General features: G+C 40.9%; 5 protein-coding genes and 1 long non-coding RNA gene across 8 annotated transcripts; 1 reads left to right on the top strand and 5 right to left on the bottom strand.

Moving 5' to 3' along the window:
• Positions 1 to 5622: 5622 nt before the first annotated feature.
• LOC307028250 lies at positions 5623 to 10667 on the bottom strand. The gene is made up of 2 exons (XR_013804904.1): positions 10150 to 10667; positions 5623 to 7057 (listed from the first exon to the last, which is right to left on the bottom strand). It is a non-coding gene; the product is annotated as an uncharacterized lncRNA (long non-coding RNA).
• A 27567-nt stretch (positions 10668 to 38234) lies between these two features.
• LOC307029589 (secretory phospholipase A2 receptor-like) lies at positions 38235 to 70920 on the bottom strand (the record flags this gene model as incomplete). Its single annotated transcript, XM_079665669.1, has 8 exons — positions 70806 to 70920; positions 70356 to 70416; positions 42138 to 42200; positions 41704 to 41859; positions 40875 to 41096; positions 40214 to 40437; positions 39563 to 39885; positions 38235 to 38426 (listed from the first exon to the last, which is right to left on the bottom strand). Exons 4-8 carry the CDS (start codon positions 41844 to 41846, stop codon positions 38235 to 38237), a joined length of 1104 nt encoding a protein of 367 aa, XP_079521795.1. The 5' UTR covers positions 41847 to 41859; positions 42138 to 42200; positions 70356 to 70416; positions 70806 to 70920.
• On the bottom strand, positions 61198 to 70249 carry LOC307028242 (uncharacterized protein). The gene is made up of 4 exons (XM_079663098.1): positions 65128 to 70249; positions 64578 to 64855; positions 64121 to 64455; positions 61198 to 63985 (listed from the first exon to the last, which is right to left on the bottom strand). The coding sequence occupies exons 1-4, from the start codon at positions 65310 to 65312 to the stop codon at positions 63176 to 63178; spliced, it is 1608 nt and encodes a 535-aa protein (XP_079519224.1). The 5' UTR covers positions 65313 to 70249; the 3' UTR covers positions 61198 to 63175.
• A 7592-nt stretch (positions 70921 to 78512) lies between the features above and the next one.
• Positions 78513 to 82442, bottom strand: foxr1 (forkhead box R1). Of its 2 annotated transcripts, none has more exons than XM_079663099.1 (7): positions 82183 to 82442; positions 81909 to 82001; positions 81043 to 81275; positions 80660 to 80728; positions 80163 to 80285; positions 79043 to 79275; positions 78513 to 78738 (listed from the first exon to the last, which is right to left on the bottom strand). In XM_079663099.1, exons 1-7 carry the CDS (start codon positions 82301 to 82303, stop codon positions 78528 to 78530), a joined length of 1083 nt encoding a protein of 360 aa, XP_079519225.1. In that variant the 5' UTR covers positions 82304 to 82442; the 3' UTR covers positions 78513 to 78527. The 2 variants fall into 2 exon arrangements, with proteins under 2 accessions (XP_079519225.1, XP_079519226.1); XM_079663100.1 differs by having other exon boundaries at positions 78660 to 78738; positions 80163 to 80290; positions 82183 to 82420.
• Positions 82443 to 83354: 912 nt separating this feature from the next.
• Positions 83355 to 95703, bottom strand: atp6v0d1 (ATPase H+ transporting V0 subunit d1). The gene is made up of 8 exons (XM_079663101.1): positions 95488 to 95703; positions 94333 to 94504; positions 91541 to 91719; positions 91313 to 91392; positions 90970 to 91047; positions 90540 to 90716; positions 88331 to 88408; positions 83355 to 84627 (listed from the first exon to the last, which is right to left on the bottom strand). The coding sequence occupies exons 1-8, from the start codon at positions 95612 to 95614 to the stop codon at positions 84466 to 84468; spliced, it is 1053 nt and encodes a 350-aa protein (XP_079519227.1). The 5' UTR covers positions 95615 to 95703; the 3' UTR covers positions 83355 to 84465.
• A 2011-nt stretch (positions 95704 to 97714) lies between these two features.
• On the top strand, positions 97715 to 116288 carry LOC307028239 (protein NLRC3-like). 2 transcript variants are annotated; one of them, XM_079663094.1, is made up of 13 exons: positions 97715 to 97811; positions 97913 to 98015; positions 98098 to 98214; positions 98882 to 98998; positions 104469 to 104585; positions 105980 to 106078; positions 110099 to 110177; positions 110607 to 110829; positions 111016 to 112813; positions 112919 to 113092; positions 113191 to 113361; positions 113478 to 113524; positions 113921 to 116288. In XM_079663094.1, exons 2-13 carry the CDS (start codon positions 97927 to 97929, stop codon positions 114508 to 114510), a joined length of 3621 nt encoding a protein of 1206 aa, XP_079519220.1. In that variant the 5' UTR covers positions 97715 to 97811; positions 97913 to 97926; the 3' UTR covers positions 114511 to 116288. The 2 variants fall into 2 exon arrangements, with proteins under 2 accessions (XP_079519220.1, XP_079519221.1); XM_079663095.1 differs by lacking the exons at positions 97715 to 97811; positions 97913 to 98015; positions 98098 to 98214 and adding an exon at positions 98606 to 98649.
• The last annotated feature ends 27891 nt before the right edge of the window (positions 116289 to 144179 follow it).

Genomic DNA, 144179 nt, shown 5'->3' with positions numbered 1-144179 from the left:
GAGCAAGGAAAACCAACATGTTTACATTGTCGGGCGGGGGCTCTCCTTCTTCAGCTGCCGTGTTTGCTCCCAGATGGAAAAACGGAATGGGGTGATTGTGTTTTAGGTGGTTTAAAATGCGTGGTATTGCCTGCTTTTGTCGCTACCTTTTTTAAACCAATGCGACACACCGTCCGGCTCATTCAAGTCCGTAGGTTCGCCTCATTGATTTGGTTTGAATCCAAAGTACTGCCACACCGGAGAATCGAGATGTGTCGTTAGGTTTTGTAACCAATTCCATTTCACTTTAAATTCCCCGCGAGTAAGTCACACGTTGTCTCCGCTTGGCGCTATATTATTAATTTGGCTGCTACGATGCTGCACGTGCACGCGGAGTGTCCTGACCTGACTGTGTGTCAGCCCCGCCCCTCACAGCGCGCCTGGCAGCCACAGCGCTCCAGGCTAAAATGCTGGTCACATCTTTATGTAAACGGCAATTTATCAAGCTCAGAAAAGTTATCGAGTCCATTTTTATTTATCGTACGATAAGTCAATTTATCGATTATCGCGACAGGCCTGTGTGTGTGTGTGTGTGTGACGCTAAGTAAAGTAACGAAACAAACGCTTTCTCTGTCTTGGAGTCCATGTTCTTGGGAGTGGGAAAAGAGGAGAGAGTGCACATTTTATAATACATATGACAGATATGTTTTACATGTCTCTCTCCAGTACCGACCGATAACGTCGGAGCTTAATGGTACCACGGTCTTTAATAATTCAGCCCTGGGGCCCGTTTAATACCGGGGCTCGGTACCCATCCCTACACATGACTGGCTCGGCGGCAACAGGTTGTTTATCCTTGACAGTCGCACAGTGGGCACACACTGAGAGAGTCTTTTCATATTCAGCAAATGTGTACACGCTTCACTGCAGACCTCAAGAAGAAAAAAGACTTTAATTCACTCACGAAAAAACTTACTTTACTTACTAATTTACTCACGTTAAAAAAATGCACTCCCTATTCCATTGTCATGAAGGTGGAATCTAACTATATCCAGAATAACTTTGATTGGATCCAGGCTATAAACATGTTTATTTCTGCTGTAAAGTTGGGCATTTTAACATGGGGGTCTATGGGAATTGCTCCTTTCTGCATCCATCCCCTGTTGGCCACTAGAGGAACTGCAGTTTGTGGCACTACCTTCTGGGCTTCCCAGCTCTGCGGTATAACGCGCTGATTGGCTGTGGGTGGTTCAGACGTGCATGTGGGTGGGCCAGACGTGCATGTGGGTGGGCCCAGGCCGGGCCCTCCCACAGCTACGCCACTGGTGTGCTGCACTTCCATTGTGTTTTTTGAAAGCTCCTGTTGCACTTTTCCAGTTTTTAAATCCATTGGTAAAGGCAGGCTCGTAATGGAATCGCTTCCCAGCACCCAAAAAATAACGACAGGCAAAGCAAAACACTGAGTCAGTTTCAACTGAATATTCGACCCAGCTGTATGTGTCAAACGAGGCCACATTAAAAGACCGTTGCTGGCTTCCAATCTGTCTTGCCGGATAATTTTTTCGAATTGGACGTTTTGGTCCATCCTTGGCTAATGTCGCCAGCAGCCTCAGGTGCTTGGCTGATGTCGCTAACGTTAGCGGCCTCCTGCTCCACATTTTCCTCATCTTCACCACCTCTGGCTTCTCCAATCCCATTGGGTCCCCGCTGGCTGGCATCCTCTTCAGGTGGGTCGTGTGACTCTGGCACCTGTTCGACTTGTACCTCAATGCGAGGGCGTTTAAGAACAAATCTATCCATCCGAAATATACAATTGATCTATGAATTTCTGCTGCCTGTGCCATTTACTCGGCACGAGTTTGGGGACTTTTCACTGTGAACGTGACGTATCAGTAATGCATGACGCAGACCCAACGTTTCGTTGCTCTGATTGGCTGTAGTTCTATTCAAATTGCATTCAAAGTCATTTTGATCTGACAGCGGCCGCGCTGATATTATAACGCGAGAGAATTTCCACACCTTTAGTGTATAAAACTCCCCCACTACTTAGACTATTCCTTGCAACCCTCTTCTAGCATAACCCTGAATGGTCTCAACCATATTGCGTCAGTAACGTGAACTGGATCAGTTTGTGTGTTGTGGACACGGCCGGTAGATTTTCACAATCCATGTTCTCAACATGCTTACTTTAACATAATTTTTCACGGTGGAGCTAAGGTGGGGCTAAGCCATTTATTGGGATGGCTGCAGCCTACCCCAGCCATACCCAGGCGCCACTCACATTTTTGTCCATATCGATCAAATCTAGCTGGAAGCTCCTGCTGGGTGCACTGTCCTGCGAGATAACGGGACCTGGCTCGAAACACTGGGGCTATTCGTTATCGTTATCGTTATCGTCATCGTTATCAGGAAATGATCGTAAATCGGCCGTTTGCCCCCCCAGAGCGTTTCGTTCGCAGATCTACCCACCTTGGGACCCATTATCGTTATTGTTTTATGCGTTTCCATGTCGGCCTCGTGTGGCCGAACTGTCTATCTGATAGACAACTGTAGCAGATACGACCGTAATCGTCCTCGTGTGGCTGCAGCCTTAAAGTTACATACAAAATATTGGTTTGGTTTCTACAAAACAGGGAGAAATGTATTTTTTCCTTTTCAATGCTTTTTGGCTTACTTTGTAAGAAAAATATGCTAAAGTTAGTTCCTTAGGTTTATGTACATTCATTAGGAATTATTCCCTTTAATTTTACTTCTCCTTACATGTAGTCTGGTAGAGTTAGGAGTGAGACTGTGTTGAGCAGGCGCGCCAGATTCATTTTAGAAGTGGGGGGGCCAAAAAAAGTGCGTGTGTATGGCCCAAACCACGCCCTACACCCTACCCCTACACACTCCCCCTCCGTGACGGAGTGAACTCCGTGGAGTGACACATGAGGCTCCCTCCTGTCAGATGGAGGGAGTAAATACAGCGGCAAGCTTTGGGACAAACTCCCCTCTCTCCGGCAGAAACAGGAAATGCCGTAACGGCCTAACAACGGTTTCAAATCAGCATCTCTTTGACAAAAAAATGTAAATTAATAACTCAAATAAAACTCCAAACATCTTTAATTGCGTTACTTTTTTGTAAAGCTCTTTTAGTTTTAAACCTGATGTTTATAAGCTTCTTAGTGTTTGCAACAGTCTGTAAATATACACAACTTTATAATAAAATGCACACATTTACCTTTTTCTAGACTAAACACAGGTATGATCCTAAGTAAAAAAATATATGAGGTTATCATGAGGTTGTTAACATCGCAATTTATCACTATCGTTTAGTGGTTTTGCAAAGAATTAACCACTCTCTGTTTTTGTACCATTCTGCCTTGAAGTACCTTCTCTTTGCCCAAATAATCTACTAGCGGTCTCCTTTTTTCCGATAGTTAGCTGTACAGCTTTACTCGCCTCAATGTCCCGACAGCAAACCTCCATGCAGTCGGAACCAGCCTGTTTTGGTTCAACTACGGCGGCGCCGGTTTTGACAGTTTCTGCGGCAGGAGAGCTGCTGCTTTTGGGTTCATCTGGCTTCGCTGTTTGAAGAAGGTCCAGGCTCCGGAGATGTGGATGTCAGGGATGTGACCTTCCAGATGTTAAATTTAGATTGACTGTATTTAGTTTTCTTCTGTGCTGGTTCTTCTGACATGTTTGCAAGTGTATATATTCTTTCTATCTCTAGGTTAACTGCTGACACACACAGAACAACGTAACAAATAAAGTAAAAAACGTAACAAATAAACAAATCTAAGCTTTTTTATTGGTTGTAATTTACCTGGATACATTTGAATGGTGTGACAATGTCCTATTTGATTGGGTTAAAATGTACATATTCTTCCGGTTATGTCTGCCTGCTTTATTTTACCTAATGCAAAGTGATCTGATCCATCGAAATTGACCCGAAGACACATTTTGATTCCTAGCTTTCTAATGATATCAGGATTGTTTTTGTACTCCAAATATTAAGCAAAATATGTAACATTATATAATGACTGTTGCAAAGTCATCATTTTGAGAAAAAGGCCTTTAAAGTGTTCTCTTCTCTGGAATCCATCGATTTGATTGATTATTAGCGGAGTAAATTATCAAAATACTACGGAGGGAAGATATTTTCATTTGGATTCCTGCACTCGCGGGAAACACCGGCTGTTGTTATGCCTGTTGTGACGTTACTCCGTTCTCCGCTTGTTATGCCGTTACAAGCTTCAAACCTGTATTTATCATCTGAATTTGCCGAAACAAGTTTAATATTCTGAAAGCCAAGACTTTGTTTATTTGAAATCAGATGAAAACAAACTGTAACCGACCCTGCCGTGTTATCTATGATTACTATGCCTTACATTCATAATTTCAGCGGGAGGGGGAGCGGAGCTGCGGAAGAGCAGAGTGGCCAGTGAGAGGCGAGCTGTGGTCTTCCCTTTACAAGCTTAAAAAATACGTGTAGCTAATGAGATTGAATATATATAACAATAAAAAATAACAAAATATACACAGCTAGATCACATCGCGTTTTAGATGTGACTTTAGAGTAGAGGGGAATTATTGAAACAGGATTTGTACAGTGTTCCGCGCCGCGTGTACGTGTGTTTGTGTATTTTTGCGTTTGTGTGTATTGTGTTTGTTTCCCGGGGAAAACACTCACGAGAAACACCGACTGTTGTTATCCCTGCAGTGACGTTAAATTACTCCGTTCTCCGCTTGTAATTATGCCGTTACAAGCTTCAAAGTTGTAGGCCTATTTATTATCTGAATTTGCCGAAACAAGTTTAATATTCTGAAAGCCAAGAATTTGCTTATTTGAAATCAGATAAAAACAAACTGTAACGCACCCTGCCGTGTTATCTATGATTACTATACACCTTACATTCATAATTTCAGCGGGAGGGAGGGGGAGCGGCGCTGAGGAACAGCAGAGTGGCGAGTGAGAGCTGTCATCTTCCCTTTACAAGCTTCAAACATCCCTGTAGCTAGTGAGATTGAATATAAATATAAAAAATAACAAAATATACACAGCTAGATCAGATCGCGTTTTAGATGCGACTTAAGAGTAGAGGGGAATTATTTAAACGGGATTTGTACAGTTTTCCACGGCATCTGCTGCTGCAAAAATGTGGGGCAGGGCTGAAAAGTGGGGGGGCCAATGGCCAATGGGCCAAAGCTAGGATGAGAGGCCTTTTTACTTTTCAATAAGTTTACTGAACATCAGTCTGAGTATCGGCCTAAATGTTGGAGCACTGTTCTCTCCACTGACCCAAAACAGCCCATCAGTCTCTCTCACCAAGGTAAACGTTGCCAGCTGTCCCGTAAAGACGGCGTCACAGGCAGGAAAGCAGCCGCTGCCGATCCGATCCAGACAGATGAGGGAATGGATTCAAGGTGAGTGACGTCAAGCAGGAGCATTCAAGAGCTAATCCTTGAAAGTTAAGGTTGATTGAGATTGTTGGAGGTTATATGCAGCTTGGAAACAAAACATTGCCGTAGGACTTTGTCTTTGTCTCAATGTAATAAATGATTGATTCACGGTGGTTACTCAGGATGTTACTTCATTTGTGTAAAATAAGAGCTCACGGATAGAGGGCAATCTTTGTAGCAAAATAAAGTTAAGAAAAGATAATCAATCAATCAATTTTTATTTATATAGCCCAATATCACAAATGTTACATTTGTCTCAGTGGACTTCACAGTTTGTACAGAATATCAGTATGAGAATACGACACCCTCTGTCCTTGGACCCTCACATCGTACAAGGAAAAACTTCCAAAGAAACCCCACAGTTTAATGGGGAGAATGGGAAAAACCTCAGGGAGAGCAACAGAGGAGGGATCCCTCTCCCAGGACGGACAGACGTGCAATAGATGCCGTGTGTAAATCGAAAAGATAATACATTTACAACATAGGTAGACCAAAGGTTTGGAAATGCATGTGTCTATAATAAGAAGATGAATCCACGAGGATGTCAGCAATCTTGTGGGAGCCATCAGGGAAGTAGTATGGTGAGAGTCTGGCAGGACCGCAGAGACAGGTTCAGTCACGACTCGAAGTCCAGGACTCAGATCCAGTGTTCAGGATAGAGGATCCAGGACACACGACCACAGCAACAGGATTTGCCTCGACTCAGGATCCCGGCGTATATATGGACACAAAAAAGAGATTTGGGGGAAACTGGGTTAATCGGAACATGAGAGTACACAGGTACAAACAGACAGAAAGACGGAGTAAGGTGCCCCCCCCCCCAACAGTCCAAGCCTATAGCAGCTAAACTAACGTGCCTACATACATGCACTCCCTTAGGATAGGTTGAGGGAAAAGGGTAGCAAGTAAGAGGTAGGAAACAGAGGTGGAGATGCACACACAGGGAAAAAGGTCCCCATTGGAACCTGAATTTGTCAGAGGTAGGAGTGGGTCAGTGACTATGTTCCACACTCCCCGGCCGGGCTAGGCGTTCTCTGCAACCTGTTACCCTCTAATAAACCTCGAGAGGTCATAGAGGGGAAAGGTTTGGATAAAGTTTTAAATATAAGATCTAGACTAAACTTAGAACCCCACGCTAAACAAAACATTTTTAGCCGACCACAAGGTTTAAATAACTGAAAACACACTGTGAACCATTTAAAGGTAGGGTAGGTAAGAATGGAGAAACCAGCTCGAGTGCGCTAGAATTTGATGATGAAAAAATCTGCCCCTTCCTTCAGACTTCCTCACAGAGCCCCTCCTCCAACACACATGGACGCGCACATGACCAATGAGGGCACGAGATAAGTTTGTGCACGAGATGGAAGGCTTATTTTAGCCGGGGCGGCTCAAATGATTGGTCGTGCTTTTTACAGCACCACGGCTTCCACATACCTCATTCACACCAACAGTGTTTCAGGGCCGGTTCGGAGCTGGAGCTTGAAAAGCACCGGGTTTTCTTCTTCACACAGCAGCGGAGCAGCCTCTTAGCTCCGGAATCCGGTTCGATTCAAGCACCAAAAAATTGTCCAGCCAGAGCAAAAGCACCACATACGTCACGCTCACGTCGAGGCAGGGGCAGGGGCGGGATCAACTCCTGAACAACAACAAAAAGCCGGCGTTTTATCCAATTTGTACACAACGATGGAGAAACTTAACAAGCAGCAGTGGTCCACTGAAGAGACCAGAGGCCTGTACTACGAAGCTGGTTCAACCTAACCTGGATATGTCTGAGTTAGCTGGTTGGCCTAATCCAAAACATACGCGCTCTCGCTAAACGGTACTACGACGCGGGTTATCAAGTGGATCGCTCAAGCCAGCCGTGTCCTATCTAGTTAGGTGCACGTTCACATGAAAGGGGTGGTATTTGGAGCATTCGACCAATCACAAACATGGACAAGTGTACTAACAGCGCAGCGTCATACTTCCTGAATGAAAAGTCAACTATATAATTAGACAAATATGAAGACGTTAAACTTTAAACATCCATGACTTAAACACTTTATCCCGGATAAAAGCCACATAGTTAGACCTGTAAGGTGAATACAGCTGGTAAAAGAAAAAGTGTTTAAATGCGTACATTAACAGGTTTATGATATCACTGCCCTGTCTAAGACACGAGTGGATCTGACTTTAATTACTTTTGTCTTGAGTGTTAATGTGTTGCTTAAAATAATACAGTATTTGACACTGTGAGTGTTGCACGGCCAGATACGGCTCAGCTGACTCAGATAAGGAGATATATGATACATTATGATGTGATATGCCGCGGACTGTACTTAATGTTACTCTGATCCGGTTACTTATGTTGTGGCAGATATTTAAGTAGCCTAAGCTTTCTTAACGCTAATGTTATAATAGTCAGATTGCTCTGAAGATGGGAGGTGATATTCTATTAATGTTCACGTTCACACAGTCGGTGATTTTTGCCAGCCGTCTTTCCTGCAACGGCAGCTTTTCTGTATTTCCTTTCTCCTGTAATATGACTTGATCGCTTTAAACTCTGCACACTGAGCTCTGATTGGTCAGCAGGCAGTGCTTTCACTGAGTTGAGCTCTTAGCCTGCAACCTAACCTGGTCCCGACCAGGTTAGCCGCACAGCATAAATTAACATGGAGATCTAGCCTGCTAAAAAGAGAACCAGCTTCGTAGGACCGGAAACCCCGAGTTTTCCCTAAAGTTAGCCGGCTAAGCGAAAATCCTGCTTCGTAGTATACCCCCCAGCTACCTACTGGGAATCTGGTCTTCCGAAGAGGTACAGAGGAAGCTGGAGCACAATCGGCCATTGTTGTTGTTGTCGGTGTCAGCTGTAAGGAGTTTCCGCGGTTTGGCTTTATGAAGCAGGCACGCAAACGGTTGCTATCGGGATGTTAAGAACATTTCATGGAATATAAGAAAAAGTGTTTCTGAAGTGAATTAGAGGGAGGCTGTGGCTAAGTGGATAGTGTGCTGGACTTCAAATCAGGGTATAGCAAGTTTGAGTCCCACTGCAGTCAGCATGTCGTTGTGTGCCTTGGCAAGACAATTCTCCCCGAATTGCTCCTGTGGGGGATTGTCCACAGTACTGAATGTATGTAAGTCACTTTGGATAGAAGCGGCTAACAAATGACATGTAATATAATGTAATTACCTACCCCACCTTTAAGTGAACTGTTAATTACAAATATCCACACCCGAAAGCATACCCTTTATATTTTTACACTAAATGGAACCTCAAATTACAAAATAAACATCATGCTGTATCAAGGAATACTTTGAATTAGTAATGAAGGCCAACATTTGGTTAGGAAAATGTTTTGTGGGGTAATAAAACAAGTCAGAAGTACGTTCATTTTCTCATAGACTATTGGACTAGAGTTCTTTGTGCAACCAGTGGAATCACCCCCTGCTGTGTATTAGAAATAATGCACATTTGTGACACTTTTGCGGTGACCTTACATTTAGTGACGTTTGCTATAGAGCCCTATTCTTGTTTCCATCTAATAAGCTGTTAAGATTTCGTTAGTAATACATGGAGAATGGCGGCGTGGCAGTCTCCTCTAACAGTGTTTCAGGACCAAAATGGGGTCTGAGGTTCTGCATTAGATCACTTGATAGAGAGACTACAGTGTCTGTATCTACATCAACAGAAGAAAAAACCCTGACATCAACTTTTCCAAAGGTCAAGGCAAGAATGAGTCAGCGCCTTTAAATTAACTACCAAGTCAATTTTCAGCTTAACTTCAAATCGTTTTTAATCAAACCTCTTATTTTTTTATCTATGGCAAATCTAAATACTGTTTAAGACTAAGACGAAAATGTAACTCCATGATTGATAAATTGTTGAGTGAAAAACTAAACATACACCATATGTTGCTAGTTTCAGGTCCTTCTTAACCTCTTAAGCACTGAGCCTGTTTTTCAGGTTTCAGGCTCCAAAATGCCACTAACACAGCAAAGACTATATCTTCACTTCTAAAATGGGTAAATTAATAATCTTTTCTCTCAAAGCGAGGTTACATCTATGAGTTGGATGTAGAAGTGTCAGAATCAATCGAGATGTATTTATTTTAAAGTAAATTCAGATGGAACATAGTAAAAACATGTAAATTATAATGTCCCCCTAAAAAAAACATTACTTATAGTGAAAACATCCCTTGAATGATGGTTTAGTAGACTAAAAGCTTTAGGGATCCAAACTATAACATATAAGTACCCTGTATCAAGATTGATGCAAAACAAGTGAAATTTGACCTTTTTAAAGAGGTTTAGAAAAATAAAGTCCAGGCGGACTCACCTCTGGATAATTTGGGAACCATCGGTTCCATTTGACCTTTTTCACTGTAAAAATAATTGTATTACTTTGAATTATCACTATAGGTAGTCATTCCATCCAAATACAACTGTTGTGAAAAAATAAAAATTTTAAAAAACATACTCTGTTATCCTCTTAGGCCCCACAATGCTAACAGTGAGCCCCTGGATTAGCCCCGAGCGAAAAATGCTAAGCTATTATGCACCGGAAATCACTCCTAGCTCCCTTATTACTTATACCAGCTGCACATCCAACACATCGTTTATGATCGTAAAGACACAGAATCTAACGGTGCCCACCTCAACACTGAAAGATACACACTTGCAACGTTATCAACAAAAACGTAAATCAAAAGAAGTGGCGCTAGGTAGCTACACAATGCTAACGTGGCTTACCTTTGTCTTTGTCTGGTCTAAACTGGTCTTCAATGGCATTAAAACGATAACAACGATGATGTAGTTAATCCATAGGTTAATATCCAATGTGGCTGTGTCCCCTTTGAAATGTTCTGATAATCTATAAGCAATAAAACTGCAATTCCGTTATCTGCTGTCCGCTCTGTGCTCCGTGCGCTCTGGGTCCTGCAATTCCTGCTTCCTTACGTAGTAAACAATAAATGAAGTCGGCTGCGTAATGTTCTTACGCTGGCTGGCATTCTTCATACTTTACGCAGGATCATATCTCTGGAACCCATTGGTCGATTTGGGTGATTTACACCTTTTTCTTAACCAAAATATCCAATAGAATCGAGGGGCAGTTCCCAAATCCACGTAAACATTACCTCAGGGGTCACCAACCTTTTTGTCACCGAGGGCTACTTCAAGGGTACTGAGTAATACGAAGGGCTACTTGTTTGATACAAACTTCCTGAATAACATAATTGAACGGTTCACCTTTAAATGATGATATTATTATTAATAATAATCAGAATACGTATTAATTTACTGTATGTGAAGGACTGTCTGATCACATGTTAATGTTAATTATTCCTCAGAATAATTATTAACAATGATTTACCATTGCTATAGCAACCCCATTGTTTTGTTATAAAAATGTATCTATATTTATACACATTCTCGCGAGATCTATCAGGGGTAGTTGTAATGCTGCGTTCACACCGGACGCGACTTCGCTCTAATCGCTTGAGTTTCACCGCTGCTGCCAGCTGTGTTTACTCGCATCATTCAAACAAGACGCGCTGGCTCGGGAGCTACAACTAAAACAAAAATGAACATATTTTACCGTGATTAAATTGTAATACACGTTTCTAAATGATGCCGAAGTAACAACATACTGATACCGTTTACTAAAAACCATGAATTAATGCTTGACAAGTCTGCAGAAAAGACGGCAGGCGAAAAACCTTTTAAAATGCTTGTTTTCTGAATGGAGATTGGGTCGACCAGGCTAAGCTAACGTTGTATATGCTCATTCCACACTCATAACAACGGCCTACAGACATAAATAAACCAGCGACTGTATTCGCCATGACACAGACAGTCTGTGGTTTGTACTTGTTTAACTTTTGTCCAGTTTCTGAAAAGATATGAGGAGCTGTGATCTCTGTTTGCTAACTGCTGATGTTTTCTGGTTGAACGTCAGTGGCAGGCTGAGATCCTCGTGTGTGTGTGTGTGTGTGTGTGTGTGTGTGTGTGTGTGTGTGTGTGTGTGTGTGTGTGTGTGTGTGTGTGTGTGTGTGTGTGTGTGTGTGTGTGTGTGTGTGTGTGTGTGTGTGTGTGTGTGTGTGTGTGTGTGTGTGTGTGTGTGTGTGTGTGTGTGTGTGTGTGTGTGTGTGTGTGTGTGTGTGTGTGTGTGTGTGTGTGTGTGTGTGTGTGTGTGTGTGTGTGTGTGTGTGTGTGTGGTGATGAGGCCCATGATCGTAGCTGCTCATGCTAGCTTGTCTCAGCTAAAGGTGGAACGGAGATTTGGTGCGTGGAGTTCAACTCTGAACCTATCTGGGGTCAGAGTTCAATTTCACGCACCAAATCTCCATTTCACTTACATATGTACAAATGTGTGCTTTTAAAATGTTATATTCAATATTGTCATTTTAAAAATTCAAAATGTATTCAATAATTATTTTAGACGGAGCTCCATGGTGACTTGTGCTATTTTTAGAACATGCACGCGGGCGACCAATTTCCCCCCCTGCGGGCGACTTAGTGCCCGCGGGCACCGCGTTGGCTACCCCTGCCATAGAACTATATAATAGAGAAGCAAACAAAGCACATCTGAAATTACAAGCTTGGATGGCAAAACTTTATACCCAGTATATTACCATAAATATGATGGTGGATTATCAGTAAAAAATTCTACGTGACACAAAGACATTGGATTAACCTTGAGCGGCGTTTTTATTCCGGTGAACACAACTTTTGATCACAAATCAAACAAGGTAAGACGTAATTATTGTAATATTTTTGAAACCGGATGTTGTTTACTTTCTCTTTTCTGGCTGATAGCTCGGCAAATTTGGGGTCCTACAGTGATGACATTACATGTGTGGAATCTCTGGAGTCTCAGCTTTAATCAGATATCTTGTTTGTGCAGTGACGATAAGTAATAAGAGCATTGCTACAGTGAGTGCTGTGCAAAAGTCCGTTAGCATTAGTTAGCATTTTTTCGCTCCATGCTAATTCAAAGGCTTGGTATACCCTTGTGTTTCTTTTAGCTAAAATGGTTCATATTATTAGTTAGCTGAGTTTCTTATCGTTAAAAGGGTATGGAACGGACAGCGACTTCCGGTCCGGTGTTACAGTATAAGTTGAGTCATGACAACTGGCGACATTCTATTATTTTCGTCATAGGAATCCGGGGCGTGTACATTGAGGACCCATTGTTGACTTACCAGGAAAGAAACATCGTTTGTCGTTTACGTTCATCTTTTGCTATATCTGCCTTCCTAAGATCACTTTGCTGCACATTCAGTACTCGTATGTGAGGTTGTGGGTGAGAGTCCGATATCGTGACGCTTACAGGGAGGTATCGAACATTACAAAGTAGGTGACTGTGTGGATGCCTGTTCAAAACATTGCAAACTTCAATAAATCATTTAAATGATATATTTGTGTCCGACTTTCATTTGTTCATCGTTCTTAATGTGATGTATAGTAGCTTTGATAGCTGTCCATACCTTCAGACAGCCTAAAAGTAAAACACAAGTTGTTTATTCACAGCCCGAACGCTCATCGAGATGACTGGATCAGTCATGAAACTTGTGATCAGCTCCGATTAAATTGTGATATCAATTCTGTAGCTAACCTCCAGGGAGCACGTTTATTTTATGAAATACCTGTATCCCTCTCATCACAACAAGACTCTACACTGTGCAGGAAAAACAATTACATACATGAAAATAAGTTATAACCTTGATGCATGGGAATTAAACACACAAACTATCTTCCGTGGCTATACTGATATGTCACAGTAACGGTAAACCACAGAAAAGTAAGTCCAGCGGGGCACAAGTTGAATACATATAATACGGTAGTTCTATTATGCCTTTAAGCCTATACGTTTAACCCATAAGAACCCGGACCCATTTCTACTTTTGGGGAAATTAAGGGGAACGTCATTTAGACTAAATAGACACATTTCTGACAAGTAACCTCCCTAGTGTCAAATATCTGGGCTTTAATGGTAAAGTAACTCTTATTTATAACTTAATTAACAAGGATGATGTTTTGGTTTGCATTTGTTTGAACATACTATGAATTGAAGAATAAAGCATATCTTAACTAAATATAATTGGATCAGCTAAATTAACTGACCAGACCATAATCATATTTCTAATTGTGCATATATGTCACTCCGGGTTTACTGTGAATGTTTAGGGTTAAAGTCCCGATGTGACACCATGTGTCACAGCAATATTTATGGCATTTGTTTCATATCAATTTCATCAAGAAATGTTTCCACAACAGGTTAAATGTAATCAGAATCAGAATACCTTTATTCGTCCCACAGAGGGGACATTTACATTTGTTACAGCAGAAAAGAGCCGAAGACAGCTTAATGTTTAACAAATGACATTTCATGTAAGCATTTTTATTCTTAAATGGCTTGAATATTAACTTTAGCAACAAAAAACCTTTCCAAATCTAGCTAGTTCTGTCACATGTTTTAGCCTGACACATGGACATCTTGGACATGTTGTTATGGGAAGACAAAAGCAAATGACAAGGACCATGACCCCAGACTGTTCAGTGTGTGTCACTTTGGGACTTCATGAGATAAAAAAGGCTAAAGCTGTCTAAGGAACTTTCCAGAACATTTAAATTTCATGTGACACCCGTGTCTAAGCAATTCTGTCTGCCTTCCGTGTTCCTGTTGTTATTTACTTCCTCTCTGCCTTCTTCTGATGATTTATCTGTTAGTTTGTGTGTTTAATTCCCATGCATCAAGGTTATTTTCATGTATGTAATTGTTTTTCCTGCACAGTGTAGAGTCTTGTTGTGATGAGAGGGATATAGGTATTTCATAAAATAAACGTGCTCCCTGGAGGTTAGCTACAGAATTGATATCACAATTTAATCGGAGCTGATCACAAGTTGTCATGACTGATCTAGTCATCTCGATGAGCGTTCGGGCTGTGAATAAACAACTTGTCTTTTACTTTTAGGCTGTCTGAAGGTATGGACAGCTATCAAAGCTACTATACATCACATTAAGAACGATGAACAAATGAAAGTCGGACACAAATATATCATTTAAATGATTTATTGAAGTTTGCAATGTTTTGAACAGGCATCCACACAGTCACCTACTTTGTAATGTTCGATACCTCCCTGTAAGCGTCACGATATCGGACTCTCACCCACAACCTCACATACGAGTACTGAATGTGCAGCAAAGTGATCTTAGGAAGGCAGATATAGCAAAAGATGAACGTAAACGACAAACGATGTTTCTTTCCTGGTAAGTCAACAATGGGTCCTCGATGTACACGCCCCGGATTCCTATGACGAAAATAATAGAATGTCGCCAGTTGTCATGACTCAATTTATACTGTAACACCGGCACAGAGATGGAAGCTTAGAACAACACGCTCCCGACCTAAAATATCTAAAAACACTGTCCGAACAACGCAATCCAACTCTTTTAGTGCATTGAAGTCAACGGGGAAATATCGGACTAACAAAAAATGTCCAGAAAAGGAAAGAGAAATACAACACAAAGTAAAAAGCTTGACGAGGAAGAAATCGATCAGCTGTCTCAAGTCAGCAACAGCATGGATGATGACACGCAGCCAGATGACGCAGTTCCCAGCGGGGAAGCTCATATGAGTTTAATTCAAAAAGAGCGGCGAGACTTTAGAAAAGACTCCTGCCAACAACTCAGCGGAATAAAGGAAGACATCAATAAAATTAACAAAAGAATGGAGGAAGCAGAGGAACGAATTGACGCAGCCGAGACCAGGATCCAGTCATTGGAAGAGGTGGTATCTGGCCTAGTGAAGCTACAGGTACAGACAGAGGCTAAACTGACGGACCTAGAGGGACGAACACGCCGCGAGAATGTAAGGATTTACGGAGTAGAGGAAGGAGCAGAAGCCATGTCGACATCGGTGATCGCATTTGTGGAAGAGCTACTAATTAAAGGCCTGGAACTGACCCCCTCTATGCTACAGATTGAGAGGGCGCACCGTGCGCTCGGCCCCAAACCTCCGGCCGAGGCCTCACCGAGATCTCTGGTGGTGAAATTTTCAAGTTTTAAAATGAAAGAAGACTTAATCAAAAAAGCCTGGCAGAAAAAGGGTTTCTATTTCAAAGAAAAAAAGGTCAACGTGGACCATGATTACGCACCTGAATTGCAGAGAAGGAGGAGGCAGTATGCGGAAGCTTAAGGAAAGAAACATAAGATTCCAGAGCCCATTCCCGGCCAGATTAAAAGTATTTTATGATGATAATCCAGTGGTCTGCAACTCGGCTGAGGAGGCAACAGCAGACATGGTGAAGAGAGGGATAACAGTGACTGTCCTAAAAAATCAGAGCTCGCTACTGGACCAGATTAACAGTCTGACCTGGGAACCCAGGCGAAAGCGAGGAGGTCAACTGCACCCGAGCTCCAAGCAACTTTACAAGGAACGGCTCCAAAGCTTCGACATCGGGATATCTGATAAGTAGCCTATGTTTCATAAACGCCCTCTTTAATGGATACTCCTTTCTGAAAATCTTGGTTAAAAAGAAACAAGAACAATACGGCTATTTTGAGGCAAATGAGACTATTATTTGTTCTCTTTTTTCCTTGCCTTTACTACTATTATTTTTCTCCCTACCCAAAGGTTGAGATCAAATTGAATAGAAGGCTTATATCACGGGCACATGTGAGCCACATTTTGGGTCGGATTGCTACTCTCTGTATTCTATGGACCATAGTATCAGCTTAAGGGCTGAAGAGGGCCTCCTTCCATCACTAAGAGGAAGAGACTTTCCCTCCACACTACAACACTCCAAGGCCCAATATGTGGCCTTAAACCTGGAAGTCAATGTCACTTATGTTTGTGGATATTACTTTGTTATACTTTTTTTGGTTATAGTTTGGGATTTTATTAATGTTATATATACAACAGGGGATGCGAGAAATGATTTAAATGTAGGAACTCATGGATTTAAAATAAAGGCAAATAATCACCATGCAAAGTAAAGGGTCAATTAAAGTAATTACATACAATGTGAATGGTCTGGGAAATCCAATTAAAAGGAATAAAGTAATGTCAAAATTAAAAAGAGTTGGAGCAGAAATAGCCCTCCTGCAGGAGACTCATCTAACAGAACAGGAACACCAAAAACTTAAAAAGTGGAACTTCAGTCCATATTCATCCTCTTACAGAAAGGGATCCAGGAGGGGCGTAACAATCTTAATCTCCGGTAAATTAAATTTCGAATGCACATATGAAAAAAAGGACCAAGACGGGAGATATGTACTTATTCGGGGAAATTTGGAGGGTACTTTAGTTACCCTCCTGAATGTATATGCCCCCCCGGGATCTGAATGGTGATTTTACAAACATATTTTTGCAATAATAACATTGGAGGCCCAAGGAATTCTAATTTGTGGGGGAGATTTCAATGTTAGACTTAACCCAACTTTAAATACATCAAAACCCCTTTCCTCAGGAGGAAAAAAAATCAGCATGAACATTAAATTGATCTTGGGAGACCTAGGACTCTCGGATGTATGGCGAGACCTAAATCCGTCTACGAAATATTTGACCTTTTACTCACACCCACACTCAGTATATTCAAGGCTTGATTATCTGTTTATGTATCAGAAAGATTTTTATAGGGTTCAAAATTGCAGTATAGGGACCATGGACTTATCGGACCATGCTCCGGTCTCCATGGCATTAAATCTAGGACTAGAAAGGAAAAGCACAATCTGGAGACTGAACACAGGAATTCTTAACCAAATTAGGCTTCAAATCAGGACCGATATAAAAGATTATCTGAACGACAATGATAATGGAGAAGTGTCCCCAATAATCCTGTGGGATGCATGCAAAGCTGTCCTAAGTGGAAAAATAATTGGATATTCCTCAAACATAAATAAGCAAAGAAAAGAGAAAACAAATCAGCTTCAGACAGAACTAAAACATCTAGAAAATATACATAAGAAAACTTTAAATACAAAAACTAAAATGGAAATAGATTAAAAAAAGAATGAACTCCATGAAATCCTCTCAAACAACATTAAAAAAAAAAGAAGATCTTTCTAAAACAAAGTTATTATGAGGTAGGAGTTAAATCAGCAAAACTATTGGCTTATAAACTAAAAAAACAACAGGTAGAAAACACAATTTATAAAATAAAAGACCCTGAAACAAGTATTATACATAGCAATTTAGAAGACATACATCAAACTTTTGTCTGTTTCTATAAAAACCTATACTCACAGCCTAAAATAGATAAAACCAACATCAGAAGTTTCCTTGATTTGATAACTTTTCCTAAAGTGAGGGATGAGCAAAATCATAAATTAATTATAGAAATTACGGGAAAAGAAGTAGAAAAGGCAATCGCTGACTTAAAACCCAATAAAGCCGCAGGCCCAGATGGTTTCCCTTCTGAATGGTATAGGGAAATGAAGGATCTATTGATCCCAACAATGAGGGATGGTTTTAACCACGTGCTTCAGACAGGCATAGCCCCCCCCCTTATGGGGGGAAGCAGTAATTTCCCTGATACCGAAGGAAGGGAAAGACAAATGTGACTGTGGAAGCTATCGTCCAATAAGTGTGCTAAACCAGGACTATAAGATCTTTACCCACATTTTGGCAAAAAGACTCGAAGAAATCCTCCCTCAGATAATAAATCTAGATCAGACAGGATTTATCAAACAACGGCAAACTCAAGATAATATCCGCAGAACTCTACATATAGTTGAACATATATCCAAAAACAAACTCCAGGCAGTACTTTTGAGCCTCGATGCAGAAAAAGCCTTCGATCGAGTTAATTGGAAATTCCTATACCAAGTTCTTGAAAAGTTTGGCTTTCACAAGATCTTTATTAATACTGTTCAAACACTGTACGACAACCCTTATGCAAGAATAAAAATAAACGGAGTCATATCAAATTCTTTCTACCTTGAGAGAGGGACACGACAGGGATGTCCAATTAGCCCTCTGCTATTCACAATTTATATCGAAGCTCTGAGTTTGGGGGTTACTCAAAATAACAATATTACCGGTGTAGAAGTATATGGTCAGGAACATAAATTATCATTATTTGCTGATGATATATTAATATACCTGTCAAACCCAGATGAATCATTCTTGAGTTTACTGACTTTTTTGGATACTTATAGTTCTGTCTCAGGGTACAAACTCAATATAACAAAAACCCTTTAATTACAAGCCAAGCCAACATATAAACTCACTCATTGATCTTAATTGGGATCTGAACCACTTAAAATATCTGGGAGTAAGCATCTCTAAAGATTCAGAGGAATTGTATACACTAAACTTCAACCCTCTAAGTCAGAAAATAAAAGAAGACATAAATAGATGGAACTTGATCCCAGTGCTGAGCTTTGAATCTCGAATAGAATCAGTGAAAATGAACATCCTACCTAGACTCTTATACCTTTTCCAGAATCTACCAATTGAAATCACAGACAAGCAGTTTAACGAATGGGATAAAACCATATCAAGGTACATTTGGCAAGGGAAGAAACCAAGGATTAGATTCTGTACTCTTCAACTAGCAAAAAACAAGGGAGGAGTAGCGCTCCCCTGCTTGAAGGACTACTATATATCAGCCCAATTAAGAAGCTTGTTCTGCTGGTGCAACCAGACTACAGAGCTAGATGGAAAGAAATTGAGAATAATGTATCAGGAGGAGTACCCATCGAGGCAAGGTTAGGGGATAAAAGACATGTTAAAAACTTACTGGGAAAAAAACCCACTGGATAAACCTCTCCTTAAAGTTATGGTTAAGGGTCCTTACCAGGAGTGACTTGCTGGAGGAAATGAAGATATTAAGATGGTGCTCACATGATCTTGATTTCACCCCGAGCAAGCTAGATAAAACATTTAAAGATTGGGCCAAACATGGCCTTACTTCATATTGCACATTTTTCAGCAAAGGAACCATGTTTGATTTTCAAACACAAAAAAAACGATATGGATTGAATAACAGTGATTTTTTTAGATTTCTACAGGTACGCCATTACTTAAATAGTTCCCTACCAGAGAGCCAGAAGGCCCTTGAAAACTCTTTATTAATAGTTTTCACCAGTGCATACATATCAGACACAGGGATGAAAGTAACCTCAAAACTTTACCAAGCTCTTCAAGATATTAAAAAGGAAAATACTTTCTATATAAAACACAAATGGGAAAACGAAACCAAAAAAACCATCCCTGACGAAGTCTGGACAAATTACTTTAATTTTCAATGGAAGATCTCGAGCTCAGGCACCTACAGAATGTTTAGTTGGAAGATGCTGAGCAGGTACTTTTTCAGCCCTGTTCAGTCATCTCATCATCTAGGGCCCCCCAGCTGCTGGAGGAAATGTGGTTCTCAGCTAGCACATCACTACCATTTGTTTTGGGCTTGTCCTTTTAATAGTAACTTTTTGGGAAAAGATTCATATCGAAATTGAAATAATACTACAGGAAAAAATCCCTTTAAACTGGGACGAATTTCTATTTGGGCTCATACATTCAATCCCCACAAACTCCAAAACAAAACAATTATTTGGAATTCTTACTGTTGCAGCAAAAAAAGCAATAACTAGAAAATGTCTCAAAGCGGATATCCCTTCTCTTGACAACTGGTACGACAAAATCCATGAAATCTATGTTATGGAAAGAATCACCTTCTAAATGAGGCTTCAGGAAAACACATTTGAAGAAATATGGAAAAAGTGGAGGATTTACATATCCCAAAGACGACCATCCCTTGTTTGACTGTTTCTATACACCGATTGAATGTATATGTATAGATATGTATGTATGGTCACATGTATGTGTATTGAATGTATGTTGATATGTATGCATGTACATGTGTAGACATTTGCTATTTCAAACAACCCCTGTGTACTTTTTCGTTTTTATTTTACTTTGATTAATTTTGTTTGCTATTTCATTTGTCACTTTCGGGTCTCTAAAAATATATGATTTGAAAAACTGTACTTGTACTATAATGTGACCCCAAATAAATAAAGAATAAAAAAAAAAAAAAGGGTATGGAACATTAATAGTTTCATAAATGTTAAGAAGCACTGAGACATAGTCTCGTAAAAAAACGGTGGGCGGGAGTCCACTGGGGGGACCCTCGTACTTAAGAGGTTAAGCAATTTATGTTACCCTGCCAAACTATTACATTACTGTCTTTGATGTTTCAATGTGTTCCTACTTTCCAGACAGTTATCGGATTCCAATCAGGGCCATTACAAAATAATCATGTGCAATACAGTAGTTGTAATATATTTGGAAATGTAGAGGTCAAATGTAATTTAGTATATTTACTCAAGTGCTGTACTGACTGTTATAACAAATGAGTTATTTCCCTCAAATGCTACTTTATACTTTCATTACATTACATTGCATTGAACTGACGCTTTTATCCGAAGCGACTTACAGTAAGTACATTCGACCAGGAAGATACAACCTTGAAGAAAACAGAATCATATAAGTACATCAGGTTTCATAGAGCCAAACATTTCAAGTGGTACTCAACTGGCTATACTGTAGATAAGCCAGTCCTTTATTAGTATATAAGTGCTCTGTTAGCAGTTCTTTGTTAGTAATTCTATCGCTCGAAGTGGAGTTGAAAGAGATGAGTTTTCAGTCTGCGCCGGAAGATGTGTAAGCTATCTGCTGTCCTGATTTCAATGGGGAGCTCATTCCACCATTTTGGAGCCAGGATAGCAAACCCACGTGTTTTTGCTGATGGGAACTTGGGTCTCCCTCGCAGCGAGCCGTTTGGCTGATGCAGAGCGAAGTGCACACGCTGGGGTGTACAGTTTAACCATGTCCTGGATGTAGGAAGGGCCAGATCCATTCCACTTTCTTTCCATAACATTTGTTTTTGTACAAAATTGTTTCTTACATTTATCGGATAGGTTTTTGTAAATGTAGTGTTCTGACACTTCTTATTACCATTCCTGTCCAGTGAAAACCATGTGTCTCCAAATGTGGTTATTTTGATTTTGAATGTTTTTGAATAACAAAAAGGAATAAGTGTCTTTTCGGGACAGTAGGCCATTATTATAAGACCACAGGTACGAACAATTCTGCGGTTCAGGACATTTTCTCAAGAACATGCTAAAGGAAACACCTAATTAGGAGATATTGTGAATGACAACTAATGCAGCGCAAACTACATATTACACCTTTTAAAGTTATTTCCTTCAATTATAAAACTGAAAAAGAGGTGGCGACTTGAAACCCTTTGCGACTTGAAACCCTTTGCAGTTGGCGCAGAGCAAATATAATCGGTAGCCTTGGGTCTGCGTTACACCAATGTTTAATACAAAAATAAATAGCTTTCTCCCTACTTTTGAAATGTAACAATACACAAAGAGACTTGATCACAGTTGATCTGTTTTAATTAGTTTACAGAGACAGACTCACAGATTGAATATAAAGTTGACTTAAAAGTTAACATACATGTAATTTCAGAAAGTTTATAAAGTTTCATCAAACATATGTGCAAAGTAATTTAATTTCTTAATAGGATACCTGTTCTAATAATGTTTTCAAACCCTGTACACTGTTTGAACTTCTGTTAGTGACCACCCTGATGTGGATAGCCTAATGGTGGTGATGTCAGTAGGAGCCATCACACAGGAAGTTCTTTTTCTCAGAGCAGTCTGCGATCTTAACACTGCCCATGTCGTTCTTAGATAAGACACCGCAGTGCTGCTCAGCGGGGGGGCAGGGGGGGAGGTGGGAGTACAACATACTTGCCCCGTTCACCCACAACCAGTCACCAGCCAGGAAACGGAGGCCTGCCCACACCTAAGGAGAGGAAACATTTAATGAACCTCCACCTGCTGTCCACAAAGCATTTTATCCAGCCTGTCCTCCTACAAAAAACAACCATATACTGTAGGTCGATTGTTCAGCAGCTTATTACGACCCAGAGTCACGTTTTAAAGTGAAGCACCTCAAGTGGTCGTGTACGAAACAACATGCTCCGGTTGATTGCAAACGCTCCGGAGATTCTTTTATTCACAAATAACCCTCTCTGGAAAATCCTAAATTGTGCAATAGTCTGGCCATTAAAATGCTTTTTTATTAGATTTCTAGCGAGAAGTATATATTGTACTTTTATAATCTACGTCCAGTCGATGTGTAGGATCTATAGTTTTGATAAATATTACGAAGATGATTTGAGGTTTCGCCAGGAGAACGTATACATGCGGCAGCTTCCATGTAAAGTTAGCGTCAACCCGTCATGGGGCGAAAACAGTATTTCCGGTCTCGAAGTTTTCATAATCAAACCGGAAGTATTCCCCTCACTGTCAAATGATTACACAGTGATATCTGCATTACTCATCCACTAAAAAACATCAGTTTATCCTTGTTAATTACAAAATATGGATTGATTTAAATTGTGTACAATGCTTTTGTGTTTTTAACCTTCGATTCGGCGAAACAAATCGATTTTATGGAGTTTAGACACTACAGAGTTTCCGAAGACACTACACTACCCAAAATCCTGAGCTATTGTTTGGGACTACAACATCCACCTTGCTTTACAAACCCCGTGATTAGTCATCAAGCTCTGTGATTGGATGTTGGAGTGGCAGTGCGACAAGGTTACGCCGAGTGTCAAACAGCTCTTCGAAATGGAATGGAACCACGGCAGAATATCCCCCCCCCCCCAAAACACATGCTGGCTATTGTGTGTTATTTAACATGTTCTATGGCACATCTCTACTGGGAATTGTAGTTTTAAAAGACGTTTTCGTATTTCCCATAATTAGAAGTTGCCAGTACTAAACTGTGTACACCCTGGAGGTTAAGGGGATACGAAACACAGTCTTGTTATCAAATTTAAAACATATAATTAATAAATGGGTGAAAATTGCTTGTGTCCATAATGGGCAACATTAATATACCCACATGACACCTAAGGTCAGAAGAGCTTCATTTAACAGCTGGTCTTATGTCTGTGGCCCCAACTGTTGTTCATTGATAAGCCTGAAACATGCGCTTGTCAAGGTTCAGAGGCACATTTAGCAAATATGGCAGTAGCCATCGATCATCTTAAGATAAGATAAGATAAGATATACTTTATTGATCCCAAGTTGGGAAATGTTTTTGTAACAGCAGCATGTACTACTTTGTTCTACTCCACTACAATTCAGAGGTTAAACTGGTATTTTTACTCCACTACATTTATTTTAGTTACTTTGCAGATTCTGATTAATGATGTGAAATATAAACAACCCTTAAATCAGACTTTAGTTACACCTGAATCAAATTCAGGGAAGGTGATTGTCAAGTGCCAAAAGAAACTATGCAATATATTAGACGTTACTTTTTCAGACTTAATATTTATCTGTGGATACCCCCAACGTTTTTTTCTTATTGAAAAGAAGACCTTAACTTAAAGTATTCTTTAGTGTTTGAATAAAGCCTTATGAGTTTGTCTGTTTTGCAAATCATCCTGTTAATATCTTTGGACGTCCTGCACTAAACTTTTTTATTGTAGAGATCACTATCTTCTTGATATTTTCTATTCTATATTCCTATCATTGACCTTCTACTTTCCCCCTATTTTGCATGTAGGCTTCTCTTAATATTTAAACAAAAAAATAAAAAAACCATTGGTCTTGTTAATAAAACATAACAATATCAGCTATTGCAATTCTGATTCCATAGATGTGTCTCCCATCACACAAAACCCCTGACTATTCTCTCAACTCAGTATATTACATTCTTTAATTCAAAGAATATCAGTAATATCTTTAAAAACTACAAGTCTCTTTATATCAGCTGTGCACCGTTATGGTGTAAATACAGCCTATCTATTGGATCAAATATAAAAGTCAGCAGAATTAGTGTTGATACTGCAAGGAGACGTATTGTGTGAAAAGAAATGGAAGATGTTGTTTAATTGCTGATATGGGATGCACGTCACATATTCAGTTTCGGCGGCATTTCTTCCAGTTTGTCATAAGGTCTTCTAATCAGGGCTCTATAAATAAAGAACTATGGCAGATGTGTAATATTTAATGCAGCCGAACCGTCTATTACAACGCCGTTATGTGATGACTTCCAAAGAGAAAAGCAAGAACACTCGGAATAAAGTATTATTTAATTTTTTTTAAATGTTTTCCGATTTCATATTACATAAGCACCATATCCCAACGTGCATTGCGGCTACAACATCCAGGATTATGGCTGTAGTTCCATGTTTTAACCTATCAAAACCTCTGAAAAAATAAATGTGTCTCTCAGTATCTAAAGGGAAAAACACAAAAGCATTGTACACAATTTAAACCAATTAATGTTGTGTAATTAACAAGGATAAACTGATGTTTTTTAGTGGATGAGTACTGCAGACACTGTTAAATCATTTGATCATTGGTTTTATTATGAAAACTTCGAGAACGGAAATACTGTTTTCACCCCGTGAGGGTTGACGCTAACTTTACATGGAAGCTGCCACATATACACGTTCTCCTGGCGAGACCTCAAATCATCTTCGTAATATCTATCAAACTATAGATCCTACACATCCACTGGACGTAGATTCTAAAAGTGCAATATACACTTCTCCCTAGAAATGTAATCAAAAAGCATTGTAATAACGAAACTATCCTACAATTTAGGATTTACAGAGAGGGTTATTTGTGAATACACGACCCTCTGTAACGTTTGCAGTCAACAGGAGCACTAGAGGTCGAAAACTTTAAAACGTGATTATAGGTCGTATTAAGCGCTTGAACAAGCAACCTATTTGGTCGTAATAAGGGCTTGATCAATCGACCTATTTGGTCGTATGAGTTGGAGGACTTGTTGATTTTATCCCATAGAACACCATCATTATAAAAGAGAGGTCGATTAAACTTGTCAGGACACTGCAAACTAAAAAAAGGGTTAAATATAAAGCTTTGTCTATTCATCTTCAAATAAGGAAATTAATTGTACACTCCAAGAGCCCTGAAAAGCAATTTGTATGAGCCTGTTGTAAGCTTGTTGTGTAGTTTAAAGGCTGCATGTTCTGGTGGGCACTGGGAAAGAGAGATGCTAATGAGTAAATGTAGCAACCGCACAACACAGAAGCAAAGCAGAGAAAATGTTTGTTTGCCTGTTTGCAAGGGGAAAAGCTTTTACTAGTATACACCATCTTGAGTTTGGTAATCAATACTTCTTATAAAGCCATTTGTTCTTCAGGATTTTTTAGAAAAGCAGGCTATTAATGATGATTAATGTGAGAACAATACGTAGCATAGGATAAAACGTCTTTCTTTTTAACAACCTGAAAGAGTTTGAGGTTGTTTTGTTTGTGTTTTTTTCTGATTTTGTTTCATTTCATTTTTGTATGTGTGCATCTTTGCAATTACAATATAGGGTTGTATTTGTATGTTTGTAGCCTACGAGTGTGAGAATATAAATGCATTGGTGCATTTGTGTATACACAATCATGTTTTGATAAAGTTCTATTTTGCAATATTAATCCTCATTCTGATTATTTTCAGTGAACCTTGAATTAACTAATACTTTAACAACAACTGCTGAAAGGCAATTATATGTTTTCTTTCAAATTGGCTCCACAGAGCACTAGTTGAAGTAAATTGATTATTCCACACAAATGAACATTCATTTATCAATTGATATGAACACACCTCTTCAGTGTCGGCCTCTTTGACCTTGTTCATCACGCTATCATGGTCTTCTGGCTGCAAGCTGACCAACTCAAAGTGCATGTCGGAATCATAGGGCGACTCAAGGGTTTGGCAGTGCTCCAGTGCCTCCCTCCATGTCTTGTTCTCCTTTACCAGGACCAGGTTTCCCTGGTCAAGGTTTTCCTGGACCTGGCTCTCCCTGATGCAGACAAAGGGGAACCGGTCTGAGCAGTTTTGGGTAGCCATCTTTTTACCTAAGGAAGAGATGGAGACACAGTCGCTGTTGTTTCCCGTCTCATTCAATGCCCAGTTTCTGTAGTCCGACACCCCTGTGCTCCACATCCAAGTTTCACCTGCAGAAAATATTTTTTGAAACCGTGAAAGTCTGTTTTACTGATGTCAGGAAATCAATTATTTATCCCAATCCATTGTTTCAAGAGTTTATATATGTTCATTATTTAATCTTTAGCCAATTGTGATGGTGACTCAACAGACTGTTTGCAATCTTCTATAATAACTCACCAATGGATGGAGTTTCTAAATTACTTATATACACATCAGGAGTTTAGAAAAGCACATAGGGTTGCAATTGTGTTTGTATTTACCATCTCTGTGCAGTCCAGTCCAGACTGGAAAGTCCTGCCCTTGGACAGGATAATACCGGTAGTCGACGTATTCAAAGGTTGCCAGATCATGGAACTCACTCCTGCAGTACTGCTGGGCTTCCAACCAAGACTTTGACTGTGGTATAAATGTGTAATCATAGTGGTAGGGATGTTGTTTCTTCTGACAGTAGAAGAAGTTGGAGTTTTCACAATTATTCCCATAAAACCTTTCAAGAGAAATATGAAACAATTACAAAGAGGATAATGTAATGCAGAAATCCCATTTTTTAAAGACGTCTCCATCCTCCTATATGGCGGCCAAGAGAGTGCAATGTGCTGCAACTTAAGAAAACACATGCAAATAAACAAAATACAATCAAATCCAGAAACAAATTCACCAATTTGACAACACATTTGCAGCATTAAGAAACACAATGGAGTTAAAAATAAATAAAATTCTGCAAGTCATATAATACGATACAACAAATAAATCTCTGATAAAATATACTTTGCACAATGAGAAAACATTTTGGGGGAATATTGTGAAATAAAAACTTGTTTTGTTAGTTTGGTTTCAAGTCTTGGCTTTCTATTCATAGTACTAATTATCAGTAAATGGTAAGCAAGCAACCTGTCCTGTTTTAAAAACTTGGCAGCTTTCTCTTTTTTTAAACAGATTGTTATTTTACTTATTTTTTATTGTAGACTACATTTCTATTATATTTATGATGTTTAAAGTTGTATCGAGAAAGGTTGAAACTTAAATTAGGTCTAACACTTTCACTACCACACAGCAATACATTTGAGAATAACAGATACAAATGTTCAACTTTAAAGAGTTGAGTTAAGTGAATGCTTGAGAAAACCAATGAAGAACATTCTGTATGGTGTAATAGAATTCATAATATCCTTGAAACAAATGTAAAAATATTGTAGATTTTCGAAACAGTGCAAGAATAGTTCACGATTACCTTTTACTACTGTAATAAATGGTAGCACAGCTTTCGCCCTTGTCTGGCTCGTGGTGTGCCCAGACGTCATAGTACGAGTAGAAGTTTGCTCCATTAGACCATTTCCAATCATTTGTTTTGGTTTTGTAGAGGCCGATCCAGGAATGATAGTCATACATGTTCACAAGGTATTCATCAGACTTTGTATAGATGGTGACCAAGTCAGTGTAGTAACTGGACAAAAAAAACAACGTTATATGTGCAACATGATATAAGATTGCAAATGCACATGCTATCAACTATTTTTTTTTAATGCAGCTGAGTCTGATGAGATGTCACTCATTTCAAGACCTGCATTTACCTCTTACTTTGTATTATCCTGTTTAAAAATGATAACTTCTAATAGCTAGGTGAATAAAAAGTAAACCCCCACCTCCTGCAATAGCTTTGAGCCTGTTGCCAGGTTAAATGACTTTTGATGTAATAGTAATGTCTCCACACCACTGATCCTGTTTCAGACACAGTACTGCTGAGGAGGAGGAGGAGGAGGAAGGGTCCTGAGAGACTGCTTTTCATCATTATCAGAGTTCTGTTGAACAAAAAGCATAATATTGAACCATGAGGTACTATTGTTTGTAGTGACAAACACTAAAGTTGCACAACTGATGATGACCCAGCTAGAAATATTTGGTTCTAAAAAAATTCTGAGAATGTTAGTCATTGTTCTAGGAAGGTTTTCAGTGGGAAGTTTTTGTTTGGTTCCCAGAACGTTCTTCTGGAAGGTAGGATAACGTTCTCCAAAAACATTCTTAAAATGTTTGGTGATAACATTGTTAGAACATTATGCCCTCCTATTCTTAAAAAGTTTTCAGCGGGAAGTTTTTGTTTGGTTCCCAGAATGTTCTTCTGAAAGGTAGGATAACGCTCTCTAAAAACATTCTTAAATTGTTTGGTGATAACCTTCTTAAAATGTTTTTGAAAACATTGTTAGAACATTATGCCCTACTATTCTTAAAACGTTTTCAGCAGAAGCTTTTATTTTGGTTCCCAGAATGTTCTTCTGAAAGGTAGGATAACGTTCTCTAAAAACATTCTTAAAATATTTTTGATAACATTGTTAGAACATTATGCCCTACTGTTCTTAAAACATTTTCAGCTGCAAGTTAGATTTGTTATGTTGCCAGAATTGTATTATTTTAGAGAAGGATAACATGGTTTATGTTAAATAAATTATGCAAATGTTCTATGGTAACCATTTACTAAAATATGTTTACATATTGACATAATATTCCTGCAATTGTTCAACTCAAAAGTCCTGGGTAAGTGGACTGACCACTGTGGTCATTAGGAAGATTATGATAGTTTACTTAACTATTGGAATTTGACTATTAACACATGTAAAAGGAATCAGCTGGTGAAAGTAACATTTGTTTATTAGAAAATGGGAGCTGGGAGTGGAGGTTGGTTATGGCGGCAGTGGGAAACAGTTGTTCCAGGGTGGATAGAGAGGCCTGGCTGGTCTTGGGAGTGTGGAAGGCCTTGGATTCCTCCTGGGAGAGACACAAAAATCAGTGTGAGGCAAAAGCAGGCAAAGTTGTCAAAGAATATGCTGGTAAAAAGCTAGAGCGGCACGCAACAAACCGTTCACGGCAACAATCCGGCAGGGAATCAGTGCAGGCTGCAGGCTTTCATAGTGTGGCTGAAGAGCAGGTTGCAGGTGTGGTTGATTGGAGATTGCTCCCAGCCGTGTAGTGCAGACCAGCAGGCAGAGAGAGAGACACACAGTAGAAAGAAACACATACAAACACTAACAGGGGTTTCAGGGACTGGCAGTGATAGTCGGTCCGTTCTTCTATATGTCTGTCTTTGGTTTTCTAAGTGTTATTCGATCCATATGAAAATAGAGATACGTATGTGCATAAACAACAAAAACACTTGGGGTATAATGTTCGAACAATGTTATCACCAAACATTTTAAGAATGTTTTTAGAGAACGTTATACTACCTTTCAGAAGTACATTCTAGGAACCAAAATAAAACTTCTCGATGAAACCATTCCTAGAACAATGAATGGTAACATTCTCAGAATGTTTTTAGAACCAACAATGTCTAGCTGGGAACTCAGACATGCCTACGCATGTCTGAGTGCTTGTTTTTTTCTAAAAAGGAAAATGTGGTGACATCAGATTTATGTTAAACATCCTTTTTAAACAAATGCAAAAACTTTGTTTTTTAAAGCGCACTACAAATAAATCTGACGTTGACCATGACCCTGTTAATATTTCGCATCACAGGAACATTTTATAAAAAAATAATAACCTCCTGAAAACATTATCCAAATGTTGCTTCCAAAATGTTCTTCTTTGGTTATCATGTAACATTGAGGGAATGTTCTATAAAAGAACATCTTTAATGTTACCCCAACAACGTCCAAAACACATCCTTAGAATGTTGAAGGCAAAACATTCCACCTTTTGTTGACTTATCACATTAAAGAAACCTTTTATAAAACACTTTCTGTCATCTCAGGCCTCAATAACATCCTGAAAACATTTTCAGTATGTTGCTTGGAGAATGTTCTTTATTTGTTATCATGTAACATTGAGGGAACGTTTTATATAGAACATCTTTAATGTGTTACCCAACAACGTCCAAAACACGTCCTTAGAATGTTGCAGGCAAAACGTTCCACCTTTGTTAACATATCAAATGAAAGGCCTCAATAACATCCTCAAAACATCCTCTGAACGTTGCAGTTAAAACGTTATGTCTTAGTTAACCTTAAACCTTATGGGAACATTATTTGAACAAATAAACATCCTGAAAAGGTTCTTTGAACACCAGATTAAAACATTTCTTTAAAACCTTGTTAGAACCAATAGGTAACGTTAGCCAAAGTTGTGAGAACGTTCCCCGCTAGCTGGGATGTATTTATTATAAACGTTAGTCCTTAACATCTATCACTGTGTATATCACCATTCAAACATATTTTAAAAGTTGAACAAACCCCACACAGCTCTGTGAAATGTTGACTTTATTTAATCATTTCAGTAAAAACTAACGTTCATATTTCTCTTTTTGATTATAATACTGATGACCGTTCAAAACAAAGCACTTTGGCAACTTACCACATACGTTTTAAAATACTTAATAAGCACCGTAAGTTTCATGATATAATTTCTCCGTCATAATCGGTTGTTTCCATGAATGGCCGACTGTTGTGTGATGGCAAATGCTGCGGCTGCAAGGCATTGTGGGGCAGCATTTTCTCCTCTCCTTTCGGTAAGGGAGGTTTAGTAGTTCCTATGCTAAAGGAGGTTATAAAGGAAGTTTGAAACCTCCTTTCCTATCATGTAGAGAATTTGAACAGCACTTATTATTAAGATGTATGCGCTCATACATCTTAAGAAAGTTATCACCAAACATTTTAAGAATGTTTTTAGAGAACGTTATCCTACCTTTCAGAAGAACATTCTGGGAACCAAACTAAAACTTCCCGCTGAAAACGTTTTAAGAATAGTAGGGCATAATGTTCTAACAATGTTATCAACCACATCTTAAGAAGGTTATCAAAAACATCTTAAGAAGGTCATCAAAAACATTTCAAGAAGGTTATTACCAAGCATTTCAAGAATGTTTTTAAAGAACGTTATCCTACCTTTCAGAAGAACATTCTGGGAACCAAAATAAAACGCCCCGCTGAAAACGTTTTAAGAACTGTAGGGCATAATGTTCTAATGATGTTATCAAAAACATCTTAAGAAGGTTATCAAAAACATCTTAAGAAGGTTATCACCAAACATTTCAAGAATGTTTTTAAAGAACGTTATCCTACCTTTCAGAAGAAAATTCTGGGAACCAAAATAAAACGTCCCGCTGAAAACATTCCTAGAACAACTAATGGTAACAAACATTTCTAGCTGGGAACTCACACATGCCACCGCAAACATGCAATATCTACTTACAGCTTATCATGAATTACGTGCTTGTTTTTTTTTTCAAAAGGAAAATATGGTGACATCAGATTTTTTTTAAAACATCCTTTTCAAACAAATGCAACAAGTTTGTTTTTTAAAGCGCTCTAGAAATAAATCTGACGTTGACCATGACCGTGTTAATATTTGCCATAACAGCAACGTTTTATAAAAAAAGAATAACATCCTGAAAACATTTTCAGAATGTTTCTTGGAGAATGTTCTTCAATTGTTATCATGTAACATTAAGGGAACGTTTTATAAAGAACATCTTTAATGTGTTACCCAACAACGCCCAAAACACATCCTTAGAATGTTGCAGGCAAAACGTTCCACCTTTGTTAACATATCACATTAAAGGAACGTTTTATAAAAAAACTTTCTGTCCTCTCAGGCCTTAATAACATCCTCAAAACATCCTCTGAACGTTGCAGTTAAAACGTTATGTCTTAGTTAACCTTAAACCTTATAGGAACATTATTTGAACAAATAAACATCCTAAAAAGGTTCTTTGAACATCATATTAAAACGTTTCTTTAAAACCTTGTTAGAACCAATAGGTAACGTTAGCCAAAGTTGTGAGAACGTTCCCCGCTAGCTGGGGATATTAAGTAAGGGATAATGTGCAGCGAGGCGGTAATTATGGGTAAAAGAACACCCGGAGCCCAACGCGAAGCGGAGGGACCTTGATCAGCATGAAGGGTTATCCCGCTTATTACGAGGCCACATTATCCAAAAATATTTATTGAAATGATTTTATAGATTTAAATTTTTTTGTATTGATTTAAAAAATAGTATTATTGATTTCAAAAATAGTTTTATTGAATTAAAATGACATGCATCCGCTAAGAAAAATAGTCCGTTGTTACCGTTTGAACTAGGTAGCAACGGCAGGAACTGCTTCGATAGCGTTTTGCTTTTTGATTACAGATTTGAAAACATTGTTGCTTGCTTTAAAAGTAGCACAATTCATTATGTCAAACCTTGGAAAGTATCTAGATATCCCTGCCCTAATGCCAAAGGAACTGGCAACTGAATAGTTTTGCCGTTTGATGTCTATGTCTGGACCGTTGCGTAAAAAGAAGGGTTTCTGCCCCGTTACTTCGCTGTTTTCTTGTCCCTCTTGTCTTTTTCTTTTCTTCGCTGGGGACTCGTCAGCCACTAACCATTCATACAAATTACTGTGCTCTCCAAATATATTAAAATTAATATTAATATCCTCCATGTTGCTCTCAGACGGTTGACAACGGAAAAATAAAGACAAGCTCTTCATGCAGTTTGCTTTTCGGCCAAACTGTATAGCAAGTTACAGTTAAATCGACCGGACTTCTTTCTGCAGATGTGAGCGTCCTTAACAACGGTCAATAAATCCTTGACAGCGGTCTGTACAATCCGTGTCACGTGTTCTGAATTGACCAATCAGAATCGATTATTCAACTAAGCCATGTAATAAGCAGTGTTAATGTGTTGAGTTAGAGTTACCTGTACGGAAGGTTTGGTTGTCTCTTGTGCTTTCTAATTGTCCTCAATTAGAAACAACCGGTGCTGCTCGATGAGCTTCCAACGTCCAGCTGAACATCTTACCACCTCCAGTTCCATGTATCAGAACAATAATTTGACTAGCAGATGCACTTAAATCAAACAACCGTTCCCTGTGGCTTCGTCTCTATAAACCATTTGAATGTGGGCAAATGAAGCAGAGATTTACATTACATTACATGTCACTTGTTAGACACTTTCATCCAAAGCGACTTAAATACATTCAGTACTGTGGACAATCCCCAAAGGAGCAATTTGGGGTGAAGTGTCTTGCCCAGGGACACAACGACATGCTGACTGCAGTGGGGATGGAACCAATGCTCCCCTGATCCGAAGATCAATGCACTAGCCTAGTAAGCAACAGGCATCTCGAGTTACCTACAGACCAGGAAAATATAGATATATTCTGCTAAAGGGACACCAAACAGTTGGCAAATATAACTGCTGCATATTCGTAAAGTTCAATGTCAAATCAAGAAGTCTTAATAACTCTTAAAATCATTAGTCAAGTGCTAACACCTTTACCTTGGAGTTTAATGTGTTGGCGCAGGACACAATACCTGGTCAATATACGTCCTTGGGTCTCATCAATTAAAACATTTTAGCCACCTGGCCAAATTGAAGCTTTCCATGGTAAAAGGAGTAGGGTTAGGGTTACTGCAAACTAAGCAATGTTCTCCAAGAACGGACCACTAAAACACTCACAAGTCACAACCAGGGATTAAATTAGGTGGGCTGTCCGACTACATAGTAGCCCCCACTCTTACATTATCAGCTTCGCAAATTTTAAACTATGTAGATGAAAATAAATGTGTGGAGTCTATGTTTCGCTTGCTTCCTGCATGCTCCATTCATAGATGACAGCTTGAATTACAAAAATGCCCAAAACATGTTTTCAAACACTGTTAAAATGCATGGTTTGTCCACCACAGAGCAGGGATGTGCTTATTTCTCAACTAGGTGGAAACAATAGTTGTTGTAAAGTACTTTCCAGCAGATCAAAGAACAATCTGCAGCAGGAGCAGGTGATACGTGAACCAGAATCAGCACCAAGCCAGGATGGAGATCTTTTTTTTATTTTTATGGAAGCAGAGTCCACTAACATTAGCTTTGACGTTAGCCCTGGAGCAGGAGCTGGTGAGTTACAGTAGCAGGGTGGACAGGTAGGAAATCGTAGCATCAGTCGTGGCAATCAGGTGTGACGATTGGGTCCAAAAAGAAAAAGTTTGGTAACTGTAGCAGGAGAAAAAAAAGTTTGTCTATAAGCCTGTAGATCAGTAACAGGCGGACCGCGGTCCGGATCCGGACCCAAACGCCGACCTATAGGACCCGGACCCATAATCGATACATTAATAGGGGATTTCAATTTTTACGGGGCAATTCTATTTTAACCGCCACCGACAGGGGGCGAAAGAGACAAGTGAGCGATGCAGGGAGAGAAACACAGAAGAAGAGACGAGAGCACGGTAGAGAGAAGTGGAGAGGAAAGTGAGTGAAGAGAATAATTAGCGATACAGGGAGAGAAGCGGAGAGGAGAGTGAACAGGCGTGTTAGCGGCAGACAGGGAGAGACAAATAAAGTGGACAGTGAGAACAGAGCTTTTAACCCTGAGTGGACTCATTCATGTTCATCCTGCCCACTGGGAGCACAGAACCAGTGTGTCTCATTCAGAGACCGTGGCGCTCATTAAAAGTGCCAAAACGCCACTATGAGACAAAACACAAAGTGTTTGACCAAACTTTCCCTCTCAAGTCAGAACTGAGGTCACAAAAAATGTGCAGTCTCACGGCCCGTCCACACAGCGGCGTACATTGTCGCTTGCCGGCGGGCGTGTCCAATCACATGAACCTCCCGCCCCTGACACACAAGCAGCGGTTTGATTGGCTAGAGGTTGTACTGGCATATGATTCGATTGGCTGACGCTTCTGCAGAGGCTTCAAAAGTTGAACATTGCTCAACTTTTGCAGCGAGGCACGCCAGCAAAGCTCCGCTTTGCTTCCCACAATGCATTTCGGCGAAAAGTGACGTCACCCCATTCAAAGTGAATGGTGAAGCTTTCAACGCATGCCGCTGTGTGGACGGGCCATGACAGCCCAATATGATCAGTCCACCAGGATCAAAATTAAAACTAAATATCGTTCCAGGCTAACCAATGAACACCTGCATGTGTGTAGGAGAATGGCCCTGACACCATTTCAGCCCAGATTTAAACTCCTGGCAAAACAAGCTCAAGCTCAATTCTCACACTGAACAAAAAAAAGTGAGTGAGGGACTGCAATATAAGAGGGAAAGAAAGAGAAACTTTAACACTGTTCAATTGTTATGATGTGTAAAGACTGATATTGTTCTATAATCGGCTGAAACTGTTAAGTCATGATGTGAAACGGTTAACAAAGAAACAGAGAAACTCAAGCTGCTGCTACACTTTATTTGATTTATCTAATATTAAGCACTTTTAAGATGCACACATTTTCAAAAGCCATTTTATTTATTTTCTCTATTTTATTTTTAAATGCAGCCAGAGAGGAACATTACACATATCCACAGTATTTACTGTATATCTGTATAGTTCAATGTTAATTGACAATAAATAATTGTTGTTTTTGAATTGTACTTTCTTTCTTTGATTGGCAGTCAGTTGTTGATTACATGCAGATGTTGATAAAGCTACAGGCTACTTCAATATATATCACACTAATTCATAAAGCAAGTTAGACATTTTGATGTTCCGGACCTTTGCATGGGGAGATTTTCTCTAACTGGACCTCGTTGAATTTTAGTTGAATACCCCTGCTGTAGATGAACACAAAAAACTCTAGATTTTCAGACAGAGAAGCGGCAAACACACAAAGCGAGCTTCCTCTCACCCAGTGCTGCTTCATAAGCTTCCAACGTCCAGCTGAAAGTCTTACAACCTACAGTTCCACATATCAGGAAAATAATTTGACTAGCAAACAACCACTCGCTGTGGCTCGGTCTCTACCACCATTCGACTGTTGGCAGACCAAGAAAATAATTTATGGAAAAATTCTTTCTATGCATTTTTTTTATCAAATGGGACACAAATAACCACAAACCATTTTTTTTTTTTTTTTACTGACAACACAGTTTTGTTTTTATGAGCCTCTACCAACTGGTCGAGCTGGCCTTCTAAGGTAAAAGTGCATTTTCAACAATCATCATATACAGTAGGCTACACACTCTAAAAAGTCATTCAGGGGACCTTTTACCATCACTTAGTTAAATGCATGGTTGTAAGATAAAAAATTGAATTAATTGATATGGATACATATTTTAAGTTGCAAACATTCATTTATAAGTTGTGTTGACGTAAGAATGTTGGTAATTAAATCGACTTAATATTGTGTCATAATTGAAACTTGAATTGCTGCGTTAATTGACTCAAAACAAAATTCAAGTTGTAGTAAGTAATGCAATTGGCTCGAAAACTGAATTTTTAAGGATTAGAAGGCCTGAAAACTTCTGGTGGAAGCTGGGGCTGTTCGTTGAAGTCACTATGGAGAGCTCTTCGACCGCTTGGAATTGAAGACCCCATTTAAAAAGCAGTTGGCCAACACCCTATAAGTAAACAGATTGCAACAACCCTAATCGTACTTTTGCATATGGGTTAGTCACATTTTTATATTAGTTTTATATATATATTTTTTACATTTTAAAAGGAAATACAAATATGTTCAGCCTTGAAATTCCTGTATCCTACTGGCTGTAACGTATTTTACTATGCTATGCTAAATACATCCATAACAGCTGACTGACCGCCAAGTAGGTAGCCGTGTTTGTTATAATAGTCTGCTCCTGTCCTAAAATCAGGGCCGCCCTCCCTACATGCAGATCAAGCAGACTGCGCCTCATCACATAACTTTGCATGTGGCCACAAGTTGGCCAGGGGCTGCCCTGCCTAAATACAAATGTTTCCAACAGTGGAGGATCAACCCTTGTTGAAAATATCACCTTACCGAGAAGAACCAGCCTGACAGAGTTATTAATTTTCAACTGTAAACTTTAAGGGACACATATCTTTTTTTAAGCAATTGAGACTCACTGTGTTTGATGTTTAAATTTGTTTTTGCTACTCATCAGATAGTCATTGGTTTTCATCGATGCCCATCAGACAGTAGTCTTGTACATTACTTTATATATTATGAAAGTCTACTTGAAATGTAACTAAGTATATTTTCTAAAGATCTTAAGTACAAAATGCTTTTTTTCCATTTAAAGCTACTTAATACTTGTATTCCATTACATCCCAGATGAAGATATTCTAATAATTACACTTCCTTGTATGATTCTTGCCCACTGAAAATTGTCTCAAAATGTGGTTATTTGATTTTGGATCTAAAAGTACCTAAATACATTTTTCTTTATGTGTTCTTTAGGCTACTTGAATTACCTAAAAATCCTCTAGTATACGTTGGAAAGTGCAAAGCTAAAAACATAGTTGTATTTATGAGCTCACCCAGCCATTTAGGAAACTACAATACAATGGAGGTGTACTGTAGTACTTCGAGCTGTTTTAGCACTACTAACATGGGCCTCATTCCCCAACTGTTCTTCAGAAGAAATCAACCACTTAAACGTTTTTAACAAAGATAATTGTATGAAGCTATATGATTTAAATAGTAATGATGGTTTAATAATTGTGTGCAGCGCAAGAACACTGGTACGAACAATTCTGCTGTTTAGGAACACATACTTGAGACTGACGGAGATTTCTCAGGACATTTATTCAGAACAAATTTTAAAAAGATAGCAAGACCTTGGTGAACGAGGCCAGATGTCACATGATTTTTGTGATTTAGTGATACACAGAGAGACATGTTTTAATTAGTTTATATTTAACTGAGCTTATACATCATAATTCATATGAGACAGGCGCATGTTAAATAAGAGAGGAGATTTAGGACATTTGACCAAGTTTACAGGTAAAATTTCAGAAAGTTGATCATACACTTGATACACTTCATACAAATTGATGTCCAATTTTATTCCTCAGTAAAATACATATTCCAATAACGTTTTCAAACGCTGCACTTCTGAACTTCTGATAGTGACCACCCTGAGGCAGATAATGGTGGTGGTGTCAGTATGAGCTATAACATAGGAAGTTCCTTTTCTCAGTGCAGTCTGTGATCTCCACTTTGCCCGTGCCATTCTTAGATAAGACCCCGCAGCCCTGCTCAACAGGGGGGCATGGAGGGAGGTGGGAGTACACCATACTCGCACCGTTCACCCACACCCAATGACCGGCCAGGAAACGGAGGCCTGCCCACACCTAATGAGAGGAAACATTTAATGAACTATTATTATAAAAGTCTCTTAAACTTGACGGGACACCTAGAAAAAGGTTAGTTACAACTCTATGTACTATTCATTTTCAAACCATTTAAGTTAATAATTGTGCATTCCAAGAGCCTAGAAAATCTATTTTTATTTGCATGATGTAATCTCTTTGTGAATGTTATAGGCCATTGAGATCTGGAAAAGAGAGATGCTAACACAGAAGCAAAGCAGAAAGAGAAAGAGAAAGAGAAAAAGCTTTTTTGGCATGTTTGCTAGATTAAAAGCTTTTATCAGTATGCACCATCTTGAGTTTGATAATCAGTACTTCTAATAAAGCCATTTGATCCATAAGAAGTGGAAGCAGAGGGGAAAACAAACAAACTTAAAGTGTAACTGTTTTTGTTGTGCTTTGTGTTTTATGGGTTTCTTTTATATATGCATGGTTGTAAATAAAGTGTATGTTGTAACCCAAAGTCGGATTCTACTGTATATAGTTAACTGTGAATAGAAGAAGAATAGCAGACTAGTAGTACAATAAGACTAGGTAAACGTACACAGTTTAAATGCTTTCACTAATCTTTTTTTAATGGATTCCAATGAAAACAGAGCGTGTGCTGTCACGTGTGGCCACCCCAAGATGAAACAAGCACTGAGCTCTCCGCCTTTTATGCGAGGCTGCTCCAAGCACTTTGAATTGAAATGATTTCAAGTTTTCGTAACCCTAAATGTTGCAGTCAGTGAGTGTTTGTCGTACGCGGATCATCCTCGCTCTACGACTAACAGACTAACTGTGAGAAAAAATATCTTCCAGTGGGTGTTAATTGTTAAAAACTTTGTCAAACAGGTACATCGTAGCAAACACAGATGATAAAATAAAGGGCCGAAGCTAGTCCTTCATACAACAGTGGTGATTTGCTGCCAGGATATTGTTGTCATAGAAGCAAACAAAAAAAGAAGTGGGAGCGTTTTTTAGATGAAGTGCTGTGAGGAAGTTTTCCTCATCAACCTGCCAGCGCCTTTCTGCCAGAAAAAGGCTCTAAGCGTGTTCCATAGCTGTAAAGCCATTTACATTTCCCTTTAAATTAGCTCACAGAGCAGTAGTTTTTGGAGATATGAATTCAAACTCGCCTCTTCAGTATCGCCCTCTTTGACCTTGTTCATCACGTTATCATGGTCTTCTGGCTGCACGCTGACCAACTCAAAGCGGATGTTGGAATTGTAGGGGGAATTAAGGGCTCTGCAGTGGTCCAGTGCATCCCTCCATGTCTTGTTCTCCTTTACCAGGACCAGGTTGTGCCTGAGGCAGACAAAGGGAAACCGGGTGGAGCAGTTTTGGGTAGCCATCTCTTTGTTTAAGGAGGAGATAGAGACACAATCGCCATTCTTCCCTGGCTCATCTTCTGCCCAATTTCTGAAGTCGGACACTCCTGTGCTCCACCTCCAAGTTTCACCTGAGGAAAATATTTTTTGAAAGGTCAGGTGAAGGTCTGTGTGTTTTACTGATGTCAGAAAATCTATCATCCATTCGATCATCAGCTTTATGGCTAAAGACAGCGGTTGAATTGTATGGAAAGAGAAAAACTAATTAAAAAAGAATCTAGCCTTGTATGTGTTTCAGGGGGTGGAGTAAGTGAGTTATCAAATCTTCAGGTAATTCTGATGGTGCTATCTACCAAAAAAAAAACATGATTGGACACGTTTTTAGAATACTGTATATACACAAGAATAGATTAAAAAAAGCACTAAGGTTGCGAAATGTGTATGTGTTTGTCTGTTTACCATCTCTGTGCAGTCCAGTCCAGACTTGAAAGACTTGTTCTTTGACATCGTTATCCAGATCTTCGATACTCCTGAAAGTGGCCAGATCAGTAAACTCCCTCTTGCAGTACTGAAGGGCTTCTGACCAAGTCTTTGACTGTAGTATTAGTTCGTAATCTAAGTGGTTACCGTGTGGATGGTGACAGAAGAAGAAGTAATAGGTTTCACATCTTCTTACATGATACCTTTCAAGAGAAATATGAAAACAATTATCAAGAGGATACCTTCGATGCAGAAATCCCAATTTCCCAAATATTCCAAAGTGTTGAGAGTTTACTGTGTTAGTCAAATTGGGACCACACTATTGATTCTTTAGCACATTTACTACAAATAACAAAACGTTGATCTTATTGCTGATGACCATTTTCCATTTCATATCTCAATATTTTTGAAGTGCTGTCCCTATCCTTGTGTTTGGTGGCCATTATAGTTCATTGTTTGCCTAAGAACACACATGCAAATAAACAAAACACAAGCAAACTAAGAAACAAATTCACCACTTTGACAACATAATAACAACAATAACTCTGATAAAGAACAAACTGTATGGTATAATATATAATCTGCTATACAATCAAAATCATTGCAATCTCTAAATCAGTGCATAACAATTGACCCTTACTTTTTTTCACTGTAATGGACACTAACGCATCCTTTGTTGCTGTATCGGGGAGGATGTGTAAAAGGAAGGACGTAGTTGGAGCTTTCTCCATTGCTCCATGCCAATTCTTCATCTCTTTTTTTGTACAAGCCGATCCAGGCATGATACTTCTCCAAGTGCAAACTGTCTTCATCAGTCTGGGTTTTGATGGTGGCCAAGTCAGTGTTATGAGCTGTGTTTGAACTGGACAAAAAAAAGGAATTTGAAACACAATCTGTAACAAAAAGAATGCACATGCTAACGTTTTCTATTCCACAGTAATCTCAAAATGTACCAAGTCTAATTGGATGACTTTAGTTAAGCACACATTTGGTCATACAACAAAGTATTACAATCTTATTTTATTGATTTAAATTTGAGTATTGTGCTACAGGAAAAGTTGAAGGATCACCAAAGTACAAGGACATGAATGTTTGTAGCAAATATCATGAAAATCCATCCAGATATGTTTCTCTGAAAACAACTAATACCAACCTCATGGTTAGACTAGAATACATTTAGTAGGATGTCTATAGTTAAAAGGATTTCTCCTTGAGGACCATGAATCCATCAAATTAAAAACCTAAAATGTTTCTGTCTTGACCAAAGTGCTGGTCAGTCCTTAGCGTCTAAAATACGTGTCACTCGCATGAAATTCCGTTTAATCATTTATTGTTCCAGGTGTCTTTATGATCCCCTGAACATTTTCATTCTGTTTTTATTCAAGTTTTACATTCAAGTCTTACTTTTTATAATCCCAATAACCAATTCTCACTTCCAATTGCTATGTGAATACAAAGTAAATCCCCACTTCCTGCAGTAGCTTTGAGCCTCTTGCCAGTTGAGATGCTCTTGGACGTAAACGTAATATCTCTGCACTACTGATCCTAGTCCAGACACAGTACTGCTGAGGAGGAGGGGGAGGAGGAAGGGTCCTGAGAAGCCGCTCTTCATCCTCTACAGAGTTCTGTTGAACAAAAAGCATCATTTAAAACCCTGAGGGGCTATTGTTTGTAGTGAGAATAAACACTAAAAGTTGCACAGCTGATGAATGTAGCAATGGATCTCTTAATATCTCAGACAGTATATCTGTGAATATTGTGATTTTGTATAAAGAACTATGGCTCGTAATTGTATAACGACCTGTACAAGCAATACATAGACACAAAACAACTTCAATCATTGTCAACCACCTTACTAAACATTTAACTGAGCCCCAGTGTTAATGTGTTGAATCAGAGTTACCTGTATCAATGCTTGTTTTGGCGTCTATTGTGCTGCAATGTCTTCAGTTAGAATCACCCGTCGCTGCTCGATGAGCGACCAACAAAAAAAAAAAAAAGCTGATCATCAACAATCTTCCAGTTTGACGGATCAGAACAACCATTTGACCAGCAGGCACAATTATATAAACTGTTTGCTCAATGTTGCTCCATTTCCATAAAATATTTGACTGTTGGAGACAGGGAGGCATGCAAAAACAAATCTGCTGCGTCATTGTAATGTTTAAGTCACATCGAGAAGTTTTTGTTAAAGTTCAGTGAAACTGTGACTGAACTTAATTATCTTGATTTAATTATAAAATAAAATGTAATAAAAAACATTTTCATTTCTGAGAGAGTTGACTTTAGCTGAGAGGAACTAGTGACTGACACAATAAAATAAAGTGCATAGTCAAGAGAGTAACTTGGGTTTGAAGGTTGATCAGAAACATTGTAGAGCTGTTTAAAGGCCAATTAGCAAAGCACATCACAAAAATGATTTTGTTATAATCCCGTCCTTACAGTCTTCAGGTATGGCTGAAGGGAACATTAATCAAATTTGTTTTACACAACATTTTTATATGGGTCAATATCATTATTGGATGTTTTAAGCTCAAATAGCATTGGGACTGTAATGTGTTGTCCCTGTGTACATGTTAGGGTTTAAATTTAGCTGATGTAATTTTGCAAAGCTTTAATAAATGTTTTGTAATCAAGGCTTTTTTTTCCTAAAGTTTAAATGTGTTTTTCCTACTTTTTTTTTTATTCAGTCCTTGGTTTCCATTATTGGCCATAAAACACTTATCACGTGAATTTCATTATATATTTTTGAAATCCATTGGCGGAATGCAAATTCTACTAATGCAGTACTTATAGATGAGGTTGTTTTTTCGTTTAAGGTTAACTTGTACTATTATTATCCCATCAAATCTCAGAGGAAAACATTCTTCAGATCAGACTTCTATCATCATTTATTTGTAATCTTTATAAATAACTTAAGTAAGAGGTGTTCCTTTTATTGTTGAGAAAACTACTCAAAAAGCCTCTAGGATTAGCTGGAACGTGCAAAGCACTAAGCTTTTGTTAGTGTGCACCCTCTTAAGAGTTTGTAGTCGGTGTAATCTGTTTTCCTTTTATTATGTTTTTTATGTATTATGATGATATTTATGTGTGCATGGTTGAAGCTATGTTTATATCTACTGTATGAGCATACATGCATGGGTGCATTATGGTATTTTAACAACACAATAACAATTGAACACTTATCCTTTGATAGCATCCCATGCTTCTCTTTAAAGTTATTTATCAACTGACTCACCGACTACAGAACTACCTTCACTTTAAACATATGAGTCCAGTGCTACTTATTTAGACAACTGTTAAGGCTTTCTTGTCTTAAGTTTTTACAACTTTTCTGTTAAATTTCGGTGTTCACATGTCTCTGCCATCTCCTGCCATTTTATAGAGATTTGTGAGGCGTTTACCTACTAAGTCAAGAGTAGGTATAGAGTAGACGGTTAGTCCATACGAGGCCGAAACGGAAACGCGGATTCGGAGCCCGAATCCGATACACTTTGATAACGGCTCCCAAAGTGGGTAGGTCTGGAGACTAAACGCTTGCAGCTCCGTGTGTACGCCCTATACGATCATTTCCTGAAAACGATGACGCTATAGCCCCGCCTCTCCTGCTCACCCCCGCGTCAATGCTGATGCGTTTCGCCAACAACAACAACAATGGCGGATCACAGGGTTGCGTTCGCGCTCCAGACGCTACTGACCATGCTACAGATTTTTGTGCAAAATCTACAGCTCCTCTACCACAACCATCAGCAACAATAATAATATAACATAATATTAATAATAATAATAATAATCGTCATCGGTCTTATCCACTGCTTTTAGTGTATTTTGTGGCTGAAGTACAGCGCCACTTACAGGCCCGGCATATGTACTACAGCCCCTCCAGCGTTGAAGCGTCTTCGTGTGAACGGACACGTTTCTTGAGCCGATTCCGTGTGGAATACCTTTTTGAAAACGACTTCTGTTCGTTTTCCTCTCCATTTCGGGCCTTAAACTAAAGAGATTTCCCTGCAAAGCCCCTGCCGCCAATCCCGATCGGCATGCACTTTGCCTTCCAGCCATTCCTGCGACAGATGACCAGCTCCTGTACTTCAATAGCGATCTCTCATGGGCCTCCTCCAAGCCACCGGGAATCTTGAACAATTATTGGTTGCTGTGGTACTAGGAAAACGTAAGCCTTTATGAAGGTGTACCTTCATAAAGTACCGGCCTTGCCCTTGAGCCACTGGGCTGAACTCACTTCTTCAGTATCGCCCTCTTTGACCTTGTTCATTACGTTATCATGGTGTTCTGGCTACACGCTGACCAACTCAAAGCGGATGCTGGAATTGTAGGGGGAATTAAGGGCTCTGCAGTAGTCCAGTGCATCCCTCCTTGTTTTGTTCTCCTTTACCAGGACCAGGTTGTCCCTAATGCAGACGAAGGGAAACCGGTCGGAGCAGTTTTGGGTAGCCATCTTTTTACCTAAGGAGGAGATGGAGACACAGTCGCTGTCGTTTCCCGTCTCATTTAATGCCCAGTTTGAGTAATCCGACAACCCTGTGCTCCACCTCCAAGTTTCATCTGCGGAAAAGATTTGGAAATTTCATGTTAAAGTCTGTGTGTTTAACTGATCAAATACATTTTACATTCAAGCATCAGCTTTATGGCTAAAGCAATGGATGAAGTGTATGGAGAATAATCGAATAGGTCAACATAACAAGTTTTTAGGTATATTTTATGTGTTTCAGGTGGTGGAATAAGTTCATTATAAAATCTTCAGCTATTTATGAAAGTGACTACACTGATTTGGGGCCATCTTCAAAACATTTTACGAATGGATGAGTTTTTGGAGTGAATTCATAAGATTAGTTCATAAAAGCACACAGGGTTGCAATTGTGTTTGTCTTTACCATCTCTGTGCAATCCAGTCCAGACTTGAAAGTTTTGTTCATTGATATCTGAATTCAGATCGATCGGAGTTATTTCTGAAAGTTGCCAGATCATCAAACTCACTCCTGCAGTACTGCTGGGCTTCTGACCAAGTCTTCGATTGTGGTATAAATATGTAATTGAAGTGGTCCCCATGTTGCTCGTGACAGTAGAAGTAGTAATAGTAATCACAAGTTGTTCCATAAAACCTTTCAAAATAAATATGAAAGCAATTACAAAGAGGAAGAATTAGATGCATAAATCAACTGTGTCCAAAATAAATTCCAAGGTGTGGAATTTGACTATGTTAGAAGCATCATTTTGTTTTTTTGGGTTATTTATCTACTTTCGTAAACAATTCAAATCAAGAATTTTGAGTGCTTTCCCTATTCTCCTTTATGGTGGCCAATAGAGCTCAATGTGCTGCAACTTATGAAAAACACATGCAAATAAACAAAAGACAAGCAAAGTAAGTAACACACTTCCCAACACATCACCATTAGCAGCATTAAGAAACACAAAATCCATCCAAAACACAAGCAAATACCAAAATGCTGCATTTCATATAAAACAATAGAACTAGTAAAACCTCAGACATAAGACAAATTAAAGACCATCTTGCAGGTTGTTGTTTTTTCTACATTTATGCTTAAACTTGCTTGAAAATTACAATTAAAAAAAGTGAATGTAGGATTTGATATGTATTACGAGACATAATGGCAGGAATTCGGAGGGAAAGGAGCAATTTTGAGCTCTGCTCTTAAAAACTGCTTTTTTTAACGTCATACGTCAAACGCGTCATATTACGTCACATGGGGGAGCAACTTTCTCGGACTCGTTCTCTGCCCAATCCGCGGTAGTAGTTTGTAGTTGGTTTGAGCGGTTGTGATTTAGTGAGCTGGTATTTTTTCGGTAATTTTACATTGCATTTCACCATTTGTAATCATAGTGAGCTTGTGTTTGTGCAGGTTGCACAAACTCAAGCCTGTCAGGGCATCGAGTCCACAGTTTCCCTCACGGGAAAAGGACCGGAGCTAGCGTTCGTTCCTGCAGCACATACTCCGTCTCCACAGCTTTATCAAGAAACCGTATTACATCTCTCTCCCCCCCTTTGCTCCTCTCTCTCCCCCCTTCGCTGCTCTCTCTCCCCTCCGGTACACGGCACCGTAAGACATAGTGTATAGTTGCATAAGGTAACGCTGTGATGGCTGTACTGCTCCAGCCGTCTCCTTTGTGTTTGTTTGTTTCCCCCTGTCTGTGTTGTTTGTGTGGGCGTGGTGGCTATCACTCCTGGCTCCCGGCTCAACCTCCACTCACCTCCTGCAATCAGCTGTGTACCCTCCCCAACTACACACCTGCTTTCCATCAAGCCATTTACAACGGCATATCAACGGAGGCTCCACAACCTTTCTCCGCCAGATCGTCAAGTATCAGCCGTATCTCGCGTCTCCCCTCCGGTCAGCACCGTAGTGTGGAGTTGCATTAGGTCAGGGGTTCCCAAAGTGGGGGTCGCGACACCCCGAGTGGGGGTCGCGAGATGACTACAAAATAAAAATGGAAAATTAAAAAATATATATATATATTTTTTTTAAATTATTATTAATAATAACGTTTGCATAGACATTTTCAGGGGCGGACTAGCCATCTGTATAATAGCGCAGTGTTTCTCAAACTTTTTTTCACCCCCCCACCCCCACCACGTCGACAGGGGGTCGCCAGTCTCTGGCACTGTTATTTTGGGGGTCGCGGGCTGAAAAGTTTGGGAACCCCTGCATTAGGTAACGCGAGATACGGCTGATACTTGCGCATTAGTTTCTGTTATGGATCAGTATCAACAGTCCTGCCAGTAACGTTACTATATTATCAATACTACTTTAGTTATAGCCTGATATATGATTGCTAACTTTACAATGTTGTGATGTGACTGACGTTAGCTAACATGCTAACGCCGGTCACTTACCAAGACAGCTGCTCTGTTCTCCACTAGTTCTCCACACACCAAAGCTCCATTTCTCTCCGATGGCCGTTATTTTTTCTAATCCTTGGCTGCTCCTGGTCTCTTGGACGCCTAGCAGGCTCATAATTATAATCATATGCATTCGAATATATATTTTCAACCTCTTCTGTGTCAAAACTAGCATTGTGATCCATGTTTATTCATACGTTAGACCGGCCGCTCTCCGCCTTGTTTCCCCCATGTTACGTCACACGCGGGAGGTCACGTGCCGAGGCTTTTTTATGCGGAAGTGAAAATTTCTTACAAAAACGACGCCAGATGTCACTGTAGTGTATATTTCTGTATATGTTTTTGAAAATCTAGTGTATTCATAATTTTCCTACACATTTATTCACAGGTGTTTTTAACCTGAAAGTTGCTCTTTAACTTTGGAACTAATATCTCCCATAATATCACTAACACAATCAGTATATTGGAAGGAACACAAACACAAAAAACTGAAAATCTTTAAAACCTTAGTCTTCCCATAACACATGTGAATCTGTAAATGAGCATCAACCAACCAATCAAATAATGTTTCTATTTTATTTGATCCCTTTCACACATAGAGGTCACTACAGTGGACAGATGTTTTTCAAAAGGTGTTTTCTTGTATATGCATGGGTTTTGATGGCATGGTTGCACCATCAGCCACTAAATAGGAGCCTATTGCATATACTATACTATATAGACTCAGTGGAAAGTCAGTGTAAGTGCATGATACATTTCTCTAAAGTTAACCAGGATGGACGAGAGAAAGCCAGATGGACTGAATCACTCGTCGATATCTTGCCAATCCTTTTATGGAAAGCGCCCCCTGCAGTTATAACAATGTTGGTGACATCAAGTAACAACTAAGGAATCATATAATTCATAAATTGTCAAAGTATTGATTTTATGTTTGCTGGAAATTATGATTAATCACCTGTCATATATTAAAACTACAATTCATACTGTTACTGCTACTGTTGTTCTTGAAAATACCTCATTTGCAATATCTTTTTGGGCCGTAAATCAATATACTTATGTTATTATAATGTAATTTTAGGTTTGCACATCTTTATTTATCATTTTCTCCAAATGTACATGTCTTCAGTTCAAACTTTAACGCATACTGTCCAGCTAAGTGGACATATACAAAAAAAGGGTAACACTTTATATTAAGGCACACAAATTAACCATCAACCAGTTGTTAATTAGCATGCATATTGGCAGTATATTAGTCATTATAAAACACTTATTGCCTTATTCTACATTACCATATTCTACAAGTAATAAGCCATTAGTTGAGAGTTTTTCCTCAATAACCCTCTAATTAGTGCTTATTTATTGCAAGTAAGGAAGTTATTGTGCATGAGTTTTGGTCTTAATATGCTCTGCTCAATATGGGCCTAATAAGGCAGTAGTAGCACAAGAATAGTAATTCTCCCATAATAACACTTAACAAATATGATCTCTTCTTATGTAACAAGACATGAAACTATAAGTGTTAATTGTGTTTAAATAACTCAAAATTAGGTATTTCTATCTCAGAATATGTTCCCTATTTTAAAGTGAAGTCTTGTTCAAAACCAATAAGCTAGTAATTTGACTCTAATTGACCTGAACAGATTCCCTATTCTAAAGTTGCCTCCTCTTCACACTTTGTAAATACATTATAGCACACAACTACTGAAATGAACCTCAACAGTACATGAACAAAGTAGGCACACGATGACATATGTTTTATTAATGAACCACTAAAGAGAGGTTCAGAAACATACCAAGGCTGAGAACACATCGGCCTTTGCAGCCTGTACTTTTTAATAAAACAGATTGTATGTATTTGTGATCATACTGTGTGACCTGCTTGTATGTATTTACACAATAGGTGTACTGTTCTCTCTATGTGTTGTACTGTCTCAGAATGAACATAGATTAGAAGGTCCCATTTCATGGCCATTTCCACTGATCATAATTCCATTGTCGAGGTCTACTAGAATAGATTTATATTGTGCAATTTTCCAAAATCACTTTGGTTTCTCATACAGCATCTCTGTAAACTACGTGTATTCACTGAATTTCACTCTCTGCCTTTAACGGCTCGTTGTAGCTCCAATAGCTCCAGCCCCCACCCTCCCTGTGAGCACAGTGTGCTCTGATTGGTCGCAACGTTGTGAATCGCGCTGAGCTCCGTGGAGGTGTGGTTTCCTTGTTTAGCAATACACAGTGAAACACAGCCAAACTCACCATGAGCACACACAAAGTCACAGCCGAAGTAAAAACAATAAGTGTGGCTTGATATTGAGTTAGAAAAAGGTTGATAAACGCTGTGAGAATGGGTCTGCAGAGAGAATTTTGCCGCGATCCCAACTGTCTGTTATCAGCCTGCAGCCAGGGAGGAGAGATCACAGGCCAGCCAGCTGGTTCAACCTAACCTGGATATGTTTGAGTTAGCCGGTTGGCCTAATCCAAAACATACGCGCTCTCGCTAAACGGTACTACGACGCGGGTTATCAAGTGGATCAATCAAGCCAGCCGTGTCCTATCTAGTTAGGTGCGCGTTCCCATGAAAGGGGTGGTATTTGGAGCATTCAACCAATCACAAACATGGAAAAGCGTACTGACAGCGCCGCGTCATACTTCCTGAATGAAAAGTCAACTATAATATTAGACATATGAAGAAGTTAAACTTTAAACATCATGACTTAAATACTTTATCCTGGATAAAAGCCACAGAGTTGCACCTGCAAGGTGAATACAGCTGATAAAAGAAAACGTGTTTGAATGCGTACATTAACAGGTTTATGATATCACTGCCCCGTCTAAGACACGATCTGACTTTAACTATATTTGACTCGAGTGTTTCGTCAACTTAATGTGTTGCATAAAATAATACTTCTGCATACAGTATGTGACACTGTAAGTGTTGCACGGCCAGATACGACTCAGCTGACTCAGATAAGGAAATATATGATACATTATGATGATGTGATATGCCGCGGACTGTACTGTACTTAATGTTACTCTGATCTGGTTACTTATGTTGTGGCAGATATGTAGTAAGCTTTCTTAACGCTAATGTTATAATAGTCAGATTGCTCTGAAGATGGGAGGTGATATTCTATTAATGTTCACGTTCACACAGTCGGTGATTTTTGCCGGCCGTCTTTCCTGCAACGGCAGCTTTTCTGTATTTCCTTTCTCTTGTAATATGACTTGATTGCTTTAAACTCCGCACACTGAGCTCTGATTGGTCAGCAGGCAGTGCTTTCACTGAGTTGAGCTCTTAGCCTGCAACCTAACCTGCTCCGGGGCAGGTTAGCCACACAGCATAAGTTACCATGGAGATCTAGCCTGCTAAAAAGAGAACCAGCTTTGTAGGACCGGAAACCCCGAGTTTTCCCTGAAGTTAGCCGGCTAAGCAAAAATCCTGCTTCGTAGTATACCCCCCAGCAGAGCTGCATGCACTGAGTGTGTGTGTGTGAGGAAGTCCGTGGATTGGTCAATCCAACGAACTCACGGCTCCACGGATTGGTCCATTTGGTTCCGGGTAACTCATGACATCATGAGTTACCCGGAAGAATCAATGGACAGTGACGTATCTCCAACGAGGCGTTTTGGGGAGGTATTTTCTGTGTTAGAGTTTCACTCGCTACAGCGTGTACTTTGAGGGTTTTGACTCTGCAGACCATTTAAATGCATAAAAAACATCATAACACACAAGGGGACGGGTAATAACCGGAAAAGCATGACATGGGACCTTTAAACAGCCAGCCAAACTCTTTTGAGAGCCAGGGAATGGGCAGCCATGCTCCTTTATTGACTTATTTGCAGTCCACTGACATTCAAACGGAGTGAAACTATACAAAAAGAAGTTACAAGGCACTTAATGATCTCATACACATGCAAGTGTAACATGCACATATTAACACATAGGACCGCTAAGTGTAAACAAGGCCAATATAGCTAATGCTAGCTGTGCAATAAGCATGTGTACAGGCCATGGATGTATAATAAGAACGGTACAGGCTAGTATGGCTAACGCTAGCATGTATGCTAACGCTACCGTGTATGCTAACGCCAGCGCGAATGCTAACGCAAATGCTAGCGCGAATGCTAGCGCGAATGCTAGCGCGAATACTAACGCATTTTCTCATTGTGTTCAAACCGTTTAAACATCTCCAAATGTCACCACATAAACACAATAAATGTTACTAATCCTTACAATGTAAGTTATGTAACGGCCCGTCCACACAGCAGCGTTACCTGGAAATCTTCGCTTTGCTTCCCCACAATGCAGTTCGGCAAAAAGCGAGGCAACGTGACGTCACCCCATTCAAAGTGAATGGGCAGAAGTGTTGGAAGATTTTTTAACGCTGCTGTGTGGACGGGCCGTAGACGTCCCCGTTTGTATTGGCCTGTCCCCGGTTGAAACTGTCCCCGGAAATGTCCCCGTTTTTTAATGTACGTTAAAAACACATAGCAACGTGAAATAAGGCAGACATGAAACGTCAGGAAACACTGGGTAAACAGACTGTGGTCAAGCCAGCCCCCACTTCGGAAAACACAGTCAAGCCAGCCCGCACGTTGTATTGCGGTGCGCGAACATCCTATGCATTACGGTAGAGGCCTGTAAAAACTGCCTTCAAACTAAAAGCGATTACTCGGTCAATAACAAATATACCTACAAAAACACACCAAACATATTTATATATACTGGAACTTAAATTAAGAAATATGTAATATATAATGTGATCAATAATCATTTAAAACAAACTACGTATAACTACCACACTATAACTGAGTGAATGTAAAATGTAAATATACAGTTATAAAGACATATCTGACATTTCCACTGGGTGACTAATTTCAATTGATGTTGACACCATCTCACAACACTAGTAAAATAACATTACTTTCTGAAGCACAATTTAAAATGTATGCTGTTTAAAATCTCAAATTAGATCTATTGTCCATCTATATTATGATTATTATTTAATGGAAACTGTCCATAATCAAAGAGTCATTCGAAGTCAATCAAATTATTTCACTTCAGGGTGACTGCAGGAGACCCCATCTAGACAATCAGAGAAAAGCAGGACAATCTGATGTAGAATTTCAAAATAAAATACTTTTTAAATTTCATATATGGGCTATCGTCCTTCTGTTTTTATACAAGAATAAATAAAAAACTGTCAAATAATCAAAGACTCATTCCACTCCAGGGTGATAGCAGGACACCCCATCTAGTCACTCAGAGGGAATCAGGACAATCCAGCGCCATATAGATAGAAGAGTTACGACAACGGAAGTCCAAAAACGGTTATCGTCACGTGGTTCATGCAGACGAGGATCGTTCCCCGGAAGTTCATGGCGGGCAATGTGAATGCATTGATAACAGGAGATAGAACTACGATTTTTGGTAATTATTAGAGAATAAAGGTTTTGATTTGCAATATTTATACAACAAATCAATATGTGTATGTATTTACATCAATATGTTTTAAAAAATAAAATACAATTTGCTAATATTAAGTGATAATATTAGGATTAGTGTGAATAACTAGTTTACATGTTAGGCTAACAGTGCCTTGGTTAAAGAGCCTGTTGCTGTTTATTTATAGCTTTGAATTCTTTAAAACCAATATTATCTTCTTAAACTTGTATGGTAGTCAGGAGCATCACTTTCTAATGTTTATTGATATATTTAGTAGGGCTGTACCCGAATATTCGACTATTCGAATATTCGTTCGTTGGCCAACTATTCGGGTTTCAATTTCATTATTCGGATATTCGTTTTTTTTCTTTTTTTTTTTTCTATAAATGTATGCTATTAATAAAGGTGAATTGCCATATTCTTATACTATATTTATACTTTTGAATTGCACTGTTAAAATGCGGAAATATATACAATCTCAGCCTGTGCTCCTGACATCGCGTTCACTCTCAGTCACGAACGCAAACGGCACGCTTCACCACGCTTCACCTCGTTTCACCCACAAAATGCCGAAGACTTCAGCTGTGTGGGACCATTTTAAATTGGACGACGGTAAGAAGAATATGTGACAAATATGCGATAAGAAACTGGCCTACCACGGTGGCACAACAACTCTGAAAAGTCACCTGGATGCTGTAAGTAGTAGCCTAGCTTAGCTTAGCTGTTGTCAAGTTGCCATGATGAAGCTGCTTTTCCGCCGTTTAAACAGTAACGTTACACATGATAAAAACGTGCACTTACTTTGCTTGGAAAATAGTTGCAAGCAAGCAACCGAATTGCTTTTTTATATTCGTTTTTTTTATTTGATCCGAATAGTGAAAATAATAGGAGTAATGTGGGAACATCTGGGGCTAAGGCAATGGCATAAAGTTCAGTAGCTCAGCCTAATAATAACTTGTGTCCATAGGTCACAACAAGGTCCCCACAAATCCCAGCCATCAACATCCTCAACAATACAGCAGACCCTACAGTTACCCTACAGAGGAGTCGACACATTTAGTTTTAATGTTTGCGAGTACTGAGACAATAAATACATATAAATCGTAATAGTATGCTCTTTCTGCGCTTCTGCTTAACAGCGTGTTGTCAGGTGTCTCGGATTCGGAGCGTGTTATGAAACCTTTTGGTAAAAAAATATTTTTTAATTTTGTTTTTATAAAAAACAAATACAAATCTCTCCACCGAATATTCGAATATTCGCTGCTGATTACTACCGAATATCCGGAGCCCGAAAAATGGTATTCGGGACAGCCCTAATATTTAGAGGGAGGGGATCTAAAGGAATGCTTCAAAATTCAGATTAGATTCATTTCTACCATTTTCTTAAATTCATGGTAGTTTCAGTAATCCCACGGTAATTGACGACACAAGTTATCTAAATGACTAATGTCATCTTTATGGCTTTCAGAAAGGACAGGAGACCGACAGGTGACTATCAAAGGACTAGCAGCAGCAGCAGCAGCAGCATGATGATGATGATGATGTTAAATGTGTTGTTTTAGGAACATCCATTGCAAATACATGGAATTCAATAAACATTGAATAGCATATCATGCAGTTTGTCTGTGCCTTTTCCTCCGTGTTGTCCTGCTTTTCTGTGCTGCCTCCTAGTTGCCACCATGGTTTGCTGTGCTGCCTGGGGATGCTCAAATCGCTCCGAGAAAGGAGTACGAATGTACGGCTTCCCCACTGACACAGAGCGGAGGAAAAAATTACTGGCTCAAGTCAGCAGGAGCAATTTCACGATCAACAGCAAAAAAATATGTGAGGTAATTATATACAAACACTGCATTTAAACTTTTTCACAAAACGAAAACCACACCATTGGGAAAGCTTAATGTTTTGTTGAATACAAAAAAACAGGGAAAGGCTTGAAAAACACAGAGTTGAGACTCAGGGTGCAGGGTGAGGGTCTCAGTGCAGGTATTCAGGCTCCATTGAATCCCCCTCTGGTTCTTGTACTGAAAGAGGGAGTCACAGACAGGAGAAAGGGTTATACACACCTATATAGCACACCTATTGGATGGGAAATTGCCTTGGGGAGATAAGGCGTGGTCTTTGTTCCCAATTGAAGTTATGGAACTTTATTATTTGTGAGTTTAACAAAGTATGACAAATGGAATCAGTAACAGATGTGATATGAATTTCTATAAAGTTGTCTCACATTCTTGGTCATATTTTATATACAGTATGTAATGAGTATAACATGTCCAGTAAGTATAAAGTGTTTCCTAATACTGTGTATTCAACCACGATGGAATATGTATGTGGGCAGACAAAACTGAGTTGTTCTGTGTGTGAAGTAACCTCAAGTCACTCCGCAGGCACATTTTGATGCAGACCAGTTTGTCAAGACAAAAAAGGGCAAGACTAGGCTGAGAGCAGAGGCTATACCCACCATCTTTGTGCATCGCCCTGTGGTCAAAAAGAGAAGGGCCCCTGCACCACGATTCACCCCGGGACCTGTATCTACAAAGCCCATAGCTCATGATCACAGCTATAGTGTGAAAGGTGACACAGGTATAATAAGTATGAACTCTTAGTAACAAAAGTAATATTTCTTATTTGTAAGTGGTATAATATTTTAAATGTTCGAAAATGTACAGTGCCATGTCTTCTACTTACATTAGTCTCAAAGATTGAGGGAAGAAGGGATGAGGAGACTGAGAGAAAGGAAAGTGAGGGTGAAGAAAGAGAGGACATGGCTAGTGAGGAGAGACAGGGAGGGCGGACACCACCCACTCAGCCAGCAGCCAGTCAGCATACGAGGGAACCAGCAGCCAGTCAGCATACAAGGGAACCAGCAGCCAGTCAGCATGAGGGAACCAGCAGCCAGTCAAACAGATCTATTAAAAAAATTAAAGAGAAAATTAAAGAGCCAAGAAGGAATCACCAAAAAAGCAAAGGCTGCACTAAGAAAAATCAGGAAGGAAAATGCAGCTCTCAAGAAAACAATGAAAATTAGGGACAAGAAATATAAGAATACAAGAAATATAAGAAAACGTTTTCAAAAGACCAATTTAAGGCATTAGGCAGACTCACCACAAAGAGGATGAAATGGAGCAATGAGACAATTAAGAAGGCTTTAAAAATTTGCTGTGCGTGCAGACCAACGGGTTACAAAACTCTGCAGGAATTGCAGATTCCCCTTCTAGGAATAAGGACACTGCAAAGAAGGATGCAATGTGTTAAGTTTGAGCCTGGTGTGTTGACAGAGGTCTTTGATTTCCAAAAATTGAAGGCAGATAGATTGACAGACCTTGAAAGGGAGTGTGTGTTGACCTTGGATGAAATGGCAATCACACCAAGTGTGGAGTGAGACATGATTACAGGCAAACTGTACGGTGATGTGACTTTACCAGGTCACACAGGGGACTTGAAAGACTTCAAGGCAGGTGCTCTTTGTCGTCCCTCCCAAGAAGCCTTTGACTTCATTCACCAGATTGAGGAACTATTTAGGACCAAGACTGGTTCCTCCCTCATGCAGCTCCCCAACGCAGTGGGTGTCTTGGAGAAAGAAGCTCAGGCCCTCTCCAGCAGGCTTCCGTCATGCTGTGGAGTACAACAAAAACTCGTAAAAAGATTCATACAGCTGAGGCTGAGAATTGAGGCCAAACAAATCAGAAATGACAGAAAAAAATACATATTAAAAGATGGCCATTTTGGAAGCAAGAGCCAATCCAAAAAGGTGAAAAGGAACAACAGCAGCCAAGCTACCACATCCAGCAACCCTCAAACAGATCCACAGCTGCAATCATTTCCATTAGTCGTTGCAATGGAAATATTTGGACTAAACATTGCTCTTCCACCTGCCAGCACCCAGCTAACATCACTGCCCCTCCACCCGTAACATCACTGCCCCTCCACCTGCCAACATAACTGCCCTCCACCTGCCAGCACCCAGCCAGAGGAGCGCAAACAACAAAAACAAGCAAGGTGTCCCGTCATGTACCTGGAAGTTTGGGTTGGCAAAATGGAGTAAGAGAGGGACTTGAAAAACCTTGGTGGCTTTCTACTCATGTTGTTACAGTTGTCTTGGTTACAGCTCTCAATGTTTTTTTTTTGCCATTTCCACATCTTTAGAAAATATGAAATAAAAAATTGAAGTGAAATCAACCTCTTCTCTGGAGAACAAACTTTGATTTCTCTTTCTTGTGAGTTTGCAGTATTGCAGTTTTGCTCCTCCACCTGTAACATCACTGCCCCTCCACCTGCCATACAGTAGGTTACTAACAAGATTACTTATATAATACAGTGATAGAATACATGTTTAGTATGCTTATGTTAGAAATTAAAATCAATGTTTTAATGGGGAAATGTAGTTTAAACATGCCGTCAGTTTTAATGCTCTTTTATACTGAAAAACCAGAAATTCTTGTGCACAAGCAGTTAAGCTTTTATTCTGAAAATCCTTCATCTACGGTTAGCATTTAGCATGTGGCTAATATACGATTTCCTAAAGAGGTGAATTTAGTAGCGAAATGATATGGAGTGGTGCAAACCGAAGCCTACTGATTTAACACTACAACTATAGATGTCGAGATACTACCATGCTGAATATTAAATGAAGGTACAGTTTATTTGAATACATTATTGTTTACAGACGAGAGTAGCATGTGACAACATCCGGAATGACCGGAAACCAAACGAGCCGAGAAGTATTTTTTAGAGTATTGATTACAGCGTTTAGAATGTGTTAAATGAAAAGTGATGAAAGAGAATATGAGGAGAAAAGGCGTGTTAAGCATATATTGAATGTGAAAAGAACCAATCCTCTGTTTAAATGCAACAACGGACATTGGAGACGAGGCGAGCCGGCTGGCGGGGAGGAGCCAGCAGAGGATATATAAGAGCACCGGAGAAGAGATCGAGGCTCTTCTCTTCCCTAACGAGGAGCGGATCACAGCTGTTTGTCTGACTGAACAATATCATGCTTGTGACCAACCCGCGCCTTTTTTAATTAAAGTACCCAATTGAACTTTCACAGAGACTCCATTTAGTCTCCTTTAAAGCTTCTCTCCTGGACGGGAGAATAACGAACACAGTTTACAATCTGGTGAGTTCCCTGACGTGATCCCGCTGACCGAGGAGAGAAAACTAACCGGCTGTTTCCTGGAGACGCTTGCAGCCATTCGACACACAAGAGCTCAAATCAATCGGTACGGAGATGCCTGTTATGACAAAGATTCTTCACTAGTTAAACTAGGCAAAGTTAGATTTGTGTGTTTGACGGCAGCCGGCGGATCATGAAAATAGCTGTGCATTTTAATGTTAAAACAACCCAAATTGATAAAATAATCACTCTAAAACCACGAGGCGTTGTTTTGTCACAAGCAGGGTGAGTTCACACTTTCTTTTGTTCCATTAACCCTGCATGCTATTAACCACGTGTGGGTGTTGAATTTTAAATATAAATGTGTGTGGACATTGTACTTCGGATAGGTGCCTTGCTGTTTTCACATAGGTGTCTTTTGTTACGTTCCTAGTTAGTTAGCCTATGACGTAAGGGTATATAGCCCATTTGACGATTTTTGTTAAGATCTGGAGACATAGCGAATCGGTTAAGGGCCGAGTAAGTGAAAACCAGCGGGGCATAGTGAATCAACTCAGGGTTAAGACCGAAGTCAGTGCTTTAAAGAAAGTCCTTTTCAAGAAAAGGCTTGGTTAAGGTCTAAGCCTTTATCAGTGGTTAAAACTGTTCTGTTTTAAAAAAAGATATTGCAGGTGGGTTACGGTAATCGGAATTACAACAGCAGTGCAGTAATAAGACGACGGTCTATTATTAGTTGCTGATAGGTCTCCATATTGGTCCCGGTTTGGCGTGTCCAAATAGCAACAGTTAACCATAGTCGACTATAAAGTCAAATATTACGTGAAGAGGTTTATAGCTAGTGCGTAAGGGTTCCTAACTTTAAGTGATGAAATCAATAAGATAAAGCCCATAGTCGACTATAAAGTCAAATATTACGTGAACAGGTTTATAGCTAGTGCGTAAGGGTTCCTAACTTTAAGTGATGATATCAATAAGATAAAGCCCATTTTTTTCATAGTAAGCTAGATAGAAATGTTGTTATTTTAAACTAAGTGTTGTTTTGGCTTGTATTTCAGGGTTTATAATACCACACCAGTGGTTTACTTTGTTACGGTTCGTTTAAAGATCACCTCGCCATTGTTTAAACTCCCCCCTGAGAGCCGCATGGACAAATCTCTTTGTCTACAGGTCAGAGTGCGAAATAATCGGGTGCCATCTTGTTTACACCCCACATGTGGAAAAACAAAGACAGGGCAATCGCCATTTCGTGAAATGCAAATTCAATTTGCTCCTTTTGCTTTGAATTTGCATTTACACAGAGCATCCACCAATTAGAAGTAGCAGAGTAGAACATTTAGCAGACTATTTTTGTAATTATGAGAAGGATACAGATTACAAGTGATGTTGTTCCCCCACACAGAAAACTATTGTGTCCACACAACTAGTGAGGTCAAGAAGACGGGCTTCCACCCAAAATATGCAAGGGGCGGCGATACACCTGACGTGAAGCTGTCCAGACCTGAAAACAGAAACTCGATTCTGCTGTGGTGAAGTCTGGCTACAAAGGGAGGTGTCCGATAGGGTCGCTTGTCTCAAACCAGTGAAGAAGTCAACAAGAACCCAGCAGAACTAGAGAGTGACTGTTAGTGGGAGAACTGTGACGGAGCGACAGAGACTGGCCCAACATTTTCCAGCCAGTACATGGATAGACCCCGTGAGAAGACCGGGGCTGTGTTTAAAGGGGAACTTCATTTATTCTTAGCCAGAAGTGCAGTTTTTAAATCAAACAATTATGTGATTTATGGAGTCAGATTACATTTTTCTCATAAACACAATTTTATAAATCGGTCTGAAGTGTCTGTTTTAAGGCATGAGCCGCAGATTAAATAACATAACACTGATTAAGAGCTTGGATGAAGAAGTTGTAGGGTTTTTACAACAGTTTCAAGAATCAGTCTTTATTTATTTATTCTTTACTGATTTATAGTGTAGTGCGTAAGGCAATATCTCATTTGAGTGAGGGGCACCAGCCCTTCATGCAGGTCACTCTGTGAGAATAGTTCATATTTTCCCTCCAGTTTGGAGAAAGATTATTTTATCATATGTTAGTTCAGCAGTGTCAGCCAATCCTCTAATCCTAGAGTTATTGAGACGCATTAGCGACACCAGGGGTATTGTTTTTCGCAGCAACGATGATGCATAATACCATGACAAAAGCCATTATTGAAACAAGTAAACTATTAGAAGTGCTAATGGGAAATGTTTTGTGAATATGCATTTATGCCATCAGAAAGCCATACATCATATGATATTTTTGTACGCCTTGTGGGTACACGGAGAATTTACATTTATGTAATGCAACGTTGTGGGATTTCCATGTCCTGTTCATAATACGGTAATCATTACAATATTAATTGAGCATTTTATGCTCAAAGGAGGGAGTGTCATGATTATACAGATATGTTGATTTCAGTGACGTTGTAGTTAATAAATAATAACATGTAGTCAACAATAGGTCATAAAACAACAAGAGGTATGCCGAAGCTTGGGCCTTCTCCAAGGAGGGAGTGGTCCAGTTTTAGATATTAGACAAATAGAAGTGGATGAATATGTCAGAACTCTGAGTAATATTATGCAAGTTTTGTCTACACAGCAGGCTAGGAAAACTACAGAGATACCAGACGAGACACCAGAAGAGACTCCTGTTCGGCCAGGTGATTGGGTGAGGGTGAAAGTTCACAAAAGACAGTGGGCTCATCCCCGGTGGACGGAAGCGGGAAAAGTTGTAACAAACTTCACACGCGCTCCGGTTTAAAGGTAAAGAAAAAGGAGCAAATTGACACCACCTCACACATTGTCACCCTTCACTGGCAACTTCCAGAACATTATTGGGAGTTAGGACTGATTTGGCAGAGCTGGAACAAAACAATAAATAGAAATAAGATAAAGATAGAAACAGCTCAAAAGACAAATTGTCTATAGATTTTTATAGATTGTACATTAATGTGAAAACCTATTTTTTTTTGTTTTACATCTGAAAAAGAGTCCAATTTTTTGTATGTTATTTTTGGACTCATTATTTAAATTCTGTAACGGACACAACCAGGGATAAAATAGAGATGATGACGAGAACAAAGCCAAACCAATTGTGGGGTCCCCTAGGGATAAGAGTCAGAATAGCATTGTTGATTGTGCTCATTACACTTGGCACCTTGTTGGTTGGATGGGGAGTACAATATCAAGTAAAACATGGAACCATTATTTCACTCATAGAGAATGCGCACATCACTAACAAGACTCCAGCTGTGTTTCACAGACTTTCACTTATCCTCAGAGCCAAAAGATCAGCTGAGCAACAAGAGGAGGAGTTAGAAATACTCGTTCCCAAACAAGAGGCGGTTATAATCAAGATGATTCACCCCCCCTATATGCAGTTCTTGTATCAAATGATGAGATGGGTTTAAGTGATCGGGATATGTAAGTGATGGGGATTTACAGATTAGGGGAATCTCTAAATACACTGGATCCATGTTTTAGTCTGTACCAGAAACACCCCTGTTAAGTTTATGAACAACCGACCGGTGACCTGAGTAGAATTATTGAAAATGATTACAGTTGAAACAGGCTACTAACCCAAAAGTACAGCTTTGTACGTACAAACTCTATGAACAAAATTTCCTAGCAGACAGTGGCGACATTGCAGATATGTCCAGTCACCAAAGTTACTTATGTTCTAAATAACAGTGAGATTTAAAGTGATGGAGAAAATATGGAGACGTTCCTTTATAGTGTGTGAAATATGTGGTGCTTGAAGCATCTAGGTATTTAAATTTATGGAAGAAAGTGGTTTCCTGAAAGAGTTAATTGGAGTAAACATGTTACAGTGGGTGAAAACAATGTTTAGGGATATGGTACAATTATTAGAAAACATTAACTGGGCTTAGATGACATTTAACATCAAAGAAAGATAGTATGGTTAGGAAAATAGAGTGGGAAAGATTGGATTTATTTTACCTCAGTGTGTTAGAATTAACTATAGATAATGCGTCCCGAGATCTCTCTCTCTCTATCTCTCCGCCTGTCAGAACACTACGACCCCAACTTCCAAGCAGACAAAAGACCTCACCATGGAAGACTCCTCCTCCTCCATCGAACAGACAGAGAAGCAGAGCTGAACCATCTCCACCTGAGGAATCCAGAACTACAGGTGACATAAAAGGCACACTCTCATCGGTCCCCCACAGGACATGAAGTTCCAAGCTGAGCCACAAGATTTGGACACAAGAGCAGAGTGTGGGACATGAGAGCGGAATACGCCCTCCATGCAACAAAGTAGAGACTGTAAAGGAGGAGATGAAAAGCAAAGCAGATGGGACACTGAAAAGAGTTACAGCGGAAGGATCCAAGAGCAGATGGACTGAGGAGAAGGTGGACGGAGGAGAAGACAGGCCGGAGGAGTTGGCATGGTCCGGCAGAACGTGAGGGGGTCGTGGCTTGACAACCAGAGGGGGAGAGAAGGAAAACGGGAGTGAGTGAGTTTACACATAAACACACTTATTCACCAACGAGAAATACGGAAAGAAAAAGATTTATTAGCCATGAATTAATCAATTGGTTAATTTATAAAGAAAGAAAGAGGAAACTATTAAATAACCCTAAAAACACACTGAGGGTAGAACATATGTGACCTGCTCTATCATTTTCAGTCACATTGACCCTGAAACACATTTTGAGTTTGATACACTGTTGGAAAGATGAGATTCTTAGCTTTCTAATGATATCAATATTGTTTTTGTCCTCCAAATATTAAGCAAAATACGTCACTTTACATAATGAATGTCATCGAACCATGATTTTGAGAAAAAGGCCTTCAAAGTTTGCAGTACTTTCTTAGGTATTTATTCAAATGAACCATACCATAAAACGAATTCATCTAGAGCTGTTTGCACAAAAACACACACACACACACACACACACAATATACTGTTCTCTTGTTGTCACTTTCATACATCAATACATGGAACAAAGGCACTCACATACACATGCACGCCGTACCAACGTGCACTCCCGTACACTCCCGAACTCACGTGCACGTTCATCAATTTATGTATGTATTTTGGTCATGTTTGAGCACATGCTTATGCGCACACATCTATTCCCATGTACATGGCCATGTGCACACCCAGACCACATGCACACCCGTACTCACGTGCACGCCCGTACTCACGTGCACACCCATACCCACGTGCAGAATCATCAATATACAATCTTTATGAAAAACACTATGAATAAATACTTAAATGAACTGATTGCATGTTAACCTCTAACAACATTAGAATCATTTGGCACAAAAGCTAATTTAGAGAAAGAAGCAAGCAACAGAACAGATAAATATACTACACAATATAAAAATAGCAAACAATCAACAGAGTAGCTAACAGTACTTAAAACCAATTTGAAATATATATTTACAGCATTTATAGAAGAATTACATAGTGTTGATGTATTATGCACTCTCACTCATTAAGGATGAGGTGTTAAGGGTTTGGGGCAGGTGATGTCTTTGGTTTCCTCAGTGCAGAACTCTCTGATCTTCTCAAAAAGATACCACTGCCGTTTTTCATCAAGCCCAGGGGGAGTCAGTTCAGTGGGACGTGCCTCCTGGTCAGTAAAGCACCCTGTGCGTAGCAGCATGAAGGATTCTTCTTCTTTACCTTCAAACTCCTTGGCGTAGACCACTCCAGGCTCGGCACTGGTGAAGCGTAGGTGATGGTACCTCTTGATACCTGGAAGCGGTCTGAAGCTGGGGGCAAGGAAGTTGTGCCAGTCGTCTGTTTTGACGAAGGTCTCCCCTGACTCATTGCCAACCAGCTGGGGGATGTTGACTCCAGTGACGGTACTGGACCTGACAGCCTGGCTGATGTCCTTCAGGCAGGACACTGGTGTGCGGCGGAACTGCTGCTTAAACAGGCCAAAGCACCAGTCAGGTGCAAATTTGGTGTGGCCAGCAATAAGAAAGTTGAGGGAGATATCTTCATGGAGTCCCACCATGCACCGCCAAGCAAGGTACCAGAGGAGGTATCTGTTTTTGTTCTGACCAGAGCAGTTGTCACAGTGCAGGTGAACATGTTTCTCCCCAAGCCCATACTGAGAGAAGAAGTGGTGGAGGTAGGCAATGACAGCATTGGAACCCTTGCTGCTGCAATGAGCCTCATCTATGAGGTAGTTTACCTGCTGAGGAACACCTTCACAGCAGACACCAAACAGTCCACACTTCCTGGGAACCATAAAGTAAATGGGCCCGGGCTGGAGAGGGTCACTGGGGTAGTGAACCTGTAACACCAGACCAACAGATGAATTAACTAATGAGTGATCTATACTCTAATTCTAAAAATGTGTGAATATTCATATTGTTACATTCCAAACATTCTGGATTATCACAGCATTCATCACATTCACACACCTCACCTGCTGTGCATAGTCAAAGCTGTAGTGGATGGTGATGTCTCTGCTACAGGGTTGGTTGGGTCCTAATTTGACACCCAGCTCTCTAGCTGTTTCTTTACAGCTGGCGACCATCTCCTGGTAAGCCTGACGCTCCACCCCCACGGTGCGGAGGTGTTCTTCCTGCTTCCTGAGCTTCGCTGACTTGACACAGTCGGGAAAGTTGGAGCTGCGGTAGATGGCAATGTTGTTTTTCTGACAGAACCAACATAGGTCTGTCATCGGCCTCCCAATAATGACACTGGGAGTCAGCTCCTTCCACAGCTTCCTAAATGTGCTGTTGCCAGCAGCACGGTGACCTGGAAAGGTGATTAAAGACAAAGATAGCATTGTTAGATTACTCATCATTAGTTTTCCATTGAGGTTTCCTCGTGTAAAAAAACCCCAAAAAAACAAGATTAAAATATAAGAAAATACCCACCCTTCTCCTGCATCTGAACCTTGTATTTCCGCCACACAGAGGACTTGGTCTCAGTTGTTGGTAGAACACTGATGTCCGTCCTCTTAAACCCTGGAATCCGTCCAGGAAGTGGCATGGCAAAGACATCTGCAAAGTTGGTAATGAACCGTACAATTCGCTGGATGTCTTCAAAGGACAACACCCTTTTGGTCACCACACGACCACCACGTCTTATCCTTGGGGCCAAGCCATGTTCCTTGTAGAACTTGATGATGCCTGTCAGCTTGTCTTGAGAAATTCTGGAATGGTTTAAAACATCAGTCTTTGATTGTTTTTTATGGCTTTATTTAATGTATGCATTGTAGTATATACATTGTCGTTGTATTTTTTCATTATGTAAAAGCATGTATATATATATATATTTATTTATTTATGTATTACTATTGCTGTAAATTCTGCTTCTATTCAGTTATTGTCAAACTCAGTTCAACTCATGCATGGCTTATTACCACTTCATTTGAAAATAGTAACACTACCAAAAGTGAAGTAGCCTTTTCAAAATCAAACTCACCCATGTAGAAACTTGAAAGTCTCCCGGCAGATTTTGTGCCCATCTAAGAAATAGGACGTTCTCTGCTGTTTCCGCTCCTTTTGGTGTCCTCTCTTTGCACAAGCGGTCTCTTTGGAGAGGTTTATGTTGGAGCTTATCTTTCCAAGTAGCACCAAATGCTTTTCACCTGGAAAATCATATAACATTACATAATGTGTTGTGTCAATCACTCATCACACACAACTTAAATCTTTAACGTGTAACAGAACACACAGGCCCACCCCCCACACATTGCCTATAGTATTATGTTAAACACACTCCCATACACACATATTCTATCTATTATAAAGGGTAATAATAAGTACAGGCTAGTCTGGCAGTGACTCCAGAGTAAACTGCTCTCACATGAGATAATACATTTGTAGCTGCCTATCTCTGCACATCTTTAGATAATTAGGCTGGGGCCAGATGTGATTTAAGGGGTAGCCAAAAAAATATGTCTCCCCATGTGGATAAAATGTAGGGTTGAAACATTTATGAAAATGTTCACCACAATAATTTTTCAATGAGTATTAGCCAACTTTAAGTTGTAGGTGGTCATGTGAGCATTATTTTAATTGTTGTTATGTTTTTAACACTAACCCATACTCACACACACATCGTTACCACAGTCAAAGGTATTTAAATAATATAACGTTATAACGTTACTTACCATTAGTCATTTCATTCATTTGGTCTCGTCTCTTGACCATCTCCTCAGGGGTGTAACGGGTGTAACAGGGAACTCCATCATTAAATGTACAGCTACACCTGTAGTCATGGGCCCTCTCAATCTCTTGAGCGCTGTCCTCGCTCACATAATGCCGTACGGACTGAAGTGTCTCAGCCACCGGGTCGTTCAGCAGTGGTTGTTCCTCTGTGGAGTCCTCATCCTCTTCAGCATCCGTGGTCTGAGGGCTGCTGTCAGTGTCAGGGCTGTCTGACTCTAAATCGGAGCCGGATAACGGGGAAACTTCAACCGGTGCCGTCAAAAAGTAATCAGTGATCAGCTGAACCCATTGCTCATCAGAGGCTGTCCCTCTCACAATGTTGGAGTTCAACAGTCTTGCGATTTGATCTTCTCTGGAATCCATCGATCTGATTAGCGGCTAATAAATTGTGAAAGTACGGAGGAAAAATATTTTCGTTTTACTGGGTGAAGGTCGCGAGGAATAATGTTGGTTTATATAGTGTGTGTGTGTGTGTGTTTGTGTATTTTGCGTTTGTGTGTATTGTGTTGGTTTCCCGGGGAAAACCCTCACAAGAAACACCGGCTGTTGTTATGCCAGCTGTGACGTTACGTTACTCCGTTCTCCGCTCGTAATGATGCCTTTACAAGCTTCAAAGTTGTATTTATCATCTGAATTTGGCAAAACAAGTTTAATATTCTGAAAGCCAAGACTTTGTTTATTTGAAATCAGATGAAAATAAACTATCACGGACTCTGCCGTGTTATTTATGATTACTATACGCTTTTCATTCATAATGTCAGCCGGAGGGAGGGGGGGCAGCGCTGCGGAAGAGCAGCGTGAGAGCTGTCATCTTCCCATTACAAGCTTCAAACATGTATTTATCGTTTGATTTTGGAAATAAAAGTTTCAGATTCTGAAAGCCAAGACGTTGTTTATTTGAAATCAAACAAAACACCAAAACCCCGAAAAACTAGTTTTTTACTCAAATCCACGTTTATTTTGAAATGAGCCGTTGCGACTTCCGACTGATTTCGATAGAGCGGGTCACATATTATTCAATCTTTTCATCATATGAACAAATTATTCTTTAAGAGTTTTTTTTATTCATGTGTGAATTTGGGTAAGATTTTATTTGTTACAGTATAGACCTACAGTTTAAAGGGATGGTTTTAGTAACCACTCTATAAAAGCAGACAAATCTTTATTTGTATGGAAAATGTTAAAGGTAGAGCTAGTACCAAGCCAAAGATAGTATTCCAATCTAGAGTATTGATTTCTCCATTGTAGCATGGTTATTACCTCAGGAGGGAAGATTAAGGTGGAAATAACATTTGTTTTTCGTCCAAGATGTAGAGTTTAAAAAAGACACTGGGCAAAGAGAGATTGCACATTTTAATTTTAAAAAACTAATATAATTGGGAGTAATACATGGGGGGCCTTGGATCACTCATTGTGATGGTGCATATTTTACAACAAATATCGTTCAGGGAGAAGGGGTCGCTCGACCCACCCTGCAGATGTTTTAAACCTTACTTGCAGCTTCAGAGGGAGCGCACGGCACCAGAATATGAGTTTTAAAAGACACCATTCAATCAGTGATGACCTGACATTTAGAGATGTTATTTAAAGGAGAAACATATCTGCCATAAGTGTAAATTCCTGAATTGAACTACAACCATTAATGAAATGACTTCTGTTTTTAAAATCCTTGTTAAAGGAGGAAGTAATTATCACATGCTCGGTCACCCAAGGTTCCACACACTGTTAAAGGGGTTAGCATAGTTATTTAAGTAGACCATAATTGAAGATAAATTAGTATGATGCGTTATTGATATTCCACCGGTTTTCCCACCATTTCAGGGACTTTATCACTGCATTAGAACAGACCACCCAAAGTTACTGAGTAGGAACTTTTAAGTGATGAAACTCTACAACTGTTGTAACTGACCAAAATCTTCTCCCAGAAATGACTGTTTAGAATTGATCACGACGGCCCCTTCTAGAGAACATATTACTTTCATACCTTAAATGGTATGAAAGGAGGGAGGGTAAATTTCTCATGAGGAGACGATTACAAATGCTAGCAGAACAAGACAACCAACCCCCGTATACAGATGTTGATGACAATGATGAGTTTGTTTAAATGATATGGATGTTCGGAGATGAGATTGATCAATGAATGTCCAGCTGATGTGATTCTTTACATTATGAAATCATGTGAAGAAGTGAGCAAAATAAAATGCTAAAATGGAGTGAATCCATTTCAATTTACTTTACACTATTCCAAGATATTTTATTTTATTCTTTATTACTTTATACCAGGGGTCGGCAACCCCTGGCACGCGTGCCAGCATTGGCACGCGGCACCGTAACCAGTGGCACACTAGGAATAAGTGGAATAAGTGTGCAAAATATTTAAATTAATTTTCGGATCCTGAACGCGAGACCGCCGCCAGAGCGCGTCTCCCCGTTACCTGCAGAAGGAAGCCATGCACGCAACGCAGCCCCGCTCTCTTTATCTCCAGGTGACTTTCTGCCGCTTTCCTCCGTGGTGCAGTGCTGATCGTTTCACCACGAAGGAAAGCACTTCACTAATTGCAGTACCCATAAGGAGCTGTACAAATGACGCAGTTTTTGCGTGGCTGTGTTTATTTAGTTGAAAGTCCAGTGGCGATCTGCTCATCTCTCATCGAAATAATATGCTACAGAGAGGCGGACTGGCCATCCCAGACCGTAGTCGAGGAGGGCAGAAGCAACAAGCTTCAGGTTCAATAACCCACTTTAGCTTAAATGACTGGAGAGAGGCGAGCTGTTCTTGGGAGGACGTTGCATTTATTTAGCTGTTCTTCTGTTTCACAAAATACATCACAGACCTCTGTTTTTCTGCTTTCCCGTTTCACTTCCAGAAACATACACACGTTCCCTCACTGTCGCTCTACCATTCACAAACACACATGCACAAGCCGCACCCCTCTCTCTCTCTCTTAAAGGGACAGCGATCTCATCTCACTTTGCATGACCCTAATATCATAACTTGTGTGTTCTGGAGAATCACAGAACGGACGATCGTCCTTATTATTATGCCGTTTAAACCAATTATTTAAATGCGTTTGTTAAATTCGGCATCATGTAAGTTGCGCTGACAGGTCCACACACTGCTTCCCCGCAGCGAAGCTCCCCCGCCCTCCTGCTGATAGTTTACGGGCGTCAAGCTCCTCACCCCCCCCCCGTTGATAATTCTCGATCGTTGGCACGCTGATAACATTTTTTTTTTTTTTTAAATGGCACTTCATATCAAAAAGGTTGCCGACCCCTGCTTTATACTATTCTAATATGGTGGATCTCATGTTGTAAAAATCATTGCTGTTCTAAAATGGTTTGTTTCTTTTCACTTTGTAAAAACAAGTGCCTTAACACTGAGCGTGGTATGAGAACGGTTTCTGTGAAAGGAGGGACGAAGTAATGTTCTGATACCAATTCATTGCTGCTATTTTGAAGAATGATATTGAATGTAAACACTAGAAGTTATGCACAAGGGAAAACTTTTATATTTGAACACAGACAAGAATTTATTTTGTATTTTTGTAAAGCCGGCTGTAAAACCATTCCATTAGATTGTATGTTTGTTAATATGAGATATGTAATATGCAAAGTTCAGATGAAGAACTCATTGATTTCAGTATTATACACACCTTTTAGGTGTGTAAGGAGGGACTGTTAGAAATTAAAATCAATGTTTTAATGGGGAAATGTAGTTTAAACATGCCGTTAGTTTTAATGCTCTTTTATACTGAAAAACCAGAAATTCTTGTGCACAAGCAGTTAAGCTTTTATTCTGAAAATCCTTCATCTACGGTTAGCATTTAGCATGTGGCTAATATACGATATTCCTAAAGAGGTGAATTTAGTAGCGAAATGATATGGAGTGGTGCAAACCGAAGCCTACTGATTTAACACTACAACTATAGATGTCGAGATACTACCATGCTGAATATTAAATGAAGGTACAGTTTATTTGAATACATTATTGTTTACAGACGAGAGGAGCATGTGACAACATCCGGAATGACCGGAAACCAAACGAGCCGAGAAGTATTTTTTAGAGTATTGATTACAGCGTTTAGAATGTGTTAAATGAAAAGTGATGAAAGAGAATATGAGGAGAAAAGGCGTGTTAAGCATATATTGAATGTGAAAAGAACCAATCCTCTGTTTAAATGCAATAACGGACATTGGAGAAGAGGCGAGCCGGCTGGCGGGGAGGAGCCAACAGAGGATATATAACAGCACCGGAGGAGAGATCGAGGCTCTTCTCTTCCCTAACGAGGAGCGGATCACAGCTGTTTGTCTGACTGAACAATATCATGCTTGTGACCAACCCGCGCCTTTTTTAATTAAAGTACCCAATTGAACTTTCACAGAGACTCCATTTAGTCTCCTTTAAAGCTTCTCTCCTGGACGAGAGAATAACGAACACAGTTAACACTTACTTATATAAAACAGTAGTATTAAACTTACCTTGTGTTTTCACTCTCACTTAAGTCCCTCTCCCTTTGCCATCAATCCAAAATCAGCTGAGCTGCAACATTATACAGACACGTAATAATCAACATAATCACAAGGACACAATATGGCTCTGCTAAAAACACTCACTCTTACACGCACCAAAGTTATATTTATCTAATATTTAACTCCCTCCACCCCCGCATACAATCCCGTTTAGAAGCCCCTCTTCTCTAATTCAACAACGTTGGACGAAATGACATTAAGAGAACGGAATTTACAATTAAAAGGTTGTTCAACGTGTGTTGCTAACTTAATCCGGTATCCTAGCTTAATCTGTTATCTGTAAACGTTCCCTAAATCTACTAAATTAGGGATAATCCACCGACATCCTTTAATACACATGTTAATTTGAATCAGATGTACTGATAATATCCGCAATATACATCTTTAAATTCTTCTTACCTTTAAAAGTCCGTCACGAACGGTCTATTATGCTGCAACTCTACAGCTCTGCTAGCTTTGGCGCTAACTTCCAGGGAACGATTGAGATCCACGATCCGCCATTGCTGTAAAAAAAGTGGTCCATTGGAGTGAACGGAGATGACGTAACTCTCAGTCTATATGGCGCTGGGACAATCTGATGTAGAGTTTCAAAATAAAAGACCTTTGAAGTCTCATATATGAGCTGTCTTCCTTCTGTTTGTATCCAACAGTTCAAATGTTCGAATTACATTAAACCAGAATTGTCCCCTTTTTTCTTTAACAGTGAAGAAAATTGGATATGTTAATGAGATATTGACCGCAAAACTCAAATTGTCCCCGGTTTTCATTTTGAAAATCTGCTCACCTTAATTTACAGTCATTGCTTTCGGACGGAATGTACCCTTTTACTCTTCAGGTTGCAAAAGAAAAATTAGTAGCAGTCTACTCATTGAAGTCTACTGCCATGCTATTCAGTTCACTTTCTCCTACTTCCTGTACCCGGTTTCCTGTCTAACCTTCAGTACAAATTTTACAAATATATAAATGTGCAAATATGAAACATACAGGTCAATATCACCTTGCTATTGGTAGCTGAACTGTCAATACCCCAACAGTATATTCTTAGATATAAATACCTAATTTTGAATTATTTAGACACAATTAACACAGTTTCATGTCTTGTTAATAAGTCTTATCATGATAGAATAACTATTTTTGTGGTACTACTGCCTTATTAGGCCCATATTGAGCAGAGCATATTAAGACCAAAACTCATGTACAACAATTTCCTTACTTGCAATAAATAAGCACTAATTAGAGGGTTATTGACGAAAAACTCTCAACTAATGGCTTATTACTTGTAGAATATGGTCATGCAGAATAAGGCATTAATAAGTGTTTTATAATGTCTAATAAAGGGCCTATATACTGCTAATATGCATGTTAATTAACAACTAGTTGATGGTTAATTTGTGTAACTTAATATAAAAATGTTTTCCAAATTTGAAACAACTAGATAAAAATAAACTAAAAGTTAAAATCTTGTTTTCTATGCCCCAAGAGCAATAAAAACACTTGGTAAAAAAAATCCTGACTGCGGTTTTCATAATTCATGCATGAAAGCATATGGATATTTTTATTATAAAAGAAGGATAAACCTACAAATAAATAAAAAGTTGCAAAATTAGATGTTCAACTTGTCTTTGCCGCCATTGCTAACAACGATTGTGATCCAATAGTATATATATTGGAAACAAGATATTTCATTTTTGTCATTAATTCAAGTGTAGGAAATAAATGCAAGTCGGAAAAACGGGAAAAGAGTTTGATGGTAGGTGCCCTACATCACTCTGTTACCAATTACTGTGCAAATAAGTGCTCAGTGACAAAAGTCAGAACAAGCCTAGGGTTAAGTTTCAAGGGCTGAAACGCCATGCCAAGATTGCCTTGATTAAAAGCCAAGGTTTGCTAGTTAGTTAACTGGGAATCAACACCATCATATGCAGGTTGTGCCTCAAACTGGCAGCCAACGTGATTTGAAATGAACATAATAAAAGGTGGTAGGAGTAGTGCGCCATCTAGTGGCTCCATGTTATAAAATCCAACTTTAATTCACAGACTACACTGATACACTGATACAGAAATCTCCATTTTAATCTAACCTAAACTGTTCTTACTTGCCTTCAATTAGGACTCACAACTCCACTATCACACTACAGTAACAACAGATTAAAACGTTTACCTAGAATGGATTCTAGTGGCTGCTTGAGTAAAATGATAGAGAACATACTCTTTGGCATAATGCTATGCTTGGCAGGTGAAAATATTGTAGTCTTTAAAACCTCTTAAACCCCACGGACCCGCCGAAGGGGCCAAAATCACAACATCTGCAAGCAAAACTGTCTGAAGACTTCTTAAGATGTAATAAACTATGAATGTTTTATGTCTATTTAACGGGAGGAAACTCAGCTAACTGATCTTCTTTTTTTTTCTTTTTTTTTAAACCCACAATGCTAACTGAAAGCCTCTGAATTAGCAACGAGCGAAAAATGCTAACAGATTACTGCACAGAAAATCCCTCTTCAAACCCTTATTATTTATCTTTTCTGCACATCCAACCCATCGATTTGCATCGTGAGATGACACAGAATCGTTTGGTACATACATTATCAATCTATGATAAGAACTTGCGACTTTATAAACAAATACAGACATCAAAACATGTGGCGCTAGGTAGCTAAAAATGCTAACATGGCCTACCTTGGTCGTTGTCTGGTCAAATCTGGTCTTCAATGGCATTAAGACGATAACAACGCTGCTGAAGTTAATCCATAGGTTAATCTAATGTGTCTGTGTCCCTTTGAAATGATTTCTGATGATCCATAAGCAATAAACCCTGCTTTTCCGTTTCCAGATGTCAGAGCGAGAGATAGCTTCACTATCATGCAAAACTACATGCGCAAAGCCCCCACGTTTTTGTGTTAAGGTTGGTGTCTATGTGAAAACTCCCCTTCGATTCCATTGGCTCTAGCGGTTATAAAGTGATTTCATTCGTCAAAATCGACCAAGGGGGGCCAGAGATATGGAAAATCCACCCAAATGACCCCAGAAGTGTTTTTTGTGTGCTAAATCTCTCTAAAAAGGTCAAATTTCACTTGTTTTGCATCAATCTTGATACAGGGTACTTATTATATGTTGTACTTTGGATTCCTAAAGCTTTTAGTCTACTAACTCATCATCCAAGTGTAATTTTCACAATAATTAAAAAATATTTTTTGGACGGACGCTATAATTTACAGTTTTTTACTATGTTCAATCTGAATTTTCTTTAAAATAAAAACATCTATATTGATTCTGACTTTTCTACATCCAACTCACAGGTTTATCATCACTTTGAGAAAAAATACTATTAATTTTCCCCTTTTAGAAGTGTAGTTATGGTCATTTGTTCTAGAAATGTCATTTTCGAGCCTGGGACCTGAAAAACAGGCTTGGGGTCTAACAGGTTAAAATAGTGCAAGAACATATTGACATTACCCTTTATGACTGTAATAGACTGTAGCACAGCATGCGCCATTGTCTGGCTCGTATCGTGCCCAGGGAAGATCGAAGTAAGTGTTTTCTTCGTTAGACCATGCCCAATAGTCGCTTGTGTTTTTGTAAAGGCCGATCCAGGCATGATAATAGTTTATGTACATAAGGTTTTCCTCCGACTGCTTATAGATGGTGGCCAAGTCAGTGTGGTAAATTGTGCTTGAATTGGATAAAAGAAAAAATATTATTATAATTGCATTGCATCTGTCTGAAAAACCAATGCAATATCATTTTCGAATCACTAAGCACCAAATGCAGCCGAGTCTAATGGAAAGTCATTAGTTTAGCACATATTTGGTTTATATTAAAGTGTTATATTTATGAGAAGATTACCTTTATCTTTTTTACCAAATGTATTGGAAATCCATCCAGAATTATTTAGATTATACTATAAGAAACTTCTGAGGATGTCTATAGTTACAAGTACTCCTCTTTGAGGACCATGTATTTCTTGACCAAAGTGCTGGTTAGTCCTGAGCATCTTGAGTACATACCACTGGATGGAATTCTGTACAATTATTCATGGTTCCAAGAGAATTTTTATTCACAAAGCTATTGGAAGTTATAATTGGGATTATATAGTAAGTAAAACTTGAACGTGTCACTAGAAATTGCCTATAGCATTTACACATGGGATCATTCAAGGAAGCACCATTGATCCCAGAGCCGGCCCGACCCATTAAGCGACCCCTCAGGGCCCAAAACTATATTGAGTCAATAATATAATAAATTAACGGTGCTGAACCTCATCATGACACTAGAGAGGATGGTAGGATTGTAATTTCCCGTGTTCAGTGAATGCAACAGAGGCAATGCACCAGACCAACCTGAGTTGAATGGAAATAAACATCTATTTTATTGGCTGACAGGTACCTATCCTGTGAGCTGTGACAATGTTTAAAATAAACTGTCAGTCGGAGTCAGAGTTTTTGAAAATGGATATAAGAACATTTGGTCTTAAAAAATATGACAATTATCAAGTGGTGGCTCACACAACAACCCCAGAGTCACCACTTGAGCCAGGTAAACAAGGTATGTAAATGTCAGTAAACTTCCAAGTTATGCGAACATGTAAGCAAAGCATAAATTACAGCTACGTTGACGTTACTTTGAATCGCGGGGGTAAGCTAAACCGTTAGCAAGTAGCTATAGCTAGCCAGATATATTAAATAAATACTCTGTCATACAATCTAAATGTTATGTTTTTTAGCGTTACCTGGTGATTTCAAAGAAAGCTCTCTGGGAAATGTTGACTTACTGTTCGACATGAAGCTAGAAGCCAGCTTACAGTACACAGTTGATCCTGAGTCCTGTCAGTTAAAGTGTTTCATAGTTAGCTTAGATAAGCATCAACCTAGCACTGAAATACATGGATGTTATGTGACAGTATTTCTGAGAAAAAGTCAGCTGAAATGGTGGCATAGTTGCCACTGCTTTATGTGTCGACATCATGTTTGAACGTATTTTTAGTAGTAAATGTGGCTGTTTGGCCACTGACGTTGCCATAACAACACCTGAATTTAAATGTGCAACCTCTTTTTCCATGAAATTATAATTATTCTGAATGATATTCCATGAACATTATGAGATGGAAAGCCAGAGACTAAATGAAAAACAGTTATGAAATACTATATGACAAAACAAGAATACAGTGAAAAAGGGGAGTGATTTGTAAAATATCCATAAAGAAAAATCTGTTTACAGTTCTGTTTCATATGGGTGTTGAGAGATGTATCCATAGATCTCTTAATGTTGCTCTCAAAGTGCACCAGATTGATGCTTTTAACTTCAATATTTAAAAAAAATCTTCCCGGGGGAGCATGCCACCAGACCCCCCTAGAGGAGGTGAGGACCCCCTTAGAGGATGTTAGGTCCATGGTGTTTACATGCTTATTTATACGATATGTGTGCTTATGCTAACACAAGACAAAAGTTGGTTCCGTGTTGTGCGTAGTGAGAACGCGCTAGAGTGAGATGGGCCCCCAAACCAAAGCTCGCTCAGGGCCCCCATAAGTCTAGGGCCGGCCCTGATAAAAAGTAAACCCCCACCTCCTGCAGTGCTTTGAGCCTGTTCCCAGGGGACATGACTTTGGATGTAAAAGTAATATCTCTGCACCACTGATCCAGACACAGCACTGCTGAAGAGGAGGAGGGGGAGGAGGAGAAGGGAGCGGTCGCTGTTCATAATCGAATCATGCGGTGCCATTCATAGTTTTGCATTGAGTATAACAAATGTTGCACAGCGGAGGAATGTAGTAATGGATATCGTAATATTAGGAACATTTAAGCATATTTGTAAATGTTTTTCACTAAAAACAAATGGTTCATTTATTGTAACATACTAAATTAAGGTACCAAATAGACAAAAAACTACTTAAATCATTGCCAAATACCTTAACAAAGTTAAATAGTGAATAAACAGAATTTGTTCAACTGATCAAATCAAATCAAGTTTTATTTATATAGCACATTTATAAACGATTTTAGGTCGAGCCAAAGTGCTGTACATATAATAAAAATAGCCTACAGTAGAGACACTTTACAGCTAATACAATAGCACAGATTGTTCAGAAACGACACCCTCTATCCTTAGACCCTCACATCGTACAATGAAAAACCTCCGGAGAAAACACCACAGTTTAAAGGGGAACATGGGAGAAACCTCAGGGAGAGCAACAGAGGAGGGATCCCTCTCCCAGGACGGACAGACGTGCAATAGATGCCGTGTGTAAATCGAAGAGATAATACATTTTACAGCATAGGTAGTCCAAATGTTTGGAAATGCATACGTCTATAATAAGAAGATGAATCTACGAAGATGTCAACTAAGATCCTGTGGGAGCCTTCAGGGAAAGCAGCATGACGAGACCCAGGCAGGACCGCAGAGACAGGTTTAGCCACGACCCGAAGTCCACAACTTAATCCAGAACTCAGGATAGAGGATCCAGGACCACAGCAAGAAGATAGCACACAAATTATTGGGTTTGAAAACATTGTTTAAAAATTCACAGTGTAGGTAGGTTGGAAAAAGTGAACTCCGACTTTTACAACAACTGACTGAGTAAGTAGTTATCAAACCTCATTTTAATCATTGAAACAAGATTGGAAGTATTGTTCGAAGCATCTGTTGATCGAAAAAAATAATCTCAGAAGACCTACGATCATGTTTTGGTTGATTTTGGGGTAGTACTCTTGATAAGTTAAATTATTTATCTATCCATATTTAGACCCCTTTTCTAAAAAAGGAGCCAATGTAGGAGTGTGGCTGTGCTTCCTAGAAGTGGGCGCCCAGCAAATATGAGGCAAAAGTCAAAATCTGCCTTTTAGTGGACCAGTCAGAGTTCAGACCTTATCCCGATAGAGATGCAGTGGAATGACCTCAAGAGAGCCGTTCACACCAGACGTCCTGACAATATGTCTGAACTGAAGCAGTTCTGTGGGGAAGCATGGTCCAACGTGTCTCCTGAACGTTGTGCAGGTCTGATCTAGAGCTGCCGAAGTGTTTGTTTGGGGTTATTACTGCAGAAGGAAGTTCAACCAGCTATTACATCCAAGGGTTCACTTACTTTTACCACCAGCACTTCTAATGTTTAATGGGTATGTTCAATAAAACCATGAAAGATTATAAATATGTGTGTGTTATTAGCTTAAGAACATTGTGTTTGTCTATACTTGTTACTTTGGTGAAGATCACTTTTAATGACCAATTCATGCATAAAACCAGGACACTCCAGAGGCTTCACATGCCGCTGTATATTCTGCTCAAGGGACACGAGGAAGCAGAGAAGTAAATCCACAGTCAAGTGAGTGACCTGATTTGAAGGCTTATCAGAATACATGCAGGGCTGTTAGAGCACAATGAGAGGATTTTATTTTACCACTCTAGGAAGTTACCACATCACAAAATTATTTCATTTATCATATGTCTTAGCTAGGTAAGGTTAGGCCAGTTAATGACTAACATGGTTAGGGCTATTTAAGTACATTTGTATTGAATGTTTTCAATAGTTTGTCTAATGGAGGTGGTAATGGGTTTATTTGTTAACTGTTGTACTGTGCCGTTATGCCTGATCAGAAAGGTTTGTTATTAGTTGTGCACTACATATTGGAATAGTTAAAATCATATATAATTATTTATCAAAAGTCCTGCGTCTCTCAAGATGTAAGGTTGCTGTATTAAACTATGCCAGCTGTCGGCTAGCTGAAAGGTAGCCATGTTGTCATTATAATCCTGATCCTGTCCTAACTCACAGAGTGAAGATTTACACTAAGTTTTGGAAACAAACAATAACTTAGCTTTGTTGAATACAGAGACGCCTTTTCAAGACGAGACTGAAATAATTCATATTTTCGACAGTGATTTATCATGCACATAAGATGTTGCTTGCGGACTCGCCGTTCTAAAAAAGGAGCACCAACCACCATTATCAGATTGTCTAAGGATGACATTTTTTTAGTTAATTGAAGGCAATAATGGGATTCATGCCTATATTTCAAAGAATGTTAAAGGTTGCAGAGCCCAAATATATTCAAGCTAGTAAAGCATTAAAACATAAGGAATGTTAATATTTTGTCCTCCTAACATTGAAATGTAGGATGTGCAACAGTTCACTTTCTTTGAGTTGTGCTCATATATTTACCTGACTGCAATTTGTGTAACATACTGTAAGTACATAAAAATGCTATCAACGCATGTAAAAGAAATACACAAAATGCATTCATAAATGTACACAGCATAACTGAAAAAAATACAGATACTTTCCGTATAGAAGGTTTTATTATGCATTGATTTACACTGCAAATAAACTCTGAATTACATCTGAAACAAAAAGAAAACAGCTGTTAGTATCTCACTTAAAAAAGTCTTAATATTTAAACATTATAATACCATCTTTGTGACACATTGAAACCCTAAAAAGCTACATTTTATCAACTTTGCTACACCACCGAACAAGGTATTCTGTAGCAAATTGTTTGACCAAATGAATAATAAGCAACATCTTATCACTTAGTAGTTCTCTGCATTAATTTACTACTGCAGTGAGAGCTGAAATTACTGGCTGTTGTAGGGAATCTGAAGTGTTGGTTGTCGTTAAATTAGAATAAAGTGTCATCACAAATACCTGGGCGGGACATGCTCTTCTCCAGCTGCTTCAAGGATTCTCCCGTCAACGTGCGAATCTCGTCCTTCAGCCGACGGTGGCCGTCCAGAGTCAGGTGCCAGAAACACGACTTCCTCTTGCCATCTCGGCACAGCTGGTTGCAGGTTTTGCGGAAGCTGTTGTTGAAGCACAGGTTGTGTCTGATGGTGTTCTTCCAGCCATCTGGGGCTGTCTGAAAGAATGGGAAGTGCTCTCTGGGGAAATAGGGGGGATATGAGGAACACTCCAATGTAACTTGAGTATTGCACATAACACAAAGGCACTTGAAAAAGAGAGGAGACAGACATTTCAGAAGAGTTTGCCTTTAATCTACTTAAAGAGGTTCTCATGCTTTTTGGAGTTTCCCTTTCCTGTAGTGTGTTCATGCTGTAGGTTTGGGTGCATGTAAATGGTCTGTAAAGGCAAAAAACCAAAAAGTTCACTCCAGAGGGAGTTTCTCTCCCACACTCTTTCGTTTTTTTTCATATGGAATGCAGTTGGAGGTCAACCAATCACAGAGCTTGAGAACTAATAGCGGGGTTTGTCAAACAGAGCACAAGGTGTAGTCCTAAACGATAGCTGGGGATTCTGGGTAGTTTAGTGTCTTCTGCCATCCTTTACGCCGAAAAAATATTTGTTTCTCCGAATAGAAGGGGAAAAATACAAAAGCATTGCACACAATTTAAACCAATCAATGTTGTGTAATTAACAAGGATAATCTGGTGTTTTTTAGTCGATGAGTAGTGCAGATATCACTGTAAAATCAATCGACTTACTTACTTCCGGGTGTTAAATTCTCCGTTATCCAATGGGAATGGAAGCTCACATTGCCTTTAAGGGCAGCCGACACAAACGAATTGCGTGTTTCCATGAGCGTCAAATCCCGCCGCAGATCGGAATACATTGCAATCAGTTGAAAGTTATTTGCGTCCCTTTATGAAGCTGAAGGAGCCTAGGAGCGTCACAACTGCACGCCACGGGACCCTGACCAAACGTAGCTCCTGGACGATCATGGAGTGAGAGTGTGTTGTATAATGGGACTAGACTACAAATCTTTATATGAACTTAGTGTGTGTGTTTTACCAAACTATCAAGTTCTGACCTGGTGAAGTTGTAAATCTGCTGGACTTTGAGGCTCCCAGTATGGCTGCTCTTGAGCGCCAATGCGATGAGGATGCAGTAGTTCACAGGTGGACGAGGCCAGCATCCTGGCTTCAGGCTCCTGCTGTCCTGGAGGCAAGTAGAACACTAATTTAAAGCCCATGAATCCTTCTGACGGTGCACATGAATGACACATTTCAGAAACCGGGGAAACAAACTTGTGCAACGCCAACCTTACAGATCTTAAGGAAAATATGTATTCCTCAAGGATATTTTAAGCCCTTCAAATGTCAACCTTTTTCAAACAGTGTCCAGACAATTTCAAGCTATGGAAAAGTGAACAGGTGTAAAAAATCACATATATGAAATGTGTAAAACCAATCAATCATATTAAGATGATTAATGAGAAAATAGATTTTAAGGGGGTTTAATAATTAATAAAAAAAAGGGAGGAGTTCCTAGAGGAATATGGATAATGTCCAAGTCCAGTTTTCTCACCCTGGTCTTCGGGGTTCTTCCCTTGCGTCTGTTCTTGGCTGGTGCACAGGAGACATCTTCATTCTTGATCTAGTGGTCAAAAGATGGTGTTATGATTCAACACACATTCAAATTATCGGAATGAATGCTTTATTAGTATTTGTGGTATGCTCGAGGATAATAAAAAAAATCAGCGCAGGGATTTGACCATTTACACCTTATATTAATTAATATGTGATCTTTATTTGGAGCTTTTACAACAAATAAATTAATTCACCTTGCAAAACAAGTTTAAAATGTAAGATTGGTTGCACAATATTAACTGTGACTGTTGGGAGCAAACTAACTATGCCTCCATACATGTGATGGGATTTGATTTGTGATGTCTGTACTGAATACTATACCATGTAGTCAGTGGAGTGCAGCATCTCATGCTTGAGAGGAGCTCCATGGGGGGCACACGTGTGGAGCTCTGTGCCGAGTTGACGTTGAGTCCCTGCTGGGTTCCGTGGTGGTTTTTGGATTTCATCAGCGGGTTCACAGGGAGCCTGCAGATCTGCTGAATTTTCTCCGTACTGGATAGGGCTGGCAATATTGGGATTCACCAGCAGCCACAGGTTTGGCTTCACAAAGGTGTCTGAAGGATAGAAAAATCAAATGCACAGTTTAAAAATACAGTGAAAGTATTTGCGTTTTTTTAAAAAGAAAAAGTAACATCCATTTTCAATTGGTCCAACTGGTACTATTTTCATCAGGAAAACAGAGGAAAATAAGTTAAAAAGTATGAGAAAGGGAGTAGAAACACTGCATGTGAAATCAGCATGTTTCAGAATATCAGGGGGTAATGATTTGTCAGGGAGGAAATCTGTTTAACAAATGTCTTATTGAGACGTTTTTGGGAAATATATATATATATATACACAAACCTACTCTCTTTCCTTTGACAAGTAGTTCATTAACACAGTCTTCACAGACGGACGTTAATTTTCTTAGTTAAGGCTTAACAAAAAAGCATACTTCCCACAAAAAACGTCTCCTCTAACCCACTGGTACAGTAGCCTACTAACAACGCATTACAGTGAGAAACCCTGACCCATTACCAAAGGATAATTTTAATACCATAGAATATCAGTCAAATGTGCTAAAAAGGAATACAAAAGTAAAAAGCTTTTAAAGTAAATCCTGCATAAAGCAGATAGTCAGCTGTTTAATCGGCAGATGAATCTATAGACATTGTAAAAGAAACTACAATGTTTTTCTCTGAGCTTACCTGATGTTTTATCGTACCAAATGAATTCGTCTTTTCTTCTCGAGGCTCTTGAAGAAGGCCTCTGGACCACATGTTGATCATTCAGTTTGTCATCTGTCATCAGTGATAGATTAACAAATTGACACACACAAATATGCTTACTGACAATCTGCACATCTTGCACACCATCTCATAATCAGTTTTAACTATGAACAATCCTCCTCAGCGGTTTACTGTGCTGTTTGGATTCATTTGCAACATTTCCACCCACAGTGAAGCTAAGGAAATCAGTCACCGTGGTATAACTGATCCGTGGTTGTGGCCAGTTTCAGCTCCTTGTCCATGTCCCAGTCCGTCAGGCCAACAGAGCAGTGCAGGTCGAAGAGTCGGGCTTTGGTTTTAAGCTGTAAGGTCATGGTTTGATGCCTTTCATGGGCTTCTGCGGTCAGTTCAGAATCTCTCTGATAAGAGTCCCCACTTTACTGACAGGCTGCTGATACAACAGCTGGAGCTCAGCAGCCTGATTGGACCCAATCAGACTTGAAGAGTTCGGCCTGTGCTGAAGCTTATTCTATCATCAGGGAGATATCTGAGGCTAAAGCTATTTGCAATTAATAAATATGAACAAGTTTCATAGGTTACATATAATAAACAGTATAAGATTGTAAAGAGGATTCTGAAACTAAATTGACTCTGATTAATAAATAGATCCTTGTTGTGGATAATGTTCCAGATTGATTTCAGGTGATGCCACCTCCAAGACAACTAAACCAACTTCCTCTATTGAGGAAGACTGATAGAGGCTGTTGAAAACACGGGAACAGCTGGAAAGTAAGGTCCATTTGTAAATATTGATTTACTCAAAAAACATAAAACAAGTTAAATTGTTGTGACATTAAAGTTCAGGGAGAGCACTCTGACACTTTATTGCAAAGAAACTGCTACGGAAGAGCTCTATGATAAAAACTGAAGCAGCTCTGACTAGCTTTCATTTAGGATTTTACTCAGGTTCTGTTTTCTTGTGTGATTGGGAACCTTCAAATCTAGGGTTATATGGTTTTGTATTTTTGTTGGCCATGTGTGGTGGTGGTCTAGGGAACGTAGTTCAACTAGCAGATGTTGCCATGCCAACATGCTTAACTAAGATGATAAACAGTGAACCTGCTCAACATCTGCATCTCAGCATGTTCTATTAATCATAGAGCTGTTTACATCCCATCAAACACAGCATTCTGCTGGCTCTCATCTGCAGTAAAGAATACACATTACTTTTTTTTTGTATTACTTATTTTTAACAGTTACGATACCCAACTCTTAAAATTACACACGTCTTATATATTGTACGCAAATGTATGAATATAACCCTTTCCTACTTCTTCTGATGACATTGCTTTCTTTCCTACATCTGTATATATAGTGAAAATATTTACAACCCATGTGTATTTTATTCATTTCTTGGGGCATTAGTGCAGTTTCGTCTATTTATTTTGTTATCACATTTACAGTACACATTCACAAGTAAGAAACAGAAACAGATCAATTTTTACAGCATGAAAAAAACAAAATCATATATTCATATTTAAATATCTATATATCTTTGTATAGCTTTAACATTAAGTCTTTCATATACTCTCAAGATTTGCCTCACTCCAGTTCATTTACAGAGAAACTCAAACAGGAAAAGGGACGGCGAGGACTGGAAGCTCCTGTTCGGCTGCTGTATTTTTTATATCTAACAACAATCTAGTTAAGACAGCTAATTAGGAAGGGGGCGGGGGGCTCACACACTTCACCTTTTTTGGGGAGGAAACCACAGTAATGATCAGACATGCTGACAAAACCTAGCACTAAAACAGAAATAAATACAGGTTGGACAGAACCTGGTGGACACTGACGCTATGAAAAGGAATGTTTTGATGACAGGTTAGAGTTCTGAACCCTTTCAAACCCTAACTTTGTCCTTTTACTGATTTCCTAAAGTCAATCCACAATAAAAAATTACACTGCACCTTTAAGTGCTTCATACTGTATGTCTGGATATTAACACGATCTCAAAAAGATGGTTGGTGTTTGTTGTGCTGGGAGTTCAAATAAAACCAAGGCGTTTCTGTCCTGTGGCTGGAGGTTTGTTTTGTGGACTTAGTAGATTGCAAATTCTTCTTCTCGTGTATTTTGCGAGCTGATGTGGAGAGTGTGCCGCTTAAAACAACACACTAGGCGCCAGAAAGTTAAGACAATCTTGGAAAATGTTTTGAGTTGCAAATGAGTTGCATCCTTTATCTACTGAGCTGATAATACCAACAACCCTTTCTGATGGGCCGAGCTGCTTCTGGTTATGTTTCAGCTCTATATTTAGGTTGATTATGCGTTTAACTTTGTGAGCCTTTGCTAGAACTCCCGCAACAACAGGAAATTCGGATGCCTGGAATCAATTAACACCTGCGAGTCAAGAATGCAGAACCTTTAACATCAGAGCGTCAGAATCCTTAACAACCAGGTGAGACTGCGAGACAATGTTCAAGACGTACGACTGGATGAAATGAAAGGAAGAAGGAAAAAGGGAGGAGGAAGAGAAGGCTCAAAAGATAGGAATGTAGTTGTCGATCTTGGTGCGGTGCCGCTGGGCGATGCACTCGGCGATCCACACGATGTTCCTGCACTCCTGCTCCTTCAGCTTGACGTAGGCGTAGAAGACGCTGAAGTGGAACTGGTTGAGAAAAGCCAGTTTGTTCAGCTTCACCTGAAGGGAGGAAGCGGAGGAGGAAAATGAGTGTAAAAGCACCACAGTGCTCACAATGACAATTATTGTTTTATTTTTGGCTTATTGCGAATATAAATCAATATCCAGCTGATGAAGGACAAAAATGCCAAAATAGTTTTGTATTTTTTTAGAAAACACAAGTTTTGCCCACATGACAACAAGTTGATAATCAGTTATAAAATGTCCCACTGTATATTTGTTGATCATCATTTGTAAAATAAATACCCAGAATGTTTGTTTTGCAATTTATTCATATTAATAAAAAGGTTTTGCCCATCAAATACAATTTTCAGAATATAATTATCTACATTTACTTCTACTTATTTTCTAATTAATAAAAAAAAGATCTGAGTCTGTCTTCACACGTACAAACTGTGTTTGTGGTTTTGTGCAGGGATACATCACTGGAAACAGACAATTACAACAACAAAATATATATATATACAGTGGGGCAAAAAAGTATTTAGTCAGCCACCAATTGTGCAAGTTCTCCCACTTAAAAAGATGAGAGAGGCCTGTAATTTTCATCCTAGGTATACCTCAACTATGAGAGACAAAATCAGAAAAAAATCCAGACGATCACATTGTCTGATTTTTAAAGAATTTATTTGCAAATTATGGTTGAAAATAAGTATTTGGTCACCTACAAACTAACAAGATTTCTGGCTCTCACAGACCTGTACAGGGTTCCTGCAGGTTTCGCCAACTCAAATTTAAGACTTTTTAAGACCATTTTAAGTAGAATTTAAGACCTATTTCACGGCAAGAAAGTATGAAGGAAAATTGCTATGAAAGAAGAAATACGTCCCATAATTACTTACAAAGTAAATGTATTCATGTTCAACATAAGAACAATGACTAAACATAACACCTTAACAGTACACAGAACTGTGTTAGCGTGTTAGACAAAAAAAAAAAAGTGTGTCTGTGTGTGCTTGAGTGTGTGTGCGTGTGTGTTAGGGCTGTGCAATTAATCGTATTTTAAATCGCAATTACGATTTTGGCCTGCACAATTACGAAAACATAATCGAAAAAAACGATTATTTTGCTTTGATAGGTTGTGACAGTGCACTACAACATATTTGATCTAATTAATTTTAGTCTAATTTATTTATCATATTTATATATGTTTAGTAGCTTGTGGAAGTGCGCTCCAAAATATTTGTTGATCTTATTTATTGGTATTTATTATTTTGATATTATTTATTTAAATGTATCATTTATTTAAGTAATTTTTGTATTGGTTTTTCAGTTGAATTATACGTTCAGGGTAATCAACAGTTAAAAAGATACCGTTCAAATTATTATTTGTTTTAAAGTTCAATAAATGGATGTTTTAAAAGTCAATGAATAATCGTATTTAATAATCGTGATATTAATTATTGACCAACATAATCGTTGGTCAATAAACCACTGGTTTCAACCAAGCACTAAATTAGATGTTTTCCAACCAAATACGGTTGAACTTACACTTCCCCATATTAATTTGAAAGGAGACTCGAAGATACATCAGTTTCTGACTGCCGCTAGATGAAGCTTGGTTGCTAGGTTACTAGCTGGGTGTTCTCCAATAAGGGGCTGGGGCAAACAAAGTTAGTGATTACTGGTTCCATGTTGATTTAATTTAATACAAATTGTTGGGGGGAACTGAAAGGCTATTACCGTACTGGCTACTTTGCAGCCCGGACATTTTCCCCAAAACACATTTAGACGCGATCGCAACACAGAAGTACCTTTCAAATCCGATCATTTTTAAGACCTTCTAAATCATATTTAAGACCTTTCTTATTTTATTTTTTTCATATTTAAGACCTTTTTAAGGCCTTAAATTCAGATTATCAAATTTAAGACTTTTTAAGACTTTTTAAGCCCGCGGGAACCCTGCTGTAACTTCTTCTTTAAGAGCCTCCTCTGTCCTCCACTTGTTAACTGTATTAATGGCACCTGTTTGAACTCGTTATCAGTATAAAAGACACCTGTCCACAACCTCAAACAGTCACACTCCAAACTCCACTATGGCCAAGACCAAAGAACTGTCAAAGGACACCAGAAACAAAATTGTAGACCTGCACCAGGCTGGGAAGACTGAATCTGCAATAGGTAAGCAGCTTGGTGTGAAGAAATCAACTGTGGGAGCAATTATTAGCAATTATTAGAAAATGACATATAAGACCACTGATAATCTCCCTCGATCTGGGGCTCCACGCAAGATCTCACCCCGTGGGGTCAAAATGATCACAAGAACGGTGAGCAAAAATCCCAGAACCACACGGGGGGACCTAGTCAATGACCTGCAGAGAGCTGGGACCAAAGTAACAAAGGCTACCATCAGTAACACACTACGCCGCCAGGGACTCAAATCCTGCAGTACCAGACGTGTCCCCCTGCTTAAGCCAGTACATGTCCAGGCCCGTCTGAAGTTTGCTAGAGAGCATTTAGATGTTCCAGAAGAGGATTGGGAGAATGTCATATGGTCAGATGAAACCAAAATAGAACTTTTTGGTAAAAACTCAACTTGACGTGTTTGGAGGAGAAATAATGCTGATTTGCATCCAAAGAACACCAAACCTACTGTGAAACATGGGGGTGGAAACATCATGCTTTGGGGCTGTTTTTCTGCAAAGGTACCAGGACGACTGATCCGTGTAAAGGAAAGAATGAATGGGGCCATGTATCGTGAGATTTTGAGTGACAACCTCCTTCCATCAGCAAGGGCATTGAAGATGAAATGTGGCTGGGTCTTTCAGCATGACAATGATCCCAAACACACCGCCCGGGCAACGAAGGAGTGGCTTCGTAAGAAGCATTTCAAGGTCCTGGAGTGGCCTAGCCAGTCTCCAGATCTCAACCCCATAGAAAATCTTTGGAGGGAGTTGAAAGTCTGTGTTGCCCAGCGACAGCCCCAAAACATCTAGAGGAGATCTGCATGGAGGAATGGGCCAAAATACCAGCAACAGTGTGTGAAAACCTTGTGAAGACTTACAGAAAACGTTTGACCTCTGTCATTGCCAACAAAGGGTATATAACAAAGTATTGAGATGAACTTTTGTTATTGACCAAATACTTATTTTCCACCATAATTTGCAAATAAATTCTTTAAAAATCAGACAATGTGATTTTCTGGATTTTTTTTTTCTCATTTTGTCTCTCATTGTTGAGGTATTCCTAGGATGAAAATTACAGGCCTCTCATCTTTTTAAGTGGGAGAACTTGCACAATTGGTGGCCGCCTAAATACTTTTTTGCCCCACTGTGTGTGTATGTGTATATATATATATATATATATATATATATATATATATATATGTATGTATATATATATATGTGTATGTATGTATGTATGTATGTATGTATGTATGTATGTATGTATGTATGTATATATATATATATATATATATATATATATACACACATATACACAGTGGGGCAAAAAACATAAAATGACAGAAGGTCAGCAGGTCAGAGAAAGCCAGCAGCAACCACAAAAGGTGGTCATATCCAAGCACAGCCACAAAGCTTCTCTTATCTAAATATCTGTGTAATGCATTTATGCTTTTTAACCACACACTTTTGAAATGTTCCCAGTGTACATTGAAGCCTTCTCTGATGTGGATGCTTTTGGAGAAGGTTTAAGTCACTTCTCCAGATGGGATTGAGTTTATGTCTGATAACGTGTGTCTCACCTCATGCTCAAAGAATCGGTCCTCCAGTGTTTTATCGCCTGGGTTGCTGCCGGCACCTTCGAACAGCAGCTTGTATTCCTGAGGACATGAGGGTCAGAGATATTAGCAGTGAAGTGAAATGTAATACCTTTTAAGACCCTTTCCATACATTTTAAGACCTCATCGTCACTTGGAGTTCTAACCGGTTACACTGGGGACACACTTTACCTCACATTTACTATATACATAGGGCTGCAACAAACGACTAATTTGATAATCGATTAGTCCATCGATTAATGAAACGATTAATCGACTATTATGCCTTGCACAATTTCTCAAGCGCTCTTATTTAGCCATCAACTTTTAGATTTAGCTTGAGGTTGTTTTAGGCATTTGGAAACTAACAAAGACAATAAAGATGAATACTTGATTCAAAAATACATATATTACTACATTAACTAAACACATTTTGAACAAAATTAACATTGCTTTTTATTTAAATGAAATACATAATATTTCACATCAAAAGAAACAACAGTGTTTTAACAAATCATATTAAATAATGTGATAACAGAACTGTAAACAGAATAGCTGAAACTTTAACAAAATAAATAACTCAGTTATGTCGGGACGGGTGGCGCAGTGGTCTGTGCGTTTGATCATCAGATCAAGGGGGTGTTGGGGAACTCTTCAGGCCGTTGTGTCCTTGGGCAAGACACTTCACCCAAATTTGCTCCTGTGGGTATTGTCCACAGTACATGTATAATATCAAGGTGTACTTGTAAAAGCGCCTCGATGACTTTGAGGTGTGAAGATGGGCGGTGTGGCGCAGTGCATTGATCAAGAGGGTGAAACCCGCCGGCCCTGCGTCTGTAAAGCCGTTGTGTCCTTGGGCAAGACACTTCACCTGAACTTGCTCCTGTGGGTATTGTCCACAGTAGATGACCATTACATGTATGTATGATCTGTATATGTAATGTGTATTTGTAAAGCGCTTTGAGTCATTGATAAAGCGCTATAATAAATATAAGGATTATTATTATTATTAGTTACCTCTAATCATTAACCCATGTTTGTATGATTGAGTTAACTCCATGTGTTGCTGCTAGCATACATAACACCTGACGTGGAAGTGTTACTCGTGGACGGGGCTACAGCGCTACTAGAAAGACAGTGGAACCCGGTGCATTCCTCCGTCTGAATGTGGGGCACTTTTGCTAAATGTTTAGACAAATTGCTCGTGTTAGCGCCCTTAAATGCTAAACTCTTATTGCACTTTTGGTAACGAGTACTGTCCACATCGAGACGGGTAAAGTTTAACCACACCTTGGAGCGCTTCTCTCCGCCATCTCCTCCGTGTGTGTGTGTGTTTCTGCATGTAGCAGCTGCGTGTGTGTAAACTGCCCCGCCCCCTCGCACACAGACGGGGATAGAAAGATCTCTCTTCTGGATTGGAAAGATCGAAAATACATCATATACGCATTTGTTTGTCTTTTTGCATATTAGAAACGAGTTGGCGACACTAAAACTGCGATATGTTTATGTAGCAATAATACATGACATATGTTTTAAATGTCTCCAGTACCGATAAAAAGACCAATAACGATGGAGCTTAACGGCGCGTAAAACACACGTGATGACGTCACCAACGAATCGACGACTGAATTAGTTGGCAAATAATTTGGTAATCGATTTTAATCGATTAAGTCGATTAGTTGTTGCACCCCTATATACACAGTATTGATTGTCCTTCCTCCTTATCTTCCAACCATTTGGACGCAGACTTGCATTTCCCCATAACGATGTTGTTTAACAACCGGCGTAAACGGACCTTCGCGCCCTATCGAGCAGTGAGCGTGCGATGTTCTGTTCAGATGACGTCACATCCAACGGGATGCCATAAATAAACTACACAGAATCACACAACACACCTACGCAATGATTACATTCAGGCAAACTGTAGAAAACAACCTCTTTGGACAATTTATATACTTATTGAAAACAAGCTACAAAATGTAATAACTTGGAAAACGCAGCTTAATACGTTTTAATAGCCTTAATTTTCGCTAAATTGATTTATCTTCTTTTAATACTTTTTAAGACCCCGCGGACACCCTGTAGAGGGAACAAATTGTCTGATTCAAAAAAGGGATGGACTGTTCCAAAAACAGACATTTTATATTTGATTGGTTTGTGGGGATCTCAGCAGGAAGCTGGCTTTTGGACTTACAGGATAGAAATCAGCGACGGCCTTGACCTGCTCGTAGTCATCTGCCCGGGCCAGCTGAGCAAGGCCTTCTGGGTAAAGCTTGCCGCAGTGGGGGAAGAGCTTGGCGCGGTCCTCCTTGGACAGCTCTGTGCCGAACGAGTTGATAGTGATGATGAAGGCCCTCCTGTCGGCCTCGAACTGCAGCAACAAGTAGAATTAAAGTGGAGCAACAACGAGTGACTGACTGAGCCTCTACTTTATTCCACAGCCAAAAACACTTAGCATTTTTATCTACACAGTAATTAGTAAGCCTAAACAAAGTTGGACATAATTACAACCTTTAAAAAGCACTTACGACGTAGCAGATGTTACAATTAGCCAGATGTGTCTGAGTGTGTGTAGGTGCATGTGTGTTTGTTTATTTATATAAATAAACAAGGCAGAGACTCACCTCCAGGATGGGACACATGGTGTCAGCCGTGGTTCCTCCGAGGTTGGAGCAGAACTTATAGAAAGCCTCCAGGTAAGCCTGAAAAAAGGGTTTAAAAGGTTATGTAACCAATAAATAAACAAAGCAAAAACCAGATCATGGCATTTGTTTAAAATATAAATATGAAAGAGAAAAAGATAAAGTGGAATTTAGCCTTTGCAGACCATTTACACGCACAAACACCTACGGTATATAACACACTACTGGAACGGGAAACCCCTAAAAAGCATGATAGGGACCCTTTAAAGCTCTTGCATTAAGTATGTTTATCATCAAGTATGATAATAAATATAATATGCTCCACCTTATAAAGAGTATTACGAATTATTTCAATGTTCATCTCATCCAAGTCCTGTTCAGATATGCAGTCCTGGAAGAAAGCAGCTGAAAAGCAAAGAAAAGTACATTAAAACCAACAGCAAGGAGATGTTTCCTTTAGCTTTGGCACCATCTGCTGTTCTGCTAAAACCATTACCATTCAGTTTTCACACTTTTCATATTTAAATGGCAGGTTATTTAGGGGGGTACAAACCGAGGGGCGTGTCCACCAGGATGGCGTTGTAGAGCTCGGCGGGGGTTTGGGCGATGTTGACCGCCTCCATCTGCTCGAAGCTGCCCAGGGGATGGCACTTGGGCACCAGCTCAGAGATGGCCCGCTGGTGGAGGGTGCCCGTGATCAGCAGGATGACGTTATCAATCATATAGCTGTACCTGAAGACACAAGGGGGGGGGGGGGGGTTGTCATGACAGAGAAGTCTTAAAAGTATGTTTCTACTCTATCAGTGTAACCTTCTGACTAATGCCCTAACTTGGGTTTTTCAAAATGATAGTATATACCAGGGGTCGGCAACAGGCGGACCGCGGTCCGGATCCGGACCCAGACCAATACGGATCCGGACCTATAATCAATACATTAATAGGGAATTTCAATTTTGACGGGGCGATTCTATTTTAAACGCCGCCGACAGGGGGCGAAAGAGACGAGTGAGCGATACAGGGAGAGAAAAACAGAAGAAGAGACGAGAGAGATACAGGAAGAGAAACACAGAAGAAGAGACGAGAGCGCGGCAGAGAGAAGTGGAGAGGAAAGTGAGTGAAGAGAATAATTAGCGATACAGGGAGAGAAGACGGAGAGGAGTGAGAACAGGCGTGTTAGCGGCAGACAGGGAGAGACAAATAATGACACATGGCGCTCTCCAAGAAGAGGAAAGTGGACAGTGAGAACAGAGCTTTTAACCCCGAGTGGACTCATTCATGTTCATCCTGCCCACTGGGAGCACAGAACCAGCGTGTCTCATTCAGAGACCGTGGCGCTCATTAAAAGTGCCAAAACGCCACTATGAGACAAAACACAACGTGTTTGACCAAACATTCCCTCTCAAGTCAGAACTGAGGTCACAAAAAATAAGCAGTCTCAGAGCCCAATATGATCAGTCCACCAGGATCAAAATTAAAATAAATATCGTTCCAGCGCAGGCTAACCGAGGCTAACCAATGAGCACCTGCATGCAGACCCTGCGTCATGGGCGGGCCCGCCCATCCAGGATTTGGGCCCGCAGTTTTAATCAGGGCTGAATACAACATTTTAATTGTTTTATTATTATGTTTATGGTTGTTATTTGGAGGGCTCTGTCCTAATATTTATTTTTGTTTTAAACTATGTTGAAATATTAGTCTAATATCATTTTTTTGTTTTGCTATTAAATTCTGAATGAAAGGCTGCACGCGAGACTGGTTTTTTGCTGGGTTGAGTCGTGTGGGTTTTTGAGTGAGATGCGGCACAGCAGCCTGTCAGTTTACTCTTGCTGTGTTAGTTTGGCTATTATCATTTATATTTATATAAATATAATATTTCGGGGTGGGCCCGCCCTGGTAAATCAAATGCGCGCCCAGAGACGTATGTTTGCCGCCGTGTCTGCCTGCATGTGTATGAGAACGGCCTTGACACCATTTCAGCCCAGATTTACAAACTCCTGGCAGGACAAGCTCAAGCTCAATTCTCGCACTGAATTAAAAAAAATTGAGTGAGGGACTGCAATATAAGAGGGAAAGAAAGATAAACTTTAAAATTGTTCAATTGTTATGATGTGTAAAGACTGATATTGTTCTATAATCGTCTGAAACAGTTAAGTCATGATGTGAAACGGTTAACAAAGAAACAAAGAAACTCAAGCTGCTGCTACACTTTATTTTATTTATCTAAAATTAAACACTTTTAAGATGCACACATTTTCAAAAGCCATTTTATTTATTTTCTCCATTTTATTTTTAAATGCAGCCAGAGAGGAACATTACACATATCCACAGTATGTACTGTATATCTGTATAGTTCAATGTTAATTGACAATAAATATTGTTGTTTTTTAATTGTATTTTCTTTATTTGATTGGCAGTCAGTTTTTGATTACATGCAGACGTTTATAATGCTGCAGGCTACTTCAATATATATCACACTAATTCATAAAGCAACTTAGACATTTTGAAGCTCCGGACCTTTGCATGGGGAGATTTTCTCTAACTGGACCTCGTTGAATTTTAGTTGAATACCCCTGGTATATACCCTTGAGCAGGTTTTAAGCTATTAAAACTATATTCTAAAACATTAAAAGGTAGGGTAGGTAATTCATGTCAGAAACCCTTTTTGTTATATTCCATGGAATGCTCTTAACATTCCAATAGGAATGAATAAATTAAATGCTTTGACAATAAATATATACAAATATTTCATCTGTGGAAGCCGTGGCGCTGTAAAAGCAAGTCCAATTATCTGCCTCGGTCCGGGGCAGATCATTGGATGGCACAAACTTATCTCGTGCCCTCATTGGTCTTGTGTGCGTTCGTGTGTGTTGGAGGAGGGACTCTGTAAGGAAGTCTGAAGGAAGGAGCAGATTTTTTTCGGTAGTGTACTTTCAAATTCTAGCGCACTCGAGCTGGTTTCTCCATTCTTACCTACCCTACTTTTAAGTGCTCGATTAAATCAACCTGCTGAGAAAGGGAATCTAAAGCATGATCAAATTAATAGCTGACAGTTAGCTAGATCTGTTTCTTAAATTCTTGCCAAAAAACTGATGAATAACATTAACCCTGACACTATTATTTTAGTGTGTGAAAAATGTGATTATGTTATCGAATGTGTTTGTTTTAATATTATAATTATCTTTGATTTTATACTGATGTGATGTTTGATGTTATTTGCTTTAGGTGCTCCCCTGCTTTTTTCAGTATTTCACAAGTGTTAAATTCACAAAAGAAAGATTTTACAGAAAAGGTTACAGTTCAGGAAGTTGGAAATGATTTCAACACAACAGCTTTTTTTTTGCTTACGTGATGAAGTCCATGAAGCTAGCCAGAGGCTCGTAAGACTGATTCCTCATGTGGCGAAACTCCACCACCATCTTCTCCTTCAGCTTGTCATCGATAACGGACACGGTGAGCGGAGACGCCTCGTTTGCCAGGAAGCTGCCATAGTCTGTGCTCTGCAGGTGGAGCTTCAGATCTGCAAGGGAGACACAAGCAGATTAGGACAATCAACTTTATCCTTATAGATTTTAGTAAGTGTGAAATAAACCTTAAATTAAGATGCAAGATGCGCAACGTAGCGTGAAATTATCATATTTATCTAAAACCTCAGCAGAACCATTCCACTATGCGTGCAAGTTTTAGCAAATTTTATACACATCATGTACACTTAACATTGCAATTGCAGTGTTGACATAGACTTGTACAACCCATCAGAGTTAAGATGATATCTTTGTATTTAGAATTATAATGTCATTGATACTGTAATATATGACATGTTAAATCATGTACTCAGATGCAGTATGATGTTTTTATGATACTATACCAATACATTTAACCTTATATTATGTTTTACTTTATTCTTTTGGTGCTGCAACACTTCCTTTCTATTTAACTATAACATTACAATCTCAGTCATATTGATGTTGACCAGAAAACGTTCACAAGCAGTGACTGTATGCGTTAATGACCATAATAAACTGCGGGAGTGTCAGAGTAATACAGCCATCTAATGATTATAAAATATGCCATCTGTTCGACACTGTAGTTATACGGTGTAGTATGTGACATCACGGGGTAAAAACATCTTCCTATTGCTATTTCACTTCCTCTTAATAAATCCGTGATTGAACAATATAAGAAAAAACACTTGGAAAAAACACTTGGCTGTATCAGCTTAGCTTGTGTTAGCATAGAGTTAGCTCCCTAGCTAGCTAGGATTTAGAGGATAGTAAGCTTTTAAAAAACACATTTCGACAACGGTTTTAACAAATATTTGCAAATTGTCGACGTGGTGCTTACTGACTGCTGCCAAGTAGAGAGTTGAATATTGCGTTTTAATGCAACACGATCGTTGATGTAAATCGAGCTAACTAGCTTCAAGACTGACAGCTAGCTTTAGCTAGAATGAGCCCCGTATGACTAGCTATTGCTCGTGTTACTAGCCATTGTTTAACTCACCTTCCAGGGTCTCACACTGAACGAGGTTCAAATAATCCCCCTGGGACAGTATTCCAGCTTTGAATCCTCTGACCAGCCCCTCCAGGTAGCCATTATCAACGTTAAAATAGAGCTCGGAGAAAGGCATCCTGTCTGACCGTCAGATCCGTCTCTGGAGAACCGTCAGTCGGCTTGTTAGCGTTAGCGTCAGCTGACTGCACCATGTGACCGTCACCTGACTTTCCAAATACTCGTGCATGTGTGTGTGCGCGCGTTTCTATGGAGCATTGCACAGTTTGCATTTAGCATTTCAACCACTCAGTTCCTATTGCCAAAACAACAGAGAAGTACTCAGATCTTGTACTTGAGTAAAATAAGAAGTACCAGAGCGTGGGACTACTCTGTAACAAGTAAAAGTCCTGCAATCAAAATGTTACTCAAGTAATAGTACAACAGTATTGGCATCAAAAGTACCAACAGTTTAAGTACTTATTATGCAGATTGGCCCATTTCAGATACATTTTGATTATAATTATTAATGCATTAAAGTGTTATCAAAGCTGATAAAGTGCAGTTTTAATAACGTTGTATACTGCAGAGTATCTTGTGAATTTACTCCAGGTGTAGCTAAAGTCTTATTTAAGTGTTGACTATGTATCACATCATTAATCCAAATCTGTAGAATAACTAAAGGTATTCAATAAATGTAGTGGAGTAAAAGTAGCCTACACAATTAACCTCTAAATAGTAGTGGAGTGGAAGTACAAAGTAGCAAAACATGTAAATACTCAAGTAAAGTTCAAGTACCTCAAAATAGTACTTAAGTACAGTACTTGAGTAAATCTATTTAGTTAATTTACACCACTGCAAAATACAAAGCAGAGTTAAAAGTTATTGCTTGACATTTAAATTGAAACAAGAATAAATAAATGTCAGGACTGCAATTAAATGAAAATAGGCAACTAGAAAAATAGTAAAAAGCTAAAATAAACCAATGTCATATACAAAATGGAATAGTATTAAAAAGATGAGTCAAGTTGGTTGTAAAAGGATGTGTGCACGTAAAAAAAATACCGTTTTCAAAAGATTCTGATATGAGCTTTGCAAAGGCAAGTTTATTTATATTGCACCTTTCAGCACAAGGCAACCCAATGTGCTTTACAAAATAAAATAAAAGACATTTAAGAATAAATATGGTAGAAACACATTATAAAATGGCATTTAAAAACAGGCATTTAAAAAGCAAAGATAATAAAAGAAACACAACAGGTATAAAATGCATGAATAAAAGCCATACTGCAGTGTGAATATGAACAACTCACTCAAATGCAGCGACAAAAATATACGTTTTTAGTCTGGATTTCAAAGTGTTAACAGTTGCAGCGGACCTGCAGGATTCAGGGAGTTTGTTCCAGATGGTCGGGCCATACAAACTAAACGCTGCTTGTCCATGTTTAGTTCTGACTCTTGTAACAGAGAGCAGACCCGTCCCAGAAGACCTGAGACTCCTGGAAGGTTCATACTTCTGCAGGAGATCGTTAATATAATTTGGTCCTAAACCATTCAGTGCTTTAAAAACCAGAAATAGTACTTTAAAATCAATTATTTGGTAGACTGGAAGCCAGTGTAAAGACTTCAAAACTGGACTATTATAGATCCTTAGGCAGGGAGCTCCAGGTGAGCTAAGGGGTCCTAGCAGTACGGGGCCAGTTTACCTTTGGTTTTAAGTCAGGACAGGAACAATTTGAATTTTAAAACATTTTATAAAACAATATATACAAATCATTATACTAATTTAATCATATACATATCTACATTAAGATATTTTGGTTAATAGTAGGAACGTAGCCTTCCTGTCCTGGACCAGGCACATCCAATGCGATCTCATTTTTCAGTCCGGATGTTTTTTTGGATTGTTGCTCCTCTGTTATTTTTTAGTATTCATTTTTATCCCATTGAACAAATCATAAGCTCCATCTTTTTATCTTTTCTCTGGAGTCTAATCCAACAAATAAATAAATCATGCACTTAAAATGTCTTAGGGGTTGTTCAGTTGTTGTTTTAGAAATGTTGCAGTGTTGTTTAATTAATTTTTAGAACCTTTGAGACAACGTCAAATTCATGTCTCCACCATCTATTCAAAACAGAACTGCGTCAAGTGATTTCTCTGGCAGAGATATAGCTTTTGTAAACAGGTTAGAGCAGTTTGGGGAAACAAAAAATGAGGATGTGACAAAAATAAATCAGACACAAACAAAGCAACAGTAACAGAAGGAGAATGAGAAGTGTTGTGAGATGAGCTTTTTAAACGGTTTTCCATTTGATCAAAACGAGAGTGTTTTCAGGTAAGAATCTATCTATAAATCAATTGTATTAGGTTTGATGGTTGTGGGAATAATTTCCATTGAGGTTTAATGGGGCCCTTATCATGCTTTTTTCTGTAAAGGTAAACGCTACAACATGAATGTGTCAGAGGAGAGAGAGCATGGGGTCTCTTCCTCTGAAGTCACTCTATCGGATCCACATGACAACAAGACCAGAGCTGTGCAGTAAGACCAACTTTTGTCTGCTTGTTGTGACTATGTAACCTCTCAGAGCTCTACAATATGTTGTGTTTATGTCGTGTTAAAGCCCACAGACACAGGAGAGACCAGACTCAGCTGGACCTACCTGTGTGTCCTCAAGGAGTGACCGGTCAATGTCTGATCCTATTCAGTTCAAGAACATGGGACCAAGTGTTGAGCTAAGGTAAGAATTTAGAGCATGAGTATGAGTTTGCAGTTGACCTGTATTATAGTAATAATAATAATAATAATAATAATAATAGATTTATTTTGTTAGCGCTTTTACAGGTGCTCAAAGACGTTTTATAGATATAGTGAAAAGAAAAGAAAGGAACAACAAATAAATATATAGTTAAAGTTAAAGACAAATAATTTAAAAAAACAATCACACATTAAAAGCCAGATTGAATGGGTGAGTTTTTGTGAGTTTTTTGAAGGTGGTGAGGTCAGTGCAGTCTCTGATGGGTTGTGGGAGTGAGTTCCAGAGGGAGGGGGCAGCAACGGAGAAGGTTGTGTCCCCCCGGGTCCGGTGATTGATGTGGGCGGATATGGATAGGAGGTTGGCTTCTGATGAGCGGAGGCAGCGGGAAGGGGTGTGGTGGTGCAGCAGGTCTGTGAGGTAGGGGGGGGGGGGGGGCAGATTGTTGAGGGCTTTGTGAGTAATGAGGAGGACTTTGAAGTTATATATTATAAGTCATTCAATAATTGTTAAAGCTTATTCAGATGAATGTGAAAACAGCCAAATATCCAACAAAATGTCAATAAACAAACTACATTTGTAAGGGGAGGAGGGCATTAGTACAGTTCATAACCTGCACTTTTGAATTATTACTGTTAATGTTGTGTTAAAGCCCAATGAAGGAGGAGAGACCAGACTCACCTGGACCGACCTGTGTGTTTGTGAGGAGTGACCAGTCTAAGACTGAGCCTATTGAGCACAAGAATGAGGGGCCAATTGTTGAGTCAAGGTAAGAATAACACCACTTACAGATCAAGAGATTTAAAGTCAGACATTTATTTAAAAACAATTAATGACGTGAATAATTAGCAAAACGAAAAAACTGCACCTAAGGAAGTGAGTCACTGAAAATGCAGGAATAGTTTTTAATGGCAGTTACTGGAAGGTACCTGGCAGTTGATCAACATTCTTCAGGATACATGAGCTCCTCCCACACAAAGACATGCTGTTTTTAGATTAATCGGCCACTCTAAAGTGCTGTAGTTGTTAAAGAGGATTTGGAACTTGAGGGTTTTGACCTGGTTTAAGTCCAAGTTTGACATGTAATGGTAAGAGGTAGATTCATCCTACTGATTGTTAGTTGTTTCTTAGCTTTTCATCGTCCATGGGGCGTACAGAACTTATGTGGTATTTTCCTTTTGTCTAAGGTCTCATGTCATGGCCACTGATCATAATTTCATTGTTGATGTATACAAAAATAGATTTATATTGTGCAATTTTCCAAAATCACATTGGTTTCTCATACAGCATCTCTGTATGTGTATTCACTCTCTGTCATAAATGGCTTGTTGGAGCTCCTGCCCCCCCCCTATGAGCCCAGTGGCCGTGCGAGACACTGCGAAACCCAGCCCGAAACCACCCCAAACACACACACACACACACACACACACACACACACACACACACACACACACACACACACACACACACACACACACACACACACACACACACACACACACACACACACACACACACACACACACACACACACACACACACACACACACACACAAACACACACACACAGAGACACACACCCACAGCCTGGCAGGGAGTTTGTGTGTGTGCTGAGTGTTCGAATTACCCATTTGCTTTCGGGGGAGCCCTATTTTTCAGTGCATATCCTGCTACTAAATAATGTTGACTGGCGCAGCAGCGCGGATTCGATCAATTGCTATAAAACACTCTGCTACTACTACACAAGGCCGGATTAGTACCTCCAGGGGCCCCTGGGCACTGAGCACTCATGCCCCCCCCCCCCCCCCCAACCCACGTACCAACAAGTAACACCATGCCTACCCAATCCTACCAACATGACCAATATTTAGAATTTTCAGTCAATCTGGCATGTCAAATCACACACCTATTTGTCAAAAGCAGGGACGCAGCCACATATACCTCATTCACACCAACGGTGTTTCAGGGCCGGTTCGGAGCTGGAGCTTGAAAAGCACCGGGTTTTCCTGTTCACAGCGCAGCGGAGCAGCCTCTTAGCTCCGGAATCCGGTCCGTTTCAAGCACCAAAAAATTGTCCGGCTAGAGCTAAACCACCGCATACGTCACGCTTACGTTGAGGCGGGATCAACTCCTGAACAACAACAAAAAGCCCATGTTTTATCCAGTTTGTACACAATGATGGAGAAATTTAACAAGCAGCAGTGGTCCACTGAAGAGACCAGCTACCTACTGGGAATCTGGTCTTCTGAAGAGGTACAGAGGAAGCTGGAGCACAATCGGCCATTGTTGTTGTTGTCGGTGTCAGCTGTGAGGGGTTTCCGCGCGGTTTGGCTTTATGAAGCAGGCACTCAAACGGTTACGTCATGACACAAACGATGACGCAGCACCAGTCGTACTCTGGGCGGTGTGAAAAGAGCCGGAGCTAAACCGAAGAACCGGTTCTGAACCTGAAAAGCTCTAGCACGGAGCTTGAACCGGAGTTGCGTTGGTGTGAATGAGGTAATAGTCCAACCAAAGTAGGTCTAGCCTTTTGCCCTTCAGTCAAAAATCACAAGACAAAGATACAATGGATAAGATCTCAAGACAGTGTATGGCTCAAGAAGACCAAGGTAATGTCACTCAAAACCTCAGAACAGCACCCCACTTAATGCCAACATATGACTGGCTGGCTGCACAAGTACACAAGGAGTTCTATTTGTCACAAACATCGAGAGTTACGAAAGTAAAATATGTAGTGAAATTGTGTGGTTGGGGTGGGGCTGTGATTCGGCTATACACCGCCGCCGCGTACTAATAAAGTTGAGCGCATACATAGTGATGCCTACAGCACAGAGACCTACAGTAATTTGACCCTATGGAAAAGCTGTGTTATTTATGGCGAAGTGTGAGTGTCATTTAAAACAATGTATGATGAGTGAGGTTGTGCCCGGAATTTATTTTAATTTTTTTATCTTATCACTGAGGGCCCTCTTTGCTCAAGGGCCCCTGGGCACTTGCCCATGTTGCCCATATGGTTAATCCGGCCTTGCTACTACAGGCGGTGTCACTACGCCGGCGGCTGAGGCCGTTGTTGAAGCCTCTTCACGCTCCACATCGGCAGGCCTATCCTTGGTGTGGAGCTGTCAAACTCGACCCTAACGCCGCTTACAACTAAACTAAAAGTTGTTCCGTTCACGTTGTAATTTTTAGACTCCTTCTCTTCTTCGCTTGTGAATCCAAAATCTGCGAGGCTTGGCTGTTTTTGATTCGCCATATTTTTTATTACAAAGCCAGAGTTAAAAAAATATCAATATGTATCCCACATTTCAAATACCGCACCGGCATCGCCGCCGTAACCATAGTAACGTAAGTAGCGTAAAGAATGCAGCGCCGCCACGTACAGATGGCAATACCCAGACATATTCATAAAACAAATATTCAGAAACTGTAATGAACAATGACTATTATTTATTTCAAGAACTTTTATTTACAGAAACTCAACATTTCTAATCTGTGTGACACAAATATGCACGATCTTTTTGGGCTCCCCCTATTTATCTCAAATGCGGCTTTCACACCAGCGCGTTTCCCTTTCTAGCTCCGAGCTAGAGCTTTTCTGGTTCAGCTCCGGTTTCCCTTTTCTGCTCCCGCTTTGTTCACACCGCCCAGAGCCCGACTGGTGCTGCCGCTACTGCGTCATGACGTCACCATTTACATCGCTGATTTGCTCCCCAACGGTGTTCACAACAACAACAATGGTGGACTGCGTCGGGTCGATTATCGTGTTGCTTTTAATCACACGAAGCCAGATTAAATTAAATAACGACTTCTCCAACCTTATGCTTTTCTCCAGAGTGCCGTGGTTCATTGTTTATGAATGTGTTTCAGCGGCATTTACCGACCGCTGCAGTGCTGGCTGCTTTTCCACGGGAGTTTATTCTCCCGTTAGCTCCGGGTTAGCTCACACTGCAGCGGCCGCTCTAAAGTATTCACTGTCCGACTGTCACACAAGCAGCTGATACATGTCCCCAGTTCCCCTTAAGTGAATGTGTGTCAGTCTGAATTGACGCTGTTTGGCATCACACCGCTGTTATGAAAGTTTCTCTAAAATGGGTGATGTTAGCATAGCAACCGAAGCTAAACTGACTACTTGTGTTGGGTTCAGAATTCCAGAAAAGACAGACAACTTCTAAGTTTAACTATTTATTGTAAAGAGAGCAAAATATATATATCACTTGGCCAAGGACTCATCACGTCTTTGGGAATCACAGGCAGCAAAGCTGTAATCTGTAACCACCAAATCCGAACCTCGTGCGTGCATACATTTTATTACACAGGGCGTTGCCCGTACATTTTTGATTGGTCAAGACTAGCTGAAGAGATACCATGTTTTAGACTTGGTTCTCTTTGGTTGGTGCGCGGACTCAGATAGAGCCTCTTGGCAACACGATCCTCCAATCATCATTCGGCCGGCCTGTGGAAGTCCCTCACTACTCTGTCTCTGTCATACGTAATTTGTTTTCTCTAACGTTTCTTCAGATATAGTGGAAAACCATAATGTTGCTTCCTAGCTTTGCGGGGGAGCGCGGCTCCCATACAAAGTGAAGGCCGGTGCGATGTGCTGTTCTGACTACCTCTTTGTGTTCTTTCAGTCTCTGCACTCGACCTTGCTACTTTCAATATTGCAAGCTAAACACTTTCTCATGTAACTTTTCCCTTTGTTCCTGTCCACCCCATCAAAACATGGGGGGGTGATTGGGTCCATTTATTCCAAAGTCACAGCACATACAATGAGCACAATAAGCAAATAATGTAATAATAAGAATCTTGTAATGTTAAATAAAAATAGACTCCACACTTGCTATTGCTATCCTATTGTGGCATAAACCGTTTTCGACATGCACATTTTACCGGCGTATTTTTATTATGATTCTACTTGTGATAGTCGGACACGACCAGGGGCGGACTGGGAGGAAAAAGTGGCCCGGGGATTAATTGACAGACAGGCCCACTTAATGTGCGACATGTATCGGCCGGCCGACAATGAAAGTATGTTACTTAACAAAAAACCCTAAGCATTTAATGTTATTTTGGACCATTATTCATATAGTAATCACATTACCTGAGCCCTTGAGTTGCCTAGAGCAAAATAGTTACAGCATATATTTATTCATTTTAATGTTAACAGATCATTGATGCAATAACATTTGGACCCAATTTGCCTGACTTGACGCATGGAATAAAACATGGGCGTAGGAAGCATCCTCAATGTGGGTGAGACAATTTAACAGAGGGTGTGGGCAGGTAGTGGATCTCACCTCCTCTAGGGGGTCCGGGGGCATGCTCCCCTGGGAAGACTTTTTTTTTTAAATGTTGAAGTTAAATGCATCAATCTGGTGCACTTTGAGAGCAAAATTAGGGACTAAATCTATGGATACATCTCTCAACACCCATATGAAACAGAACTGTAAACAGATTTACTTTTTCTTTCAACATTTATTTGAACAGCAAGTGGAGGCAAAAGTGACTGCACCCAAAACAATAAACCTGCTAGCTAACTAGCCTAAACTCAGTAACAGAATGTGGGCAACACGTTCTTCTCCACAGCCGCGCGACCTCAGAGTCAGACGTCACTTCACCCTTTTCTATCCTACGGGTACAGCCACTCCCCCTGAACCCCGTTTCCCTGCCAAAGTTTAGTTAGTTTCCTGCACGCCTCGACGTAAGAGAGACGTAAGCGACGCCGCCTCTTAGCTCCGAAGCTCTTGCCTCTAGACCGACAATTTTTTGGAGCTGGAAGTGAACCGGATTCCGGAGCTAAGAGGCGGTGCCGCTGCGGTGTGAACAGGAAAAAACGGTACTTTTCAGGCTCCAGCTCCGAGCCGGAGCTGAAAACGCGTTGGTGTGAAAGGGGCAAAAGTCGGCCTTCAGGGGATCTCCCCCACTCCTTAGGGGAGCCAAGCTCCCCCTGGCTCCCCCCAGTTTCGAACAGTGTGTGTGCTCGCACACCGACTCACAGCCTCGCCACGTCCCGCCGTCTCAGGGAGGAGAAATCGGCGGAGCTGCAGCTGAGAAAAGATTGAGTGTGTGTATGAGGAAGTTAACCTAACGGCTCTGCGGACGTAACGTAACGGCTCCGCAGATCGGTCCATTTGGACCAATGGGTCCATTTGGTGCAGTAAGATCAACTTTTCTCTGATTGTTGTGACTGTGTAACCTCTCAGAGCTCTACAATATGTTGTGTTTATGTTGTGTTAAAGCCCACAGACACAGGAGAGACCAGACTCAGCTGGACGTACCTGTGTGTCCTCAAGGAGTGACCGGTCAATGTCTGATCCTATTCAGTTCAAGAACATGGTGCCAAGTGTTGAGCTAAGGTAAGAATTTAAAGCATGAGTATGAGTTTGCAGTTGACCTGTATTATAACTAATTCAATAATTATTAAAGCTTATTCAGATGAATGTGAAAACAGCCAAATATCCAACAAAATGTCAATAAACGAGAGGGGTCTGCCTGCAGACCTCCACTCTCAGGACAGTTCCGGTGCAGACCTCCACTCTCAGGACACCTCCACTGTCAGTACAGGAAGTGACGATTCTGACGTGTGCTAGAATAGTGATGCTAATGATAGCTAATTCCTAATAGTAGTATGTGTGTCGTTTGTACAGTGCTACTTATATGTTATGAAAAGCCTGCATACTTATATGTGTTTTATTTCTGTATTGTTACAGTTTTACAAAGTAAAAGAAGAACAGTAAAGTCAAGAAAGAAAACCTTGCATCTTTATTGGAGGACTTTTAAATGTTAGCTAACTGTCTAACTACGCATAGGGATATAAGGGCAGAACAGTTCAATCAATCTAAGTGATGAAAAGGGATACTGTACTGATATGAACTACAATACAATGTGTCCCTATATATATATATATATATATATATATATATATATATACATACATACACATACATACATATATATATACACACATACGCGGCGGAGGTGGGGAGGTTCCAGCTGGGAACCTCCACCCCGCTGCGGGACCCGTGAAGGAAGAGACACGCAGAGTGGGGGAAGTCCCCCACCCCAACGCAGCACACCCTCCCGGCCATCAGAGTCGAACCCGCAGTTCGGAGGAACCGACCGCTAGAGCACCGGCACTAGGCCGGGCCGGCGTGGAGGGCCTCCGACAGTGGGTCAAATTTGCCATTCGATCAGTGAGAGAAGAGGAGAGGAGAAAAATGCAACAAAAATTGTCAAAATCCGTTAATATATGGATGACGGACAATGTCCCCGGTAAAAATCGTGTGAAATAGCCAAAAATAATAATAATAATAATAAACCGGGGAAAATAGGGGGGAAAGTGAAAAAAAGTGTCCAAAAATAGGCACTCGTGAGGCGGGCAGAGTCCCCTGTCAACTCCCGTTACATTCCTCCAGGCTGGGGTGGTCAAAAGGGCTTGACCAAGGCCGACCCAAAGTGCACGGTGGGCGGACTCATCACCTCCGTGATGAGTCTCCATTGTGATTTGAAAACTTCCATCAAACGAGTCCTTCGGTGGGAGGGGAAAAAAACGTGTTCGTCAGAATCGTCACTTCCTGTACTGACAGTGGAGGTGTCCTGAGAGTGCAGCCTGCACCGGAACTGTCCTGAGAGTGGAGGTCTGCAGTTAGGCTCCCATGCAATAAACAAACTACATTTGTAAGGGGAGGAGGGCATTAGTACAGTTCATAACCTGCACATTTGAATTATTACTGTTAATGTTGTGTTAAAGCCCAATGAAGCAGGAGAGACCAGACTCACCTGGATCGACCTGTGTGTCTGTGAGGAGTGACCAGTCTCTGTCTGAACCTATCGAGTTCAAGAATGAGGGGTAGGTTCATCCTACATGGTGTGTTAGTTGTTTCTTAGCTTTTCATCGTCCATGGGGCGTACAGAACTTATGTGGTATTTTCCTTTTGTTAAAGGTCCCATGTCATGGCCATTTCTACTGATCAGCATTCCATTGTTGAGGTATACTAAAATAGATTTATATTCTAGACCGTAGCTTCTCAGTGCAGCTAGGTGCCTTCTCCTCTGCTAAAGCAGATCTATCTGCCTCTCAAAGCAAATGTCAAACACTCACTACAGCAGTTAATGGACTGCTTAACAGAGATAAAATCCTGGCTGAGCCAACATTTCCTTAACCTCAATGAGAGCAAGACCGAGGTCATCTTTTTTGGACACCAACCTCCAGCCTCTCCGGTTGATATTCTTGGCTCTCTCAATGAAAACATCCTCCCCTCTGTCATGAACCTTGGAGTGACCTTCACTAGCACTTTTAAATTCGACAAGCAGGTCAGCACCGCAGTCAATTTATCTTTTAAAGATCTAGAAAGGATTATTAATGCCTTTATAACCTCAAGACTGGACTATTGCAACGCTCTGTATGTGGGTATGGACCAGGCCTCAAATAAACGCCTGCAGCTAGTCCAATTGAACGCAGCTGCATGTCTTCTGACTGGCCACAAAAAGCGTGACCACATCACCCTGGCTTCTAATTCGGTTCGCTTCCAATTCGGTTCCGAATTGATTTTAAAATCCTTTTATTTGTTTTCAAAGCCCTAAATGGGCTGGCTCATGCCTATATAGGGTGTGTGGAAAAGGTAGGACCCAAAAGCAGTATTAACGAAAAGCGAGCTTTATTAAATAATAATAACTAGTGCCAAGAAAGGGTGGGTGGAGGGGGTCTGGAGGACGGGTCTCGGGCGGACGGCCCGGGAGCAAGGCAGAGACCAAGGAGGGGCGAAGACCACAGCGGGCAAACTCAGGGGGCCCGAGCATGAGGGCGAAGGCAGCGGTTCTCAGGGGGCCGGGCTCGAGGGCGAAGACCAGACAGCTCCGGAGGCCGGGCAGGAAGGCGCTGACGGGACAGCTCCGGAGGCCGGGCAGGACCCGTTGTCGGCCGGACAGGAACCGGAGCCGGTGGGACAGGCTTTGGCAGGATCCCCCACGGAAGAGGACCAAGAGTTGGCAGGACCCCCGGCGAGACAGGTGACGGCGGGACCTCCAACGGAACAAGACATGGGATTGGCAGGACTCTCAGCGGGTCCTCCAACGGAACAGGACATTGGGTTGGCAGGACCCCCTGCAGAAGAGAAGTCGGCGGGACCCCCAATGGGACAGGACATAGGGTTGGCAGGACCCCCGGCAGAAGAGTAGTCGGCGGGACCCCCAACGGGACAGGACATGGAGTTGGCAGGACACCCAGCGGAACCTCCAACGGCACTTGATTAGGGACTTGAGTGGGGACTCGAGAGGTGACTTGAGAGGGATCTCGAGAGGGAACTTGAACGGAGACTCAGCGGTGACTTGAGAGGGAACTCGAAAGGTTACTTGAGAGGGGACTCGATAGGGAACTCGAGAGGAGACTTGAGAGAGGGCTTAAGAGAGAATTCAAGAGGAGACTCGAGAGGAGACTTGAGAGGTAACTCGAGAGGTGACTTGAGAGGTGACTTGAGAGGGAACTTGAGAGGAGACTTGAGAGGTGACTTGAGAGGGGACTCGAGAGGTGACTTGAGAGGTGACTTGAGTGGGGACTTGAGGGGGAAACTGAGAGGTGGCTTGAGAGGGAACTCGAGAGGTGACTTGAGACGGTCGGTACGCCGACAGGACTTGGGGAGCTGGCGTCGGCTAGAGAGCCAGCAGGAGACGAGGTGCTGGAGTCGGCCGGTATGCCGACAGGACACGGGGAGCTGGCGTCGGCCGGAGAGCCAGCACTGGAGCTGAAGCTGAAGTCGGGACCATGGCTGCTGGGGCCGGAACCATGGCTGCTGGGGCCAGGACTGAGGCTGGAACCATGGCTGCTGGGGCCGGCACTGGAGCCGGAGCCGCTGGATTACGGGCTGGAATCCTGGCCTTGCATCTTCCAGAGACCAGACGGGTTCCTGAGAAAAGGTCTGAGGCTGGAACTGGAGCCGCTGGAACCGGAACAGAGGCCTGGACCATGGCTGTGTGGGCCAGGTAATCGAGCAAGGAAACATAGCTCTGCGGGCCGGTACTGGTGCATGGATCCATGGCTGTGGAAACCGGAACTGAAGCCGGGATCATGGCTGTTGGAGCACCGGCTGGAATCCTGGCCCTGCGTCTCCTAGAGGCTTTTTGGAGACTCTGTGGACCTCCAACAGAACAGTAGTCGGATCCCAGGAAAGGGTTGGAAGCTTTGGACAAGTCCTTAGGACAACTTGTGAAAAGTTGTAGCCACTCAGGCAACGAACTCCTCAACCAAGGCATTTCGGCCACCTCCATTTGTGCGTTTTTGAGGATAGCCTCTTTGTCCCTTCTAGAAGAGGTTCCACTCCACTCGGCACTGTAGGGAGAAATCCAGATCGAACAGATCCAACTCAAAATCATAAAAATCCGCTGGGTCCATTGTTGGTCGGTTCATTCTGTCAGGGTGTGTGGAAAAGGTAGCACCCAAAAGCAGTATTAATGAAAAGCGAGCTTTAAAGCTTTAAATAATAAAAGCTGTGGCAAAAAAGGCAGTATTCAAAATATCCAAAACAAAACGAGCAGCACAAGGAGCAAAGAACATCGAATAACATGGAGGGGAAACAATGAACCGACATGGAACACAGGGGAAGAATAGACTAAATACACAGAAGGGTAATCACAGGACAAGACACAGCTGGGCAGGGGAGGGAGAAACACAAGGGCAACAGGTGAACACAATGAGACAATCAGACACACCAGGGAAACTAACGACAGGGAGGAGGACCAGACAAAACACAAGGAGGAAGACAAAACACCGAATGAACAGACTTACAAAACTCATAACCAGACAGACAACACTAAAACCGTGACATAAACCAAGGAGTGTGACATCGCTACACCCCAGCCAGAGCTTTAAGGTCTTCTGACCAGCTGTTGCTGTTAGTGCCCAAGACCAGGCTCAAAACCCGAGGTCACCGAGCCTTCGCAGCAGCTGGTTCCAGGCTCTGGAACACTCTGCCCCTCCATGTGAGGTCGGCCGAGACACTAGGGGTTTTTAAATCCTCACTAAAAACACACTTCTTCTCTCTGGCCTTCTAGTCAGAGCGGAGCATGACACCTGACTATTCCCTGTGTTTTTGTTTTTGATATTTCTTTTGTATATCATTGTCTTTTATTGTGCTTGTAGTAATGTGTTTTTATTACATGTACAGCACTTTGGCTCGATCAAAAATCGCTTTTAAATGTGTTATATAAATAAAACTTGATTTGATTTGATATTGTGCAATGTTCCAAAATCACATTGGTTTCTCATACCGCATCTCTGTATAGTATGTGTATTCACTCTCTGTCCTAAACGGCTTGTTGGAGCTCCTGCCCCCCCCTTACTATGAGCCCAGTGGCCGTCTGCGAGACAGCGAGACACAGCAAACCCAGCCCAAAACCAGCCCAAACACACACACCCATAGCCTGGCTGGGACTCACAGCCTCGCCACGTCCCGCCGTCTCAGGGAGGAGAAATCGGCGGAGCTGCAGCTGAAAACATATTGAGTGTGTGTGTGTGATTGGTCCAAATGGACCAATCCATGGACTTAGCCTAACGGCTCTGCGGACGTAACGTAACGGCTCCACGGATTGGTCCATTCATAACACACAAGGAGACAGGTAATAACCGGAAAAGCATGACATGGGACCTTTAAATGAGAGCTTCCTCCATCACTGATTTTCTGATTGGACACATCGGTTACATTAATAATCCTAGATCCAAGCTATTTAGCTATCATAAGCCTCACCGTTGCCTTCTTTACATTCCCAAGGTGTTAGAATTATTTAAACTGAATAAATACCTTCCAGAGAATCTGATTTTCCACATGGTTGAAGTGGGATACCTGTAAAATGTTTGTCATGTTTTCTGGGTGTACAGATTTCCACGGAAGAGGTCAGTGGTCATCAAAGGGAGGCCTGCAAAGAAACATCCACAAAATCTGGACCCCATTTTCATGGTATGTAAGAGAAGGGACATTGAACACAACTGTATGAAAGATATGCTCTGAAGTTGTATGTACGTGAGTGGAAATAAATGCTAATTGCCATATTAGAGATTCAAATACAAATTCAAAGGCAACTGAATTGTCTGTTTCTTTTGTTTTGGTTACTCTAGTCCTTTTTCTGTTTAACTGTCTTGACAGCGCTTCACATTCAAAACACTTTCACCACATATTCAGTGCATCACAGGCAGTTACAGTTCACTTATTGGCGAAGCTCCAAGTACGTGATAGGCCAGAGTGCATTTAGGATATTTGCTGCAAGTGTTACCTGAAGACGCAGGTGTACCTGCAGGAACAATTGTTTACCACTTGAACACAACATAGCAGAGGTTAAGCTATAGATTCAGGAAAAAATCTTTATATTTGAATGACTTCACTTTCCAGCTTCTTGAGGAGAACATTGTGACATTTGTGAAGAAGGAGTTGAAGAAGTTCAAGCGAGTTTTAGAAAGTTCAGAACGCCTAGAGGGGCTGAAAGAAGAGGATGATTCTCTGGAAGGTGAAGACGAAGAGCAGGGAAGCAGCAACAGAGATGCATTTCTGACACTCACACTCAACTTCCTGAGGAACATGGAGCAGGAAGAGCTGGCTGACTCTCTACAGAGCAGTAAGAAACGTTTTTCAATGACATAACAGTCATTTAAATATGGCATTTTACTGGTAGATCTTTGAACTCAATATCTGATGTTTGAAGTTAGTCTAATATCTGAATTAGTTGTTCAAATGTGAGTTTATTGATGTGAACATGTTAACCATAACATTTAATGACTGATGTTTTCTGATTTGTTCTCAGGAAGTGTTATTTCGATTTGCCAACGTAAAGTGAAGTCTAAACTGAAGGAAAGGTTTCAGTGTTTGTTTGAAGGAATTGCTAAAGCAGGAACCCCAACATTTCTGAATAGTATCTTCACAGAACTCTTCATCACAGAGGGGGAAGGTACAGAGGTCAATGATGAACATGAGGTCAGACAGGTAGAAGCTGCATCCCGAAAATCAACCAGTTCAGAAACAACAATTAGACATGAGGATATTTTTAAACCTTTACCTGGAAGAGAGACACCAGTCAGGACTCTGGTGACAAAGGGAGTAGCTGGCATTGGGAAAACCGTCTTTACGCAGAAGTACATCCTGGACTGGGCTGAAGGCAAAGCCAACCACAATATACAGTTTATCTTTCCTTTCACTTTCAGAGAGCTCAATTTGCTGAAAGCAGAAAAATACAGCTTGGTGGAACTTCTTCATCACGTCTTTACTGAAACCAAAGAAGCAGGAATCTGCAGGTTTGATGAGTTCCAGGTTGTGTTCATCTTTGACGGCCTGGACGAGTTTCGACTTCCCCTGGACTTCGAAAACAATGAGATACTCACTGATGTTACAAAGCCAACTTCAGTTGGAGTGCTGCTGACAAACCTCATTAGAGGTAAGTTGCTTCCCACTGCTCGCCTCTGGATAACAACACGACCTGCAGCAGCCAATCAGCTCCCTCCTGAGTGTGTTGACATGGTGACAGAGGTGAAAGGCTTCAATGACCCACAGAAGGAGGAATACTTCAAGAAGAGATTCAGAGATGAAGGGCATGCCAGCAAAATCATCTCCCACGTCGAGGCGTCAAGAAGCCTCCACATCATGTGCCACATCCCAGTATTTTGCTGGATCACTGCTACAGTTCTGGACCACGTCTTGAAAAACAGAGATAGGGCAGAGCTGCCCGAGACCCTGACTGAGATGTACATCCACTTCCTTGTAGTTCAGACCAAACAGTGGAATGTAAAGTATCATGGAAGTGCGGCAACAGATCAAGTCTGGACCACAGAAACCAAGGACACCGTTCTCACTCTGGGGAAACTGGCTTTTGAGCAGTTGGAAAACGGAAACCTCATCTTCTATGAAGCAGACCTAAAAGAGTTTGGCATTGATATAAAAGCTGCATCAGTCTTCTCAGGAATTTTTACAGAGATCTTCGAAGATGGCTTTGGACTGAACCAGGACAAGATGTTCTGTTTTGTCCATCTGTCCGTTCAGGAGTTTTTTGCTGCACTCTATGTCTTCCTGACATTCAGCAACACTGGCATTGATCTCCTGAAAAAAAGGCGATTCCCCTCAGTGCAGAGTGTGCCATTACAACGTGATTTTCACTTCACTCTCTACAAGACTGCAGTGGACAAGGCTTTAGAAAGTCCAAATGGACACCTGGACTTGTTTGTCCGCTTCCTTCTGGGCCTTTCACTGGAAACCAATCAGAAACTCCTACAAGGCTTGCTAAAAAAAGGGGAAAGTAAACAAGAAGTCAAAGGGAGGCTGGTGCAGTACATCAAGAACAAGATCAAGGACAGTCCTCCAGAGAGGAGCATGAATCTCTTCCACTGTCTGAAAGAGTTGAACGACAGTTCACTAGTGGAGGAGATCCAGCAGTACCTGAGATGCGGGAATGTCTTTGGAAAGAATCTCTCGCCTTCACAGTGGTCAGTGCTGGTTTTCATCCTTATGTCATCGCAAAAGGATCTGGACGTACTTGACCTGAGGAAATTATTTTCTTCTGAGGAGGGTTTTCAAAGGCTGCTGCCAGTTGTCAAAGCATCCAACGTCGCTCTGTAGGTGTACAGATACACAATAGAATACATTTGTTGCATATAATAATTAATGTGGCTGAGGACGAGGACACACATTACACTCAAAGTACTCGTTTTATTTTTCAGGTTGAGTGGCTGTAACCTCTCGTCGAGAAGTTGTGAAGCTCTGGTCTCAGTTCTCACTTCCAAGAACTGTAGCCTGAGAAAGCTGGACCTGAGCCACAATGACCTGCAGGATGGAGGAGTTATGCTGCTCTCAGCTGGACTGAGGAGTTCACACAGTAGATTAGAGATTCTTGGGTCAGTATTTCTTGACTCAATTTACTCTTAAATAGATTGATAACCGAGCATGGATTTCACAGTGTTGTTGGAAAACGTGTTTGTAAATGTAATTGCAGGCTGTCAGGCTGCATGGTCAGAGAGAAAGGCTGTGAGATTCTGGCTTCAGTTCTGAAGTCTAACCGCTATCTGAGAGAGCTGGATCTGAGCTACAACCACCCTGGAGACTCAGGAGTGGCCCAGCTACATGCTCTACTGGATGACCCATGCTGTGAACTGGAAACTCTCAAGTAGAGTAGATTATATTTATTGTACAGATACATCTTGCCTGTCGTATACGTGCAGATGTAGTGTTTGTGTTCATTTGTTTTTCTCTGTCACTCACAATTCTCTTCCTTTTCCACAGGATTGACCATTGTGGAGAGCTTCGGCTGAAACCGGCACCTCTTAGGTGTAAGTGGCATTTTTACTTGGTCGCTGATCTGTCCAAAGGTAGCATAATACGTCTTCCAGCAACTCCAATGCTTACAAAAATAAATAATATCTCATGGTTTAATCCGCACAAAAAACAAATAGTGAAACAACAACATCGCTCCGCACTAGCTCGTGCAGGCGCAATGATATCTTACGATTTAGCACCATTCTTTATACAAAAAGTGAAAGTATTGTATGAGGTGACGTTGCATTGAACTTCCTTTAGCCTGGCACTATTCTTAATGAGTTTTTCCTGTACCAATCAGTAGTGAAGGATGTATCTGTCAAACCCATGTCATTTTTAGTTGATGTAAAAGCTGGAGTAGTGGCTGGAGGGGTAGTTAACTTACAGTTGTGTTATATGTTCTCTGTCAGATTTCTGTGACCTTTCTCTGGACCCAAACACAGCAGAAAGAAACCTCTTCCTGTGTGACAACAACAGAAGAGCGCTGGTGGTGAAAGAGAAGCAGCCGTATCCTGATCATCCAGAGAGATTCGACAGCTGGAAACAGGTGCTGTGTAGTGAAGGTCTGACTGGGCGCTGTTACTGGGAGGTCCTGTGGAAAGGAAGGGTTCATATAGGTGTGACATACAGGGGAATCAACAGGAGAGGTGACAGCGATGACTGCTGTATTGGATGGAACGATCAGTCCTGGAGTCTGCTCTGCACCGATCAGAGTTACACGGCCTGGCACAGTAACACACCTGAAGACACAGAAAAAGCCCCCTGCGGCAAGAAGGTAGCAGTGTATCTGGACTGGCCTGCTGGCACTTTGGCCTTCTACTGCCTCCCCTCCATTTTCTCTTCAGACAAACGGATCCACCTCTTCACCTTCCACTCAACCTTCTCTGAGCCCCTCTACCCCGCGTTTGGGTTTGGACTAATGCGTGAGGGTGCAGAGGATTCAAGATCCTCACATCCCTCAGTTTGTCTGTCACAGATTGAACAATCCCCTCCTGTGTAGAACAGTAGTTCCCAAACTGAGATGTCTTAAGACAGTACCTTAAGAAGAACAAATTGTGTAGAAAAAGTTACCTTTACAGCGGAAATAATTCATATGAGCTCACAGAAACATTACCCAGTCAAAAGACTTAAGAGCAGACTTTAAAGGAAACTCTTAGCATGTGGCATGTTGTGGATATAAACAAATAATGTGGCAATGCTAAGTTAAAAAGCTAAAGAGACACAAATCCTATTCTTAAGCCAATATAGATGGTAAAAAAAGAAGCCAAGATAAGATACGCTTTATACAAACATGTGTGTGCATACACAAATAGCATTGAACTGTTCAAACTACAATGACAATAACAGAGTTGACCTGGTGGGTGTAATTGGAAGGGTCGGTGAAGGTTTGGGTGAACCACTTATTAAGGGGGTCTGGTTATGGGTAATATCATTCTTGAAAACAGTGTATTTAAAAGAAAAGGGCAAGGAGGTATATTTGTCCCAATGTATTTAAAGGTCCTGTATTTTGCAAAATGCACTTTTTAATTGATTTAATAGATATATATGTCTCCCCTCTGAAGAGACACAGAACGTTTCAGAAAAAAATGTTGTCTCTTTCCCTCCTGGTCCAAGTGTGTTGGGTGAGTTAGGTTTCAGGTTAATACGTGACGTCAAATTAATCTTTGACGTCATTTGTGGGTTGTACGGCATGAGCAACAAACCAACCACTGTAAGCCCCGCCCACCCTCTTACCTGAATCCCAATGCAATCAAATCCACTTTATTTATATAGCACATATTAAAAGCAGAGGGTTTACCGGAGTGCTTCACAGCAAAAATAACATTATAATAAAATATAATATTACAATAATAGATAAATGGCACACATATAAGAATAGATAAAAGGCACATAAAGGCTATGGACAGACAATAAAAGCATAAAAATCGATAAAACATAGCTCAAACTGAAACTGACTGGGTCCTCAGGCGGGACTTAAAAGTTTGAAGGGTGGGCAAGAATTTGACATGGGGGTCAGGTCGTTGTCCCAGAGCCTGTGGGCTACCGCTGAGAAGGCTCGGTCTCCCCTGGTCTTTTTCTTGGTTTTAGTGACTACTAGCAGCAGCTGATCAGCCGACCTCAAAGCCTTGAGGGGGTGAACACCTTTAGGAGGTCGGAGATGTACAGAAGGGCCAGCCCATTAAGCGATTTAAAAACAAATAATACAAATCTTAAAATGAACTCTAAAATTGACATGAAACAAGTGGAGGGAAGCCAGTGGAGGGAAGCCAGAAAAGGTGTGATGTGTTCATGCTTGCGGGTTCCTGTAAGCAGCCGAGCCGCAGCGTTTTGTAACAGCTGCAGGCGTGCCAGCGTGGTCTGGTTCCCCTCCCGCAGCGCCTCTGTGTATTTTTGGATGAAACAGAGGGGTTTATGTCATGCTATGAGTCATAATCTATTAGGTATTTTGAGCCAAACACTTCAAAGACATGTTGTGTATATATATATTCGCGTCGGGCCGATCCACGCCCCTTAGCTGTGATATAATGAGCATATACCACGGCCTGTCATGAGCTATTGCTTAAATATATATATATTGTTGAATTACACTATTATATGTGACCTTGAAATGATGGCAATTGTCCTACCAGCTGGCCTTCAATACTTAGGAGCTGGAAAAGAGGTGGTTGTGATTTAGAGCGATACATGTAAAACAGAATCAGTGCATGTTATACACTATAGTATTATATAAACTCAAATTTGTATTTAAAAATGTAATAAATATTGTTTCTGCCTTTACCTTTTTGCATTCTTAATTTGTATGTGTCTTATTTTAAGTTCAATTCTGATCTAGAAATCTGCACAGCAACTACAATCTAAATCTATTCAGTTTCATCAGAGCTCTTTACATAATTGTATATGTCAGGGGTTTTCAAAGTGTGGGTAGGTGAGCCTCCCCTCAGAGAACATAAGAACAGCCGCGCCCCCCCTCCCAATTATTATTGCTGTTATTATTATTATTATTATTATTATTGTTGTTGTTAATATAATGCAGGGGTATTCAATTATATTTCAAAGAGGTCCAGTAAGAGAAAATGTAATTAAATGCTCTGTTTTCGCTGTCTACCTTCCGCCATTTGAAATTACTCCGACTGTTTCTCTCCTCTTGTCTCGTCTGTGTGTGTGTTTGAATCTATCGTGCTGACTGCACCGATTTGATTGGCTAAGTAGCGTCACCTCCTTAAAAAATTAAACAATAACTTTTTTAAACCTTTTTATTTTTATGTTTTAAACATATTGTATAAAACTCCCCCACTACTTGGACTATTCCTTGCACCCCTCTAGAATAAGCCCGAATGGTCTCAACCATATTGCATCAGTAACGTGCACTTGTTATTATAACAAGATCGCAAGGACGCTGGTAGCGATCGGAACATTGAGTGTTGTTCAGTTTGTGTGTTGTGGAACATGCGTGTACGTGCATGAAAATATACCACACACCCAATTACAATTGCATGTTCAATTCACTACCCTGGAAGTTAATACAGTTATTAAAGTTGGAACAGCCTGTGGACAGCCGTTCTTCCTTGCATGTCAGTCGCCGACACCTTCTTACAGAGGACAGGCACATCTAGCTGCAGCACGACCCGTATATTTCCGCACGCCGTGTTCTCAAGACATATTTTTTTTAACATTTTCAACATGGTGGATAAATCCTTATATGCTCCCGGCAACACACTGAACGTCAACTTTGCCTCCTTATTACACTCACCCCTACTTTAGTGGGAACAATGAGTCTGCGTCTTTGATGCAAACAGGAATAAACACAGATCATCCTCTGGCTGCAGCCTTGTCCGGTACTTGCTTTTGATCAAAGACAATGCGGAAAACCTGCACTCACCCAGGTAGGTGGAGGGGAAGGGAATGTGCACTTTTACAGCCTTTTTGGCGAGGTGGGGGAACTCACTGTCCACAGACAGCCACAAGTGGGCAAGTGTCACGTTACTCGTCTTTTTCTCGTTCTTTTGTGTCTCACGCTGCGCCTCCCCTGAAGCTCTCTGGCGCCCCCCAGGGGAGGCGCGCCTCACACTTTGAAAACCGCTGGTATATGTGATATGAATATGTTTTTTTTTTCTCCTTGCTCTTCTCTCTGAGTGGAGCACCAAGCAGTCAGAACTAAGTGAAAAACAAACAATAGCATAAAATATTATTAATATGTCGGGTAGTAATAGATTTATTTATTTTCTTATCAGAGTGTACCAGAATGCGTAGTTTATTTTAGTATTTCTAAAAATCTCCTGGGGGAGAATCCCCTCAGACCCCCCTTCTGGGGATGGGTTTTCAGCATGTGTGCCTTTTTATACAGTTCAGCTTTGATTCCATCATCTAATTAAACCTTTTTTAAAAGCATACTTTAGTTCTGTGAAGGGATATACTGTAAGGGATATATGTACTTCACTTTTATTAATATTGTATGCTGAAAAGCGTATATTACAGCACAATTTTTTTTGAATAGATTTGAGTGCTTCAAAATGTTCGGTCGCGATTTATTGACCAAGTAAAAAGTTGGTCCCGAGGCCTGACCAGTTGAGAACCACTGATCTAAAGCACTTTCATCCTTTATGGGCTATGCTCTGTACATAGAGGTTTCTGCAGAGAAAGATTGCTTGAGTATACAGAAATACAGTAAGTGAAGAAATACAAATGAGTTGTTGAAAAAAATCACATTTTATTCAAAAATAACATTGTGCAACATGCATCTCAACACATAGTTACTATGCTTCAGGTCTCTCTAAGTGTGATGCATTGTTTGCCAAAACCCAGTTTGTAACTGCTGCTTCCTGTGCCTCATTGAAACTCCTTATCCTTCCACCTGCACCTCTTTGTTTCTCAGTCCTTCAGATAAACAAAAAGATATAGTGGATGGTCAGTGTTTCTGTGTTGCATAACAGTAAGTCTACCACAGTAAAGTGTGCAGGATTTCAGTACAATTATAGTATGCAACATGCCAACAACTCAATTACAGTAATGAAGTAAATACATTTCACAAAACGGATATAAGCACTGATATATCATGAATTACGCAGAGCTACAAACTGGTAACTAACCTCTTTTCAAGTCTAAGTGTCCGGATTACAGAGGCAACAGTAAATCGGCTTAGATTAGGCTGAACCCTCTGTCCAGCCCCTCTCATCGTCAAACCATGGTTGGTAACATTTCATTTCATGAGAGAATTCTTCTTTGTCCACGTCCTCTCCCTCCAGCTCTACCTCCTCTCATTCTTCCTCCTCTCACTCTCACCCCACCTCTTCCTCCTCATCTCACTCTCAGCTCTTCCTCTTCCTCTTGCTCTTGTGTCATGTCCAAGAAACTTATTGTGAAAGTTTATTCTTTATGTTAGAGTTGTCATGTCCCTTTGTCTTGTGCTTTATGTCTATACCCTTAATTATTTCTTCCTCTCATTTCAGGCCTCCACGCTCCCCGCCCCTTTTCTGTCTCCTGCGTCCTTGATTATTTTCCCCGCCCTGATTGTTTCCAACTGTGTCCCCTTTACCTGTGTATATATTGTGTTAGCTCCCTCCTGTTAATTGTCAGTTCGTTGTCTCTCGAAGACCACGTATCGGCTTACCTCACGGACCTTTTCACGGACCTTTCACGGACCTATGCTATAGATCGCATTATAGTTTTCCTCGAAAGAGTGGTTTTGTTTTCCTTGTTTTATTACTGTGCAAATTCCAGTAAAGTCTTTATTTTGAAACGCTATCTGAGTCTGAGTTTTGAGTCGTGCAATTGAGTTCATGCCTCAGTGTTCTCCCCTTGACATCTTGCTTCCATGTTGGCTTCCATTGTTGCTGTAAGAAAGTAATCACCTGTGGTGTTTTATAATGCTAACATCCTGATTGATGAGCCAACAATTATGCTATATTTTCGTGTGTTAACAATCGAAAAAAACTGTAAGTGTCAGTTTACAGTTTTTCTCGATTGCTAACACACTAAAATTATACATAAAGCACAATTATTTTAACTGACACTCAAAGAGCAAAACATCGGCTCAAATCTCCAAAACTCTAAACACGTTTTCAGCTTTTCACACAATTTGCAAATCAACATGGCACTTTTTGCAAACCACTGCACACGTTTCTCCACGTAAGACACAGGAATCTGACATAAAGTCACGTGTTAGCTGTTTTAAAATACTGATATTCAAAATGCCTCACACATGGACCAATGATCAAGAAACACGTTCCACCTGACCAAACACCCGATAGCATATTTGTTGGCTCATCAATCAGGATGTTAGCACTATAAAAAGACCAAAGGTGAGTACTTTCTTACAGCAACAATGGAAGCCAACATGGAAGCAAGAGCAATAGGAAGAGGAAGAGCTGGGCTGAGAGTGAGAGGAGGAGGAAGAGGTGGGTGGCTTTTTGGGTAATCTGTTCAGTGGGTTTGTGGTGTGTATTGCTCAAAATGTCCCTTATAGGCATACGTCTGTTTCCGGTGACTTTATTTATGGCTAAAAAGCCCAAGATTATAGAATTAAACAAATAAATAAAAACAAGGATAATTGTGTGTTATTGTTGAGTAAATAACAGTGTGTTATTTAGAAAAGAATAACAAATTAGAAGGAAAACATTTTTTCAGTATTTTGAGGCTCTGAGCCCCATTTATTTTCGTGACAGACGGCAAAAAAAGCCAGACATACGATTCAAAATAAAAACAAATAAATAAAAAGATAAAACACTGGCATGTAATTTACGTTAGAATAAATAGAATGGTTTTGAATAATATATGAGAGTAAAATTGACGTCACTTTACAGCCCCGGCCACTTTTGGGGAAACCAACGTTGTCATTTGAACGGCTATCAAGCCTGAAGCCACAGAGCTCTTCTGTTACTGTCCTTTCTTCTTAGAGGAAGTACACGTAACTCTGGATTTGTTTTAATGTTTGAGGTGCAATAAACGACACAGCAGCTTTTTGCCATGTTAAAACTATTATTTTCTGCCTCGCTCATGAGAGTAACAGCTGGCAAAATTACAGCCTTGCCTACTGATTTTAATTCAACCATATATCGAGCCCGATTCTCGATTTCAAATGTGTGCTCTAAAATGATATTTATAAATTATTATTATCATTATTATAAGCAAGACAATAAATGGCAAAGATATGTAGAAAATAAACGTATTTAAGATATGTTCATAACAAACTTAACGTGGGAGAAAATATGTTTCTAGAAGATATGTAGAAAATAAACGTATTTGAGATACGTTCATAACAAACGTAATACGTTTCTAGCTAAACGTAATTGAGAATGCAGTTTAGTTCTGTGGGAACGTAATCTTTAGGAGACAGGGTTGGATTTTTTTGTATGAATTTATGTTTCATCCAATCACAGAGCTTGTTGACTTATTACGAGGTTTCTCGCAAAGCGGACAGGCGTCGTCACAACAATAGCTGGGGAATGTGGGTAGTGTAGTCTCTTTGGCGCTCCACATTTCTGTGAAAACAATTTTCTCAGAATTTAAGGGGAAAAACACAAAAACATTGCACACAATTTAAACCAATCAATGTTGTTTAATTAACAAAGATAATATGGTGTTTTTTAGTTGATGAGTAGTGGAGATATCACTGTCAAATCAATCGACAGTAAGGAGAATACTTACTTCCGGGTGTACAATTATCCGTTATCCAATTGGAATGGACGCTCACATTGCCTTTAACAGCCGCCGACATAAACGGATGCAGTGCTTCCATGAGCGTCAAATACCGCTGCCGATGGGAATACATTGCAATCAGTTGAAAGCTCTTTGCGTCGGTTTATGAAGCTGAAGCAGTCTTGGTGCGTCCCAACTGGACGCCACGGGTTCCTGACCAAGCGTCGCTCCTGGACGTTTAGGGAGTGAGAGTGTGTTGTAACAAGTAAAAGTCCTGCAATAAAAATGTTACTCAAGTAATAGTACAAAAGTATTGGCATCAAAAGTACCAACAGTTGAAGTACTTATTATGCAGATTGGCCCATTTCAGAATCACATTTTGATTATAATTATTAATGCATTAAAGTGTTATTAAAGCTGATACAGGTGCAGTTTTAATGACATTGTATACTGCAGGGTATCTTGTGAATTTACTCCAGGTGTAGCTAAAGTCTTATTTAAGTGTTGACTATGTTCAAGTACCTCAAAATAGTACTTAAGTACAGTACTTGAGTAAATCTATTTAGTTAATTTACACAACTGCAAAATACAAAGCAGAGTTAAAAGTTATTGCTTGACATTTAAATTGAAACAAGAATAAATAAATGTCAGTGTAGCAGGTATATAAATATACCGGAATGCATTCCACCAATAATCCCTCACGTTTTATTTTATTGTTCCAATATTATTTATTGTCACTTTTATTTTGGTATGTTTACTGCAAAAGACCGTTTTGGGAGCTAATGCTTTTATTTTGAAGTCTTCACTTTCGAAAGTGACGTCATCTACCTGCGGTGCACCCTCTCTCACTCAGTTGTTTGTATGGCAGACTGAGGTGAGGAGAGTTTGTCATGTGCTCTTTGTAGATTTCTGTTCTAAATGATGTTTACAGTGTTTATATAATCTTAAACTGTGAAACAAGGTTATAATATCATTCCATGGTGCTAATGTGTTGCTGTGTAGTTGTTTTGCAGAAGTTTGAGTGTTTTAGCAAACTTTTAGTTAAGTGTACTGTTTAGCAGCACTTGTGAGGACTCACACACAGCACAGCATGTTTAATGGCGTCTTTTCCCCACCACAGACGTCCATGTGTATTAATGCTGCTGCATTATTGTGTTTACTTCATGCAGGTATGTTTGTTGCTCCCATGTTTTTGGTCTATTGTGTTTTGTACTATGTGTTTATTTTATTGTTTTATTTACATGTCTAAAAATACTAATTAGCCGGTGGTGTATACATTTCCAGTGTAACTGTAATTGTACAGTGTATTGTGATCTATTGTGACAGATTTGATATCTGAATGTTTTATAAGTACTAGTCTCTCAGTTGTTTGTATGGCAGACTGAGACTGGTGTGTTGCAGACGTCCATGTGTATTAATGCTGCTGCATTATTGTGTTTACTTCATGCAGAGGAATAAATACGCCACAGTTTCGGTTAAAGACAACAACCGAATCTCCTTGTCCATCAAACACGCACAACACAACGCAGAGTCGTAGCAAGGGTCTGCTGAGAAGTAGGCCCAGACCGGCTACATTGGTGCCGTGACCCGGATCACATCGTGGATCGACACCAGCTTGGTCACCGGAGGTTGTCGGACGTCAAAACAACAACAAAAAAGAGGTTCCCTTATGAAGGTTATATTGAAGTGGCTTTATCACAGTTACAAGGACATTGTGTTCTTTCTGGAAAAATGTGTGTCAAGTGAAAGAAAAAGACATTGAAAAAAATGTCCATTGTTTATTGTGAATCAGTATTTTCTGTTTTGTTGACATTAACTAAGTTTTTTTGAAACAAAAAAAGAGATGGATTTCAATGTAATGGGGAAAGCTGTTCAAAATGTTTCTAGTTTTGGGAGAGGGGCGCAACTTCCTGGTTTGGAATTATTTAACTCTCCAGTTGCTGGTTTGGGGAGGGGTGCACCGCTGTTTAACTCTTTTGGGAGGGGGGCACAGCTGTTTAATTCTTCAGTTGCAAGTCCAGGCGACATGATGTCGCCAGCGCCCAGCTACACCCGCCCAGTTATTGTTCCAGACAATGGAGGTTCCCCAGTTCTCACCTCCACCCGTCAACCTAGCCACCCGTCCCTTACCGACAGACCTACCTTTTCACTTTCGGCCATCCCAGACAGGAGTGACCCAGCTTTGAGTGATCTCATCGCACACATCGCCCAGCAAGTGGGACAGTCTATATCAGCTCAGTTAAAGGAAGAGAGTCAAGCGAATTAAGGCAGTCAAGCACGGGTTCAGAACTCAGGTGCAGGCCAGTCGCGCGTTGACTCCACACTTAACCTGACTGGTGTGAAGTTAGTCATGCAGTCCGATGTGAGAGAGCCTCCTGTGTACAGAGGAGATGGGTCTGACAAGCTCTCAGTGCATGAGTGGGAGGAGCTCATGGACACGTACTTGAGGAAGAGGAGCATACAGCTGGGTGAGCAGCATCAGGAGATGTTGACTAAATTAATGGGCAAAGCCAGAGACATTGTGAAGATAACGCTCCGTAGCAATCCGTTATTGAAGCCTCACGAGAACCCAAAAGTTATAACTGACATATTGAAACAGCATTTTGGTGGTGTGTCATGTTCGAGTATGCCCCTTGCAGACTTCTACAGCACTGTGCCTGTAGCAGGAGAGGACCCTGTCGAGTACTGGATCCGCCTTAACAAAGCTGTTGATGCAGCTGAGGAAGGCTTGAGCAGACATGGGAGACATATGGATGATCCCCGTCGAGAAGTAACCATGATGTTTGTCAAGTATTGTCCAGATCCCTCCCTGGCTGCAGTGTTGCGGTTCAAAGCGCCAGAGAAGTGGACAGCTGGTGAAATACAGGAGCATGTTGACCGTTATCAAATTGAAATGAGAGAACAGCTGAACACCAGACCAAACCGCCCCAGCGCAGCAAGACATGTGGCAGCTCATGTTCAAACACCTGTGTCTGAGGAGGTGTCTATGCCTAGCCTTCCAGTGTTGCCCGCTGTCCAGGCTGAAGCAAATGTCACATCTGCTCCTCAGTTTGATGGTAATTGCCTAAAGACTTTGATTGGCCTGCTTGACCGCACACTAGCTCAGAACAGCCAGGCGATGGCTCAGAACAGCCAGCCGATGGCTCAAAACAACCAGCCAATGTATAGGCAGCACCCGTCTGACCAGAGAAAACACTGCAAGGTATGCAAGTCTATGGAACACTCCACTCTAGCACACTGTCGGCGGGAGCGCCTGTGCTTGTCTTGTTTTAAGCCTGGCCATATCAAGAAAGACTGTCAGAGTTACACTCCCGGACGGGAGGACCAGGCCGCACATTCACCTCGAGAGCAGCAGCCTTTAAACTGACTGGCCCGCATTTGGAGAGGGGATGTGTGGGTGAGGACAAACAAACCCTCAGAAGTGACAGTGAACATGAACAGTGTTATGTGAAGTTGTGCGGTGCAGCACCGGCTGGTGTGACGATGATAGCACAGAACACGCATAGAGTTGAGCCATATGATGAGCTATTCTTTGCTCCAGTCAATGTGAATAATATGTTCCAGATGCAGGGAATGCTTGATTCAGGTTCCATGGCCTGTACTTTCAGTGAAGAAGCAGTGGAAAAGATGCTGAGTGAAAAGGTATTGTCAGAACCAAGACCGATGACTCAGGAAGTGGTTTTAGTTGGGTGTGGAGGAAAACTCACTAAACCGAAGTGCATGTACGAAGTTGAACTGAAGGTGTATGGGGAGAGCTGCATCGTTCCAGTTCTTGTGGTGCCAGGCCAGCGAGATGATCTCATCATTGGCACAAATGTGATCAAGTTTCTCATGCGCAAGTTGAAGAACAGTGATGATTACTGGCGGCTTATCTCCGTTTGCAGTCTTTCCTCATCCCCAGAGTGTGAACAGTTCTTGGACCTCATGGCGAACACATCCCGTTGGAGGGGTGAGTCGCTACCAGACAAAATTGGCACGGTCAAGCTGAAGCAGTCAGTCACTCTCCTAGCAATGCAAGAACACCTCGTTTGGGGTAAGCTACCTAACGATACTCCCATGTCACCGGGAAGCACTGTGATAGTTGAGCCGACCTCATCCAAGTCCATGCCACGTAACATCATGGTTGGCCGGATCGTGACACCTCTTTGGGGTGATAGGTGGGTCCCCATGAAGGTCACCAATCTGTCTGATAGACCAGTTACACTGAAGAGGAACTGTAAACTGGCAGATGTATCCCCCTGCTTAGCTGTAGAAGATTTTGAGCTCCTCCAAGGCTCTAGTCAGATTGACATGGCTGTCCCAGGCAAGCACCATACACCAACCAGTCCTTCAGATCTCGAACAGAGGCTGCGAGATGTTGGCCTTCACAAACTTGACATACAACCTTGTCATACTAGCCACACAGGGAAGGAGAAGTTAGTCCAACTGCTCGAGTGTTACAACGATGTCTTCTCCAAGCATGAAATGGACTGCGGTGAGACGAAGGGCTTTGTCCACCGCATTCGACTTACCGATGATCGCCCATTCCGCCTTCCTTACCGGAGAGTACCCCCTGCTCACTACCAGAAACTACGTCAAGTCTTGACATACATGAAGGAGCAAGGGATCATTCGGAAATCTGTGAGTGAGTATGCCTCACCACTGGTGATGGTATGGAAGAAGGACGGAAACTTGAGGATCTGCACCGATTTCCGGTGGTTGAATGCGAGAACACTCAAGGACGCCCATCCTCTTCCACATCAGTCAGACTGCTTGGCTGCCTTGGGAGGGAACACCTTCTTCAGCACGATGGACTTAACGTCCGTCTTCTACAACGTCCCCATGGCTGAAGAGGACAAAAAATACACAGCCTTCACCACACCGCTAGGCTTGCATGAGTATAACAGGATGCCGCAGGGACTGTGCAATAGTCCTGCCTCATTTATGCGCATGATGCTGAGTATATTTGGGGACATGAACTTCAGCAGCTTATTATGTTATTTGGATGACTTGCTTGTTTTCGCATCAACTGAAGAGGAGGCCCTACAGAGACTGGAGGTCGTCTTCCAGCGCCTGCGAGACAACAACCTCAAGTTGAGTCCTAAGAAGTGTCACCTGATGCGATCGTCTGTCAAGTTTTTGGGTCATATCATAGATGGCGGCGGAGTAGCTGTGGATCCCGCAAAGGTGGAAGTCATATCCACTATGTCGAAGTCTGATCTCATGGAAGATGACGGATGTACACCCTCAGTAAGGAGGATCAAATCCTATTTGGGCATGGTGTTCTTCTACCAGCACTTCATCCCTAATTGCTCTTCCATTGCCAAGCCACTCTTTGCTCTGACTGCTGGACAATAGAGAAGAGGAAGGATGAAAGTGAAAGTGAATGTGAAGGCAGGAACATTCAGGAAACTGAAACCTGATGACTGGACTCTAGAGTGTGACATCGCCTTTGACAGTCTTAAAGAAAGTCTGCTGGACTGTGTGGTCCTTGCACATCCTGATTTCTCACGTCCCCTGATTCTGTCCACTGATGCTTCCTTGGACGGGCTTGGCGCAGTGTTGTCACAAGTAGCAGCTGGTGAAAGTAGAGCCCGTCCCATAGCTTTCGCAAGTAAGACACTGAGCAGCTCTCAGAAGAATTATCCAGCTCACCGGCTTGAGTTTTTGGCATTGAAGTGGAGTGTGTGTGACAAATTCAGCCATTGGCTGAAGGGCAATTCCTTCACAGTATGGACGGACAATAATCCACTCACATACATAATGACTAAGCCCAAACTCGACGCCTGCGAACAACGATGGGTCGCAAAGCTCGCTCCTTATACTTTCAGTCTGAAGCACATTGCAGGAACCAAGAACGTAGTGGCTGATGCTCTCAGTCGGGACCCGTTTGCCAAGACAGTTGGGCGTAGACTTGTTACAGAGTCCTATGGCAATCTGCTTGCCGAATCTGATGAAGTTGGAGAAAATGGAGTTCAGGATGTCTTTCGCTTAAAGGTCCAGTGTCAGCGGACGAAGAGGTCAAAACAAGGTGCTGTGACTCAGTCCCATTGTTCCCCGCCCCTGTGTAACAACATTGTGAAAGCTGTCCTTGATTCTCATGACCACTGGGATGCAGCTGCAGAGTCCAGAGCGACAGAGTTGATCCAGTCCGTTCAACACCTTGTTCCACCAGGGCAGGATCTGCTACCTGCCTTCTCCCTGGAAGAGCTCCGAAAAAGCCAAGGGCTTGACCCTGGCATCTCTAGAGTCATGCCTTTTCTGAGTCGACAGAGAAGACCCTCAAGGCGGGAGAGAGACGGTCTGGACACAAGTGCTCTGGTACTCATCAAGCAGTGGGAGAGACTTAATGTCATTGATGGAGTGCTCTATAGATTCACCAAGGATCCCTTGAGCAAACAGAAGAGGCATCAGTTTGTCTTGCCCCAAAGTCTGGTAGACAAGGCCTTGCGTGGTGTACATGACTTGGCCGGACATCAAGGGCAGGCAAGAACGATTTACCTGACAAGACAACGCTTCTTCTGGCCTAGAATGGAGCACCAAATTAAGGACTATGTGAAGTGCTGCCAGAGGTGCATCCTGGCCAAGACACCGGATCCTTCTGCCAGAGCTCCGCTTGAAAGTATCAGGAGCACCGCTCCTATGGAACTAGTGTGTTTGGATTTCTGGAGTGCGGAAGATAGCAAGCAGCGTTCAGTAGATGTTCTTGTCCTGACAGATCACTTCACAAAGTTGGCCCATGCCTTTCCCTGCACAAACCAAGAAGTGAAACAAGTTGCTAAGAAGTTGTGGGACAACGTCTTCTGTGTGTATGGGTTTGCGGGGCGCATACATACAGATCAAGGAGCCAACTTTGAGAGTGAGCTCATCGCAGAACTGCTTAAACTATCGGGTGTCTCCAAGTCACACACTACAGCCTACCACCCCATGGGGAACGGAGGGACTGAGAGATTTAACAGGACTCTGGGGGGTATGCTCCGTTCACTGCCACTGAGAGAGAAGGCCAAGTGGCCCCAGCAAATCCAGACCCTGACATTTGCATACAATGCTACAGTGCATGAGACGACTGGGTATGCACCCTTCCACCTAATGTTTGGTCGGGTTCCAAGACTCCCCGTTGATGTGATGTTCAAACAGGTCCTACACGACCCAGTGGTTGTTGACTATGGCAGCTATGTAACACCGCTTATGTCCCACCTCCATGAAGCAGCAGACATTGCTCGAAAGCATGCCATCAAGGAGCAAGACAAGCAAGCCAGAGGTTACAATCGAAAGATCAAGGGGACTTGCCTGAATGTGGGAGACAGAGTACTTCTCGCCAACAAAGGTGAGAGGGGAAAGAAGAAACTTGCGGACAAGTGGGAACCAACAGTCTATACTGTCGTGGACAGCAACCCACAGACTCATGTCTACATGTTGGAAGATGACAAGGGTAAAACAAAGGTAGTGCATCCCAACCTTATCCTGGATATCAGCTTCCTGCCCATAGAGTCTGCTCAAGGAGAAATGCCGGAGACTGAGGACAGTCTTGATGATTCAGAGGACGGGTCTGGGATGGAGGATCTCGTCAACTCTTTGGAAGAGGAAGAGGGTTCGGAGGATAGGACAAGCGCATGAGCACTGAGTGGGGCGGAAGACACTGCCAGTCACCGGTCCTGTGACGAAGCTGATACAGACGAAGATCAGTCTGATGCAGAGCTAGATCAGTCAAGTGTACCAGATACAGCATCAGTGATCGATGCAAGCAGTGTCCAGTAGGCATGGGCGGTATCATTTTTTTCATACCGTCATACCTTGCTGACATCATACCGTGGTATACGGTATATGACGGTATCAGTCCCAATTTAAGGGGTAATTTCTCCCCCCCAAAAATGTTGTACTCACTATATCAACAGCCAGCCCCACCAAAAATATTTTCCACCAGCCGCCACTGACGGTATGACTTGGGTCGACTTGAGTGAGGTGGGGTTCGGCGGCAAATAGATGTTTCGAACGGTATATTATATGTTCGGTGTAAAATGCAGCCCGAGCCGGTAGACGCTCGCGAAGTGCCGCGACGTGCGCGCAAGTGCAAAACAAGGGCTGCATACATGACACATTGTGCAAATGGCACATTTTGAGATCGGATACAGGACGCGTTTGTAGATGTCCGACGTTGTTTCCATAGTAAGCTAAGTTAACAATATATCATCATACATAAACATTTTCCGGGAGTAAATACTTGACTTATGTAAACTGTGTTCGTTATTCTCCCGTCCAGGAGAGAAGCTTTAAAAGGAGACTAAATGGAGTCTCTGTGAAAGTTCAATTGGGTACTTTAATTAAAAAAGGCACGGGTTGGTCACAAGCATGATATTGTTCAGTCAGACAAACGGCTGTGATCCGCTCCTCGTTAGGGAAGCCAAGAGTTGGATCTCTCCTCCGGTGCTGTTATATATCCTCTGCTGGCTCCTCCCCGCCTGCCGGCTCGCATCGTCTCCAATGTCCGTTGTTGCATTTAAACAGAGGATTGGCTCCTTTCACATCCAATATATGCTCAACACGCCTTTTCTCCTCATATTCTCTTTCATCACTTTTCATTTAACACATTCTAAACGCTGTAATCAATACTCTAAAAAATACTTCTCGGCTCGTTTGGTTTCCGGTCATTCCGGATGTTGTCACATGCTACTCTCGTCTGTAAACAATAATGTATTCAAATAAACTGTACCTTCATTTAATATTCAGCATGGTAGTATCTCGACATCTATAGTTGTAGTGTTAAATCAGTAGGCTTCGGTTTGCACCACTCCATATCATTTCGCTACTAAATTCACCTCTTTAGGAAATCGTATATTAGCCACATGCTACATGCGTAGATGAAGGATTTTCAGAATAAAAGCTTAACTGCTTGTGCACAAGAATTTCTGGTTTTTCAGTATAAAAGAGCATTAAAACTGACGGCATGTTTAAACTACATTTCCCCATTAAAACATTGATTTTAATTTCTAACACTTATTGAATAAAGTTTGCTATATTCACTAACTAGTTTGGCAATATTATTCCGTGCATGTGTTAAAAACCTTATTTCCATTTGATTCATTGGATTACTCGCGTGAATGTTTAGCACGTAAATGCTCTCGTTTTTAAAACCGTCCGACCTTGACTACAAAACCATCAACCAGTTGCATAGGATTAAAAAATGTCAACACTCACTCACCCCGTCTTAAACATTCCCAAAGAAGTGCCTCCGTCTCTTGTTGTGCTGGATGAAGTCACTGGCAACGAGTAAACCCAAAATAGTCCCAAACAGGCGCAGAGGCATTTTTCTTTTTTACTAGTTGTCCGAGTTCGGGGCCGGCAAATGCTGCCGCCATCTTGCTCAGCTCAGCTCTGTGCTGAGCTCTGAGAGCGGGAAAGACGGACTGCCCTCCCCTGCCCTCTGCTGGCGCGTGCTGTGCATTACAACCAATGTCGTCCCTGTCAAAACTCCGTGTCAGTGTAATAGAATGAAACGCATCTATGATTTGGCGCACAGTCTGTGACGTCACGGTATTGAAAATCATACCGACGGTATTTCGAAATACCCTGGTATACCGTAATACCGTCATACCGCCCAAGCCTAGTGTCCAGTCATTCAGACCGGTTACAGCGTCAGCAGTTGACACATCAGACTCAGTGTCGATGGTTGACACAGGCCATGTCCCAACAGTTATTTCTGACACTTTACCAACAGTTGCAGAACAGGGCCGAGACAGCCAAGCACCCACTCAAGCAGACACGCAGGGTGCGGTCAGGACACGTGCTGGCAGGGTTGTTAAGAGAGTCAGCCGTTTTGTAGAGACAATGGTTCAGAGGCCGACCAGCATGAGGGGGTTCGCAAACTCTTTCAGTAAGAGATCCCAGTCTCTTCTTACCCTGTTCTGAAGGGGCTGTATTATTTCTTCTTGTTTGTTTTCTTTTATTGAGATGTTTCTTTTTTTATCGTTGTTTTTTTTACGTTTTACAATGTGTTACTGTAAGTGATGTACTGTTTACTGTCTGTGCTCACGAGTACGGTTTGGGACTCAAGTAGGCCGGGTAGTTTGGTGTCCACGGCACCAAGCAATTCTAAGAGGGGACTAAGGGTTGATCACCCTTTTGATTTCTCTGAACCTGTTTACCAGGTAGCTTCTAGCTGATTGTGAAGATGGTATCTTTATGTGAACCCGTGCCAGTTTTAACGCAGTGTTAATGTCCCTGTCAGTGTTATGTCCTGTCAGCCGCTCAGGATTTTGGTGTAATTCAGGAGGGGTGAATGTAGCAGGTATATAAATATACAGGAATGCATTCCACCAATAATCCCTCACGTTTTATTTTATTGTTCCAATATTATTTATTGTCACTTTTATTTTGGTATGTTTACTACAAAAGACCGTTTTGGGAGCTAATGCTTTTATTTTGAAGTCTTCACTTTCGGCAGTGACGTCATCTACCTGCGTTGCACCCTCTCTCACTCAGTTGTTTGTATGGCAGACTGAGGTGAGGAGAGTTTGTCATGTGCTCTTTGTAGATTTCTGTTCTAAATGATGTTTACAGTGTTTATATAATCTTAAACTGTGAAACAAGGTTATAATAGTGCTAATGTGTTGCTGTGTAGTTGTTTTGCAGAAGTTTGAGTGTTTAAGCAAACTTTTAGTTAAGTGTACTGTTTAGCAGCACTTGTGAGGACTCACACACAGCACCTGCAGCATGTTTAATGGCGTCTTTTCCCCACCACAGACTGGTGTGTTGCAGACGTCCATGTGTATTAATGCTGCTGCATTATTGTGTTTACTTCATGCAGGTATGTTTGTTGCTCCCATGTTTTTGGTCTATTGTGTTTTGTACTATGTGTTTATTTTATTGTTTTATTTACATGTCTAAAAATACTAATTAGCCGGTGGTGTATACATTTCCAGTGTAACTGTAATTGTACAGTGTATTGTGATCTATTGTGACAGATTTGATATCTGAATGTTTTATAAGTACTAGTCTCTCAGTTGTTTGTATGGCAGACTGAGACTGGTGTGTTGCAGACGTCCATGTTTATTAATGCTGCTGCATTATTGTGTTTACTTCATGCAGAGGAATAAATACGCCACAGTTTCGGTTAAAGACAACAACCGAATCTCCTTGTCCATCAAACACGCACAACACAACGCAGAGTCGTAGCAAGGGTCTGCTGAGAAGTAGGCCCAGACCGGCTACATCAGGACTGCAATTAAATGAAAATAGGCAACTAGAAAAATAGTAAAAAGCTAAAATAAACCAATGTCATATACAAAATGGAATAGTATTAAAAAGATGAGTCAAGTTGGTTGTAAAAGGATGTGTGCACGTAAAAAAATACAGTTTTCAAAAGATTCTGATAAGAGTTTTACAAAGGCAAGTTTATTTATATAGCACCTTTCAACACACGGCAACCCAAAGTGCTTTAAAAAATAAAGTAAAAGACATTTAAGAATAAATACAGTAGAACACATTATAAAATGGCATTTAAAAACAGGCATTTAAAAAGCGAAGATAATAAAATAAACACAACAGGTATAAAACACATGAATAAAAGCCATACTGCAGTGTGAATATGAACAACTCACTCAAATGCAGCGACAAAAATATACGTTTTTAGTCTGGATTTCAAAGTATTAACAGTTGCAGCGGACCTTCAGGATTCCATGTTTAGTTCTGACTCTTGTAACAGAGAGCAGACCCGTCCCAGAAGACCTGAGACTCTTGGATTGTTCATACTTCTGCAGGAGATCGTTAATATAATTTGGTCCTAAACCATTCAGTGCTTTAAAAACCAGCAATAGTACTTTAAAATCAATTAAAACTGCGTTCACAGACGTGCACGCAGTTGTGGGCGGGCCTTCGCATCCAAGCGTCTGTAGGGGAGGGTTGCCGGTCGTCCCGGCGTCAAGCAGACGCACGCGAGTCCTCCGAAATGAGCCGTTCGTCATTTCCCAAATGTTCACGTCCAGGTTTCTCAATACTCAAATTTCCCCTCCTCGGTCCTCCGGTAGTGAACCGGAAATGAATTTCAGCGCGCCATTTTGAAGGACATCTCATTTCTCTAAATGCACTTCGAGGACCGAGCATCGAGCATCGAGGAGGCTCTCAGGAGGAGCTCTAACCGAGGAGACACTGATGCGTCCTCCACGGCTCCTCCACGGATGCATTTCCGGGAACGGTGGAGTACAAAAGAGGCGTGACACACCGCTGGAATCATTTAAAAACCATGGCGGGAGCAAAGCACACATGTAAGTGTTGATAATGAAGAAGTGAAATGCGCGATTAAACTGCTTTCCTTATTGACATTTCACCTGATATTCGTTATGTTTGTATCCACATTTTAACAACACCCAATCCTGGTATAAGCATGCCATGATGTTTAAAAGTGCAAACGTTTATTTATTTATTGTTGAGAGTATTAAATCAACACGAACTTTGTTTAGCATTCAGCACTATCATTTGGTTTGGGCTATGTTGTTATATACACTTGAATCGCTCATTACAGAGTCTGTAAATCTTCCAAAAATATTTAAGCTACACCTTTTACTTTTCACAGGGACAGAGGAACACACTCTGACCCTCATTAAAGTGAGGTCAGAGAATGACCAGCTTTTTACAGGCCAAAGGCACACTGCAAAGAAAGCCTGGGAGTGAGTGACATTTTCCTGGTTGGGAACATATGATCCTTAGCATTTACATATTGGTGGTTGCCATTTGTAATTTAATATTGTCTGCTGAACCTGTGAGTTTAAATATCAATTGCTTTGTTAGATGACACCTGTTGCTGCAGCAGACCTTATTAATTGCTGACCAGCTTGAAACCTCTCTTGTATCACTCAGGGAAATTCTAAAGGCCCTTGGGCTGTGCGGTTTGGTAACCCCCACACAGATCGGGAAAAAGTGCGACAACTTAAAAAGAAAATACAAGGTAATAATTATGTTGTCATTTTTTAGTTTACTCTTGTGTGTCTGTGAAACCATGGTTGTGTCTGCTCAGCATGCTGATGTATAACTTTACTTCTTGTTTTTGTTTTTGTAGGAGTTGAGATGCCCCCCAACTGGGACAGGGACCGACAGGGGAGAGGCCACAGCAGCCATTTTACGGCCATGCATGACCCTCCCACCCTGATGGACTCGGCCACTGCTGCTGTGGCTTCTGGCAGTGGCTAACATCCACTGAGGCTGTCCAGAGCCAGGCCACAGTGGAGGATGAGGAGGCCGCCAAGTATGGCTCGGACAAGCAGGAGGATGTTGAGCCATCCACCTCTGCCGCTCCCCCTCCCCGGAAAAAAAAATGCAAACCACAGCTGTTGCAGTTCCTGGAGGCGGAGGCGGCCAAGGAGGAGGAACGCTTCAACCGCCAGCAGGCAGCCAGCGAGGAAACCTCTAAAAGGTTCCTCAAACTATTTGAGGAATTAGTGCGCAAAGAATAGTTTCCGTTGTTTTGGATTTGTTTTATTGTTTTGTGTGAAGTATACAAATATTTAAGTTTTTAATAAACATTTAAGTTTGTCGTTAAATCAAGCATGTAGCCTTCTTTACAGTTCGAAATACAGAACAAAAACCAACAACTGTTTACTGAAAAGATAGAAGGAGATCTTTATCTTATACAAAGCTGAATATACATGTTATATGGTGACGTGACTAAAAAGCCAACGTTTTGAAAGTCATTGTGCAACCCAAGGTATAACTGTCTGTAGTCATACTAAAACTCATAATGACCACTTTCATTTCAGAATTTTAAATCTCCACCTCAAATAATTCTGCGCCTAAATCAACCGTGTGTAAATTATCCAAACGCAATATCAGGGATGTTATATTAATAAAATATATCAATAGAAATTGAGTCAAGTTACTGCAGCTCAAGCCCAATAAGTACAATTACTAACACATGTACCTTCTTTGTTTTTAAGTTCAGTCAAACCAATATTTTATCACTGAACAAGACTCCATTTCAACACTAAACGTAACACTTTCAGACGAAATTCTGTGATGGCCTATTTCACATCCCATACAATTTGTAATGAAGACATGTGTCTGTAAAGTCCTTTGCTCTAAATAAACTTGAGCAAGGTGAAATTGGAAATAAGGCATATAAATGGCACAAACAAAAGAACAGAGTAATGCATCTGGCCAGTAAATGCATTTTTAACCTGACAACAAAACTAATGGGTAACAAAAAAATTGGCCATAACAAGACATCCTCTTAGCAGTAATCGTGATCGTGCAGCGGGTTGTGGTCAGGAGCCGAGATTTGGTCTGCCAGTCTGTCTCTCCGGCCCTGTCCACCTCGCACCCCCCTCACAGGACGAGGTGGAGACCTCTCTACCTCCTCCTCCTCCTCCTCCTCCTCCTCCTCCTCCTCCTCCTCCTCCTCCTCCTCCTCCTCCAACACTTCAAGAATGTCTCCTGCAGTAAGGCAGATGTTGTGTAGGACACAGCAGGCAGTGACCACAGCAGGGACAAAGTTAGGGTTCACCTCCAGGGCCTTCGTTAGGAGGCACCTCCATCGCACCTTCAGTTTCCCGAAAGCGCGCTTTGGCATGGCAGCCGTTGAATCGGCTCTGTACTCTCCCCTGCAGTGGCTCCCAATACGGGGTTACGATCACTATAGGGTGTACAATGCAGGGGTAGCCACCATCCCCCACAATTAAGTACCCTGGAGGAGGGTAAAGAGCCTCTCTATACAGGGCACTGTGTTTTAGGACACGGGTGTCGTGGACTGAGCCCGGAAATCCAACGAATGTTTGTAGGAATTTCCCCATCCCATCGCATACAGCCTGCAGCTGTATGGATGGGAAGAGCTTCCTATTCACATAATCCTGGCCACAGGGTCTGGATGGGGCCCTGATTCGTATGTGGCACCCGTCTATTGCACCCACACACGTACGGAATGCCGGACTGTTGGCCAACTGCTGGAAGCCCTGCCCGACCTCCTCCAGCTCTGGACCAGCAGGCAGCTTGATAAGCGAATGCCGGAGAGCAGCGATGTCCTCCACTCCCTGCTGGAACAGTCTGTGGACCGTGGAGAGGGGTACCTAAAAGGCCCGGGACACCACACTGTAGGACAAACCGTGTGCCAGCCAGCAGAGTTGGATCTCTAGCAAGATAGTCATGTGGTGTCCCCAGGCCTGTCTCCTCTCAGGCCCCAGACACCGCATCAAGGCCTCCAAGGAGTTACGGCTGATCCTGTAATCCTTGAGCAGGCCTCCATCACCCTCGAAGTACAGCTTCAGCAGGGGGACACTGCTGTTCAAATGTCTGTAGATGGGAGAGTGTGGGTGCTGAACCTACAGGAAGAATAAAATGTACAGACGTCATACCTTTGTCCAGCAAACTAAACTCCTTTATCCCGCAATTTAAACTGCACATACATATTCTCTCATAAGAAATTAAGCCATGGCTAAATCTGGTAGGCTACATTTGATGTTCTCAAGTGCTTGTGTTAACTAATGTGGATGGTCCCTTCTTGAATACATACAACTACATAATAAAAAACACGACTTTCTCTCTGACAAACATGCTTTTTCTCTAACCCCAAGGCTTAGGCCTGTGTCATGATTTTCTTGCTACAAGTAGTTGGTCATTTTTGTATTCAAATCAAACAAGCCAGCTATTTGTCAACCATTTAAAACATTTTTAAACAAACACTTATAAATACCTCAAGATGAAGCAGGATGGCATTGCGCATTCTCGCTTTCCAGCGCTGGGAACGGTGTCTTTCCTCACGGGATTTGGTTTTCTGCAGCTGGTTCCACTGCCATAAGGCACACAGTATTGCATTGCAGTCTTCAAAGCCTATATCTCAATATCTCCGTCGTGGTTGAGATATAAATCAGAGGTGTGCCTGGACCTTATATAGCCTGTCAGGTCCCTCATGATTCAGTAATTGATTAGAAATTCAGTACAGGTGTTTTGTCAAAGAAATGTGACTTGATGACCTATCATGTCATTAAGCCTACTAGTTTAAAAAGGTAAACATACTGTGTATAGTGTATATACAATCATTGGGTTTTTTAGGCTTTTGTGTGTGTGCACGTGTGAATATGTCAAACATATATAAGCCTGATGTATATGTCTCCCTTTATTTGTAGGGTAGGCTACTTGTCCTACTAATGTTTTAGTGCGGCACAATACAGAAGAGATGCTAGGGCTATGTGTTGAAAATATTCCTACATTCTTGTCATACTATGTCTTGTTGCAAATTGAATTACATGTACATATGTGGGGGAACAATGTTCAGCTGATCTAACAGAGATTATGAAATACAGCGCTATGACAAAACACTCGACAGCTGATGCAGCTGTTGCCACGTCATAATTAAAATGACCGCTCAGAGGAGAGGAGTTCTCATTTCTCTAACCGCCTGCTGCTTCCCCTCCTCTCTCCTCAGTTCCCCTCCTCAGTCCTCCGCTCGCATCTCCTGTGGGCGGCACCAAGTATCGAGGATAGGAGTCGAGGAGGGGAAATTTGAGTATTGAGAAACCTCTCTCCTCGGTCCTCCGGCAGCGACCCGGAAACGGATGTGGCCTACAGGCCAATCAAGCAGGCTGCATGGGGCCCCGCCTTGCCGAGGGGGCCCCGCCCAGAGGGCCTCAGCTCTCCGCGTTTTCCGCGCAGTTCCGCTGCTCGGCTGCGCGGCTCCGCTCCACTAGCACTCCACTAGCACTAGCACCCCTTACAGCTTGCAAGCTTTTTAGTGGCAAAGACATAAGGCTGACTACAGAGGGCTTTGGTGATTGGTCAAATATTAGCTCTGCTCTCAAGAGTCATGACAACAACCCACTTCACACAAAGTCAATGCTAAAATGGAGGGAACTTGAGACACGTCTCAGAAAGAGCAAGACAATTGACCAGCAGGAGCTGACTCTGCTAGAGAGAGAGAGGATGGCGAAACGTCCTCACACGTCTCATTGGCATCACACTGTCACTTGCCTCCAGAAATCTGGCTTTCAGGGGCTCTTCACAACAGCTTTACGAGCTAGATAATGGCAACTTTTTGAAGGAAGTTGAGCTGCTGGCTAGGTTTGATCCTGTCATGGAAAATCACCTTGCAAAAATAAAAGATGAGAACACTCGCACTCACTATCTTGGACAGAGAATACAAAACGAACCGATTCAGATAATTGGTGACAGAGTCCAGGAAACTATTGTCTCCTGTGTGCAAGAGGCCAAGTATTATTCTATTATCCTCGACTGCACCCCAGATGTGAGTCACAAGGAACAGATGTCCATTGTTCTGCGCATTGTGGAACTCGAACCCAAGCCGGAAGTTAAGGTGTACTTCCTTGGATTTGTGGTTGTGGAGGAAACTACTGGTCTGAACCTGTCAAATGTGATACTGGACAAACTTGTAGAGCTGCAGATTCCATTTGACAATTGCAGGGGACAGGCCTACGACAATGGGGCAAACATGAAAGGGAAGAACCCAGGTGTACAAGCAAGACTGCTCAACAAAAACCCAAGAGCCCTGTTTGTACCTTGTGGAGCCCATACCATGAATCTTGTAATAGCAGATTCAGCCAAGTCATCTAAAGATGCTGTAGGCTATTTTGGATATGTGCAGAAGCTATTCAATTTTTTTTCAGGAGCAACACAGCGATGGAGCATCTTGACCAAACATGTCAATGTGACACTGAAGTCCTGGAGTGATGTGAGATGGGAGAGCAGACTTCAGAGTATTGCTCTCCTTGAGGCAAGGCAAACTGTGAATGACCCAATTGCCAAAGTAGAAGCTGAGGCTCTGGCAGAAGAAGTGGCTTCATACAGGTTTTTGATATGCACAGTGGTATGGTTTGACATTATCACCACCATAAACCAGGTGAATAAGCTGCTGCAGTCCAGTTCAATGCAACTTGACATTGCTGTCAGACTCATTGAAACTGCAAAATCCTCTCTTGCAACGTACAGACAATCCGGGTTTACTGATGCTCAGTCAACTGCCAAGGAAATCTGTGAGATCCTCAACATAGAGCCAGAACTCAAGGTGAAGAGGCTGAGGAGTACAAAAAGGCAGTTTGGGTATGAAACTGCAGATGAGCCCTTCAGTGATGCTCTGAAGAAGCTTGAAGTGATATTTTTTAACACTGTTGTTGACTCTGCTCTCAAATCACTGCAAGAGAGATTTGAGACACTTAGTCAGGTCAAGGAGAAATTTGGAGTGCTGCTTAATTTCAGCCAGCTTCAAAGAAATGCCCAGGGGTGACTTGCAGAAACACTGCAGCAAGGTAGAGAAGACACTGACTGCAGCAGGAGAGTCTGATATTGATGGTGCAGAGATGGTCCAGGAGATCATCAACCTCCCAAAGCTGCCACTACCAAAATCTGCTCTGGAGATGTTATCATTTCTCCATGAAAAAGAGTTACAGGAACTGTACCCAAATCTTTGGATTGCCCTCCGCATTGCAGTAACTCTTTCTGTTACAGTCGCGTCTGCTGAGAGAAGCTTTTCAAAACTCAAGCTTATGAAGACATACCTCCGGTCGTCAATGGCACAAGAACGCTTAGGTGGCCTGGCTATCATAAGCATCAACGCACAGTTGGCACAGCAGCTGTCATACGATGACCTTGTTGATGACTTTGCATCCAGGAAATGCAGACGTGTTCACTTGTAAATGAATACTGAAAGACATACATGCACATTGACCTGACTGTATAAATATGTTGCTGTGTTGTTAATGATAAAAAAAAATATGAAAAGTACTTAGTCTCCCCCAAAATCTTTTAATCAAAACTACTTGGTGTCCAAAAATAAAAAAAATTGGGGGGGGCCCCATCACACAATCTCGCTTGGGGCCTCAAGTTGGCCAGGGGGGGCCCTGTGTGGGCGCGCCGCCTCGAAGGAAAACACATTTCTGTAAAGGCTCGTTGACGATCGATTATCGCAGAGGCTGTCTGGAGGAGCAGTAACCGTGGCGTGTGGTGCAGTGGGTTGTGCAGACTTACGGCCCTTGACCGTTTGTTTACTCAACAAACGCATCTCCTCTGGATATTATGCCATGTATGTTTTTAATACAACTGCTTTAATTGTGAGCCGACATTTACAGTGAGAACAGCTGCTGAGGCCAGTGCAGAAAGCAGAACAGTGTGTATCACTCAATAATATAAGTAACAGGCCGACATTACACACTTTATTTGTATGCTTTAGTACAGTGGTTCCCAACCTTTTTTGTCTTGTGTACCCCCTGAGCCTTTTGTCATACCATGACCCCTCACCCATACGTGCTGATGATCCTTCACAAGTAGAACGTAACTGATTATTGAATGAAAATAGCTTTATTTCAGCTCCTTAATTTGAACATCTAATTCTAAGAAATGTTCTTAATTTTAACTTAAATCACTCAATAAAAATGAATATGTTGCCTTGAAAATAAATAATATAATCAAATAAATACATATGGAATCAAAAATAATCAACTTATCTTTGCTATATATATCTTTTAACATTTAGGCTTAAACCTGGAGCCCCTTTGAATAAGTCCCCTTTAAACAGGCATTTCAACTTTAATTCGGGAACAAAACACTGAGCAAAATAATATCCAGAATCAGTATAGGCCTAGCAGTTTCTTTTCACGAGTCATGTGAACTTTAATGAGACACTTGAGCTTGCTTGTCTTTCATTAGCTTTGATAGTTCTGGAGGCAGTGTGGAAACAGCTGTGACCAGGCTGGTCTCCACATCCAGTCTGTTCCTCTGCTTGGATTTGATGTGTGTTAAAGCTGAGAAGGTCACCTCCCACAAATAAGTAGAACCAAACGGCAAAAGTTAATGAGTGCATGTTTTCCCAGTTCAGGATATTCCTTCTCCACATCACACCAAAACTCAGTAGTAGTATTATTCATCCCGCTTCAATCAAATTAGTATGCATAGAAAGTGACAGGTGCTGTGACAGATCACACCTGTCCCTACTTATGCTAATGACCTAAGTCCCGCCTCCCCTTTGTTCGAGGTGTGAGATCTCAAGTAGGTGTGATATCCCAAGTAGGTGTGAGATCCGTCGATAGGAGGGGGGTGATGTGTATTCACATTTCCAATCATCAAGTCATCTTTCCAAAAAGAAAAAATGGCCAAGAGACGCCTCGATATGGGTTTAATCAGCGAGACGCCTGTGACAACTTACCGCCATCCATCCGGAGCGCCAATCAAGAAACGGATGCAGTATCTGTGCCGGGTTCAAACACCTCCGGTCGAAGATCTTGAATAGAAATGGCTTCTGGAAAATGAACATGTTTGGGGATACGTATTCAACTATATGGCGAATGAACTGCATTTCTACAATCTGAAGAATGGAGAAACGTACGGACCCCACAGTGTTAAAGCGACGTTGACCTCAACAGATTGGGCTGTGTTAACTCTGGTGTCTTCCAGAGATCTCCACGCAACCATTGTATCGGAAGAAGCAGTGCATCAAGAAAATACTCTGAAACCAGCGGTGTACAAGATATTTGCAACAAAAAGCAAAGAAACGCAAACAAAAAGCGAGATCAAAGAAGAGTTTTCACCGTTACCCCTCAATGTGGAGGAAGAAGAAGGAAATATCCCCCCGCCGCCAGAAGTGAAAAGAGTCCTGACAAGCACCGTCTGGGAAACTAAAAGCGGACCATCTGGGCAATGGTATTACCGCGCAAGCCGTTTGCTGACGCAGGGGGGAGGGGTTCTCTCTAAAACACAGTGTCTGTAAAAGTGGGGGAGACTGTCTCCCCCCTTCCTGCCATCTCTCTCTGTTTCTGCTGATGTGTAAAATATACAAAATAACGTTTTATATACTTACTCTCTTGTTAAAAGGTGATGAAGTTTGTAGCGTAAGCCAGCCATCAGTGTTCTAGTTTTAAGGATCGAAGGATCCAATGTATTTTTAAATGGAGCAGAAATAGAACTAGTCTCCCAGTTCAAGTATATTGAACAGGGAGTGTTATATTGGACTTGACTTTTTAAGAAACATATCCAGAAAGTATCCAATACCATTCAATTCAACTTGCAACATTTTAAACAAATTAGACCTTTTCTTAACTGTCAATGCTGCAAAGTCATACCTCCACTGTATGATTCTATCCCACATTGAATACTGTTTTACAAACTGGTCGTTTGCTTGTACCACACACCTGAAACCCATAGAACAGCTGTTCAAGAGAGCTATCCAGGTGTTTGACAGAAAGCCACAGTCATACCACCACTGTACCATCCTTGAAAATCACAATTTCTTGAGTTTTTGACAATTTTATTTCTTTTAAAAGTATGTGTTTTTAAAAAAATAATATTTACATGGGCTGGCCCCCCTCCCCTTGGGGGAATTCATCCACAGAAAACACACTGGACGCAGCACTAGGTCAGAAACCAGAGGAGACTGTGAAGTCCACCACAGACGGACCACCTTTGGAGAAAATGTCCTCTCCATTAAAGGCAGCTCATTGTGGAATAGCCCCCCAACTGAGATACGGGATTGTCCCACTCTCAATAGTTTTAAAGGTCAACTTAAAGAATGGTTGAGCAACAAACAGACGTGTAATCACCACTAAATAAATGCACTTTAACACAGGGGTATCTCCTCTTGCACTTTTATGTAGCGCTTTTTATCTTATCTTGCACTTTATATATCATAGCTGCTACATTGTACTGCCATGTGGTAAATGCTTGTATGCTGCTCATGCTCTTTCTGCATATCATGTATTTTATTTTTGCTGTATATATAAATGTCATGTTCTTATATGCTGTATGTGACGGGACTATAGATGGAAATTAGCTCAGAGCTAAAATCCGGCTCATTTACACTTGTAAGCATTATTTTTGTTTTAAAGTGTTCATCAATGTGCACTACGGTGGCCCTGAAGAAAATTAAACATTAAAATATGTTATCGATGTGTCCATTCCCAGTTTGTTTTGCAAATAATTGCGATGTTTACTATGTTTTTGGTAGCTCTTAACAAAACAGAATTTTTGTAAAAGACTTCGACTCTAAAAGGCAAGTTTGTGATTTTAACACTGTTTCGATTAAACAATACATTATACAATATTACGACTTTTTTCCATATTTTTAACACAATCTTTTTTTTTTGGTTGTAGGGCTTCAAGATATTTTGCATGTCATGCATAAACACGGTGTCATCTTTTCCTTGAAACTGACGTGCTGCCCGTTTTACAAAACAAGTTATTTTTCTGCTTCTTCATCCTCTGAATTTTCCTCCCCAGTCCCTCTTCCTTCAGCCAGCACAACAAGAATCAAGGTGGATCTGTGAAATGAAACACCTCTTCCCAAAGCGTGACTTCCCTATTGAGAGCATGCGTCTAGGGCAGTAGGGTCTAAAACCAATTGGCCAGATATACTAACATGCAGAACGTACGGTATGTTTGAAGACTAACCATTTATCCAGTTCAAGCTGTCTTTAAGATGTGACATTGCGCTCTGACTATTCCCCGTAAAATCGTGACAAACTATTACTTATTCTTAAATTTGATCTCTTGCTGCTTGGTTGAAAATGATAGATGAAAAATAACTTTTAAAAAAAAGACTCAAACAGCAAGGGACATTATACTGGTGAAAACAACTCTCAATTCTACAGATGACTCCCCCCACTCAACGCAATAAGTCCCTCCATCCACTCAGCAAAGCATCTAAAACTAAGGACCCCACTAAGACGACAGTTTGAAATTAGCTATGGATCTGAGAAAAAACAATTCTCCCCCGGCGAGTTGCAGCCAGGAACAAACTCCTGGACTACCATCATCACCACCATTCTGGACACCCGAATCTTGCAGTACTACTGCTGCTTATTTTGCTCCTTGGGCCAAGAGGTCTCTGTTTATGGACACAGTGAAATCAGTGTTGGTTGATATTGTGGAGGGGGTGATACATCGGTACAGAGAAGAAATATGCAACGGATGCCGAGTCAGTCACCCCGGCCAGAGGCAACACGATTGTCTGAATGACATGCCCGATTTTTTCTTCAGAAACAATTACAACGCGTTAATGAAAAGACTCTGGCTCACCGACTTCATTACTGAGATCGACCAGACTCTTATTGATAAAGACATTTTCACGGATGATTG

Source organism: Notothenia rossii, assembly GCF_949606895.1.
Source record: "Notothenia rossii genome assembly, chromosome: 2".
Lineage (NCBI taxonomy): Eukaryota > Metazoa > Chordata > Actinopteri > Perciformes > Nototheniidae > Notothenia > Notothenia rossii.
The sequence above is the reverse complement of the archived record's forward strand: the minus strand, read 5'-3'. Positions and strand labels throughout refer to the sequence as shown.

Coding starts and splice junctions, on each gene's coding strand:
- LOC307028239 (XM_079663094.1), top strand. CDS start 97,927: ATGAATGTGTCAGAGGAGAGAGAGCATGGGGTCTCTTCCTCTGAAGTC. Junction 98,215..98,881: donor GGACCAAGTGTTGAGCTAAG/GTAAGAATTTAG, acceptor GTTGTGTTAAAG/CCCAATGAAGGAGGAGAGAC. Junction 98,999..104,468: donor GGGCCAATTGTTGAGTCAAG/GTAAGAATAACA, acceptor GTTGTGTTAAAG/CCCACAGACACAGGAGAGAC.
- atp6v0d1 (XM_079663101.1), bottom strand. CDS start 95,614: ATGCCTTTCTCCGAGCTCTATTTTAACGTTGATAATGGCTACCTGGAG. Junction 91,393..91,540: donor CCTGGTGGACACGCCCCTCG/GTTTGTACCCCC, acceptor TTTGCTTTTCAG/CTGCTTTCTTCCAGGACTGC. Junction 90,717..90,969: donor CCATGTGTCCCATCCTGGAG/GTGAGTCTCTGC, acceptor TTGTTGCTGCAG/TTCGAGGCCGACAGGAGGGC.
- foxr1 (XM_079663099.1), bottom strand. CDS start 82,303: ATGACCTTACAGCTTAAAACCAAAGCCCGACTCTTCGACCTGCACTGC. Junction 82,002..82,182: donor CACGGATCAGTTATACCACG/GTGACTGATTTC, acceptor CACTGATGACAG/ATGACAAACTGAATGATCAA. Junction 80,729..81,042: donor TGCACTCCACTGACTACATG/GTATAGTATTCA, acceptor TTTGACCACTAG/ATCAAGAATGAAGATGTCTC.
- LOC307028242 (XM_079663098.1), bottom strand. CDS start 65,312: ATGTTATATGATTTTCCAGGTGAAAAGCATTTGGTGCTACTTGGAAAG. Junction 64,856..65,127: donor ACTTTCAAGTTTCTACATGG/GTGAGTTTGATT, acceptor AAACCATTCCAG/AATTTCTCAAGACAAGCTGA. Junction 63,986..64,120: donor GCTTTGACTATGCACAGCAG/GTGAGGTGTGTG, acceptor CTGGTGTTACAG/GTTCACTACCCCAGTGACCC.